The sequence below is a fragment of the Mirounga angustirostris genome, unplaced genomic scaffold (assembly GCF_029215605.1).
Source record: "Mirounga angustirostris isolate CCGP_5_RB_7025 unplaced genomic scaffold, mMirAng1.0.hap1 SCAF_7, whole genome shotgun sequence".
Taxonomy (NCBI): domain Eukaryota; kingdom Metazoa; phylum Chordata; class Mammalia; order Carnivora; family Phocidae; genus Mirounga; species Mirounga angustirostris.
The window spans coordinates 12,094,281-12,238,459 of NW_026991715.1; the positions used below are offsets into that span (position 1 = coordinate 12,094,281).

The 144,179-nt window shown below is 43.3% G+C and overlaps 3 protein-coding genes across 6 annotated transcripts; all 3 read right to left on the reverse strand.

Annotated features, from left to right (window-relative positions):
• Positions 1-13,707: 13,707 nt before the first annotated feature.
• Positions 13,708-36,549, reverse strand: FEM1C (fem-1 homolog C). The gene is made up of 2 exons (XM_045891110.3): positions 36,006-36,549; positions 13,708-17,698 (listed from the first exon to the last, which is right to left on the reverse strand). The coding sequence occupies exons 1-2, from the start codon at positions 36,547-36,549 to the stop codon at positions 16,389-16,391; spliced, it is 1,854 nt and encodes a 617-aa protein (XP_045747066.1). The 3' UTR covers positions 13,708-16,388.
• TICAM2 (TIR domain containing adaptor molecule 2) lies at positions 36,450-99,690 on the reverse strand. 4 transcript variants are annotated; one of them, XM_064595799.1, is made up of 4 exons: positions 97,247-99,690; positions 96,492-96,649; positions 38,518-69,163; positions 36,450-36,739 (listed from the first exon to the last, which is right to left on the reverse strand). In XM_064595799.1, exon 3 carries the CDS (start codon positions 69,105-69,107, stop codon positions 68,391-68,393), a length of 717 nt encoding a protein of 238 aa, XP_064451869.1. In that variant the 5' UTR covers positions 69,108-69,163; positions 96,492-96,649; positions 97,247-99,690; the 3' UTR covers positions 36,450-36,739; positions 38,518-68,390. The 4 variants fall into 4 exon arrangements, with proteins under 4 accessions (XP_064451869.1, XP_064451868.1, XP_045747086.1 ...); XM_064595798.1 differs by having other exon boundaries at positions 96,492-99,690; XM_045891130.3 differs by lacking the exons at positions 96,492-96,649; positions 97,247-99,690 and adding an exon at positions 86,297-86,453.
• Positions 99,691-99,841: 151 nt separating this feature from the next.
• Positions 99,842-110,779, reverse strand: TMED7 (transmembrane p24 trafficking protein 7). The gene is made up of 3 exons (XM_045891162.3): positions 110,312-110,779; positions 105,237-105,482; positions 99,842-101,275 (listed from the first exon to the last, which is right to left on the reverse strand). Exons 1-3 carry the CDS (start codon positions 110,501-110,503, stop codon positions 101,039-101,041), a joined length of 675 nt encoding a protein of 224 aa, XP_045747118.1. The 5' UTR covers positions 110,504-110,779; the 3' UTR covers positions 99,842-101,038.
• Between the last annotated feature and the right edge of the window lie 33,400 nt (positions 110,780-144,179).

Consider the following 144,179-nt stretch of genomic DNA (forward strand, 5'->3'; position numbering starts at 1 on the left):
TATTTTTTAAGGTGTTACAGAATTTTCGTATATCAGCTTGAGCCTTGCTCTGCCTGATTCAAAATTAAGAATGAAGCTTTTCTGGTGCTCTTTCCTGTTACTACCTTCAAGTCCATCTTCCAGGAAAGTATAACAGCTTTCTTAGCTGCCAATACCAACTGCCCTCTTCCGTTTTATAGTCTGGATTTCAGAAAATAAAAATTTTAGACTTGCGATCAAGTATACGATACGCTTGTTGTGCACGTCAGGTTCGTCTAAAGGTTAGCTCCAAGCGAATCTAGCATTCATCTTCTCACCTACTCTTCCACCAGACGGTAATATTAGCTACTACATTTATGAGCAAATTATGTGCCAGGTGTTCTATTTAGCACTGTAAAGGCTTTATTTACTCCTCGTAAAATCCTTGTGAGATCGGTATTATTAATTCTCATTAACTACAGAACTGAGGCTTCAGAAAGTTAAGTAACCAGCTCAAGGGCACACAGCAAGTAAGAGAGACTCATGCACTTAAGTAACACGTTAATTTTTACTCTAGAATATTTTACTCATTAGTTCCCTTTGTGATTTTGTGTTCTGCTCATTGCTGCCTTTGACCCAGTTGGCTGAATCTAATCGAGGGAATAAATAAAACCACGTGTGATTTTTTCATTTCTAGAAAAGGCAGGATTCAGTTGTGAGCACTAAGGACACGTGAGCACATTTTTAATTAATACTAACCCCTCTGATGCTGCCTTTGTAGGCCACAAAGAGGACATAGTGAGTGAATCCAACGCAGTAACCAGCCAACCAACCAAACAAGAAACTCCAGTGAGCTCAGACTTATTTTCTGAACCGACTGGTTTCTCAGCCACCAGCACCAAACTATTTTTTCAGCTGTTTGATAATCAGGGTAATTTACTGTGTCTTCTCCACGTCTCTGTCTGCGATTCTGTCATGTCCCGTGGGTAACTAGGAGACCGGCAAAACAAATGTGGTCACGATTATTTAAAGTGTGTTCCCATCTGATGGACCTAAGTTTTTCTTAGACACCTGACATTTGAATGGCTATCATATTCTGTGACTAAAAACAGTCTTGTCGTTATCATTTAATAAGCCATCCTTAACTTCAGCACAAATACGCCAGCAAATGTACTCTCTGGTATGCTGTTGACCCAATCCAACAAGTGCATTACCATTTCACTCTACGTTCAATAATGTCTTGAGAGGGATCGCTCTCTCTCTGTATATATATGTGTGTGTCTATATAGATATATCTGTAGATCTCTAATATAACGTGTATATATATATAGTATATATTGCATATATATAGTATATATTACATATATATATATATATATAATGGAATAATGCTGGAATTCCAGTATTCCGGCACAAATGGAATGACACACAAGATCCATTAAATACACATTTCTTCTTTTAGCTACCTTGAGACATCAGCCCATTGTTAGAGGTGTATGACATTCTCTTAAAGGGTCATGAAACACTCAATGCTTCGCAGACATGTAAATAGGGATAAAAATAGAATTTGTGCTTTGGACACCAAAATAGCCCATGAGTGAATTTTTCTAGTAAAGCAGAGAAAATGCACTATATGAAACTTTCACCCTCTCTTTTGCCCTGGACGTTGCAGGCAGGTTTGCGTGAGCAAAGTCTGCAGTCTGCTACAACAAAATGAAGACCTACCTTTCTGTGGCTCAAAAGATTCTCAGCCCCAGATCTTGGCTTCATTACAGGTTGCTCTAAGCAACTTTGTTTTCTATTGTGGCAGAGGAAAAACAATGTTCACATTCAGAAGTGAGTCCCGTGGGCATTCCCAAAGTTGTCTACGATTCTTAGCAAAATTATTAATTCCATGCTTTTCTGATCCATTGACAAAGTACAACAATTCCAGGGAGAATATCAATATAAGAATGACCTTGACTCACCATTAACTCATAAAACTGAAAATCCTCTAATAACCCTTGGACTTGTGACCCATCAGTTTGAAAATGAGGCTGGTGGTTTTGCTTAGTGCAGGGTGTTCTCTAATTACAAACACCTGGAGATAGACTGCAGCTAAATCTACCACCCCTCCCACCTTAAAATTTTTTTTTTTAATATATAGCCAAGCTTGAAAGAAAGAAAAACTCTTGAGGTGCCTGGGTGGCTCAGTCAGTTAAGCATCTGCCTTCAGCTTAGGTCATGATCCCAGGGTCCTGGGATGGAGCCCTGCATCGGGCTCCCTGCTCAGCAGGGAGTTTGCTTCTCCCTCTCTCCCCCTGCTCGTGCTCTCTCTCGCTATCTCCCTCTCTCTCAAATAAATAAATAAAATCTAAAAGAAAGAAAGAAAGAAAAACTCAAATTCCAGAAATGAAGAGGGGATGCAAAGCCAGAGATTAAGTGCACAAGCTAATACCAACACGGATGGCGGTTAGGGGGGGTCTCCTGGCTAGGGACTGAGGGTTCCACACCCACAGAAGGCAGCTCCTTGAGTCCCAGTTAGACCGGGAGCTGGAAATGAATTTTGCACGTAATGTCAGGAACCCTAGAAGACTAGTCCATAAGAATAGGGGGCCAAGAAAAGCTCAGCCTCCTAGTCCAGAGAGGCAGCAAGGAGCCTTTGTTTTGTGTTCATTATTCTGCATGAGGTTAAATAACAAAAGGCTCTCGTGTGAAGCCCACACGCTGTGCACAGGATCCAAATTAATTTCACCCCCTTTGTATAGGGCTTTCGAGCTGAAAATTTAATGTAAAAACGAATTCTGGAACCCCTGGGGCCCTGGTTGCTCTGTACAGATATTTCCTGGATGCACAGGTCTCACACCTGAAGAACTACCACCTGCTGAGGACAGCTATAAAAATAAAATTACACCCTTCGGGAGGAAAGGAGATGTCACCAAGAGAGAGCACCATACACAGGAGGATTCACATCCCATGAACTCAAGACAGTCTAATGAAAAGGAATCATGAAATAGGAACGTTAACCCAGTGGACGGGAGAAACTGAAAAAGAAACAAGGATACTTGAACAAAAAGAGAACTAGAAATAAAAACAGATGCAGTGAAATTTAAAAACCTAATAGGTTGGACAGCCGATGTATCTAGGAGATCTTAGAATTCGTGAAGGGAGGAACGGTTCAGGAAAATAAGAGTCTAGTAGAGGGATAGTGAAGAGGTAAGAAAAGAGACAAAGAAGAGATCACAAAAGTCTAACAATACGTCCAATAGCAGTTCCAGAAGAGAAGAAGACAGAGAATGAGGAAGAGTCAACATACAAAGATACAATGGGCGATAATTTTCCAGAACAGAAGAAAGATATGAATCCACAGATTGAAGAATCATACTCTCACAAGCAGGATAAATAAATAAATCCCAACCTAGTCACATCATCAAGAAACTGCAAAATGCTGAAGACAGAAAATCTCAAAATAAATGAGGAAAAAAAAAAAACCCCCAAAAACCCAAATCGATCACCCACAATGGAACAAAGAATGACTGAACTTCTCAGCAACTTTAGAGGCCAGAAGACAATGGAAGAGTATCTTCAAAATGCTGAGGGGGAACACTGTCCATGGAAAAGCTGTTAATATACATCTTTAAAGTGTTTTCTGGGGCGCCTGGGTGGCTCAGTCAGTTAAGCGTCTGCCTTCGGCTCAGGTCATGATCTCGAGGTCCTAAGATTGAGTCCCACATTGGGCTTCCTGCTCATCGGGGAGTCTGATTCTCCCTCTCCCTCGACCCCTGCTCCTACTCTCGCACACGAATACTCTTATAAATAAGTAAAATCTTTTTTTTAAAAAAAGTGTCTTCTGTATGCTAGAAAGAATTTTTCCCAAAAGGAAGTGGGCTGCATGTAATGAACAGTGCTGTTTGTGAAACTGGTAAATAAGTACGTTGGAGCCCAAAGGAAGACAAGAAAATGATTCACATGTATGGGAGGAGTGTTAAATCCCAGGTGAGCCATCCTCTGAGGAGGGCAACAGCCGGAAATTCGAGAGGGAGGGGATAGGAGTGCAAACGTCCCAGGGTGTGCGGAGCTCTGTTAGGCCAGCATGCATGCTGTATGCATTTTCTAGGGCTGCTCCAGTGATTTACCACAAACTTGGCTTCCAACGACAGCAACTGACACTTCCACAGTTGTGGTCGGCAGAGTCCAAAAGCAAAGTGTCAAGAGGATTAGTTCCTTCTGGAGGATCCAAGGAAGAATCAGGTTCCATGCCCCTGTCCCAGCTCTGAGTGGGTGGCTGCCCCCAGCCCTCGGGGTTCCTTAACCTGTAGCTACAACCCTCTGATCTCTGTCCCCAACTTTGCATCTTCGTGCATGTGGCTCTGACTTCACATGGCTTTCTCCCTTCCTGTCTCTCTTAAGGACACTCTTCATTGGATTTAGAGCCCATCCTAATCTAGGATGATCTCATCTTGAAATCTTTGCCCTATAAATATATCTGCAAAGACCCTTATTCCAAATAAGGTCACCATCTGAGTTTCTGAGTGGACATATGTTTTGGGGCGACAATTCAACCCAGTATACATGTTTAAAAAATGTAAAAGTAGTCACTAACAAAGTTGTTTTGGTTTTTTTTTTGAGTGGAATGTTAAAAATTCTAAACAAATAGAGGGAATAAGAAATAAAGAGAACAATCTCCCTGAAGGAGGCAAGGAGACCCCAAAACCAAATAAAAGTATGGTAAAAGAAGATGGTAGAAATCCAAATGAATGAGAAATTACTTTAAATGTAAATAAGTTAGGATGCAATTGTTAAAAGACAGATTCAGATTAGGTTAAAAATGAAACAAACCTAAGCCAACATAGACCATTGCTGATGAAAATATTTGCAGACTTGGGTAATATTCTCTTCACTATCTTCCTCAGCGCCATAGCTTAGCCAGAAGTACTACATTCTCATCGGATTAATGTCCTGAAATCATTTTTACCCGTGTCAACATTAAGAACAGACTATGGGGGCCCCTGGGTGGCACAGCTGGTTAAGCGTCCGACTCTTGGTTTCAGCTCAGATGGTGATCTCAGGGTCGTTAGACCGAGCCCCGTGTTCGGCTCTGCACTCAGCACGGAATCTGCTTGAGATTCTCTCTCCCTCTCCCTCTGACCCCCCGCACACCCTCTCTCTCTCAAATAACAAATTATTAAAAAAACACAAAAAACAAAACAGACTATAAACAGAGGCTACAGAACCGAAAAAAGGAAAAACATTGCTTTCAAACCAAATTTCTCCCATTCTAACTATAGCTAAGAAGTTAATTTTTCTGGCTCAGTTTCAAGATTGTTTAAAAGTAGTTTTAGATGGCTTAAAAGATTAATGAAAGGTTAAAGCTGTGAGATGTATTTTTGATCCCTCACTCATCTTTATTCTTCTTCCGATTCTACATCTTAGTTAAAAAAAAAAGAAAGAAAATTCTCTGAAATTCCAGACTACGGAGAACAGATCTTGTTACCAAGCCTGGTAGACTCTGACTGATTTTCAGCAGTGGTGAGCACACATTCTGAATGCACAGTATGCGCCAGATTTAACGAGTTCAGAATACAAAAGAGGTCACTTGCATGCACACACACACTCAAAGCCCCTACGATTTCCTGTAAGAAGAAGCACACACTTCAAATAAGATAGAAAGTACAAATTTTAGCACAATAATGATGTCAAGAAGACGAAGAAAATTCAGTCGGTTGCACTGTGTACTTTTCCTCTAAACCTCATTTCGATAAAAAAGATGAAAAAGCCAGTCCTAACAGTGTGAACTATGGTTTGATGGGGGTGGGGGTGGGGGTGGAAGGTGCACATTGTAATATAGAAGCAATTTTCATTCAAGATCTCTCTCAATTTTTATTAAACCTAAGTCAGAAAAACCCTCTGCCCTCCGGAACCGTTGAAAAGTAGCTCTGTTTGCCTCTCCCCCAAAAGACTGCTCCCTCTTCAATAGCAAGGCTGTGTTTGGACTGTTTATTTCCCCCGCTCACTGTATCGGGCTTGATGGTCAACACATTTACTGAACGTGTGACTTTATGTGATAAATTGCCCCCAAATTTATTTTCCTTCCGCCATAAAGACTCCTTCTCTTCACCTTTCAGTACATTGGCAGGCTGGAGGAGTTTTTAAGTTCTGAGAGTCGGACCCAACAGTGTCCCTTCAGTATTTTTTTTTTTTTTTAACCTTGCTTTTCACAACACCACCGCAGAATTTGTGTAAACATGCTGCACATATGCATGTTTATAAAAGCGCAGGTACACAGGCAGCAGTCTGATTTCCCGTAATACCGCAAAGACCCTATAAATATAATTAAGTCTTTCCAGGGGAGTTAGAGACTCCATGGAAGTCTTTTGAATTCCTCTTTACCTGAGAAGAGGAATAGAAAGAGCCTCTGGAAAGGTATATATGTTACATTTAGGTTTTTACAGATTGGGGAGGTGAAATGAAGAAACCCATAGTTGGGGCCTCAAGAAAACCCAGTTCAGTTAATAAATACAGAGCGCCATGTGTTATGAGGATTACTAGCAATTTCCTCATTTTGGCTTTCAGCACAAATTGCCGAAGGTGTTGGAGTATGCCATCACGGAGAATAGTATCACTTTAATAAATACCCTTGAAAGGCTAATTAAAAGAAACACTCTTCCCTGACCTTGCCCCCGAACCCACTCCCAACCACCCCCGAGCATCGCTTCGTTTTTAAGGCCTATTCAAGTGGCAGGAAGACCAATTTCAGCAACTGGAACTTGTGATTCTATTTCAGTAATCACAACTTCTAAATTTAACGTGAAAAAGCGAGGCAATCAGCAAAAGCAGTGAAAAGATACTAGAGTCAGCTCTGCTGAGGCAGGGAGAACAGTGTGGGTTTGGCAACAGGTTAAATGTTTGTGTTTCTACTTTTGTACATTATGTCTCTTCTACATTTCCGTGTTTTCGATGGTGAGCCACTGCTTTGCAGGCAGAATCTTCCATCACACACAAGTTTTGTTGAGCACGAACGGTGTTGCCTTAGGTAACCTTGGAGAATGATCATCTGACTGGATACTGCAAGGCCGAGGATAAAAAGAAATTTAAAAAAAAAGAAAGACATGTATATGAGCCCTGTGTTGTGGGAGGTTGAGTTCTTGCAGGGGTACCGGGTGAGCATTTCTGAAACCACTTTAGATGTACACCAGGGTTGAAAAAATAAGTAAAAGAATTACAGTTAATAGGAGTCGGGTTTCTCACAGACAGAAAGAAGCTGCAAAGCACAGGGACAAAGCTGGGATGAATCCTGGGGTTCTGGATGAGGAGTTGGAGACAGAAGCATGAATTCAGATTTATTTTCAGCACTACAGACAGAGAAGTAACTGTAGATATGTGTGTGTGCCTGGGTCAATATACACTCAACAAGTGCATCTGACCATCAAGGCTTGGGTTCTGAATACCATTCCCCAATAAAAAGAACGGGGCTCCTTGGAGAAATGGCCGGTTCTTTAGGGCTGGAGTGGACAAATACAAGATAAGCCTGGTGCATTTTGTATGTCAGAAAGTAAGGAAGCCTTGGGGCGCCTGGGTGCCTCAGTCGGTTAAGCGTCTGCCTTCGGCTCAGGTCATGATCCCAGGGTCCTGGGATCCAGCCCCACATTGGGCTCCCTGCTCGGCGGGGAGTCTGCTTCTCCCTCTCTCTCTCTGTCAAATAAATAAAACTTTAAACAAAAAGAAAGTAAGGAAGCCTCAAAAGAAAAAAAAAAAAAAATCAAAAAGATGTGGCTCCCAATGGCCAAAGCTGTAATGATCTGAACGATGAAACATTAATTATAGTATTTGATTGTAACACACAAAAATACATATCCATGAGCCTATGCTGAAAAATGACTGAATGAGGGAAAAGGGACAAATTTCCCTTCTATTAAGAATTCCAGGGCGCCTGGGTGGCTCAGTCGGTTAAGCGACTGCCTTCGGCTCAGGTCATGATCCTGGAGTCCCGGGATCGAGTCCCGCATCGGGCTCCTTGCTCAGCAGGGGGTCTGCTTCTCCCTCTGACCCTCCCCCCTCTCATGTGCTCTCTCTCATTCTCTCTCTCACAAATAAATAAATAAAATCTTTAAAAAAATTAAAAAAAAAAAAAAAAAAAAAAAAAAAAAAAGAATTCCAAATAATGGGCGCCTGGGTGGCTCAGTTGGTTAAGCGACTGCCTTCGGCTCAGGTCATGATCCCAGGGTCCTGGGATCGAGCCCCACATCGGGCTCCCGGCTCAGCGGGGAGCCTGCTTCTCCCTCTGACCCTCTCCTCTCTCATGCTGTTTCTCTCTCGCTCACTCTCCAATAAATAAATAAATAAAATCTTAAAAAAAAAAAAAAAAAAGAATTCCAAATAATAGGGGCACCTGGGTGGCTCAGTCGGTTGAGCGTCCGACTCTTGATCTCAGCTCAGGTCTTGATCTCATGAGTTCAAGCCCTGCGTTGGGCTCCATGCTGGGCCTGGAGCTACTTAAAAGAAAAAAAAAAGGGGGCGCCTGGGTGGCTCAGTCGTTGGGCGCCTGCCTTCGGCTCAGGTCATGATCCCAGGGTCCTGGGATCGAGCCCCGCATCGGGCTCTCTGCTCTGCGGGAGGCCTGCTTCTCCGTCTCCCAGTCCCCCTGCTTGTGTTCCCTCTCTCACTGTGTCTCTCTCTGTCAAGTAAATAAATAAAACCTTTAAAAAAAAAGAAAAAAAAAAAAGAATTCCAAATGATATATGCAGATGCCCCTCTCTAGGAAGTGGAGCTTAATTCCCCTTCTCCTTGAGCAAGACTTGAGCTTACGGACTCACTTCCGAAAAAATAGCATATGGAATGGAAAAATGGTAAGTCTCCAACAGAGAAAGAAACCTGCCAGACACCATCATAACCAAATGTTCAAGGTTAATATCACCAGTGCTACATCACGTCAGCCTCGTATACCCCCGGGAGATGTAATGAGAATGGTAGATTACCTCTGTGGTTATTCTTCCCTAGAAAATCACAATCCCAAGAAAACATGAGAAAATATCAGATAGATCCACATTGAAGCACTTTCTACAAAATATCTGACCAGGACTCTTGAATCATGTCAAGGTCTAGGGAAACAAAGGTTGAGAGACTGTTATGGACAAAGGAGACATGATGACCAAATGCAAGGTGGTATCTTAGATTGGGTCCAGGGACAGAAAGAAGTTTTTCCACTTTAGGAAAAACTGAAATACAAATTAAGTCCGTAGGTTTGGCTAACTGTATTGTACCAATGCTAATTTCTTAGTGTTGACAAACTAGGTTTTCGTAAACAGGTACGTGTACCTCGGATGTTAATATTAGGGGAAGCTACATGATGGGTATGCATAGGAATAGTGCATACCACCTTTGCCACTTTTCTGTAAATACAAAATTACTCCAAGAGTTTAAAACATTTTGTTGGAGTATTCAAAGAAAAATATCCTATAATTCTTACTAATTTGTATGCGTCATCTGTGAAATAAACAATATTCACAATTCGACTATGTATCAAGACCCTGAGAGAAATATCCCTCATTTTCCCTTAACACTCCAGGATAAACAGGTCACACTCATTTAAATTCATTCTTGACCTAATTCTATTTTCAGCATCTCCTGAATTTTAGCTACCTCCCACTATTTTAAGAATTTGCTTGTCCTGAACGAATTTAAGATTTAAAACGGAACAACAAAAGATCGAGAACACACCTTAGCATTAACTGTGTATAACTGGGAGGCAAGATGGGTGGTTTTCTTTTTGCTTAGTTCCCAAAGTCTTGGATAGTGAGCGGATATAAGCATCATCATTTGGCGTAGTGCCTGGTACGGCAGAAATCTGATATTATCGACTCAACACTGAACTGGTTATGACAGGTACTATTAAAGAATCAAGGTGAGGATTGCTCCCAGAACCGTGCCCCAGCCTCCGGCCATAAAGGACAGGGCCCAGGGGGGTGCTCTGTGGACCAGAGGCTTCGGCGAGAGCTGATGAGCCTCACCAAGTCCGGCAACAAGGGAATTTCTGCCTTCCCTCCATCAGACCATCTCTGCAAATGGGTGGGGAGCATTCACAGGAAAGTCTGGGGAGACCTGAGGTAGCAGCTCTCCCTGGGGTTCCCCAGTGGCTGCTCTCACAGCGTGCCCATGGGGGAAGCCCCCAAGCCCTGCGACCCCCACCACAGGAGCACCACGGTCATGGAGGCCTGGACATCCTGGAGGTCAGGGGGCCTGCCCTGCGTAAGTTAAGGACCATCCAGCTCCCCAAGCAGAGCCTCCAAGCCAACACCGGCAGCCCTTTGTGAACACGGGTTGCTAAATTCTGGGAACACCCACAACCCTGAAGTACCTGCAAGAAACGTCCTTAGAACAGGCGTCCCTGCAAGAGCCCTGACCCTGGCTGTCCAGCCCCACTCCCTATGTTGTCTTTTTATTTCTCCTAGATGGTCTGCATAGGACTCTGTTATTTCAAGCCGTGGGGTAATTTTTCTCTTTGGTTTTTTAATAGTCTCCAGTTGAGCCCTTGTAATGAATATATTAAATAAACACATTTTTAAAAACAGAGAATCAAGGGGTCAGGTGTCTGCTAAGTTTTTTGTTTTTTTTTTTAAAGATTTGAGAGAGAGGGCGAGTGTGTGGGGGAGGGGCAGAGGCAGAGAGAGAGAATCTCAAGCAGGCTCCACGCTCAGCACAGAGCCGGACACGGGGCTTGATCGCACAACCCTGAGATCATGACCTGAGCCCAAACCAAGATGACGCTTAACCAACTGAGCCACCCAGGTGCCCCCACGGTGCCTGCTAAGTTTTAGAACTAAGTATCATCACAAGTGATATTATCATCTACAAAGACATTCAATTATAAGGATGAAAAGATTTTTATTTTTTTATTTTTATTTTTTTTAAAGATTTTATTTATTTATTTGAGAGAGAGAGAGAATGAGAGACAGAGAGCATGAGAGGGAGGAGGGTCAGAGGGAGAAGCAGACTCCCTGCCAAGCAGGTAGCCCGATGCGGGACTCGATCCCGGGACTCCAGGATCATGACCTGAGCCGAAGGCAGTCGCTTAACCAACTGAGCCACCCAGGCGCCCGGATGAAAAGATATTTAAAAAATATCATTCCTAGGATCAATTAGTCCTGGTTATCTGTTATGTAAATAAGGGAAACCTGCCATTAACAAAGTTATATTTGGTCTTTCAGAAAAGGAAAAGAGTAAGTTAAGGGATAAGGCTCACATAGATCTAAAATAACCAAGGAGACCTCACATTAGAACAGACTGATTACTGGGAAGTTTTGCATATAATTTTTCTGTAACAGACGCATTTTTTTTTCCATTTTAAAATTTTTGGCAATAATGTCAAATACTTTAAACCACTCCACTCACCTGACTCACACCAAAGTATACAGTGGTTAATAACCACCCCAGATGTTTTAGGGGGACTAGAACTCACCCAGGTCCTTCTTCAGTATGAATGTGTCTTAAATAAATCCTTTCAGGTTACATTTTCAATTTTTTAAGGCAGGGCTCTGTATTCACTTTTGAAATCAGACATAAATATTAGATTAGGAAAATACAACTGTGATAATTCTACTAAGCTGAGCTAATTTTAGGAGAGCAAATCTTACTTAGAAGTACCTTTACAGGGCGCCTGGGTGGCTCAGACGGTTAAGCGTCTGCCTTCGGCTCAGGTCATGATCCCAGGGTCCTGGGATCGAGTCCCGCATCGGGCTCCCTGCTCCTTGGGAGCCTGCTTCTCTCTCTCTCTCTCTCTCTCTGTCTCTCATGAATAAATAAATAAAATCTTAAAAACAAACAAACAAACAAAAAAAGTACCTTTACAATAAAATGTGAGGGAACACGGTGGCACCCAGGAACCAATGATTTTTCAACTCCCACAATCCCCAAATTACTTAAGAAAGAACATTCTGGAGGGGATTGTGCTAAGTGAAGTAAGTCAGAGGAAGACAAATACCGTATGACTTCACTTCTATGTGAAATCTGAACAAAACACAGATGCTAAAATGCAGAGAACATACTGGTGGTTGCCAGAGTGGGGGAGAGTGGGGACAGGCAAAATAAAGGAGATGAAGAAGAAAAAAAAAAAAAAGAACATTCTGACAGTACAGAGATGGGAAAAAAGGATGAAAAAGTATCTTGAAGAAACAGTATCCTTAGGACATAAGACTTTTTCTTGTTCAAATCCTTAAAAATATAATTTTCTTATCCTTATACATTTGGAAGATTTCCTCTTAAATACTGGTGGTGGTCAGGGGGACCGCCACAGAACAAGGGTAAGGAAGACTAAGGTTTAAAAGGGTTCCGTCAGAAAGATGACAAAGTCTGTACTTGTTACTGGTAAAGGAGGTTAATGATTCAAGTAGGGAAAGTCTATACAGCTGGAGATTTCAATTTATGGTTAGAGTTTAGAAATGACAGCCGGAGCATTTTCCGGACCTATTAAAACTTTTTGTATTAGTAAACTTACATATAAGAAAAAGACAAGGACTACCCAAATTTTACGATTTAAAAGTGGTGGAAATAAATTGATGAAATTTACCTGCACAGTAATGTATTTATGACATACTTCTGATACCTAAAACCAAACCAGTTAAAATACAAGAGTAAGAGTTAAAAGCAGCCCCTCTCCCATGCACTGAACTACAAACAAAAGTCTTTTGGTATCTTAGTTTCTGTGGTCTTCACTGGAAAAGAAATGAGAACAAACTGTACAAAACCATTTTTTACATAGAAGTATGAACAATAAATGCTATCTCTAACAGTTCTGACTGTGAATTACCAGGTAGATATTTTTTGAAACAGAAGCACACCATCAAAGCATTAAGACATCATCAACCAAGTATGAAGAGTTAATACGAGGGGTGCCCAGGTGGCTCAGTCGGTTGAGCATCGGACTCTTGGTTTTGGCTCAGATCATGATCTCAGGGTCGTGGGATGGAGTCCCACGTCGGGCTCCGTGCTCAGCAGGGAATCTCCTTTAGATTCTCTCTCTCTCTCTCTGCCCCCAGCCTTCCCTCCCCCCTGCACCCCGCTCTCTCAAATAAAATCTTAAAAGAGTCAATACAAATACGCTTGTATTTGGTGCAAATTTAATTTTATTAAACCTTACAATGAATGTTGTGGCATATCATTTTCCATTATGTGACAATTTATTGGCTGGCATCTGAATACAGTACTTCTGAAAAATACACAATGGGAAGTGACAAAAGGGAGAAACTAGTTGTTTAGTGATATATATGAAGGCGGGGGGAAAAAAAAAGAAAAAAATGAAAAAAGGATGACAACCAATTAGTCTCTTCAGGATCTAACTCTAAAATGGTTAAATTCCAAGCAATAACAACTGCTGTCGCAGTATGCAAAAATATGGTATTATTATCTCATCTGGCCCCCACAATTCTGATAATTACAAGGATCATTTTACCTGTAAAAGTCAACCTAAGTTTTCAGCTTGGTGATAGGATATCCTTTCATATAGAATTTAAAGAGTCTTCCCAAGTCACAGTAGATGCGGCGGGGGGGGTCCTCTAAAATATTACACATTAAGGGAGTCGCTTTACAAGTCAGCAATCACTTAACTTCAAAATCAGAATGGGCACCAAGTTTATTTTTTGCTGATTTGGGTTTTTTACGCCCCTGTCAGGTTTATGGGTAAGAAAAAGGACTTTTTTAAAATCTAGAATCCACTTGTCTTTATAAAGTAGACTGGTATCTAATCTGTGTAAAATGACCATTTCTTTTCCAGGAATGATCAATAGAGGAACATCTAAAATTCAGCAGGCCTTACAAGGCGTTTTTACAGAAACATAATCAAAACTTACCAACTCCAGCCTACAAGTAGCTCATTAAGTATTAGAGTACTCACTTGTGGTTAAAAAAAAGTAACACATGAACGTATCTTCTTGATTCAGTCAACAATTTTGAGAACACTTTCTGACAAAGGCCTTAACAGTGTCTGAGGTCACGTTTATTAACCAACCTCCTCCAAAATAAAATCATGGACTATTCTGAGCTATCAAACAATTTGTCAAGAGCTCCTAACAGCGTTTGGGGAGATGGCTAACAGAGGAGAATTGTGTCCTAACTGAAATAAGGCAATTCAGTTCTCAAGACTGACGAACAGTTTTACGCGATCCATCTTTAGCGGTGGAAGATACGCCACGGGAGGAAATCCTCAGCTGCCCTGGGGTTGTTGGATTTAGGTTCACCCGTCAGGTAGTGTGAGGTGTGCCTTACCAAACTCTTCTCCCCGCCCAACAAAGGAGGGGGGTAATATTAAATCACTGAAAAATCCAGTTGCTCATCTTTTACCCCCAAATTACTGAGATCTACTAGTGTCGATTTACTGCACATACAGAGTTTCCTTTTAAAAAAAAAAAAAAAAGCTCATGCATACGTACCACAAGGTTAAGAGGCAAACGATTTCAAAATGTTGATGTCTGGTATTTCTAGAAAGTGTGTCTAAATCACAAACGGGTTAATCTATGTGGCACCTCAAACGTTCCACCAAATTTGCCCATGGTAAAGACGGGTTTTAAAGCCTCTTCATTCAAAGGCTGGAGAGCAACCATGACCAGTTATCTCCCATTCACCCTTTTTGACAGTGAAATTCCATTCCCAACCTAGTAAAATATCTTTTAAAAAAGAAATTAAACCTCAATTATTTAACCAGAAAGTAAGTCTATAATGCTTTTTATATTTACTACTATTCATCACGAGTTTTTGTTTTGTTTTGTTTACTGAATAAAGATGAAATAAATCTAAGGTGATTCTTTGCAGTGATGACTCCATAAATACCATGACATCAACCCTCAGGATAAAATGCGAGCAAAAACCCAAGTGGATCCAGCTCATTCAACTCACAGGTACACTTGAATTTTTTTTTTCCTCAAACAAATAAGGAGCTTTTTATTCAGAACAATTTCATTAAGACATTTGCAGGGCAAATGTGCCATCATAAATTGTATTCTGAATAACAATAAAGTGCTGAAGGATAATTACCTGAATCTTTTTTTTTAGTACTTTTCACTTCATCTTTTCTTAAAAGAGCCCTTTCTGTGGCATTAGCGAAGCTGTGTGGAAGAAAAAAACCAAACCAAACCAAAAACAAAACAAAACAAAAAACCATACAGAAAGAAAAGCAGAGCAAAGGTAACTTCCAGTAAGGGGACAGGAAGCACTGCAACCTTTTGTGTTTATTAACTAGGGTGCCGAATAACTGAGACCAAAGTAATTCATGCAAAGTTACCTTGAAAGGAAGGACACTGTTACTGACCTTGGATACTATGGCAGTAAATTGCATACAAAAATACCTTAATTATCCTAGATGCCCAGATCGGGCTCAGCAAGCATCATGCCCCTGACATGCTGTAGCTCTTTTTGTAACTAAAAGTGATCGATCGCTGAATAGTTCAACGGGACTCATTAAAGCTGTGTGATCAACTCTGAGGTTAAATTGAAGCAAATTCTCTAACACCTAATCACATCATCAGCACAAGCAGGACAACGCTATAGCAGCATGAAAGGTGGGTCACTTTGTAAAGATTCTTCCTTTTACTGCATGATATATTAAAATGACAGACCTAAATTTCAACTGGGTTAATGAGTTAGAAGAGATCTGTTTCCCAAATTTAGCACACAATAATTTCAGTGGATTAGAGAGAGAAACCTCGGAAGAAGAAGAAGAAGAAAAACCAAACAAACAGAAAAGCCTGAGCTCAGGGAGCTAAGCTGTAGCTCTAAAAAATTGTCATGCTACAAAGAGTACTACTTTCAAAAAAAATGAACTTTGTAACAAACGTAACAGTGTTTTGAGCTGAAGTTGACCAACTGCTGCATAGAAAAATGTGCTAACATACAACAGTCAAGTTTAAGCCGCTGCATAGAGGAGATAAAGCACTTACGGTAATTGCAAATGGTAACAGGTCCATAAAGGGTGTACAACCTAGCATGGGCCCGTAAGGGGGAAAACACCGGTAAGCAGAAATGGTGAGGAAGTAAATCAAGTGGAAAGAGGGAAGCAGCTTGGACAAGAGAAGGAAGAAGCAGGGGGGAAAAAAAGAAAGAAAGACCTTCAATTGTATAAAATTCACAAACCAGTAAAGTATAAAGACACCACTGAGAAACGGTGACCTCTGTCCCAAACGCCCAACAGCAAACAGAACCAGAACAGATAAGCCTTTGGCAGACAATTTTAGAAATTCGAATAGGACATTACATTTCTCAGTAATTCGCAAAGAATATATTATATGGTATATTGATATTAGATACTGGGAAACCAATCCTGGAAAGTTGACGCTTCTAATGCTTTAGCCAATGACAGCACGAGGACATCAAGCTAAGTGAATGCTGGTGTTCTCACAACAGTGCTCACGTATGAGGCGACTGTCAGCGACCCGTGCTTTCAAGAGGGCGACGCGACAGTCAGATTATCATCTGTGCAGCGAAACAAAGGTCTCTAGCTTTTCTGGGATATGCCCCTTATAACATATTCTATGATTCACTATGACACGAGCAGCAAGACACTGCAGGGTGGTATGATTTATGGGCTGGATCAAATTTTTAGCGATCTCCTTCTCGTCCAGCAAGTCACTGGCAGTCTGCTTGTGCAAGTTTGTGGCATCGAAATGTGCACCTGATTTGATAAGGAGATTCATGATGTCGGGATGGTTGTTCAGAGCAGCGACGTGCAGGGGGCTGTTGTCGTCGGAGTCTCTGACGTTCACGTCGGCGCCACACTCGATCAGTATGGCCGTGACTTGCAGGGACGGGAATTTACACACGGGGTACCGGCCGACACACGTGGTGTTCTTGTCCACGGCCAGGTGAAGCGGGCTGAAGTTGTTCTTCCCCCTCGGATGCAGCTTAAGAAACCTGTAGATAGTCTGCTTTTTGAAATGGTCCTGTTCTAGAGTACAAGGAACTTTTTCTAACAAGCAAATCAAGTGCAAAATAATGGAAAGAGCCTTATTTAACTGTAACGGGTCAGCCGGACACTGAGTTTGTTTGATAGCTCGCTCTATTTCAAGGACGCTTTTGCACAGGATGCCCATAAGATCGTCAAACGTAACGGTGGTGCCCAGCAGGCCTTTAGCCCTATCCTGGAGCATAAAGGAGAACAGTTCTGCAAAAGATAACAAGCTGCTGGCGGTCATGGGGCTTAAAGGATCCAAATTGTTCTGCTGCATATCCAAAGCATACTTCCAGAGGTTGATGCATCGTTTGAAATTTCCAGAGTCTGCATAGACAGCGCCTCTGTATCGAATATAATAAGAGGTATCAGGATGAGAAGGACCAAGAATACGTTCTCTAATTAATAGGGCCTGCATTCTCATCTCATCAGGGTCAGCGATAAGGCCTTCCAGCTCTTCTGCACTGTTCACCTCCTTGGCATAATCGTAAGCCATTATTAGTGTCTGTGGTACTGGTTTGCTAATTATATTAGTCCTGTCACTGTACCTCATGTTCATTGCCTTTTTCCAGTACTTCAAGGCCCCAAGCAGATCTCTCTTTTTGTCTACAAATGTAGCTCCCAGAAGCTCTAGAGCATTGATCCGTTCTGTCTTGCTGGTCTGTGCATGGTGGGTCAGAAAATCCACAATATTTGTGTGACCAGTAACACTCGCTGAGAGAAGGGGAGTCATCCCGTAACCATCCTTTTCCATCTTGGCACAATACATAAGAAGCATCTTCATGATGTCCAAACTCCCAGATTCTGCGCAATCATGCAATGCAGTATTACCTTAAGGAGAGGAAAAAAAGAGATAACATATTTTGAGGGACCAGGAGACAATGTAGTACATGTTCGTAGCCTAGGAACCTCATAAAAAGCAGGCGGCTACAGGCTGACCTTAATGGGACAGACTTTAATCTGAATACAAATGAGGAAAAAAAACAATCCTCGGCACTTAAAACTAGTGTGACCCACTGCAGGGGTTAAATAAATACTTGTTAAGTTTGTTGAGTAAATGACCAAATTAGGCATGAAAAGATCATCAAAGTCACTAAGGAAATTCAAAATGAATCCACGGCCTCTTGGCTTTTTTCAATAGCAATTGCAAGTGCATATTCTATGACTAAAAAGCGATGAAATGCAATTAACCAGCTAGTCAGCTTTGCAGCCAGTCACTTAAACTTTCTGGGTCAGCTTCCACATTTATAAGCCAGAAATCTAATCTAGAACGTCTAAGATTCTCCAGTTTGAGTCTAACAGGAGTCGGAAATTATTTTTTCTATATTTCTGATTGCCAAATAAACTTCAGCTGTCTTAGTCAAAATTCTCGGTGACAAAGTACTTTTCCTCAGAAAGCTCCCAGGAGAAAAACAAGTCCAGTAAAATGTGAAAAAACACGTGGGTGGTTCAACTGGAAATTTAAAAGGAGCCATCTGAAGTGTCCTTTCGTAATGGATTATTTCCCATTGTAATTTAATTTTTTACATATTCTCTGAAGATGTACTGAATGTTCCAATGCTGTCGTGTTCTTTCCACACGTGGATTCAAACGGACAACAGACACTGGCACATCGGGAAAAGCCCGTGTGCAACATATGAAGACATTACAACCACACAGGTGTTTTAGCTGCCGAAGTTTAATGCCAAACATCTTACTACTTGTCATAACAAGAATTACCACACAGACCTTTGATATTTACCTACGGTGTTTACAGAAAACTCCCACAGTGAGTCACCAGAGGCGCGGGTGCAGTGAAGAGTTACGGGAGCCGGCGACACTGGTAGGTTTCCTTAGAAAGAACTGGCTGCCCGGGGCCGGCCCTCGGCTCCCATTGGAGAACTCGCCTGTTCAGAAAACTCGCCCTCCATGATAAGGGGGGCTCACTGTCTGTATGAACAATACAGTTTGGGCTGAGTACCTGCTTTCCTTCTGGGAGCCTGGAATTTGGGGTATCTCAGGAAAGGGTGCCTCCATGAACGGCATCCAATAAAAGCCCTGGGCTCTGAGTCTCCTAGTGGGTTTCCCTGGGCAGAAACTGCTCTGTGTCCCCTGTTATGAGGACACGGCATAAAAAAGCCTGAACACAGATTCCTGTACGCCCCCACCTGTGCCTTTCCCCTTTAGGATCCAGCTGCACATCCTTATCACACCACTGTAATAAATGTTAGCCACGATTACCACTCTCTGCTGACTCACCTCCAGATACGGGGAAGGCCTTGGGGGACCCATGACACAGCATGGATGTTAGAAAGTAGTTTAAACCTGAACACTTCCCATAACAAATCTGTAACTAAAATTCGAAAGAGCCAGTTATTACACACTGGGACTTGAATCCCTCCACAGGTTCCTCCTGTTTAGTCTTCCATGACACCTACAGGAAGTACATGATTACCTGCATACATTTGTTCTGACTCAGGATTTCAAAGGTCTATAATGGAATGGTGTCTGATGGAATGTTTTAGCAATGTGTCTGTAACCAAGCGCTGAGAGAGCCCAGAACTTCTGCCTGCTAAAACTAATGTTCACTTGTTCAAAGTAATCTCAAGTAAGCAGAGCTATTACTAAATGTATTTTTAAGGCTCTATTAACCTAACTGCTGTATCAGAATACACAAACACGGGGGGAAAAATGTGTGTGTTTTTTTTTTTAAATAAAAAAAAACTATAGAATACTTTCACATCTAGTAATGGCAGAAGTGATATGATCACCCTCCCCAGTAATAACTTAAAAAGATGAAAATTTTATTTTTAAAAATCTATTTGATAGCATGTAAAGAGCTAAAAAGAGGACAACATCCAGAAGAAGAAAGAAAATCAGAGAGGTCCAGAATTTAGGGAAGCTTCCCCCAATGGCCTCTTCTGATTCTGGAAGCACCAGTGAAAACACTGAGGGGACCTTTTGACACCTGTGCAGGGCTGGAGGAGAAAACTAGAGTCCAGAACCCACGAAGAAGGGGACTTTGAAACCCCCATACACTCCTGAGTTAGAGCTCAGAAGGGCTGCACCCATGTACTTAAAGACAAACTACAAACAGACCAGCAATTGGAGGAACCAAAATCCAATTTAAGATCATGTCAACACTGAATTAAAGAAATTCAGGATTGCTAGTGAAAGTAGTCAAAAGCCAAAAGCAGATACAAATACCATTTACAGAAAATATTATCTAGATATCATCTATTTACTAGGGCCCAAATTATTTTTCATATTCTTTATATCTAATGTTTGGTATCCAATCAAAGGAACCACAACACAAAACCAAAGGAAATAAGAGCTGATGGAAAAGCCCAACAGAAGATACTGCTCATACAGTCATCAGACACAGACTTTAAAATAGTAATTATGCTGAGCAAAGTAAGAGAGATTAAAAAACAATTCTGAGAATTAGACAGAAAACTGGAAACTACAAAAAGGAACAAGATGGATGTTCTAGAACTGAAAACCTCAGTGGGTGGCTTTCCAAGCAGATTACGCATAGCTGAACGGAGAGTGAGTGGCTGGAAAAATCAGCCAGATGAAAATACACAGAAAGAAGCATGGGGGTGACAGGCTGGCAGAGCAGAGACACTGAGAGACCGAGGGAACGACCGAGCGTTAACGCTCTCCAAGCCAGAATTCCAGAGGAAGAAAATGGGCCCAAAGCAATACCTAAAAGATAAAGTCTGAAAATTTTCTGAAGCTGGTAGAGTATTATAAATGTAGTAAGTCTTAGAAACACCAAGAGAGAGAAATACAAAGAAAATTCCCTAGAGGCACAGTCCAGTGAAACTGCTAAGCACTCAGACAAAGAGGAAAATTTCACAAACAAGGAAAAAGTGGAAATGACCTGCACGAGAGCAAGAGTTCAGCTGATGGCAAAGCTCTCACCAGGAAGAGGAAGCCGGAGGACAACAGAATGGTGTCTATATCTTGAAAGCACTCAAGGAAAATAACTGCCAACTGAGAATTTTATACCCAGAGCAAGAATCAGGTGAATGAAGGACTGTTTGAGGTGAGAACAAAAAGAGAGAACCCATTATTACTGGCAGACCTAGTACTACAGGGTGTTCTCCAGGCAAAACGAGGATAAGCCACATGGAAGCATAGAGATATGGACATAAGCATCAACAAGAAGGGTAAATTTGGGAGAAATACTGACTTTGAAAATAACAAGTGTCTCGCAGGGCTTGAAATACATACAGAAGTCAAATGCGTGATAGCAAGAGCATAAAAGTAATGAGGGCAATTGGAATTAAAGTATTCCAAAGATTTTTGCATTGCTTGGACAGAGGTAAACTCAGAAATTTACGTTATTCCTTTGGTAAGTCGAAGTAGTACAATAACCACTAAAATAACAGAGGGTATGCATCTTATTACTACATACTCTCTAATACAGAGAAAAAAATGAAGTAAGAAAAAAATAATTCAAACGCAGACAAAAAAATGAGAGACAAAGAACACAAACCAGGTAGGACAAATAAAAATCAGAAAGTAGGAGAGTAAAACCCAAATATATCAATAATTACATTAAATGCAAGCAAACTAAACATTCCCATTAAAAGACACAAACTGTCAGACTGAAAATAGAAATATGTAAAACTCAACTACATGTTGCTTACAGGAGACACAACCTTCAATACAGGGACAGAAAAAGGCTGAAGCGAAAAAAATGGAAAAAAATTATACCCTATGCAAAAAGGAACCATAAATAAGAAAGCTGTGTGATATTAAGATACCAGACTAAGGAGACGTTAAGGCAAAAAGCATGGTTAGAGATAAAGGGAAACATTTTACAAGGATATAAAATCCAAAAGAACATAAAGATACAGTATTTCCAAATTTGTTTTTACCTAAAAGCATAGGTTTGAGTTATATAGAGCAAAAATCAACAGAACTCCGAGGAAAATCAGACAAACCCACCCGCACCAGACACTTGAGCCACCTTTCTCAGGAGAGAACAAAACCAATACGGGGAGAGATTTGAACACAATGAACAAACTTGATTTAACTGAGGTATATAAAGGAACACTGGACTTAACACCTATAGAATACCATTTTCTTTCAAGGATATAGGAAAGAATACACACACTGACCACATTCTGGCCATAAAGTGAGACTCACAGAAACAGCAAGGGACTGAGATCACTGATTATCACTTAGAAAGGGACTGAGATCACTGAGATCACTTAGAAAGTCCACAGTGCAAGTTAGAAATCACACACACACACACACACACACACACCCCAACAGCAACAACAACAAAACACTAGAAAAACCTCCACAGATTTGAAAATTTAAATACATACTGCTAAATAACCTATGTGTCAAAGAAGAAACCCCAATGGAAAAAGAGAAAATATTTGTAACCGGATGAAAATGAAAACCTTAAGTAACAAATCCTGTGGGATGTGGCTGAAACTGTGCTTCTATGTGCACCCTAGAAAAGAAAGGCTTTAAAAAGATGGCTCAGTTTTCATCTCAAGAAAGTAAAGGAGAAAAACAGTAAATTAGACCCAGAGAAAGTTGAAGCGAATCATAAAAGCAGAGATTAATGGAGAAGAAAAAGGTATCCAGGGGCGGGGGCGGGCGCGGAATGGGGAGAAAGGGAGTTAAAATAGCCATTCACTCAATAAATCCAGTTCCGGGGGAAAAAAAAAAGGTATCCATATGTTCGCACACCATTTTTCTCTTTTCCTGAATCTGATGTATTAGCAGTTACCCCCTCATAATCTTATATTCGTAACTAGGCGAAGCAGAGAAAATACTTATTCTACAAACAAAAAGCAGGGAAACTGGGAGTAAAACATAAGCCCATGTCTCCCAATCGCCACTGCAGTGTCCTGTGCATTCCTGGGGTCATATTTTAAATGCTAGTCATACTAGAACCTGATGAGTAAGTTCTATCTAATACAGGCCAAACCTCATAGTGGAACTCCACCAATCACGTTACTTTCCAACTCAAAACCTTTCATGCTTCCACAGTTGAAAACCTTTAAGATGGCTTTCGAAATTCTACGACACTGATTCTCAAAGCACTATCCGTGTAAGGCAGGGGGGCAAAGAGAAAGAAACCCAGAGTTTCAGAAAACGTTATGTGAAGTAAAGCTTAGTCTTGGTTAGTGGGAACACACACAAGGTACACTATGAGAAATGGATTTTAAAAGACTGAGATCTTATTTGCCTACCCTACTTGGCCAGCCTCATTTTTCGTGTCCAACATGAATGCTGCACTGTGACTTGCCAGGAGTTGGCCAACTTTTTCTATAAAGGGCTCGATGGTATTTTTAGGTCTTGCAAGCCGTAATGTCCCCGCTGTAACCACTCAATTCTGCCATGGCCAGAAGTACCCGTTGGCAATGCATTCAATGAATGGAGATGGTCTTGTTCTAACAAAACTTGACTTACGGACACTGAAATAGGGCTTTCAGGGCATCTTCATGGGTCATAAAGTATTATTCTTCATTCCATTTTCCCCCCAACCATTCAAACATAACATCTTCACTGTCAGGCAGCAGAGAAACAGGAGGCCTGGGCCCTAGCCTGGGCCCTAGTCCGCCAACACCTCCTCTGGGACATTGCCAGTGCCTGCCATTCACATGGCGGAGACCCTACTCACGCCTCCCGTCCCTCCAGCCTAAGTGTCCCTCCCAGCACGGGGGACAAGCCTGCTCACTTCAACCTCCACGCCTCTGCTCTTCGTTTTTCTGTAATATACTCTTGCTTCTTTACCATTGTAACTTCTTGTCCTTCAAGTTTCAACAGCAACATCAGCCACCTAAAGAGATTTGCTTGTTGATACCACACCAACTTGTCATTTTGAGGCTGCCTGGTGAACAAATGTGTCACTCTTCCTGGTGGGTATTCCTATTACATGAACTAATACGGTATTATGTAATACCTTACAATAAGTACAACGTTACTGCCACAAACAACAGTTTTCTTACCTAAACGGTCTGTTCCTAAAGGACACAGATCCTACATAATATTTCCTTTATATCCCAACTAGCAGTTAGCACACTGCTAAGGTTAAGGTAAGAGCCTTAAATTGTTAATACTTGATTATCAGAAAAAGTGATTCAAACTTAGCTTCTGAGGATAAAATAAGTTTAAAAAGTAAAGTCTCAGGAGAGAGATCGTAACTTCTCTCACAAGTTAAGTATATGACCATCACACTTTCATGCCCTCAAAGCCCTAAAAAAGTGCTTCTGAATTATAGCCTAGATCTTGCCTCCAAAGTTTAGAAAAGAGAAGCTTCAAAAACAAACAAACAAAAAGCTTAATTTTAAAGCAACCATAATTTCTGTCTCAGGTCCCAGTCTCTCTATATAGATGTTTTGATAAAGTTGTAATTAGTCCATATACAACTGTTACCTGCTTTTCTCCCACATCTTAGTCATTTTCTCCTGGTAAGTGACCAGTAGGTAGTCTACATGAACTCCACAGATAATACATCATCATTCTTAATGGCTTTATGGTAGAAGTTCAAGTAAGGAGGCATGTCCAAGTTCACATAAACACTTCCCTGACTGATGGGCATCTGCACTGCTTCAGAATTTTCACTATTAAAATTAATGCCTAAAAACCTAGAAGGACAGATAATACGTGACTGCCAGGGGGTGGATTCTGGGACAGAAGTTGACTGCAAAGGGGCATGAAGAACTTTCTGTTCTATCTTTATTGTACTGCTGGATAAACTACAGTGTATGTTTATCAAAACTTATACAACTATATACTAAAAAGGACGGGTTTTATTGTGTATAAATTATACTTCCATAATTGAAAGATGAAAAAATTAATGCCTAATTTAAAACAGAATCACAAGTATGTGACAGCTTAAGATACATCTCTAATTCATTCCAAAGGAATTAGACAATCTTTTAAAAGATCCACTTTTATTTTTTTTTAAAGATTTTATTTATTTATTTGAGAGAGAGAGAATGAGAGACAGAGAGCACAAGAGGGAAGAGGGTCAGAGGGAGAAGCAGACCCCCCGCTGAGCAGGGAGCCCGACGTGGGACTCGATCCCGGGACTCCAGGATCATGACCTGAGCTGAAGGCAGTCGCTTAACCAACTGAGCCACCCAGGCACCCTAAAAGATCCACTTTTATAGTATTCTTTCCGGCACTAGGATTAATTTTGAATTTTAATTTATATTACTTCTGTACCTAGGTATATAGGACACTTTTCCATGTCTGTTCACAAACTTTATTTTCTTTTATGACAAGTCTATTTATGTTCCAGTTTCTGGAATTATTAGTCTGACTTTATTCATCTTATAAAATGATAATCAGCTATCTGCTGTATTTGCTCTATTAACAGTTTCATTCAAGAGAGCTATGCTTTCAGGATGAAATGCAAGTTCTTGTGAAAACATCTAACAAGGTGAATTTAAAAATCAAGTTACTATGTTCTTGTGACCAGTCTGTGCTAAGTTACATGCCAAAGACCAATAAAATCATATATAATTTTTACTAAGTAACATCAGTGATTTAGATTTTTGGTGCATAACATCATATGCCAAGTACTACTGAATATCCAACTCAAGCATTTTCCCTCAGTTATGTGCCTCTATGTTTCCATAATACGATGGAAGATTTGGTATCTCTACCTCATAATGTCTTAATTTTGTATCCTCAGAGTGAGAAAGACAATTAAAAATAGAACACAAAGTTCAAAAATACTACCAGGCATCTTAGATGAAATCAAGGCTATTTGGCACTGAAATATAATTCACCTTTAAAAAAAAAAAGGAAGAAAATAAACACTGTATTATGCAATTCTCAGTGTCTGACTCAGAACATGTTCATTTGGAGAAAAAATAAAATTTCTGACACTGAATTCATTATGGAAAATTCTCATGATTTCTCAAAAGACATGTTTGTTAAATGGACATTTAAAAATCAAGCTAATGGTCCTTAAAGTGTTAATTCAGTTAAAGTATTTATACAGAAAGTTAAAATAGTATGATATAAATATATTAATTTTCAACTACATAACTTAACCTTGAAATAGTGCTAAGAATAAAAAGTAGCCATATTCGTTGAGATGCTTCTGGGATGGATACTAAGGGAAAGAAATGATGCAAGTGTTTATGCACAAAAACATGGTCACCAGAGGGGAGGTGGGTGGGGGATGGGGGAAACAGGTGATACCTGTGATGAGCACCAGGTGATGTTTTAAAGTGCTGAATCACTGTATTGTACGAATATTACACTGTATGTTTATAATGGAATTAAAATAAAAAACTTAGTAAAATAAGAAAATATGAAACTGGTGGTTTCCAGAGGGAGGGTGTGAGAGAGGATGGGTGAAATAGGTGAGGGGGATTAATAGGTAATAACAAATAACAAGCAAAAAACATGGTAGTATTTCTCAAGAAGACCTACCTAAAAGTACCAATCTTAGTTGCTGTTAATCCTAAGAAACCTGCAATCTTTTGATAGCAGGCATATAAAAGATAGGGATTTGTGTAAGTGCCTAACAAAGGGGTGAGATCTTCCTAAAATAAGTAATCCCAAAACATACCAGTATTTTGAGTAATAACTAGTTGGAGCCCTTAGAGTGCCCTCGCTCCAAACCAGATGTTTGGGTTTGACTGATCAATAAGTAAGTGATTGTTTGCATGAGATTGTTACCAATCAACTAATGACTTAAATCACAGAAGAACTTCGACACAGAATTTATAAATATCTCAATTGGGTAAGATTACTTAGATTCTCCAGGATTAGAATTAAGTCAGTTTCTAAACCACTCCCAATTTCTATTTTTAATGAAACAAAAATGTTCTCACAAGGGCTGTAAAATATTTTACAAATACAAAATGTCTATTATAATTTCAAGTGCTTTTTCTAGAAATATCAATTCAACAGATTGCTATTTTGTAAAGTCCTCACACAGTTCAAGTTTTGTGTGTGTCTGTTTTAGTCAAATACAGTTGTGCTTCTCAAACTTTAATGTACACAGTCACCAGAGGATCACAGTAAAATGTGGATTCTGATTCAACTGATCTAGGGTGGATCCAAGGGAAGCCCATGCTGCTGGTCTTTGCTACTTTGAGCAGTAAGGAAATAGAGGAGGAATCTTACTTTCTTGTTTGCTATATAGGCATCTGCCATAAAGCTTAGTATGTAATAGCTCTATCAAGTCATATGAAGATAAGTTGAAAAGAAGGGTTAGGTCACAGCCCTGTTTTACACCACACAGAAAATGAAACTTCACCATTCCTCTTTATGCTAAATGAAAACATTAGATGCCAGAGCAGGAAAAGGGTGTGCTGTACAACTAGATTACACAGTCTGACCCACAGAAACATTTCTGTCTATGTAGTAAAGGGTATCAGTAAACTCTGCAGTGTTTTCTTAACAATTTTCTTGTTTAGGTCAAATCTAAATGATCTACAGTTGAATATTTCAAAAATTAGCTTGTAAAATAAAATCCAAATTGCTGTAACCAATACCATCAAAAGAGTGAAAAAAACAATGTAAACTGGTGCAACCACTGGGGAAAACAGTATGCAGGTTCCTCAGAAAGTTAAAAATAGAAATACCACACAACCCAGTGATTCTACTTCTGAGTGTTTACCCAAAAAAACACTAATTCGAAAAGATACATGCACCCCTATGTTTATGGCAGTATTATATATAACAGCCAAGATAGGGAAACAACCTCAGTGTCCACCGCCAGATGAACAGATAAAGAAAATGTGGTGTGTGTGTATATATACAATGATAATACTCAACTATAAAGAAGAATGAAATCTTGCCATTTGTGACAAATGGATGGGCCAGAAGGTATCAGGTCAGACAAGCAAAAAACAAATATATGGTTTCGCCTACATGCGCAATCTAAAAAACAAAATGAACAACCAAACCAAAACAGAAACTCATAAATACAGAGAACTGGTGGTTTCCAGAGGGAGGGTGTGAGAGAGGGTGGGTGAAATAGGTGAGGGGGATTAATAGGTAAAAACTTCCAGTTATAAAATAAGTCATAAGGATGAAAAGTACAGCATAGGGAATATAGCCAATAATACTGTAATAACATGGAATGGTGACAGATGGTAACTACACTCATTATGGTGAACACTGCATATGTTTAACTCAAATTACTACATTGTATACCTGAAACTAATACAATATTGTGTGTCAACTATACTTCAATAAAAAGGAAGGAAGGAAAAGAAATGGGAGAGACATTTACCAAAAAAAATTAAGTTTGTGACCAGTACTCATTTCACTTGTTCCTCTTCTTTTTACTGGTGTATCTGACTCCCTTTCTGTTACTCTTAACTTCCCTTGTTTTCTTAAAAAAAACCTAAATTTACTTAAAAAAAGAAAGTGAAAAAAACAATCTATAGAATGGAAGAAAATATTTGCAAATCATATAGCTGATAAAGGACTTGTATTCAGAATATAAAAATTACTCTTACAACTCAGTAATAAAACAATAACCCAATTTTAAAACGTGCAAACAATACGAAGACACTTCTCCAAAGATAAACAAATGGCCAATAAGCACGTGAAGAGATGCTGAACATCATAGCACTGAAGAAATAAAAATCAAAACCACAATGAGATACCACTTCACACCCACTAAGACGGCTATCTCAAAAAAGAAGAGTAATAACAAATGTTTGTGAGGGTGTGGAAAAATTGGAACTCTCCTACACTTTTGACAGGAATGTAAAATGGTACAGTTGAGCTGTTCCTTAAAAGGTTACACAGAGTTGCCATGTGACCCAGCAATTCGACTCCTCCATCTCTGTCCCAGAGAAATGAAAACTTATATCCACACAAGAACTTGTACATGAATATTCGTATCAGCCTTATTCCAAGAGCCAAAAAGGAGAACCAATCCAAATGCCCATTAACTGATGAATGGGTAAATGTGGTCTATCTACACAAGGGATTATACAGTAAAGAGACTAAAGCAATAAAAAGAAATAAAGTACTGACACATGCTACAAAATGAATGAGCCTGGAAAACATCCCACTAAGGGAAAGAAGCACACCACAAAAGACCACGTATTATGCTTCCATTTATTACGAAATGTCCAGAACAGGCAAATGCATAGGGACAGAAAGATCAGCGGTTACCTAAGGTTACTGCATTCGGGGTGGGAGAGGAGGGGGGAATGAGAGTAAGTATTACTGGATATGGGTTTTGCGGGGAGAAGGTGAGGAAAAGGTGGTTGCGGCGACAGCCACACCACTCTGTGAACGTACACTAATGTGAACACTTAAATGGGTGAATGGTATGTGAATTGTGTCTCAAAGCGGTTTTAAAATCAAAGTACTTGTGCTTCTGGTAGAAGTGTAAGTTTTGACCTTTAGAAGCAGCAATTAAAGGGTCTCTTACTGTAACAGATTTGCTGGAAATGCACAAAAATAATTCTCACCTCTCCTCTTTAGCCTACTGTGCTTGCCATCCATTCTTCTTCAACTCTGTAGCTGGGACTTGTAAGAGGCCCACTTCCAAAGATGGGGAGGGGCCTGCGATTCAACTGCAGAACAATGCTGATCCCAAGTATTTTATTCCTGGAATAACTAAATGGTACGTGTTAAGGGAAGAAGTGAGAAGGGGTAGAGAGATACACTTCAGGATATCCAAGGAGCACTAGAAGGTTCCTCCATTTAGGATGTTTCCCTTAGCCGTGTATATTCTAACTCTAGAGACACTCAAGGACAGGACTTGAAAAAAAAGGAATCAGAGCAGAATCAAATACAAACTGTGCCAAGGTTACCATGTGCCTTCCCTTCATTAATTGTATAAGGCACTGAGTTCGGAGCATATGGAAATTTAACAACACAGGCCCTTGAAGCTCACAACAAGGTTAAACACTAAAAACATCTGCATCTAGAGGTAAGATGAATTCTTACGACTCAAAGGGAAATCAGAAAGTGCCTGGGAGATGGGTCTTGACATCCAGTGGAATTTTAAGGCTAAGAGGAACTGAGCTAAGGGATCAGGACTAAAGCAAATATTAGTGTAACTGGGTGAAAATTACACAATGTCAAAACATCAACATTATAATTCAGACTTCATTAAAATTCCCTTTCTGGCTGTTGTTCTTCCCCAAGCGTGGGGGACAAAGGGAAGAAAGATGTTTCTGGCAGATCTGCCACTCCCCTGTGACTTCTTTACCTGGGCCTTTCCCCACCTCTATCTTCCATCACATACATTCCTGATGTCTCAATAGCATACGTCTCCAGAATGCCAAAGGCTTCCGGAATTGTGTTTTAAAGAAACAACTGTAATCTAGGAAAATCTCATAAAGATGAACTCAGCGAGGGAACCACTCATACCCAATGGTCAATAAGTAAAACAGCCTCTGTCTTAAGTTCATGCGGCTGAAAGGGCAGGAGAGTTCAGGATCTACTTATTTTCTCCACTTCAGTTCAATTGTGAGGATTCACAGTTCAAAATCCAATCTCCAGGCCTAGAGGAACAAGAGGAGTACTTCCCCACTGCACTCAATCTACACACTTTCTACCCTGGGGACACGGAGAAGTGTGCCAGGGGACACAAGAGGGAAAAGACGAATGTGCACAACTTGCAGGAGCAACCTGATGAGGGGGGATTAAAATGTTAATGAATTCAACCAGTAAGTCATTTAAACATTATTACTAAATCAAAACAAACACAGATACACCACAGAAGAGAAGGAAGTTTTAAGTCCCTCTCTCTAAATCTTGGAAAGTAGATGTGTGGAGGTTGACCAGCAGCTGAGCAGAACCCTGGAAAGTCAAGAAAGAATGGACAACTTCTGCTTCCAACACACAGAAAGTCATGTACAGCAGAAGAGCCTACTGATAGGACAAGGGTCATTTTCTTGGTCCCTGATCTTAACACCAACCGTTCTTAATTTACAGGGGAGATTTTCTTACCTGAGATTCCTTTGCACTTACAGTGCGTAAAAAAAAATAATGGGATTTCTTTCTTTTTCACGTTGTCTTGACTGAAATACATCTACACCCTAAAATGCCTATATACTATGGGAGACAACTAATATAACATGCCTGGGGTTTGCTTTAAACTACTGCAGAAAACAAAAGGAGAGGAGAGAGAAATGTATTTTTTAAAACCTTGGCAAATGTGGGTAACTGTTGAAGCAAGGTGATAAGTACACAGTGGTTCAAGTCATATTCTTCTCTCCACTTACGCAGAAATTAGAAAATTTCCATAATAAAAAGGCAAATAAACTGCCTGAACTAGCTCTCTCTCAAACCCTTTTAAAGCCAGCTCTACTTATGAGCCTACCCGAATTTCTCCCATTTCTGGAGTTCTACCTGTACTGCTCATTCTTCACAATTATGGCCTTAATTTCTTACTTCACGTCTTCATGTATGGATTTATTTCCGTAGTGAAAGAACAACAAAACAGTCCTTGCCATCAGGGAGTTTATAATCCTTTCTCTCTTAAATCCAACCTATTTCATTCAACAAACTTCATTTACCAAATACCCACTATGAGCCACTCTGTCTAACACCACATGGATACAAACATCAGGCCTCTAGCCTTAAAGAGCTCACAATGTAACAGAATTAAAATGCAGTTAGATGGGTTCCCCCCCCCAAAAAAATCCCAGTTATTTCTCAGTTGAAAACTTTTCACTAGCTTACCTCTGCATAAAGAATCAAACTCCTTTTCCTAGAAGTCAATGTCCTTTATAATCTAGTCCTGAGTGCCCTTTGGTCCAAATATGCCTACTTTTCCACTTCCTGGATCCTCCAAGGTTCTCAATGTGCCTTTCCTTATGCCATTTCCTAAACCTTTAAAACTGTATCAAATGCACTCTACAGATCTGAACCCTGACAATCCTTTCAAGGCCCAGTTCAATGTCTCCATGAAGATCACACTCCTAAAATCCATCAGCAGAGATTCACACTGCAACGTCCTTATCTTCTCGTAAGCCTCCACAATGTCCAACACAATGTCTTGCCTACAGAAAATGCACAGTGATTATCTTATTACCAATTTACCTAATTACCTTGGGTATTTAAAAAGACTAACCCATGCAGGAGGATAGCCTGTCCTCTTAGGGCCAGTCTCCCCAAACCCAACTCAGAGAAGCTCTTCTACTGGTCTGTAGTACTCAAATCACTGCCCAATGGAATGTGGGTGTAAAAGCAGAACTGAAGGGCTAAAGTAACCTTACCAGAGATCCTATTTTGAATCCAACAATAACATTAAAAAAAAAAAGAGGGAAAACAAAGCAAGCCAAAGATGACCGTAATCATGAAGTGCTGAAATCAATGTGGTAGCTCTCTGGGCTTGTCTAATCACTTCTGATTTGGGGTCTATGGTTTTAAATAGCAACCCACTCTCCTGCTGCAAAAATCAACTGCTGTGTTAAACTGGAGAAGTATTCCTAAATATCTCAAAGTCTTTCTCTTCTTTGTGAATGCCATGAGAAAACAAAGAACCCACCGTCCCCGCAGGTAACGAGCTGGTGGTCGGTGATAAAGTATTATCAAGAATCAAATACAAGAGGGCGCCTGGGTGGCTCAGTTGGTTAAGCGACTGCCTTCGGCTCAGGTCATGATCCTGGAGTCCCAGGATCGAGTCCCGCATCGGGCTCCCTGCTCGGCAGGGAGTCTGCTTCTCCCTCTGACCCTCCTCCCTCTCATGCTCTCTGTATTTCATTCTCTCTGTCTCAAATAAATAAATAAAATTAAAAAAAAAAAAAAAGAATCAAATACAAGAAAGCACTCACTGTTGCTGCACTTAGCCTACTATGGTTTAAGTACCTACATACGAACCTGTCTCTCCGACCAAACCATGAGCTCAAGAGCAAGGAGTCAAGGACTGGAAAGGCTGTCTTACTCAGCTCTGGACATCCTAAAGTATAACAGCCTGGCACACTGAGGGACTCAGGAAGTGCTCTCTGAGAGAATTAGGGAATGAATTCCACCGTTGGCTAAAACCTGTTCGAAATGCCAACAGCCTGTTAAAAAGTCATGGGAAAAAAAAGTTAAAATAGTATATTCAAATGCCAACTGCCTGTTAAAAAGTAATGGAATGCAGAAGTCATGTGCATTTGATGTTTAAGCAGACCAAGCATAATCTACTGGTGGTTTCTTCCTTCACAACAATTTCCAACAGCTGACATATACCATTCCCTAAGAAACTATTTCATTTTATCCCTAATCTCATCACTCTTTTCTACTACTTCTTGGATAGGGCGAAAATGTGTGTGTGGGGCGGGGGGGGATCCTTTCTTGATGCTCTATCAGACAGATCCTTCGCCAGTGTTCCTGCCTCAGTTTCAATTGGTTCCTGCTTTTTTATTACGCACCGACCCATTAAAAAAAAATCTAGAGCCAGTGAGAGAGTGATTATCAAAGAACGGAAGCTTCGGGATCAGAGTTGGGGAGGGTGCATATACACTTTAATCTGCCCCCAATTTAATTAAGAGTCACTGTCAAAATTAAAAGGGACCATAACAGGTAAAAAGCACTGCACACATATACACACACATACTTACATAACATAGATATATGACATATATTTGTATGTATACAAAATTGAGACTATCTGAAAACAATTTCTGGTATAAAACTGTTTTCTCATGTTACGTGTAATTTTTTTGAAAGGCACAGGTACTAGATACTGATACAAGGGGTGCGGGTGGGGTGGAAGGACTCTAAAATTAGATCATTTGACCAAAAACAACTCTAGAATTAGTTCATTTGACCACATCCTCACATACAAGGCTGTATGATGATGGTGATAAAAGGAACATTCTTCTGAAAAAGCAAAGGTAATCGAGTCAGAGACCATTCAGTTCATCAGGGGAAAATGCTCACAGGCACATGAGCTACTTACAGCACAATTCTCGCACACATTCTATCTCCAGAAGAGTGTACAAAGCAACTTTGAAAACCATAAGGGAAACGGTACCACTACTCATCTCTCCAGTGACCTAAGAGTTTAAAACAACCTCACTTAAATACGTAAGTTCGACAATCTGTATTTTGAATGAATAAAAAGCCCAAAACAAAGGAACAAAAAATCCAACAAGCCTAAACAAACAGCCATACCTTTTAACGCTTTCTCTGCTAGTTATGATTTCAAAGCGTTCCCGTTAATAACATGGTCACATAAACAGTAACTGTTCTCTTAAAACAGCATTCTTTCAAGGAATAAATGTTTAAAACAAACAGAAATGTCACACTGTCTTCTAAGCCAACAACCCACCTCAAAGAGATAATCAGGAACAAATGAAAAAATGTCTAAGAAAGAATGTCTACAGAAACATTTTGTCTCCTACTGAAAAACCAGAAGCAACAGAAAACTCCATTAGGAGAGTATGCAGCTACTGAAATTAAAGGGCTGTGATTAATGCCATTAAAGATATTACTGATTAAGCTTAAAAAAAAGGTTATAAAAGAGCATATAAAATAAAATTACATACATCTATGTATATAATAAATTCAGAAATATCTTTGGAACGATTATCTCTTAAGTGGCATTTTGTGAGATTTTTATATATTCTCTGAAAAAAAAATTTACAGAAAATCACAATGAGCCTGCATCATTTTATATCAAACCTTTCAAAAAAAAGAAGACCATACTAATTTCAGTAAATTCTGTCCAATAACTACGTACTGTCCCATAATGGTGTGGTTTAGCCTCTCTGAAAGGCAATCAGACACCAACACAATGATAAATGCACACTTTGATTCAGCAATCCCACTTATAGGTATCTATCCTACAGCCATTCTCACCCAAGTGTGCAAAGACACACTTCTGTTCAAGAATATTTACAGAAGCACTGCTTGCACTGGATGTGACCTAACTGTCCATCAACAGGGCCTAGATAAATTATGTAGATTCATACAATGAAATACTGTGCATACACAGAATGAGACAGTTCTGTGTGTTGGAACTGAATGACATCCAAGATAATTCAAGGTTTAAACAACAACAACAACAACAGTATGTATCAACTAACAGAAGGGAAAGGGGAAGGAAGAGACATAGACAAGCGTACCTATGTTTGCACAGACCATCTCCAGCACACACAAAACCCCGTAAATAGCGCTTCTAAATAGTAGCTTGCCAGTGGGCTGGAGGTCTAGAAATCAGGGGTGGTAAGATTTTTTCATTGTGAACACTGTCAATCAATTTGCATTGTTTGAATTTTATTTTTTTACCATACGGGTAGGCTACTTTTAATAGTTCGGTTTTTTTTTAATGGGGCAGCTAATTACTTTGCTGTTGTATAAATAAATATGAAGGGGGGGGGAAAGGTTTCCAAGTATCAAAATATGTGATCAAAATAGCTGTTTTTAAAAGTTTCAAAAACAAAATTCTCAACTGTCATTTGCTGCTTTAGGCTTATTACAATCCCTGAAAATTACACCCAACAGTAAACCCAAGCTCTTCTTTTGGACAAAGGTGTTTACACTGTTGCTAGCCAACAAATCCAAGTCTGTCTAACCCAGTCCTTGTTTTGCTCTCAGGATTGTAGCAGTTTTTAAAATCTCTTTTCTCTCTTGCTATATTTAATACATGTTCTATGTGAAAGGTTTTTCTATTGGCCACACAATAAATAGAGAATAAGGGAACAGATTTTCTCCTTTTCAACTGGTATTAATCCTTCCAGGTCAGTGTGGCCTGGCCTTCCCCGACAGAATAACAAACGAAATGCCTAGCTAAGACACATAAGACAATGACTCACTAAATATAGTAGTTTCTACTCCACCGGTGTTCTTAAAACAAACAAACAAACAAACAAACAAAAAAACCCCAAAGCTAAGAAAAATACATTACATTGAAGTATATTCTCAAGTGGATTCAATGCAAGCCTAGGGGCTCAGATCAACTGCCACTAACATCCCCTGTAACTCTGGGGAACCCAGGAACTGGAAGGGACTCCAAATCAGAGACAGAAAATGCCCCTTAACATCGTGACTGAGGTCTTTGTATCACACTCGTTCAACATATTCTCAAATACCGGAGACACGACCAACAAGGGTGCGCTGGAAGGGACACCTCATCAAAACAGGTCTGTCAGTGCCGGCTGACTCAGCAGCCACTGGTTAAAGAGAGGTACGAGACTTCCTGAAAATAACGACAAACACTTAGAAAGCCGAATGAAGAAGGTGAACTCACCTTTAACGCTTTTTCTGTTAACATCTGCCCCCTTTTCAAGTAAATACTGAGCAATCTCTTTGTGTCCTTTGTAACACGAAATCATCAAGCACGTATGCCCGTGTCGGTTGGACACTTCCAAGTCAGCTTTGTGTTCCACAAGGTACTTCACTATTTCCAAATGGCCATCGAAACAGGCAGCTCGAAGGGGGGTGGAATTGGTTAAAGTTGTGTTGTTGACAGACGCCCCATGATTTAACAAAGACTGCACCACCTTCAGATGTCCCGCGGCAGAGGCTGCCCACAACGGGGGGGCCCCCTCGATGGTTTCGCCATCAAAATTGACCGAGCCCCCCACTTCTATGGAGGCACTGCAGTGCTCTAGGAGGAACTCCACCATGTCCAGGTGCCCATACCTGGCGGCCATCAGGAGTGGCGTGGCTCCATTTGTTTTTTCAGAGATCAAGGAGGAAACCTCCTCTTTGGATTTGCTTGCCAACAACTTGGTGAGAAGCCGGAGTTTGCCATCCCGAGCTGCGTTAAATACTGCTGTCTTTAGATCCATTTATGTCCAGTTGAGAGGCTGCGCTTTTCTTTATCCTTCACAGCAAAACTCCCCAGCTTAACTCTATCGACACAGGCAGGAGTTACAGGAACCGAAGTTCAATGTTAATCGCTGCACCCCAAACGGATATAAAGCCACGGAGAGTCTGTTGTCTCACCGCCTTGCAACATCTGACAACCAGAGCACCGAACTAGAAAAAGGAAAAGTAGCAGTTTTCAATTTTCCAGAGGGAAAGGCAAAAACACTATTTAGGTTTTCTTTAATTTCTACTCCTAGGCGGCGGGGGATGGGGGCGGCATACTTCAGGGACTCCTCAAGCCACCCAAGCACGGTGGGAAAGAATGCAAGAAGGTGCACACCGACCCAAATGTTTTGGTGGCAGGCCGTTTCTTTTCTATACACGGTGAATTGAAACACTACAGGCAACCGGTTTTCTCGCCTAACCAGCCTAGCTGTGTTCCAGTTTCTGCTTTGCACACGCCCAGCAGAGTACAACCGAAAGAGGCAAGAGACGCGGGTTCAGAAATGTTTCTCTCCCTCCCTTCTGCAGACAGCGAGCCAAGGGCGCGGAGGCCTCGCGGTGGCCAGAATGGGTTCCGAGAAGGAACAAGAAGGTCGGACACAACAACCAGCTAACGCCGAAGCCCTCGCCCTACAGCTTCTCTTTCCTTTAAACTACTCGAGGCTCTCAGGAAATCCGGCCGCCCTGGAGCGAACTTCGCCCGCCCCATTTTGAGCCCCCCGCCCCCTCCCCGCCAGGGATCGCAGGTTCCCCCGACCACCGTCGCCCCCTGCAGACCCGGGCGGCCCTCCCCGAGCGACCACGACCCCCGCCCGGGCGGCCGCCGAGCCTGGGGCCTCCAGCCCCGGCGCCCTCCTTCCCCTTCCCGCCAGGGCCTCCCCGCGGGCGCCTCAGGCCGCAGCCCGGGCTCCGGCGGGCCCCCCGCCGCCGCCACTACCTGCCCGGGGGCTGGTCCTCTCCGCCGCCGCCGCCGCCGCCGCCGCCGCCGCCGGCCGCTCGGGCTCGGGCCGCCCCCCTTAAATGGAAACCGTTGTCCGCGCCGCCGCCCGGGCCGGCCTGCTCCGCCTGCAGCCGCGCAGCTCCTCCATGCCCCGCGCCCCACAGGAATGAATCCGGCCGCGCCGTTCGCCCCGCCCCGCCCCGCCGAGCCGCCTCCCGCCCTCCCTGTCTGCGCGGGCTACAGCAGCTGCAGCGGATGCCGCGGCGGATGGTGTAATGGGCTGCGGGCGGGGGCCGGACGAGCCTGAGCGAGGTTTCACATCACTGACGCGGCAGCCGCGCCATTGGGCCGGGGGAGGGCGGCGAGCGCCGCGAGCAACCGCGTAGGGGCGGGGCCGCAGGGGCGGGGCCGCAGGGGCGGGGCCGCAGGGGGCGGGGCCGCGAGCCCGCGGAGGACGCACCAGCGTGAGGCACGCCGGGGGGCGGGGCGCCACGAGGGGGCGGGGCCACGCCGTAACGCGGCGACCCGGGGCCGTGGGGGGGGGCGCGGTGCGGGCGTCTCGCGGGCTTCTCTGCTCTCGCTTCGCCGCGCCTGTGTCGGGAGGCTGGTTTGGGGGACCTTCGGGTCCCACGGCCAGAACTGCCAGAAGGGTGGTGGCTGTTATTACTCCTTCGCACCCGTAAATGCTCTCGGACTACACTCTTCTCTCCTTTTGGTGGAAATACACCGAGCGCTTAGATCTCGCAAAAGCAAAACGAGAAGAACACTAGACACAGAAATTTGAGAAAAAAGATTCGTTTGGGAGGCTGCCAATCATGACTTGTTCTTTTTTTTAAAATAAGGACTCTAAAAAGTAAAAATTTACGAAAAGTGGTAAAATTTCAGAGCAGCGTAAGTCAACAAGGTCGAGCTCCTGAACTCTTGCAACATTATAAAACCGGGAAATGAAAGAAAGCTAAAAAGTTAATATGAATAAAGAGTATCATAGAGCAGGAGGAAAACTTACCAAATTTATGACGTTAAGACATGGGATGTATTAAACCAGCTTGAAGAAGAGTGTAAGCCTGTTTGGGGAATGACGCCCATAGTGAATCGTGATGAGAAAATAGTGTTTGAAAAACTGATCATCCATCTCTTGAAAGCTTTATTTTGGGGAACTTAAACTTGCACCCAATTCCTTGGGTACCACCGGGGGAAAGAGAATATCAGATTAGACAGATTATCTGACCCCAGCCCCACAAAGGTAATCATTATTTTAAAAGACATTTCACACACACACAAATCACAACTTCATTTTTGCTTATTGACTCACAGTGTTGTCGAGAAATTTATGTAGTTTTGTAGTTGATGTAGTTTTGCATAATTGAAGTCCTAATTTTCATACAGCTACATATTTTGCTTTTTTCCCTTACCATACTCCAAAGATTTCTCATGTTTTTACAGTCTTAATAATCATTTTTTATTTAGGTAGTCAGTATACGGGCTCCACATTGGTACCCCAAAATTGAAGTTCAGGTTACTAGCATTGAGAAGAAAACATAGAAGAATAGAATATAAAGGATCAGGGCAGCCTTCTTTAACAATCTACCAACCCAGAGGAATAGCTGTTTTATCCCTAGTGCCACAGTTCTATACTCCCAAGGTACAAAATTACAAAATCCCAGTTACAAAATCCCAACCAAGACGTAGCCTGAGCTGACCTGTCTCTCTTACCAAATTCAATAAGATGATGTAAATGGCCTGCAAACTGAGATGTGCACCCCCCCAGGGGATTTTCAAGGGGTAGGTGCATACTTAAGATCATTTTAAGACCACTTGTTTCTGAATCTTCAACTTGCATCTATATTATTTCCAGAAACTGATTTGCTGTTTTAGAGAATGCAGTCAAGGTGTCTCCCTGTTTCCTTTCCTAACTGTATCACCATAGCCTTATATTTTCCAAATTGCAAAAAAAGGGGGGGGGGCATAACTCTCATTCACTGAGAATCTTAAAAGGGTGCATTATTCCAGGGTGTAAAAACTTCAGGGAAACTTTGTCAGTTTTTTATCTACTTAAAATACCAGACTGTGTTGAGAAAGTATATACTTCTAATGGCTGTGTAACAAGTTCTTCTGCGAGTCATATGATTTCCAAATAATTGCTTTCAATAAAGGATGACCTTAAGATCACTAAATGAGTGTATAAATTAGAAGGAGTTCTAAGGATTGAAAAGTTCAGAACACCTTACAACCCCATCTACTTAGTAATGGTAAAAACATTCTTAGAATTTACAAAAATGAAAAACAGAAAACATTGATGCTAAACTATATCTCTTTCTTGTAAGTAGTAGTATTCAACAACAAATACATGCAGTAATTGTAAAAAAAAATACTTATGTCTAATAATTTTAAAACTTTGTAATATATTTTATATTATTTTGAATACTTGATTATTACTGATAAATATATCTCAATCTAGAAGAAAATGTTTCAGCACTTAGCCACAGGAAAATTAAAAATTGAAATTTAAATGTATATATCTTTTCATTGCAGAGAAGTATAGTAGGGTGATAGAAAAAATACATTCAAACACAGAAATACATGAAATTAGGATATAATCCTTAGGGGTGAGAATATGGAATGGAGTTATAGCGTAAAGAGAAAAATAAACTAGGCAGACTATACTGTAGGTAAAGAAGAGGCTTTTCATATATTTTTGAAATGGTGAATAGTAGGCATAATCACTATGGTGTTTACATTTTATTGGATTCATTTAAGAGACCGACTATTCCATTTTAAAATGTCAATGTTTATAGTATGCAGGAAATTGCCTCCTTTGCAACTACTTAAACTTATGATGAAAATTTTAAATGTTAACCTAAAAATATGCAAGAGGGTAAACAGTATTTCATGTAGTAAGCAGAAATGTTTGAGGACCACTAATTTTACTCATCAATCCCCTATTGGAGGTTGTCTCCATTTCTAAAGATTTTGGCAAATTTGTTCTTCTAATTTTTTTTTTTTTTAGTTTTTACTTTTCTTAAAGAATCTCAACTAAAATTCCTTTTGTTTTTTTGTTAAATGGTCTTACATTCTTTTTCGAAACACCTGCCTCCTCCCAACACTCTCTGAATGGGAAGTAAAAGGTTTTTGTTCGGTTGGGTTGGTTGGATAGGGATTGGTTTGGTTGTTAAGGCTTTGGATTCTGATTTAATCAGCAATTATTGTCTTCCTAAAAGCCTGAGAATGCTCTGGGGGCTATATACCAAGAAGAACCATGGACTCAAGTTCTAAGGAGCCTCCAGATGGTGCAGGTGGGAACTAGCGGACTGGAAAAATGGGGAGGGACCCAGAGGGATGGCACATAAAATGAGGTGCCACAGCCAGGAGCCAAGGTGAATCCTTGGTCTGCTCTGAGGGGAGTGGGGTGTCGCCTGCATCCACAGCTCTGATTCACTGGGCTTGTGGGAGACCCAACGCTTTACAGGTGTCTGTGAGGGTACCTCCCTGGGAGGCCCCCAGGATACTGGGAGCCCAGAGGCAACATCATCCCATGCCTGAAAGGGTGATGGAGACCAACTGGACTAGCAGAGAGACGGCACCCTTATTACCAGAACAACATACATTTTCAAGCGTATAGGTTTTCTTCTTTTCATGTATTGCTTTGGGATAAATTTCCAGGAGTTGGATTATGGAACTTCTTTCTGGCTTCTCGTACATACTGTCATTCTGCTTTCCCAAAGAGTTAGGCCAATCTGCGATATGAGCAGCAAAGGAGTGTGCTGAATTCACCAAACCATGCACCCACTGAAGATTACATTTTTAAAATTCCTCTAGAATGTGTAAAATGATGCATCAAATTTCCCCAAATTCGCCTGGCCACCCTTGTGATTTGGGGGTCCATATAATCTCCTGTAATTAGTAGGGTATTCTTTCTACAGTTTCCCTTCTGGGGATTTTTTTTTCTTAAGTTTATTTATTTTTTAATAATCTCTACACCCAACGTGGGGCTCGAACTCATGACCCCCATATCAAGAGTCACCCGCTCCACTGACTGAGCCTGGCAGGTGCCCCTCTTCTGGGGATTTTCAAACGTTTACTTCTTGCTGGCCTCTGCTTAAACCAGAAACTTCAGTGAAACCGTCCGCTTGCACGGTTTTGATGATCTTCATTAATTTGGTCTGATTTGGGTGAACGGAAAAATACTTTTTGTTTTCAGTAACTAACTGGGCAGCAGTTTAATTCAGAAAAGCATGAAAGGAGCCTGCTTTCATGAATACAGAAGTAACACAAAAATAGCACGTAGCCTTCCCCAGCCATTCAGAAACGCCTTTATCGTATGAGAAACCTATTTTATCAACACCGATTGATCATTTGTTTAAACAAGGTGCGAAGGATTTTATTGTTATCAATCCATTCATCGTGTGCATAGCATTGCCTGTGCATCGTGAGTCCCACTGTGTACTCGTCAGATGCTAAGTGAATACATGGATCCTTGCTTTCAAAGAACTCATGGCTGTGGGAGAAACGTAGATAAACAGATCAGAGTGAAATATGTATATAAACAACCCCGAGGGCCCAAAGGATGGAGCTGCCAACGCTCCTTGGGCGAGGCTGGGAAGGAGGTGTGGATCCTAAAGAATGAGTGGGAGTAGGCCCAGCCAAAAAGCAGTGGGAGAAGGGAGGGAGCCCAATGGAGAAAGCAGGGAGATGACCGGACACAGGTAAATGGCCCCTCCCTTCTTCCCCACTCGCCCCCACCCCCAGACACAGGGTGGTACCCTATGCAACCTCTGAATGTGCAAAATCCCAGCTCCCCTCCCTCAAAGTGCATCACAACTCACCATTTCCTAGTTGTACAACTCCACCAGAATTCACATTCTCTAGGTCGGCTGCCCTCTTGGAAGTTTCAGGAGCTCGGCCGGGTGCAAGTAATCTACTTAAAGCAAGAATACATCCAGGGGGTACTCACCTTTTACAAAGGAAACTCGTGAGCCCTGATGAATCTTACCATCACAGAAGTAAGGCAGAGCAGAATTCTTGTAGCCGGGAGCTTTCTGGATTCTCGCTGTATATTTTGGCCTAGCCTCTCTTTCCTTCCCTGAACTATGCAAAAGGAAGAGGCAGCAACTCGATCGCCAAATTCTGATCATCTCCTGGCACTGTCTCCCTCACTGGCATGGTGCCATATTCTTACTCATCACATTATCACCAGCTAGAAATCCTGCGTCATTGTAAAAGTATGTGCTTCTTTCCTCTGTTAGCCCATTTCCTGAAGTTGTCAGGGCCCTGACCCCAGCTCTCTAGGAGCAATAGATGAGAAAGATCCTGAAGAGTCTCAAGAACTGGCTTCCACCCCTTGAGAGTCTCCCCTGATACATCCCAACCCAGCTCACTCAACAATGTCCAGAAGTTCTGACACAGAAGCCCACATTTCTCAAAGAGGTGAGGATGTAATTGGTCACTCAGAGCAGGAAATCTGAGGATCTTGAAGAGCTAAAAAGAGGCTCCCAGGTGTGGGCAGATGAAAGAGGCCAGAGTCACCCCAGATATGAGGCCACTGTCAGAAGCACAGTCCTGTCCATCAAGGGCAGCTGACAATGATCCATGTGTACATGACCTTTAGTCTCAGCCCTTCTTCCTGCCCTGACCTCTGTGCCTGCCACTGCCTGGCTGCCCAGGCCTATGTGGGTAGCCACTAATCAACCAGGAATTACTGCCTCACCACTAATTCGTTGGCCTGAGCCCCAGTCTGGCAGATGCGTCCAGTAATTATCCCCCCTGAATATTTATCCATCTCACCTTTTTGCTTTTTCAGATTTTGGCATTTGAATTTCTTTTGAATATCTGAATACGTCCCTTTTTGCAAGCTAGGAAGCAGAATTAAACTAAGGCATTCTAGTCCTCTAGGGATCCAGACCGAATCTTGGCAATCTTCAGCAAAATGACATCATAATACAAGGTGCTAACAACAGGCTTCTAAACTCTAAATAATAACCACCTATCTACATTTTTTTCCCCCTTAGGAAGCAGCCAAAAGTCCAGTCCTTAAAGGCAGGATATACAAAACATCTTGATTTACAAAGGACAGAATGACCCAAATGATATGCTGGCTAATTTACGGGTGGACCAGATGCACGCTGACCAAAGACTGGTGAACAGAGAAAGTGTTTACCTTTGGGAAACTCGCTCTGAGGTTGAAAAAAGTCCTGGCTGCTGTGAATAAGAGAGCAGGTAAAAAAATATTACAGATGTACCCGCACCGACACTTGAGTTTGCCGAGGTCTTACATTAGAACGCAGAGTTCGTGATGAGTGTAGGGGGGAGATGCTTACATTGTTCTCAAAATAAATGACTAGTAGTAGGAAATTTGACCCATTGACCCATTCTTCCATTTGCCACCAGAACAAACTGCCCATGAGGATGATGTAAAAAAAAAAATGGTGAACTCCGGGGGGCGCAGTTGGTTGAGCCCCCAACTCTTGATTTTGGCTCAGGTCTGAAGACCACATCTCTCCCAGACTCCTTACAACCGCATCCAGGCCATCATGAGTGAGCCAAACAGTGGAGGATCTTATCCATCCTCGTAAGATAAAAAAGCCATCTCTACTTCCTGCAGCAGAATGGGCCTCGACATTATTGTTTCTTAGGGTATGGTGCACAGATCTTAAGAATATGGACCACCTAGGAAAGTTATTTAAGGAGAAGACTCCTGGAACACATTCTTGGAAATTCAGATTAACTAGCTTCGATGTGAAACACAAGAGTCTGCGTTTTAACAAATCCAGGAGATGATTCTTCCACCCTCTAAGTTGGAGAACATGGTCTTATGGGTTCTTGTCCAACTTTGTAAAGAGAATGTGACATCACTAGTGGGCATCCTAGCCCTGTTTCTCCCAATTACCTTAGTGTCTACTCAGTAAGACTCACTGGACAGAAAACCCAAGACAGCCATTAGCCAAGAGCAAATTCAGCCCAGGCCCAAGGATGTTGGCTATATGACTGATGGATGACCCCACTGATGCTGTAAGAATTGTTTATTGGGCAGTTTACCAACCTGGTTTACACCCTGATGAACCACACCTTAAGTGAGAAATCCTGGTGTTGAATTCTGTCGCTGCCCAGACTGATGTCACATAGGCTGAGTTCTTGTCAGTTGCAAACATATGAGACTCCACCCAATGTCTTAAGAGCCACACTTTATTAGAGAGGGAGGAGTCAGACCACTTCTAATCCAGTAGCCCAACTAGGTCCCCTGTTGCCACCCCACCCTGGGTCTAGGGCACTCCTCCCCCTTCTCCCAGCCCTGGGATCAAAGCCACCACGCCTGCCCCTAAGCCTCTGAATGGTCATCTGGTGCCTTATTTCGTAAAGAGCCTTGGAAGTGAGTTTGGCTTTCACCACCCTCACCCCTTTGGTGTTTTCACCATCTTGTCTCAGTTCCAGACTCCACTTCAAAGTTGCCTTCTCCCACACCCACTGATGCACCCCGACACGGGAGCTCCCAGGCGCCTCCTTAGACACTCAGCTGGAAGGCCTCCTACCCCCCATGCGTTGGGATGAATTATTAGTGACGATTCTCTCTCTGCCAAGGTGACGACCTAAATTCCGGGGCAGCTGCAACACCTCCGAGGTGCTCACGGCTCTAGACGCCACAGGCCACCAGCTGTCCTGCGGTGGAATCCGCTATGTCCCAGCCTAAAACTGTGTAAGATGGATCCCCCTGAGGATCAGCCCCACCTCATTTCCCATCCCTGTGACTTCCTGAGCACCGAGGGACCCTGTCCACTGGTTCTGGGTCTCCACCCCATCTTTAGGTCCTTCCTGCAAGGGCCTGGCAGGGTTCACTGCTGACCTCTCTCGAAAGAGGCCAGGGCTACAACAGTCACTTTCCCTGACCCCTCCCACTTGCTTCTGGCTTCTTTCTCCTGCCACCTCCTGGTACCTCCAGCGTGAACTTGTGCTGACCCCCACCCTGAGCTCAACCCTGACGCTGAGGATTCTGTTCCTTTGACTCTTGCTGAAGCCATCGTGAACACACCTTCCAACTCCCCATACTTCTGCTTGGAAACACTCTGGCCACTGGCTGCTGGGATCGTTAACCGAAGCTGCTGTGTTTCCTCATAACAGCGGCTCCTGTCTGGCTCTTCTTTTGGCATTAATCTCTGCCACCAAGTTGTTAGTTCTTCAAAGCCTGGCCACGCTGGTAGGTGGGCGCCATGCTAAGTCTCAGCCTCCCTTCCTGCCCCCGAATGGCCAGAGTAGCCTACTGTTCTCACAAGCCCATCTTGGGTCATGGGTCCTGGTCAGGAGGGGAGAAGGCCCTAAAGTGTCCGTTTTGTGAGCTCCGTGCTCTTGTGGAGGGCCCTTGAGGAACTGTCTGAAGACTACATTTGTGGTAGATCTGTGTTATAAATGGAAGTTTCCCCCTCGAGAAGGACAGATTGAATCCTCGGGAGCAGGCTAGCTGATGTGTCCTTGAAGTGGTGCATCCATCCTACTTAGGCTCATGACAATCGGTCAGTTTTCTAGGCTTTGTTGTACTTTGGCTAAATCAGTTTGCTATTTATTTTATTTTATTTTATTTTATTTTATTTTATTTTATTTATTTTATTTTATTATTTTATATTTTATTTTATTTTATTTTTTTATTTTATTTTATTTTACTTTATTTTACTTTATTTTACTTTACTTTACTTTACTTTACTTTTTACTTTACTTTACTTTACTTTACCTTTTACTTTACTTTACTTTACTTTACTTTACTTTACTTTACTTTATTATTTGACCTAAGGGTTCTCCCAGGCCTTTCGGACAGGCTTCAATTCCTTAGTCTACAGCACGCAGTCCAAGAACACCCACAACCCCTCACCTTCTAGGTCCCTCCCCACTGCAAGTAACTCTCTGATTAGTCATTCATGGAGGATAGGTATATTTTGCCCATACATTCATTCACTGCTTCCCTTGGTCTCTTCGTCTCTCAACATGTATTTTGTGCTGATATGCACTATGCCCAGCAACGAGACCTGGGACACAGAGCGCATGAGCAAGATCGCGTCCTACATGTCCTCCTGGAGCATCAGGAGTATCTCACGTGGGCTGGGGGAGGCTGGGGGTAGAGCTCTCCGGAGGCTGTGACGGTTAGAGCTGTCACAGAAGAAGAGGTGAAGGAAGTTCCAGGAAGAGTGAAAGACGCAGAGGCAAGAGAGGGCCTGGCTGCTGAGGAACTGACAGAAGTTCCATGTAGCTAGGAAACAACCCAGACAGGGGAGTGGTGAGAAGTGAAGGGAGAATTTGGAAGGAGTCAGGGCATGGAGCAGCTTGGAAAACCACGCAAGAGAAGCTGAACTCGATGAGGCCGTGCAACTTTCCTGAGCAGGCCAGGCAGGCCCACGTTTAGCCTCTGCTAGCCTAAAGGCTGCCAAGTAACCATCGACTTCTGTTTCTACTGAGAGCAAGCTGGACGTGATGCTAAAAACGCCTGGCTAAGTCACTGGCTCCACAGCCAAGGGGTGGTCCCGAATACAAGTCTTTCACCCAGATCTCAAGGTCTGCTTTCCAGATCAGCGAGTCAAAAGGCCTGATTTGTCCATGTTATGTTCCACTTTACTCTCAAACAACAAGATGCAGATAAAGAAGCCCACACCCGAACTCTAATCCACGACAACACACAGATAAAGAAGCCCACACCCAATCTCTAATCCACAACACCCAAACTCTAATCCAGTGCATCTATCTATTCAGTAGGTTCTGGGGCTAGAATCCCTTATTATTCCTGCCCAGGAATGTGGTGTGGGTGTTCTTGGACTGGGTGCTGTAGACAATATCCAGGGTGTGGGGTTCTGGGGGGTAAAACCACCAGACTGGGTCCCCTAGTTAGAATCATGTACCTCACTGCTAAGTCTGAGTCTATTTCTACATCAGGCACCACACAGAACCAGTGGCAGGAAGACTCAGCCTCTGCCCGAGTTCCCAGACCAAACCAGATGTGGGGCAGGCAGATCCCAACCCCCGTCACCTACTCATCAGAAGGGAAGCCCCGACCTCCAGGAAGGGATGTGTGAGCCGAGACCCGAAAGGAGGGGTCAAAGTTGTAGCCACGCGTAGAGGCGGGAGTAGAGGTTCCAGAAATATGGAACCGGGCGTTCGTTCTGCCACTGACAATAACAGTGAGCATTTATATCTTGTTTCTCTGTGGAAGGGGCTGTGCAGAAAAGCTTGAGGCTGGTTGCTTTATTGATTTTCCTAACGCTGGAAGCGCTGGGACACAGATGGGGAAACTGAGGGATGGAGCAGTGGAGTAACTTGGACGAAATCGCACGACCAGTCGGCCAGTGGCAAGTGGAGTCGGTATCCGGACAGTCTCACCGCAGAACCCAAGCTCTTGACCATGGACCATGGTCCTCCTGCTCATGCCGACCCTGTCCCGGCCTCCCTGTTCTGTGAACCAGTGCATCCCCTCCTGCCACCTCTTCTGTGTTGTGCTTCAGCCCATTGGAGTAGGATTTCATTCATTTGCTATTGAAAGATTTTTGAACAACAGGAACAATGAAACAGAATGAATGGCGATACACACTTAGGAAGGAGAAACACAGGATGTCTGCGAGCGAGCACGACAGGGGCCTGACGGGTATTCTCAGGGGTCAGGGTGGGCTGCCCTGAGGAAAGGACATTTGACGAGAAAGCTGGAGGAAAAACAGTCAACCGGTGGGAATGAGCAAAGCCGGGACAAAGGGTGGTCTGGGGGTGGGGGCGGGGGGCAGGGCGGGAGCAAACATCATTTGATCAAGGGCCTGTTGCAAAGTTAAAAGCAAAAAAGAAAAGATGTGATGAGCACTGGGTCAACTATTGAACACTACATCTGAGACTAAAGTATGTACTGTATGTTGGCTAATTGAATTTAAATTTTTTTAAAAAAGAAAGAAAAGATAAAGAGCTCAAGGCACTTGGGAAAGTCAAACATGAGTGGAACGTAGTGGAGGAGGGAGTCAGGGTGGGACAAGCCGCAGGAGTACGCAAAGCCAGCCCACCATCCCCCTCACTCCACCCTCAGGAAATGTCCAGACAGACTCGTGATGGAGGCAAAGGAGGTCTCGCTGGGCCGAGAATTAACCTGGTGATGAATGCGGTCCTGGTGCTTCGCAGGGTGGTCCTATTAATCCTTGCAGATGGAGGCATTCATGCCCTAACTCCCTACAATTGCTCTTGCCTCCTTCAGCTCATGTTCCCCTCTGCTGGTCAGAGAGGAATGCACGTAGATCATGCCGCTCCTCTGCGCTCAGGGGCTTCCCGCTGCTCTTAGGGAGAAGGCTACAGACGGTGATGTGGTTTACAAGGCCCTCCAGGATCCGGTCTCCACTTGCCCCACGTCCTTGGTTCTTACCATTCTCCTCCTCCAAGCCTTCCTTCCCGCCATCTTGGTTTCGCGACCCTGCATCTCTGACACACTCTTGCTCAGCACTTGGCTTCAGGCCTCACGCACAACCCTTTCCAAGTGAATGCCTACTTCACCATGCTGCCTGGAGGCCTCTTAATGGTCCTCTGCACTTTCTCTACCTTGAAAGGCTAATTTGGAGCGTGTAGTCCCATACGTGCTCCTCGCTGCGGTCAGGCCTTGGTTACCGTCAGCTCATCTGTGCGCTCCATGGGCCTGTGCCCCATCCCCTCGTGTTACCTGGTGCCGAGCAGCCATGCCAGGAACACAAGACACATGCAACAACTATTTGCCCGATTTCTCCTGTGATGCTGTGTGCTCTAGGAGGTGGAGGGGAGAGAATGGTAGAAGAACAAAGAATTTCTGCAAGTGTCTCTGTAACAATAGTGTTGTTCATGGAGACCAGTTTCTCCTCATCATCAAGAAATTGCTTGAATGGGGGCGACTGGGTGGCTCAGTTGGTTAAGCATCTGCCTTCAGCTGCAGGTCATGATCCCAGGGTCCCGGGTTCAAGCCCCACATCAGGCTCCTTGCTCAGCGGGGAGTCTGCTCCTCCCTCTGCCTGCCGATCACCCTGCTTGTGGTCTCTCTCTGACAAATAAATAAAATCTTTTAAAAAAATAAATAAGAATTTGCATGAGTGAAGAATTTTGAGAATGACTTCCTCTGAAGAGAACACAGGTCATTTCTAGAAGGTCTTCTAAAACTCTGCACTCTCCTTGCCTCCAGGCCCAGATTGTGTGCCTGCCACATTTTTTTTTAAAGATTTTATTTATTTATTTGAGAGAGAGAATGAGATAGAGAGAGCATGAGAGGGGGGGAGGGTCAGAGGGAGAAGCAGACTCCCCGCTGAGCAGGGAGCCTGATGCGGGACTCGATCCCAGGACCCTGGGATCATGACCTGAGCCAAAGGCAGACACTCAACGACTGAGCCACCCAGGCGCCCCATTGTATTGCTTTTGATGTAGACCATGCAGTTGTTTGGGCAAAGGTGCAGAAAAAGTTTATTCACAGTTGAAGAAAAGCACAGATATATTCCATAGAAAGCACTGGCTGTCTTGCTCATATTCTGCATAATGCTGCTCGAATAGCACGTGATGTTCTTTCTAATGACACTATCATGGCACTGTTATGAAACTGTTCTCTTACCTCAGCATTTATACTAATGCTGTGAGCAGCATTATACTCTTTGTACTGAGCAATTAAAGATACTATGACTTTGTTGGCATTATTTAAATCTCTCAAAACAGCTACTGGCTCTCTAACAAACACATGTGAAGGAATTCTCAGTTTATCACTTGAATTATAACATCATACTTTAATTATGAAGAAAAGGAATCCTACTTTCTGGTTGAGTTTTTTTTTTTTTAAGATTTTATTTATTTTTTATTTGAGACAGAGAGAATGAGAGAGAGAGCATGAGAGGGGGGAGGGTCAGAGGGAGAAGCAGACCCCCTGCCGAGCAGGGAGCCCGATGCGGGACTCGATCCAGGGACTCCAGGATCATGACCTGAGCCGAAGGCAGTTGCTTAACCAACTGAGCCACCCAGGCGCCCTGCCTGCCACATTTTTACAACATTCCTAAGGCTACTAAGTTTGGGGAGTTAGCACACCTGCCAGATGACAAGAACACAGGCGTCACAGGCAGATAATTCAGTTCAACACCCGTGTGTGGCCCATACGAGGTGCAAGATAAGACAGAGTCCCTCTCCTCGGGACCCGGCAGTCTGGTGTGGGTGACAGACACGTGAACAGGTAATTTGAATTTAATGGGCAAGCTTTGAGAAAAGTATACAGAGCACTACGGAGGCAACCGCCTCCGACTAATCATGTGTCCAAACAGCAATAGCGCTTGGAGCCTCGGTTTCCCCAACTGTACAACAGGCTGCACGTTCCTACTGCCAGGGGCTTGCTTTGAGAACTGAACGAGCTAACACTTGTCAAACACTCAATAGAGTGTTCTGCACCCAGGGGGGACTCGAGAAGGAGTATCCATTAGATCATCGTAATAAGGCCAGCCCCGGAGTTCTCGTCCTGTCTCTGCTGACCAAACACGTGTGCGTCTCCAGCCACACACTGAATCCTCACAGGCCCTTACGCGCTGTCATAACTGCAACAATGACCCACTGTCACGCTTGCCAACCAGAAGTGACAGTTATATTAGCACGAGTCCACGACTGCTCCTCGAGAAATGCCCCAGAGAACATTCAGGGCTGACAGTGGGTCCAGACCATTGTTTTTTTTTTTTTTTTTTTAAGATTTTATTTATTTATTTGAGAGAGAGAGAATGAGAGAGAGCGAGCACATGAGAGGAGGGAGGGTCAGAGGGAGAAGCAGACTCCCCGCCGAGCAGGGAGCCCGATGCGGGACTCGATCCCAGGAGTCCGGGATCATGACCTGAGGCAAAGGCAGTCGCTTAACCAACTGAGCCACCCAGGCGCCCCAGACCATTGTTTTAATGCGAGAAGAATGAAATGTCCACATTATCGCTGTCACGTCTCCCCACTGTCCTCTCCTCACTCTGTCCACTAGTCCATTTTCTGCTCTGTTGCTAATGTGATCCCTGGCCTGCTAGTCCAACACCATAATCCCCTCCACTCTATCCAGAAATCTCAAAGATTCCCTCTGAATCAGAATCAGATTCGTGATTGGGTTCTAGGTTTCACTTACTAGGTGGTCCCTACCTTGGCTCGGTCTGCTGCAGATCATTAGAGATCTCTCTTTTTTGCCTCTATCAGCCTTCTTGTGACTTTGTCCAAGGGTCCCACTCAAGACGGATTTGCATGGATGGGAGTGCTCTTCAGCGTTATAGGATTTAAATTAATACCACTGCCGAAATTCTCCCCAAAGAGGCTTCCATGTGCTAGGCGCTGTGCCGAAAGTAGGTTGTGGTGATTTGTTATTTTAATATTAAGAAGTTAACTACCCAAATGCAAATGAGATTCAGTTGGCTTCTTGTTATTGATGAGATTTGACTATTTTAGAGAAGCCCTGGCTTAAGGAAATGTGAGAGGACTTTGTTTAAAGCATTGATTGTAAACTTTTTTTTCAGTTCTTTGATTTCCTCATGTTTCGTTCTTGAGATAATCATCTATTAGATGACCTTTCCCGGTGGATGCTCCTTACTTCAAGAAGTCATCGTCTTATGAGTATGAGCTCACTGCTGGGGCAATGACTCATAACCTGACATGTGGTGGTTAATATCTCTGTGCTTAAAAACTGGGGTATCATTTTATTAGCTTTATAAACATGTGGGTTGTAGTATGCTTATCAATATATCATGTGTTCCTATGTATCTGCCATAAATTCCTCAAGATACCTGAAATGTGGGCTACACAAACAATCATATCATTGCTTCGGGAGGCAGCATTCTAGGAATGACCTCCAATGACCCTCACCCTGAGGGCAGAACCAAGAGTCAGGAGGGAAAAACCAAGAGACTGGAGAGTGAAACACAGAGTCAGGGAAGATTACTTCCAACCCCTGAAACCCAATGAAGTTGGCCCAGCTGGATGTAAAAACTGCTTTAGGCTGGGGCGCCCGGGTGGCTCAGTCAGTTAAGTGTCTGCCTTCGGCTCAGGTCCTGATCTCAGGGTCCTGGGATCGAGTCCCGCTGTTGGGCTCCCTGCTCCGTGGGAAACCTGCTTCTGCCCCTCCCCCTGCTCATTCTCTCGCTCTCTCTCAAATAAAAAATCTTTTAAAAAAACTGCTTTAGACTGATAGTTCTTATGTGCCTTCATTTACCCCCTTGTTGAACAGAAATGCCCGTAACTGTCATTTCCTGCCCAAGCTGCCCCTAGGGCACGTGGGGGTAGATAACTTGTCTCTTTAATTTCACAGATCCACAAATACAAAGGAATTATGCTCAGAACTCATTATATCCAGGAGGTTGATCAGCATCTGATTCAGATGATGAATATTTTGGACTTCTGAGCTGACCATTTTTGGATGAGATTTGGGACTTTGAACTGACGCTACAAAGGGATATAAAGCCCCCAGAAACCTTTGGAGGAGGTGTGTGTATTTTGCATGTGGGACAGACGTGAATGATTGGGGGTCGGAGGGTGGACTGAAGTAGTCAGAATCCTCCCTACCCCCTGGCCAGTGTCCCTCAACCTTGCACAAATCTCACCTTTGTGAGATGTGTGAGTGCGACGAGATGTCGCTCCCATGATTACAGGACATTAAATATCCACCGGGAGATTATGCAGCCAGGCTTCATCTCATTACACGAGCCCTTTCCAAGCAGAGCTTCCTCTGGCTGGTGGAAATCAGAGCAATTTGAAATCAGAGAGAGTCAAAGCAAGAGAGCATGTGACTCAAGGGAGAGTCTCCCTGGCCTCGACAGCTTCTGTTGCTTCCGTGTTTCCAGACTGCCTATGAAAGGGAAGGCCAGTGGTATCTGGGAGTGGATAGTCATACCCGGCTGCTAGCAAGAAAATGAGGACCTCAGTCCTAGAGACAAAGGGAACTGAATTCTGCCAACACCCATGAATGAGCTTGGAAGCAGATTCTTCCTCCAGGGGAGGGAGCCTGCACCTAGCTGATACTCTTGAGTTCAGCCCTCTGCAGCTCTGAGCAGGGGACCCGGCTCTCCTCTCTGGACCACGGACACGCAGAACTGGGAGCTGACAAGTGGGTGTTTCCTTATGACATTCATTGTGGCAATTTATTATGCAGCAAGAGAAAACTAACACAATTCTTTTTTTTTTTTTTAAGATTTTATTCATTTTTAGAGAGAGAGAGAAAAAATGAGCAGTGGGGGAGGGGCAGGGGGAGAGGGAGAAGCAAGCTCCCCACTGAGCAGGGAGCCCAACTCAGGGCACAATCCCAGGACCCTGGGATCATGACCTGAGCCAAAGGCAGACGCTTAACTGACTGAGCCATCCAGGCGCCCCAAAACTAACACAATTCTTAAATACGCCTTGACTCTGCTCAATCTAAGTTTGCCTTTGCAGAACTCAAGTCAGTTATTACTCAATACATCCATTACTCATTGTCCTGAAGTTATGATGACTCAACAGCTAATAAGCACATATCTCCACTTCCAAACTCAATCAAATCACACAATTCCATGTGCCTGAAATCCCCCAGGGAAGATCTAATTCGTTATCATAATCCCAGCAGTGGAACTGAACGAAGTCAGCATTCTGTAGGTGAGAAGTTCCCTGAAGGACCTGAGTGACCACAGAACATGGCAGGTCACCAACGGTTGATGCCAACAGAAAAGAGGGTGGCAGGCACCTCAAGTCACGTGGGTGCGGGAGGCAGGCTGGAGGTAAGGCCCAGAGAAGACGTTTCAAAGATTCAGAGCCCCAGGTAAGATGTTAGGGAAACAAAGGCTCAGGGACATGAGCAAAGAGCCTGCAAAACTGGTCAGGAAGCAGCCTAGGAAGACTGAAGCTGACCTGGGGACTAGCCACAGGTGGAGACCTCACGCTGATTCACACCCCGAAGTGACCTCATCATGGTGAAAGGTTAGACCTGAAAGGAGGAAGATACAGCCCACGGAGGGGGGCTTTCAAGAGATAGATATTTACCAAGACAGCGAAGGTTTTTGAAGTGTGGTCCCTGGATCAGAAGTCTCAGCACCCCTGGGAACTTGCTGGAAATGTACATTCTCCAGGGCTACCTGTGACCTAAGGAATCAGAAACTCTCGGGTGTAGGGCTCAGCAACTGGCATTTTAACGCACCCCCCGGGGCATTCTGGTGCGCAATAAAGTTTGAGAACCATACATTGGTGTCTTCACCCTTACTTTCCACTGACAAGCAACTTGAGGTCCGCAGAGCCAAGCCATTACCTCGCTACCTCTGTTTTCCCACTAAAGCCTTTCTGTCGGGACACATGGAAGGGGAAGGGAGCAGTCAAATGCTATTCATTTTGCTTTTCATCTTGAGCATATCCTGAAGCAGACGCGTTGAGCTGAATGCATGCATATCAATTCAAGACAGGTTTATAGGGGATTATAAATGATTACTACAGGAACAAGTCTACACGGAATATGATCCAGAAGAGAAGGGGGGAGAAAATGAACAAGTAGCAACTGACTATGGCCAGGCACAAAACAAAAAAGCAAAGAAATGCGAAAGCTCGAAGGTAATCCTCACCCTTGAGATCTCTCGCATGAAAAACAAAAAGATATTGTAACACAGGTGTTTAGTTTCTCTGAATGAAGAAAAGGGTTCTTGCAATGAAGATGAAATAAGAAATAAAATCCTGCCTTAGTTAAAATCACACATATGAGTAGTGCTGTTATGCGTGTGAACGACAGTGTTGTGTCTATTTTGCACACATCTACTCAGCAATCATCTATTCCTTTTATTATCCAAGTACTATCTTAAAAGTTTTTTCAGAAGTGACATTTACTAAAATGCTTTTATTAAGCGTCTCCTTGAATAGCTCCTACGTGATGTATTTCCCAACTTGCAATCCAGAATCGAATTGCAGCTTTAATTGTAATTATGACTCCTATGTCTTCATGGTTTACTATTCGTTTGCAAGTAGACATGTGGCTCTAAAATATTTCTAGAACTGGGCGCCTGGGTGGCTCAGTCAGTTAAGTGTCTGCCTTCAGCTCAGATCATGATCCCAGGGTCCTGGGATCGAGTCCTGCACTGGGCTCCTTGCTTAGCAGAAACCCTGCTTCTCCCTCTCCCTCTGTTGCTCTCCCTGCTTATGCTCTCTCGCTCTCTCTGTCAAATAAATAAATAAAATCTTTTAAAAATAAAATATTTCTAGAACTGAGAACTGAATTCACACTGACTAAAGCTCATCTGTGACTTACAATACCATTCTCCGTACGTTAATTAACAAGTTAGTACCATGGTCTTTTGTCATCTCTTGTTAAATATATATACAAGAATAAATACAAAGAGAAACCAATGACAGTCAAAGGATTTTCCAAAAGGTAACACTGGATTTTTTTTTTTTTTAACCAGGCATGACAAATGAGATTTGACTGCCAAAAACTCAGTGTGGATGAATAGCACACGTAGTAAGAATTCCTTTTTTATCTTTGGTACCAGGATGAAGGATATGGCCAGTCTATAACCTTCTGAGGAAAGATTTTCCTGTTCTTGGTGGGGTATTCCCAACCTAACCTCCTTAAACCAGCTAAAGAGAATTCTAGAATTTCCCCAACATGAACCATTAAGAGAAAGCACGGCATTTTGCTCCCTTTATATGAAAGCACCCTCACCTTACTGCTTTTCATTCTGAATTTCAAAACATAGCATTACACGAAGAAGGGCATGTGTGTGTCTTCTACTGTTACACTGAGAAAGAACAGAAAAGACAGCCCCTGACACCCAGAAGCTTGCCTTACACTCACAGTGAGGCCGGGCTACTCCCCATGAGACATCAACCATCTCACCCAACATCCCCCTCAGCCAATGTCACTCTAAGATCATGATAGACTGGAAACAAAATAAGGCCCCTCCATAATTTTGCCTAAGCAGAGACAGCAATAAAGTCAGTGTGTCACCTAGAAAATACCCAACATCTCACTTGGCTAAGCTGGACTGACTGCTACTTATTAGCCAAGTGCAACTTTATCCTTGTTTTAACCTCCCCTCTCTCTAGATAGGATTTATTGATTCCCAATTACAGAATTGGCCCTGCTTTCTTACAGCATTTGACCTAGGACAAAGCCCCGCCTTTTTTTTAGATTCCCCACCCCCTGCAAATTACCCACCCAAAATCCCAATCCTGTAACAGGTTCTTTTTTTTTTTTTTTTTAAGATTTTTATTTATGTATTTGAGAGAGCCAACGAGAGAGAGTACAAGCGGTGGGCAGGGGGTGGGGATGGGGTTTGGGGGGGCACAGAGGGAAAAGCAGGCTCCTCACTGAGCAGGGAGCCCGATGCGGGGCTCGATCCCAGGACCCTGGGATCATGACCTGAGCCGAAGGCCAACGCTTCATCGACTGAGCCACCCAGATGCCCCTAACAGGTTCTTTCAAATAGGCTTTTACTGAATGAAACGCTCCATCGTTCCCAAAGAGGTGTGTTCTCCGACTCTGCGGCGGGCAATAAACCCAACCTGTCTAACTACTGGTGCATTTGTTTCCCTCATAAACAACAGAAATGTGTTCCTTACAGTTCTGGGGGCTAGAAGTCTGAGATGGGGGTGCCAGCGCGGTGGAACTCGGGGGAGAGCCCTCTTCTGAGTTGCAGCCTGCTGACCTCTCACTATATCCTAACAGGGCAGAGAGTAGAGCTGCAGGGGCATTCCTGACGGTCAGTCAGGATGCCCATGATCCTTTAATGCCAATCATAGAAGGAGTCTGGAAAGCAACGAATGACTGATGCAGTGACTCATCTAATGGTTTGATACGCTGTGCTCATTCACCTAGTTGTTACTCTGCACTGTTTAATCCCTTAAGAAGTCAGATGGCATTGACTATTTGCTTTATACATTACATACATGCTTAGATCTGGTCAATTTAGTTACTAAAAAAGAAAGAAGAGGGGCGCCTGGGTGGCTCAGTTGGTTAAGCGTCTGCCTTCGGCTCAGGTCATGATCTCAGGGTCCTGGGATCGAGCCCCTCCATCGGGCTCCTTGCTCAGTGGGGAACCTGCTTCTCCTTCCGCCGGCCACTCCCCCTGCTCGTGCTCTGTCGCTCTCTGTCAAATAAATAAATAAAATCTTAAAAAAAATAAAAATGAAAGAAAACTCCATATTATACTAATGATCAAATGCTACAAAATAGAAATCATGCTAACTTTGACCAAAAAGATTATAATAGCCTCTATTACTGAGCACTTACTACATGCAAATATTATACTAAGTGCTTCATACAATTTAGCTCATCTAAAACTCAATAAATAGGCTGTATCTATGACTAACAGAATGACCAAGTAAAAGTGGTTTAAAAAATGTAGAAAATGTATTATTCACGGTGCCCACAGAGCTCCATGATGTTATTGGCACAAGGACGGCTTTGCTTTCTGTCTTTTCTGAAGTTTTCCTCAGTGTGTCAATGGCATCCCTCTTTTTGACCGCAAGCTGGCTAGAGTCGTATTGGGCTTCACACCACATAAAATGAAAGGGAAGGGGCAGGAGGAGAGGGAGAGAGAGAATCCCAAGTCGGCTCCACACCCAACACGGATCCCGATGTGGGGCTTGATCCCACCACCCTGAGATCACGACCGGGGCCAAAATCAAGAGTCAGACGCTTGACTGACTGAGCCACCCAGGGGCCCCCTAGCTTTAATTTGTATTAGAGAAGAACTGTTCCTCCCACTGAGTTGCATTGGGTCATCTGTCCAGACCCTAGTCACAAAGTGGCAACTGAGAACATGAATATCTAGAGTTTTCAGCCTCAGTACTTGGAGGTGGGCTCCATCAGCAAGGGAGGGAGAGGAAGTAGCTATCAGGTAGGAAGAGGCAGCACTTTCACAGGTGTTATAATTATCTCCATCTTACAGAAGCGTTAAGTTTGAGCTTAAAGAGGTGAGGTAATTGACCCACAGCGACCCGGGTAGAACGTGCATTGCTAGAATTCGAATCTAGCTCTGCAGCATTCCAAAGCCTGGGATGCCATGTCAGACGGACCCAGGTTTGTAGCTCAACTTTGCGTCTTTTCGTTGGTGACTTCGTACTACAATTATTGTCCTAACCTCCTCCGTATAAGTGAATAGTAAGCCGATAACGTACAAGTGCTGAGCACAGTGCCTGGTCCTGTCATCACTGTCTTTGTCATCAGTCAGCAGCATTATTACCAAAGGGTACCGAGGATGCCCCCCACTGGGTGGAATTTCTAGGTGGTTGTTCAAAGTCCAAGAGCTCCTCTTCTGTCTTCCACGGTACCTGGTATGAGGCATTTACTCTGTTGCTGTGGCCATACTTCCTGGCTTGTGTCTTTCACTCATATGAACGCTCCTTGCGAACAGAGACCACATCTTACTTATCTTCCTATTTTCAGCCTCTTGCACAATGTTTGGCGTGTGGTATGTGCTCAGTAAGAGATTTTGAATGGTGGTGAGGGTAGGAATAGCTCTCTATTCAACACTTGGGAACTAGGAGTCCTATTTCTCAACCTTAGAAAAATCCTCACTTCCCAGAAAAATATGCGATTACAAATATCTTATACAGGGACGTCTAAATGACAGGCTCAGCACTGAATGGAACTACGTATGTTCAGAGAAAAATTCTTCTTGAAGATTTTATTATTTGAGAGAGAGAGCATGGGCAGGGAGGAGAGGGAGAAGCAGACTCCCTGTGAGCAGGGAGCCTGACACGGGGCTCGATCCCAGCATCCTGAGATCATGACCTGAGCCGAAGGCAGACTGCTTAACCGACTGAGCCACCCAGGCGCCCCTTTTTTGTTCAGAGAAAATTTTTATCCTCCCGAATCCACAAATGGAAAGGCTACTATTATATAAATCTTCTTCTTTCATTTCAAACCTTGATGTACGTTCATTGATTAAAATGTATAGGGGTGCGTCAACAAAATTTCAGCTCAAAGAAGTCATTCAAGCATCCAGAAAAAAACACGTGTATTATAAATTTGAGATCCTTAGAAAAATTAGGAGGAACATCTAAAAACTCAGCAATAAAATACTTTGGGACTACGAGGAAAATGCATTCTAGAACAATTTCAAATAAAACCAAACTTAGGAGAAATGTTCATTTCTGAAAGTTGCCTTCCAGTTCTCACGTTTCCCTGTATCTGAGGATACTAAGTGTAATTCCTCAGCACAAGATGAGTAGCAGACAGTTTACAACACTCACCCCGAGAGCATGGAGACGCACTAGGGGAAACAGATACTGCTCTGCATGTAATAGGTATTTCAGAGGTAGTGAAAATCAGGCAGCCATATTGGCATCCTCCCCTGCTTTATTTATTTATTTATTTTATTTATTTGCGAGAGAGAGAATGAGAGACAGAGAGCATGAGAGGGAGGAGGGTCAGAGGGAGAAGCAGACTCCCTGCTGAGCAGGGAGCCTGACATGGGACTCAATCCCGGGACTCCAGGATCATGACCTGAGCTGAAGGCAGTCGCTTAACCAACTGAGCCACCCAGGCGCCCCTCCTCCCCTGCTTTAAACTCTGACATACACAATGTACATACACAAAACCTTGGTTGGCATTTTCGTTAAAAGCTCCCAGGATGGTATACAACCGTGTTGCTCTTTGGTGTAAGATGTTCTTCAAGGGGAAGACACCCATCTTCAAGATACCAAATCTCCTTAAACTAAGCCATAAATGTAATGTGGTCCCAATAAGAATAACAAAAGGACTTTTGCAGGATTATAAGCATATTTTAACATTAACCTATCAAAGTTAATGTTTCACACTCCTAGGAAAGAGTAAACATGCAAGCAGAGGAGAAGAAAATTCTGAAAATGAAGAGCAGTGAGGGTGGATTAGCTTTCTCAGATGTTACAGCATATTATAAAGTGATGATAATTAAAACGGTGTGATGAGTATGCGTGAATAAATTGACAGATTAACAGCAAACACTATGGAGCCTAAGAATAGGCCCAGAATACATCCATGAACACTTAAGAGGTGAAGGGATGGCATTTAAAACTATCGGAGAGAGTGGGGCACCTGGCTGGTTCAGTCGGTGGAGCGTGCGACTCTTGACCTCAGGGTTGTAGGTTCAAGCCCCACGTTGGGTGTAGAGATGAGTTAAAAATAAAATCTTAAGGGCGCCTGGGTGGCTCAGTTGGTTAAGCGACTGCCTTCGGCTCAGGTCATGATCCCAGGGTCCTGGGATCGAGGCCCGCATCGGGCTCCCTGCTCCGTGGGAGGCCTGCTTCTCCCTCTCCCACTCCCCCTGCTTGTGTTCCTGCTCTCGCTGTCTCTGTCTCTGTCAAATAAATAAATAAAATCTTTAGAAAAATAAAAAAATAAAAAAAATAAAATCTTAAAAAAATAAATAATCCCAATAAATAAAACTATTGGGGAGAGACAGATGATCACAAAAGGATGTTAAGCAACTGGAATAAAAGTTATTACACCAACATTTCACACCTCACACCAAAATAAATTCCACAAGGGTCAAAGACTTCAATGTGGATGATAAACCCATTAAGGCACTAGAAGAAACCAGATGATAATGTCATTTTATTTATTTTTTAAAGATTTTATTTTTAAGTCATCTCTACACCCAATGTGGGGCTCGAACTTACAAATCCCGAGATCAACAGTCACATGCTCTTCTGGCTGAGACAGCCAGGTGCCCAAGGAGGATAATTTTAATAATCTTCACATGGGGAAGTTCTTCCTAAGAATGAAACAAAACAAAACAAAAAACCCTAGGGAAAGAAAACACACTTAGCTTGACCCATGGGTGAATGGCTGGGAGCCTTCCAGGCCTTTAGCAAATATAAAATCCAGTGAAACAAAGAAAGTATTAGAGTCCTGGGGGTCAGCGACTACTGATCCTTCTGTCACCTCCTGCCTTAGAGCACGGCCCCTAAGTTCTCTCCCTTGGCTCTGCTCCAGTGAATGGATGTCGGGACTGCACCAGCCACCAGACATGCAGCACGGAGGAGGCCCACAGTGAGGGGGGATGAGGCCCACAGTGAGGGGGAGCTCATCTTGACTTTTTTAAGTTGAAAGCAATAAATCTGTTCTTGTTTAAGTGGCAGATGGACTGTTCCTTGGCTTTTGGCAAACTTTTCAGGGAAAAATGAACCCATATGGTCTGGAAGGGGGAAAAAAAAATAGGGCAACAACCAAGATCTGGATCTAACTGCTTAGCTAATCACTTAGCAGTCGGCCAGAAGTCATGGGCTGGAACAGGACGACGGGGACTTCCTGGAAAGTCTCACCCACCCTGTCTTCAGCGCTTTACCTGGGTTGACTCATTTCCTTTTCACAGCAGCTCTGAGACGTGAACTTAGATAATGTGTCCTCACAGGCTGTCCTGTCATCAAAACATATGGCATTCTAGGTCATAGGAATTTTATCTATAGTATCATCTACTCATGAAAAATAATTTGTGTTACAACGAGCCCCTCTCGAAACTCACAGATCATAGTGTATGTGAATGTCTACATTTGTTCCCTTAGTCAGCGTTTTGTGACTCTGCGAAACCACCTTGTCTTCCTAAAGGTACATAGCAACAACCCACAGTTATATGTATCCGGGAGCGCTGCAACACTGATTTTCCTGAAATAAACGCAATGTCCACTTATCCTGCTCCTCTCATTCTTCTTCCTCCCTCTAAATCAGTGTTTCATTTACCATCGGCAACCTCTAGCCTGCGCAAAGAAAGCAAGTAAGACAAAGCAAAACGAAGCAGGGGTCCTATGCAAAACTGAGGATAAAATTTCAGCCTAATGAAGAGAGAAGACTGAAAAGGTTAGGAAAGACAGCTCCGTGGAGTCAGGACATGTATCTCCTGACTCCCAGTCATGAGTTACTCACAGTAGGCAAAGACTAAAAATAGGGCAAACTCACTACACACAGACACTGGGGTTTAATTTAGAAATTGCTATGTTTTTGTTTTTGTTTTTTTCTCTTTGCACCACTGACCTCTCCTAAGATTCTCCACCATGAGAAAGCAGGCAGATCCACTGAGAAACAGCATCATGGAGCCTAACAACCACCACCAGGCTTAGGAGCCAGACCGTGGGACATTCTAATGACTCCATTGTCTTCCAGCCTGTGAACCTGGGGCTTAGGACTTGTGTCTCCAGCTTCAGCTTCCTGGGACTCATATTGCACATGATCAGACTAAGCATCTAGGAACTACAGAATATTGGACATAATGTAAGTTCAGTGCCTGACACCGTAGGTGATAAAAAATGAAACCTATTATTACCAGCAGATATTTTTCTAAATTATCTGTCGAGTCTTTTTTTTTTTCATTCCTCAATTCATTGTATGTGTAAGGAAATTCCTACGGCACTGAACACGACTGCAAGTGTGTGCTAACTGAAAAAAAAAAAAGATTAGCTATTTCGAACATACAGAAAAACATTGAAAATAACATACTGTCACCTATGTGTGTATCCGTCAAGAAAGAGTGCCACCTGGGCGCCTGGGTGGCTCAGTTGGTTAAGCGACTGCCTTCGGCTCAGGTCATGATCCTGGAGTCCTGGGATCGAGTCCCGCATCGGGCTCCCTGCTCGGCAGGGAGTCTGCTTCTCCCTCTGACCCTCCTCCCTCTCATGCTCTCTCTCTCATTCTCTCTCTCTCAAGTAAATAAATGAAATCTTAAAAAAAAAAGAGTGCCACCTGTGTGTTTTAAAACTTTATATAAAACGGTTATCAGGTGGTCCATATTATTTTATAGCTTGCTGCACCCTCCCCCTCAGCACTGTTTTTGGGACTTAACACATGTTGATATTTTTTTAAGCTTTGTTATTTTAAAAGCTCTAAAGTAGTCAATTGTAGGTACCTGCCATAATGGGTTTCTGAATTCTCTCACTGTTGGAGATTTAGATTGCTTCCAGTCTTTCACTAGTACAGAGAATATTGCAACAGACGTCCTCCGTATACCTGCTTCTTTCAATACCTGTGGGAGGCTTTCTCTAGGGTACAATTCCACAGCTCCAGGGGAAAAATCACTAGATTCACAAAATAGCCCCATTTTCAACATCACTCGCTACTGCCAAACTGTGTTCCGAATGGTTATAGCATTTTATTGTTGCGGCTTGCGGGGGGGCGGGGGGCAGGGGGGTGTTGTTTGCTTTTCATTCTTTATTGAGCTGTATCTTAGACACCATAAAATCTACACATGCAAAGTGTACAGCTCAGCAGACTTAGTATATTTGCACAATTGTGCAACCTTCACCACAATATAATTTCAGATTCATGTTTTTATTTATAAATAAAGAAATCTGTAAAGCTGGTTATGCATCCTGGCCGTGGCCACAAAAATCCCCGGGAGGAGCTAGTCGGCCGAGATTTCCTTGCTTTAAACCTGTTGTTTGAGGAGGTAACTGGCAGGGACATTCCCAACTTGATTATGAAGAAGAAGAAGAAAAAAATTCTTTAAATGCAGGTTCCTGTTATTTGCTTAAAAAAGCATTCCTATTTATTCACCTCGAGTAAAGTGACTCAGAGCTAACTCTATTTGAAGACAAGGAGAGGAGTGTGATTCCAAATGAAGGCGTTATTCACCACCCCCTAGCAGCCCCCCAACAATTCTGGCTCATGCCAGAAAGGGAGGGAGGTGTGAACGGAGTACGGATATTGGAGTAAACAGTTGTGAAAGCTAGTGCATTGGCAAAGAGAGCAACTCTCTCTTATTTCTCTCCACAGCTTCACTTGTTGGGCTTTGGATCAAGTAATTTCCAATGCTCTGAGTTATTCGTTAATGGCACATTCAAGTATTCTTTACTCCAACTTGAACTTCATGTATTAACAACGTGGATTGCCAAGTAGGACTTAGAGGACACATTTCTTTAAGAATATCGTTCCTAGGCAGCCATGGAAGATTCAAAATCGAAAGCGTCTCTCTCCTCGGCGGCATCTCATGAGAAACCTCAGGTTCAAGGACAACGTCCATTCTCTCTCGCTAGTTCATTCCCGTTCGTCCCCGGCTTAGGGAGATCCATTTTCAGATGCTCTGATTTCACTCCGTCAAGTGCCTGGCAGCTTTCTGAAATTTCCTCCTTGCCCTTCCGACCTTCCCGCAAGTACGGAGGGACAGTCACGTTCTGGGGATGGCCCAGCAGCCGGTGGCGGCAGACCGGGCTACGTGCAGGAGGAGAGGCAGGGACACGGGACCGACCGCCCAGGGCAGCTGAGGCCTCAGCCACACCCACCATCCGCAGCTCACACAGCCCTGCCATCAGGGCTCCTTTGGGTTTGGGATGGGATCTGCACAGCTCGGCTTGGCTCGGGGAGACAAGGCCTGCTTTCTCTTTAAAATCTGCTCCCTACGAGTTGCCAGGGTTCCAAAAGTAGGGTTGGGGGCAATCCTATCTGCCCTCCCCCCACCCAGCGTCCCATCTTACTGTAGTAGCCTGGCTAAGTGGGAGGTCCTTCTGTGTTCCACGTGCATTATTTCACTGAATCCTCAGAATCATCCCACCCTCCAGGTATTCTTAGCTCTGTTTTTAGATGAGGACCCTGAGACCCAGGAAATGAGGGGTCTCGCTTAAGATCACAATTTATCGAGGGAAAGGGTGGGGGTCTGACTCCACAGCAGTGGGCTTCAGGGGATGGGGGACGGGAAGCAGGAGAAGGGGTCCACTGGGTGCAGGTGGAAATTTTTAAAAATAATAAAATCTGCGGTGCCTGGGTAGTTCAGTTGGTTAAGTGTCAGACTCTTGGTTTCAGCTCAGGTCGTGCTCTCAGGGTCGTGGGATCGAGCCCCACACTGGGCTCCATGCTGGGCATGGAGCTTGCCTGGGATTCTCTCTCTCCCTCTGCCTTTGGCCCTCCCCCTGCTCTCCCCCAGCTGTATAAATGAGCAGCCAGGGTACTCTGAGGGGGCTCAACCGGGACACTGAGGACGGCAGGACCAAAGGATGAGAAGATCCTGGGTTTTTCTGTTTATTACTGTGGTAAAATATAAATAAAATTTACCATTTTAACCGTACACTTCAGTGACAGTAAGTACATTCCCAATGTTGTACAACCATTGCCACCATCCATTTCCAGAAACTTCTCATCACCCCAAACAAAAGCTCTGTACTCACTAGACATGACTCCCTATTCTTCCCTCCCTCCAACCCCCAGTCACCTCTGTTCTTCCGGTTGCTATGAATTTGCCTGTTCTAGGTACCTCATAGAGTCCTATATATAATATTTGTGTTTGGCTTTTGCGTCTGTTTTTTTTTTTTTTTTCCCACTTCACATGTTTTCAAGTTCATCTAATGTTGGAGCATGTATCAGAATCTTCTTTTTGAGGTAGAATAATACGCCGTTGTTTATAAGAACTTGGGGGTTTTATTCATTTGTTTGTTTTTAAAGATTTTATTTATTTATCTGACAGAGAGCAAGAAAGCACAAGCAGGGGGAATGGCAGACCGAGAAGTAGGCTCCCAGGCTGACCAGGGAGCCTGACTCGGGGCTCGATCCCAGGACCCCGGGATCATGACCTGAGCTGAAATCAAGAGTTGGATGCTTAGCCGACTGAGCCACCCAGGCGCCCAAGAACTTGGGTTTTTAAAGGACACCTTGGAGTCACCATACCTTAGGGAACCTCTTGTTAAGTTAGAGAAGCCTACCTTATGGTGTGGGTCACGTGGCATTGGGTTTCTGTTTCCTGCATCTGGAAGAATCCTAACAGGCCTGTTCGGCACAACCCAGGCCCTTCTGTGAAGCTCCAGGGTGGGCAATGAAGCCCAGAGAGTCCTCCACGTGGAAGCTCTCCAGCATGCGGCACAGTGTTACAGAATTTCCGTGTGCATGTAAATCTGATCTACACATACGTACACACACACAAACATACAACCAAGGCTGCACCTTGACTTCTTGTCATCCTCGGTATAGTTATTTGGTAGTTCTTTTTACAGCAGTTAATTACAACATACACAGTTATTCAGGACTTCATATTTTTCTTCATTACAAAAAATGTATTTCACTCCAGATTGAAGGAGACGCTGTGCCTGGTACTCTGTGGAGGAGTACAGATTAATGCCTTTTTTTCAAAATACTTTCCCACAGTCTTCCCTGGAGTTGGAAATAATCAAGTGTAGTCAAGGGTAATGAATAGAAACATTTATTTAAAAAACACCATCCAGCATCCATGGCTCCCACTTTGGTAGTAAGCAGGAAGGGTGGGTTAATGTTTTTTTACTATATGAAATTGGAGATAGATGAAGCCGCAGAGGGGGAAAAAAAGCGTATTATTAAAACTGAAAAAGAAAAGTGAGTAGTAAGCTACTATGATAGAAAGGGACTTTAAGCAAATGTCACCGCACAATGAAAACAATCTCTTCTTCAAGGAGTACTATAAAGTAGGAGGTTTGACTTACTTGCAGGATTATGGGAAAAGTTCCTCGCAGAACATTCGGTCATGGCTATGAAGAGGTGGAGGCAGAAAGATGTGAGCAGACCCCAGGACTAGGAGGAGACACGAAGTGAGGATAAGGAGAAAGAAACATCAGGCAGAACGTCTTTACTCAACAATCCCTACAAAAAATGTATTTTAAAAGAATCTGATTAAGCAAGTATTGTAATTCAGTTTTGACTATGAAAACGTAGCAGATAGCATCGGAAATCAATTATGCCATCAACACATTAGCATATCCTTTCATTGGGAGCCTATCTTAAGCCTCCTGCGACTTATTATACATCACATTACAAAATTGTTGTTTTTTCGCTTGTTCCCTTTTCTGGTGCCTAGTTGTTCACATTCTGAGAGAGGACAAAGGCCCTTTAGAGCTCCATCAATTCAAGCCTTTCATGTCACAGATAACGGAGAAGATCACATTCAGCCCGAGCAGCAGAGACTGGACAGGAACCAGGTCTCCTGGTCCCCAGCGGCCGCTCTGCTTGTTACAACATGACGTGACTCGCACTCCAGCCCGTCGCCCGTCTGTACCTGAGGCCTCTCCCTCAGCTGCAGGTGAGCCAGGAGGGCATGAAGGGACAGGACAGGGCTGGGTAGGCCTCTGCGGGAGGCTGTGATGTGGCACACAGAACGCGTCTCCTGCTTCCATCCTAAGTCTGTGGATAATCTACGACGTACAGACGCGCACACGCTGAGGCTACTCTGATCACCGAGCTGAGAAATACTTCCTGGGTAGAGCCCTGTGAGTGAGAGGAATTTTTTAAAGGCTGCCCTGAGAGAGATGAAGGAGAACACCGAGCCAAGGACACACACGTTTCAGAAACCGTGCGCATGAAGCCCTGGTTACGGATGACCTAACAAGAGCTTGAGGCTCTAGGGGACCTCAGGACAGGGCTCCCTGGAGTCCCCTAGCCACAGCGCCACCAAATGGGTGGCTAGTCAATGGTAGGCACTGTCTCCAAATCCCCCAATTCCAGCAGAAGGAAAAACAACAGTCGATCGGTGTCTTGTAAAGCGCCCCACCACTCTCGCATCGGCTTTTAATTTCGTAGGCATCATTACTCAACATTCTGAATGTTCTCGTCGGGGCCACGAGACCAGCCACTCTCCCCTGGGGCGCTTCTGAGAGGGGCCTCCCAAGGAAGGGCGGTCAGATCTCCTGGGGACCTTCTGTCCCACGTGTCCTTTGCAAACAAATGGAAGCGTCATCATATCTGTACAGCATCTCTCACCGAAGTCTGTGTTCAAGGACTGACACAAGGGATGCAAATGAAGGCTATCCTTTGTGACACGCATGGACCCAGAAAAGGAAAAGAGGAATGTTCTCGAAGCTCGGACAGTCTCAAGTTTATCCGAAATATGGAAAAGTACTTCCAAAGTCTACGTGGTGTCCCGCAGAAATGTATCGTGCTTGAGCGCCTGGGTTTGCGTCAGCTTCTGTCAACTTCTTGCCAGAGCTGGGCCTTCTTAAGCGGAGACGAGCGGTGGCCTTTGCCAGACGAGAGCCAGCCAGCCGCGTGTTGGGGGCTCCATCTCAGGAGAGGGCCTGGTGGCGGCCACTGCTTCGGCTCTCCTTCCACAGAGCCTGCTGGATCTGATACACGGACTCCTGGAAGATTCTTTCGACTTGGGTGGGGAAGCCCCGACTCTCTTCCTCCAGGGCATTGATGGTCCGCAGAGCGAAGGGAGTCCTGTCGCGGGGCAGGGGCTTGTGCAGGGGCCGCAGGGGGATGACCGAGTTGTACTTGTGCTGCCTGTTCACCGAGTTCATGAGCGATGTGTAGAACTGGAACTTGCACCAGGTGTCTCTCAGGAAGTTCTCGGTCAGTAACAAGATGGTCCACGCAGACCCGTTCACGGCATCGTCCAAGTTCTGCAGGTGCTGCCGGCCGCAGGGCATCTCGGCAAAGATGATCCCGGGCTTGATGCCGAAGTCGTTCTCCAGCACATTCTGGACTCTGAGGGCCTCGTCTGTGTCGTCCTCCGCGTGCAGGATCACGAACTTGAGGAACACCTCGTCCTCGTCCTCATCCTCCTTCTCCGACATGTCTCCCCGGCCCTCGGCTCCCTCGTGCTCCCCAGCGGACGCCAGGGCCGCGGGGCCAGGCTCAGCCAGATGGCACAGGGAGAGGTCGTCGGGTGTCTTGGAAACTGATTTCTGGCGTCTCTGACTCATTTCCACCCCAGGGCTTTTACCCCAAGAGAGAGAGATAGGGCAGGGGTCTATTTTAGACTTCCCGACACCCATCATAAATATCTGAGGCAGAGGACGAGAGCTTTACTTCTTTCTCAACATTTCTTTTCATTCTACAAAGAGAAGAAATAACAAAGCGAGCGAATGTTGTGAATGTCATCCAAACATTACAAATGGAAAAAAAAATATTTTTTCATTCAACCTGAAAGCCTCAAAGAGATCATAATATAGAGGTCCTGAGGAAGAAATGCCAATCGGATTGTGGGGAAAGGAAACCCCTCGTCTTCTATGAGCTTCAGGAGGACTACCACGGGTGGTCAAGGGGGAGAGGAACAGGGAGTCCCTTTAATGGAACAGGAGACCATTGGAAATCTGACATGGTATTATAAACCTCCAGAATAAAGTCAACTGCTTTGGTATTTGAGTAAGACGAGACGGTACCATGCCAGTCTGTCCCTATGGAGTTTAAATCCAACTTTTTATTTTATTTATTTATTTGACAGAGAGAGACACAGTGAGAGAGGGAACACAAGCAGGGGGAGTGGGAGAGGGAGAAGCAGACTCCCTGCTGAACAGGGAGCCTGATGCGGGACTCGATCCCAGGACCCTGAGATCATGACCTGAGCTGAAGGCAGACGCTCAACGACTGAGCCACCCAGGTGCCCCTAAATCCAACTTTTTCATTCTCGAGTTATCGTGTAAACTAGAAACAGAAAAGTCGAGAGCGACAGAATACTCAAATATTAAATACTCAACTTATTTTCGTATCAAACACAAATACAAAACAGAACACAAATACCAAGACGACCAGCTGGCATTTCGACTAACTCAGCACAGAGAGAAGATCTGAAAGGTCGAATGAAACAACGTCTGGGGTTCACTGGCTCGGAGCTCTTCCGCCGGCCGGGGGTCAGGCAGTGGCGTGGGGCTGGCAGGGCGATTATAGGGTCGGGGAAAGTAAGGGATACCTTTTTCTAGCTAATCCTGGGAATGCTTCAGAAAACTGAGTACTCACCTCAGGAAAAAATTAACTTCTGGGTTTGGGAGTGAAATCTGGAAACAAAGGCTACGGATCTTCTCCAGTGAAATCAACAAAGAATCATTATAGTCTATCCTCATTCTGTTATTTCATTTACTTATTTATTTTAGAGAGAGAGTGAGTGAGCATGAGCGGGGAAGGGCAGAGGGAGAAGGACAGAATCCCAAGTAGGCTCCACACTGAGTGGGGCTCGATCTCATGACCCCGAGATTATAACCTGAACTCAAATCAAGAGTCGGATGCTTAACTGACTGAGCCACCCAGGCGCCCCTCGTTGTGTTATTTTATAAAAATTCTGAAGTCAGAGTGGAAGAATTAGATCCTCTGTGAAAGAAAAGTGCTTCACTGAATCTGGTTTAAGCAAATCTTCAGCAGTGTTGTTAACAGAACCCCCAAACAGGCAGTTTCAAGAGGGATTCTTTTATCAAAAGATAGAAAATTTAGAACAGATAAATACAGGTTTCATACTTCAAAAAAAAAGGGTGGGGCTCTATTCCAGAGCTTTTAAATTTATTGTTTATGAACAAAGACCAGAGTTCAAGTCAAGAATTTAATTAGGCTTACGATCATCATGACATAGATAACACAGCTTACATGTACCAAGATAATTCAAGGTTAGAGGAAACCACTCAGCAAACATTATGAAGAACTGTTATGGGAAGAAAAGATAAGGAAAAACACAGAGCATTTCTTTCTAATGTACCTAAGGAGTGAAAGGGTTTGCTACTCCCTCTGAACAGTGAGGGGACTGCTGGCTACTCTAGTAAATGTATCATGTCTGTACTTTAAATTCTACTCCACAGTATATTATGACAGCTACCGAGAGATACTTTAAGGCATACCTCTCAAACGCTAATACATACATTCCAAATAACAAAACCGCGTGAATTTGGACTCTTCACTGGTTAAGATTCACTGCTGACTCTGTTATTGTGTTACGGAAAAAGGTGTCACTCTGCAAAGCTGAAGAAAAAAACTTCTCCTGCATATTAAATAATAATTGTCGAACGACGTATAGAATTTTTGAATCGCTATGTTGTATGCCTGAAACTAACACAACACTGTATTTTAACTGTATTATAATTTCAAAAAAATTGTTAAGCGTTCAGAAGACCCTATTTACAGTGTCAATTAAAATGTTAAACCAACCTAAGACCATTACCTTCCTCACTAGCCACTGCAGGTAAATATGCTTGGAGTAAGACAACAGATATTCATAAAAAGTGTCCCAAACTACAAACTACTAGGGTAAAATGATGTGTCAAGCCTGACTCACGGAATCTCTTGATATGAACAAAAATAAGTAACAAAAGAAGAGAACTGCAACTTTAGGTCTCGTTTTTCTTAAACACTGGTCAGCAAAAAAAGAGCAAAAGCTTCCAGAAATCTGATGGTGCTGTTCCAACCCACTCCAGAGCCCTCCTCCCCAGCCCAGAGAGAAGAGGATGAGCGACAACGTCTGGAAAACTTCCCTATAACCTTCTAATGTGGAGGCAGAGAGCAAGGAGCCGGCCACGGGAAAGAGACGTGCACAGCTGTGAGCCGGAGGGCGGCCTCTGCCGGCACCACAGTGCTTCCTAGATGGGCAGATGACCTCCATCCGGGACTGTGGTGCTCAAGGCTGGAAGGACCGGATGGCTGTGCTCCCGCCGAGCCAGACTCCATCTACCAGAGGGCTTTCCCACAACGCAAGGCAGGCATGAAAGGCTGACGGAAGGAGCCCAGGAAGATTCTGGAAGGTCCCCTCCCCGTCAGCGACAGGCAGATGCAGACTGAAAACACCTTCTTCCCCTCAGTGAAATGGAAGGAGCATGAAGGCAGCTGCTGGGGAGAGGCACACGGAGTCACTGGTCACAGGAATGAAGACATCTGTGTATACATTTTTTCATTTACTTTTTAAGAAAAGGTAGTGGCTGAAATACCTAATGACTTTGAAAACGTTGATAGTGAAAATTCTCACTTCCCCATCCCGCCTATTGCCCCCACGGCCTCCTACCAGTGACCACTTTTATTAGTTTCTTCTATATCCTTCCACTGTTTCTTTATGAATATATATCTTTTTCTTTCCTTTTCATAAAAAAGTATCATTTACATGTGTAAAAAAACACACACACCCACTGCAAAACAGCAGCGGACAGAGATTGCTTTTCCCATTAATACTCTAAGCTTAGAGCTTTCCACAGTAGCAATAACTTCTTCATTCTTCTTTACAACAAAATCTTCCACCACGTGGTTGTACCATAATTGTTCCCTGTTCTCGGATATGTGAGCTCTTCCCAGTCTGCTACTATTATGAACAATGCTGCAGAGAGCAGCTTTCTATAAAAGTCATTCCATAGGTGTACAAGTTCATTTGCAGAGTAATCTCCCCAAATGGGATTTCTACATCAAAGGACAAATGCGTTTGTAATAATGAGAGATTTGGCCAAATTACTCTCTGTAAGACTGAAACTTTTGTGTGTGGGTGTGTGTGAGTGCGCTTTTAACCTGAAAGAATGACATCCCTACCTCCACCCCTTGTCCCAGAAAAGATCTAAGACCAAAGCTGCTGACAACAGCCCCACCGAGCTAATGACATCCTCTGAGGGCAACAATTCTGTGGAAAAAAACCCATCAGAATGAAGTCCTTGAGCTGAAGTTCTGAAGGGAAGATCAACAGGTCCTAGATAAGAAGGAAGGGGAGTCCAGAATGTACTCACCTTGTATCTGGCCAAAGAGGGTCCCAATAGGATCCCCCACATTAAAGGGGAGTAAGGTGAAAAGAAGAGTATGACAAATGTGCATTCTTGGCAAGTAGCCATACAGACTATAGGAAACGAAAAAGAATATTAAGAATAGCATGCAAAAGACAAAAAAATTCCACTTTCATCAAGACTGTGTGCTCTGGGGGCGCCTGGGAGACTCAGTCAGTTAAGCGTCTGGCTCTTGGTTTCAGCTCAGGTCATGATCACAGGGTTGTAGGATCGAGCCCCGGGGTCGTCGGGCTCTGCGCTCAGCGGGGAGTCTGCTTAAGATTCTCTCTCCCTAGAGGGCGCCTGGGTGGCTCAGTTGGTTAAGATTCTCTCTCCCTATCCGCCCCCCCACCCCGTGCACACTCCTGCTAATAAATAAATAAATCTTAAAAAAAAAAAAAAAAGACTATATGCTCTGGAATCTGACTGCCTGAATGTAAATCCCAACACCCTGCTATAAAAATACTGTGTGACTTAGTCCAAGTTGCTTGGTATCTCTGTGCTTTAACTTCATCATGTGTATAAAATGGTGATAATCACAGTACCTACCTTGAGGGGTTTTATGAAGATCAAAATGGCTGAGAACAGTTCTCAAACATGTTGGCAGCTGTTACGGTTATTAGATACATAACAAGGGAGCTAAAGAAAAATTTACAGAAGCAGTGCATAGGCTCTAGGACGGGGCTACTCCAAGTGCGGTCCGGGGACAAGCGGCTGGTCTCTGATCGGTCTGGCACCAACCCCATCAGGTAAGTATGCTTTTCAGCTCAGCTGACGTTTTTCTCAGAGCAAGACATTTTCTTTCTTTCTTTTTGGTAAGATTTTATTTTTAAGTAATCTCCACACCCAACATGGGGTTTGAACTCACGACCCCAAGATCAAGAGTCGGCATGCTCTTCTGACCAAGCCAGCCAGGCGCCCCTGCAGGACATTTTCGAAGAAGAAAGTAGCATGGTTTACCTTCGGTGTGCGCTTCTTACAGTATCGTAGACAATCACTCTGAGGGGCACTGCCCTACGCCACACTGAAGAGAGTGGGTAACCAAAGAAACAAAAATATTGAAGCTGGGAGAACAGAATTACATGAAGAGAGAGACTGCAGATGAATCGAGGGTCTAACGCCATTAGGAAAAAACAGAGAAGGCAATGAATGGAATAAACATGATCAAAACCAAATCAGATTAACATGGCGGAAAGGCTTGAAAAAAATCAGAGAACATGCAGGGGCAAAAGGCCGTGACAATAAAGCCGTTTGAAAAAAATACATCGCTACAGAGACTGGAAAAAAATCAGAATAAAACCCAATGCATCTGAAATAGAAATTCAATGAATGTAACACAAAATTCAAAGATAGAACAGATTCACTGCCCTCAATCAAATGCTCAGCCTTCCCAATCACAACCAGACCGTATGCGCCTTCTGATGCAATTCGATATGTACCCAGCATAACGCATCATGTAGTCTTGCCAAAAATGTTTAGCCCGACTCCGACCAAGTCTTTAGATACAATTACCAGCTTACAGAAATGAGGAGGACGTGAGAAACGTCCATCAAGAGGGGAAGGGAGAATCAAACCGTTTGATGTCCATATCGCGGAAAACTGCTCAGCAATAGTGAGGAATTAGCTACTGATAAATGCACTGATGTGGACCGAATCCCAAACTCATTATGTTGTATGAAGGAAGCCAGATCAAAAAAAAAAAAGTACAGAATCTGATTCCATTTATATCCAAATTCAGAAAATGCAAATGGATCTACAGAGACTGAGAGCATTCCTTCAGACTTGTCAGGAGGAAGCCTGATCACCCCTCTTCTTCATAGCGTTTCCTCCTTGCCCAAATGGCATTCTTGAGAAACACGTTGCCCTTTATTTTTAAAAATTCGTGGTACTTCTAGGGCTATGTTCTAGATGCTTATGAATTCTAAAATTCAGGCTGCTCTCTTACTCGACTCGGGTCCATCCCCTCAGGACCGCAGGGTGAGGATGTGTAATTTGATGACACGCTGAGGCTGAATCTATAAAATACAAACAGAGGTGCCTGGCTGGCTCACTCGGTGGAGTATGCGACTCCTGATCTCGGGATCATGAGTTCGAGCCCCATGTGGGGCGTAGAGCTTACTAAAAAGTAAGTAAATAAATAAACTTAAAAAAAAAAACAAAAAAACAAATTCCCAAAGAGGAAGCTTGTTTTTCTTTAGAGTGAAAGAAAAGCATCCGGCATGGTAAGCAGTTACTAAAAAGGCACGGTCTGAATTCATTCATTCAACAAATATTTAGTTAACCATCTACAGTGCTCTAATAGCTGAAATTCAGCAGTGAACAAAGCAGAAAATATCCTTGCTCTCATGAAGCTTAAATTCCGGTAAAGGGAGATAGACAATAAAAAAGGAAATATGTATAACACATAATAGAGTATAAAATATATATGCACACTCGTACAGTATGTAAGAAAGTGGTTAAGTGTTAGGGGGGAAAAGGTATGTAAGAAAGTGGTTAAGTGTTAGGGGGAAAAAGGTAAACAGAAAGGACTGTTGGAGGAAGTTTTGTTTATTTGTTTTTAAATGCACATGTCAGGGAACAAGGGACCCATCTCCCTGAGACAGGAGAGGGCCTAAGGCCTGATGAGGTGGGGGTGCAGTGGGGCTTGTGAGCAGGAGTCCAGAGGGAGGAGGTAATGGGGAGGAGCCGCCAAGGGAAGGTTTTGAGCAGAGGGACGACATGATAGGACTTCTCTGTCACAGGAGCCCTTCTGTCGCGCTGAGAACAGAGCGAAGAGAAGCAAGAACACGAGTGGGGGAGGAGGCTATTGCAGGAGCCCAGGAGGACCGTGGTGCCTGGTGGCTTGAACCAGGGTGCAGTGGATGCGGTGGGAAGTGGGTGTATTTTCAAGGTTGAAGGGACAGGATTTGCTCATGATGCTGAGTAGGCAGAAGATACAGAGTCAGGAATGTGGGGGAGAGGGCCAGCCCAGGGATGTGTATTTGGCTTTTATCACTGTCTTTAGATTTCAAATACAGTATTTGAAATCTAAAGACTTACAAGATTGTTAAAGATGTACAGACTGAAAAAGGAAGTGGTCCACGGGCGGAGCCCTAGGGCTCACCAGCGTTACTGGGTCAAGAACTGCAAGAACCAGCAAAGACAACAGAGAGTGAGTGGTTAGGAAGGTTGGAGGAGTACCAGCAGAGTGTGGTGCTGACCAAGACGCTAAGGGAAGGAGGCAGTTCGAGGGAAAGGGAGCGTGTAATGGTCTTGCAGTGCTTCCAGAGGCAAAATGAGCCAGGCCGCCCAAGGAGCCCTGGATGGAGGGTGTAGGGTGTGCAGCTTTGGGGGAAACCTCACTGCACAGGCTTCAAGAGAAAAGAAATTTGAGACTGAGTACAAAGAATTACTTGGAAACATTTTGCCATAAAGGGAAAAAAAACGGGGTAAGAGTTTGGGGGAAGTGTGATGCCCTAAGAGGATTTGCTACAAAGAGGACTGTCTGTGGGGCGCCTGGGTGGCTCAGTTGGGGAAGCGTCTGCCTTCGGCTCAGGTCATGGTCCCAGGGTCCTGGGATAGAGCCCCTCGTCCAACTCCTTGCTCAGTGGGAAGCCTGCTTCTCCCTCTGCCCCTCCCCCTGCTCATGCTCTCTCTCCCTCAAATAAATAAATCTTTTTTAAAAAAAGATGACTGTTACCTAAGGAGAAAGAGCTAGTGGAGAGTGATGCTGGAGAGAAAGACGAGGGCTGCTGGAGGGATGGCCCATGTGGGCAAGGGGGGATCCGGTGTACCAACCAATGGGGGGTCTGCCTTCGCCGGGGAGAGAAAGGACCGTTTTCCCTAGTGAAAATGAAAGAGGGCGGAAGAGACAGGACAGGCACGGTGGCTGGGTGTGTGCAGCAGGGGACACCCATGAAAGTTCCCTTCTGGCCACTTCAACAGTCTCAGTAAAATAGGAAAGCAAACCCCTTCCTAAGGACTGCCCCAAACCTCCAGCTCCCTTTGAAACATCAACAGTACAGGATGGAACCGGTTAGGGGGAAATGGCTGTGTCCCCAGCGCTGTCATTCTTTCTGGGCCCCAGTGCCTGTAAGACCCCCAGCAGAGGACGTCCCAGGCAGGAGGAGAGCTCCCCTCCCAGGACAGCCCCTCTTCCTCAGAAACTGCCCAGGGCTTCCTCGGGGTGCTTCCTGCCGTCAGATCTCTTGTCCCCGTCCTTGGCTAAAGGCAAACACCACTGTGAACTTCTCTTTCCCACTCAGTTGACTTTTCTCCCCTAGACCTTTGTGAGGGTTGATTTTCTGCGTCTGCCTGGCTGGGCTCTGGGGCCCAGGTGTTGCTCAAAAGCCAGACCAGATGCCACTGTGACGTATGGGATTACCGCGTAAAGAGGTATCCTGTGAGTCAAGCAGATTACCCCTGCCTCCCGGAACGTGGGTGGACCTTACCCACGAGGTGAAAGCCTTCGGAGCAAGAGAGCTGGTCCCCCATGGACGATGGTTTCACCGACAACGTTTGGAATTCACGATGGTGTGCAAGTGATACGCATTCAGTAGAAACCACACTCGGAATTGGGAACCTTCCTTAAGAGTGTGTTGCCCTAGAATGAGGTGTAGATACGTGCATTTTTAACACTTGGGAAGAGAGGCTCCCCAACAGCAGGAAGTGAAATAAGGAACGGAAGGCATTTCAGATGAAGGCATCCAGGGCCTGAATCCTGCAGCCCCCAAGGAGCCTTCTTCTTTCCTATTTGAACACCACCACCTTGTGGTGAGTACGCGTAACATCAATGGTTTCTTCAATTAGCACGCCTCGTCGTTAGTAATAAACAAGTGTGGGAAACTTACTCTGCACCAAGACCTCTGGGTTTTAGGGATGTGAAGCCAGGCTATGTCGACAATCACCGCGCTGGCGCTACATGCAGGACAAGGGGTGCTGCCGAAGCGCTCAGGAGGGACCTCTGCAGCCGAGGACACGTACATGAGTAAAGCCGAGGGAAGTGGACGCTTTCTGGGCAAGACGAGCAGCATTTGCAAAACCACTGAGGCACCACAGAGCCAAGGACCTTAGGATCGGTTGGCACCAGGTGCTTATATGGCTCAGGTATGTGGGGGCGGGAGGGGGGAGGGTACCAGTGAGACACAAGGATGGAGATAAACAGGATTAGTGAGGGAGGGGCCTGACATACTCTGTTGAGGACTTTGTGTTTTTTAAGATTTTATTTTTATTTTTTTAAAAGATTTTATTTATTTGACAGAAAAAGAGACAGCGAGAGAGGGAACAGAAGCAGGGGGAGTGGGAGAGGGAGAAACACACTTTCTGCCGAGCAGGGAGCCCGATGTGGGGCTCGATCCCAGGACCCTGGGATCATGACCTGAGCCGAAGGCAGACGCTCAATGACTGAGCCACCCAGGTGCCCCAAGATTATATTTATTTATTTGAGAGAGAGTGAAAGAGAGAGAGAGAGCATGAGCAGGGGGTGGGGGGAGGCCAGAGGGAGAAGCAGGCTCCCCGCTGAGCAGAGAGTCCGAAGTGGGGCTCGATCCCAGACCCTGGGATCATGACCTGAGCTGAAGGCAGATGCTTAACCGACTGAGCCACCCAGGCGCCCAAGGACTTTGAATGTGATCACGCTGGCAGACAGAGAGCCCCTGGCAGGTGTGAGTAGGAGAGACACGATCTGACTTGTTCAGGACGGCTTCACATCGCTGCAGGGCAGGAGACCAGACTGGGGTGTGTACAGCTCTAGTCTGGGAGAACCACCCACTGAGAGGCTATGGCAGTAACCCAGGTGCGGACGCAGAGCCCTGCACTAAGGAAGGGACGAAGGGACGGGGGGACACAAAGATCTGCAGGGAGTCACAGGGCCTCACGGAGAAAGAAGCCAGTATGCCTCCCAAGCCGGTGCCCTGTGTAACCTGGCACGTGGTGTTGCCATCCGCTGATGTGAGCGGGGTGGGGGTGACCTCTTCCTCTAGTCTGGGACACAGGGAGCTTGCCCCGTGACCTAGAAGAGGAGCTGTCCAGGAGGCACTCACACGGGTAGGTGCAGGGCTCCGGAGATAAAATCGTGAGCACCTGGGAATACGCAGAAGGAGAAGAGCAGAGAGCTGAAGACCAGAGTTGATGCCAAAGGGGTGTCTGGACGAGAAGGGGCCAGGCGGGAGGGGCAGGAGTGGCAACGGAGCAGCAGGGAAATCAGACCCAGGATGGGACTGGGAGCCAAAGGAGGAGAGGGCTTCAGGCAGGGGTCAGCGCCCACAGCACTTAGCACCTCGAGGCCCCGGGGAGCGATTACAGGGGAACGGCGGAATCACCAAAGGAGACAGTGGTGTGCTCAAGAGTCTACAGGAGATGGGGGCATCGGGAAGGGCAAAGCCTAGCTAAGAAGGAGACAAGAGGCCAGCGGCTACAAGGCAATGTAGGGTCAGGAGGAGATTTCGTTAAGAGAAGAGAAACTGGGAATGCTCAGAAATGGAGGGAATTTGCTCATAGAGAGAGAATGACAAATAGGGGTGTGAGCTTCTTAGAGCTGAGCGGTTAAGCTCCTTGTCCTGGATGGCTCGGTCTCTCCTACTCTCCCCCTCTCTAGAAGAGGAGAGGCCACCTGACTCCTGAGAGTGCTGGGTCCCGGGATAACGCCTGTGATGATGTGGGGACCTACGGGACTTCCGGGGAGAAGGCGAGCGCCCCTCTGTTTCTAGGAGGGGTAGCTGCGTTATACTGGGAGACAGCATCCTGTTGCTGCTAGCGCTTTCTGGAAGTGCAAGTATGCGAAGACAGGGGAAGAGTCTGGAGGTGAAGCCGCCAACGGGGTGTTCTGTAGCAGACTCTGCAGCTTGGCTCATCCGAAATCGACTCCCAACTTTCTGTTTGCAGACCTTCCTATACCTCCTGTACCACAAGCACTAAAAGCTGAATTTCCTAGGCTCCCCTGAAGGTAAGATCCCAGGTATAACTTCAGTTCTGCCAATCAAAGTACTCACATGCCTGAGTTAACTACGGAGAGGCAGGCTCCAGCAGGGACGGTGTGATTCGAGAGCCGGCAGCTTGCTGGGCTGGCAGGAGCGTCCATGGCAGAAGCCCAGCCCCACGAGACCGAGTCTGCTAAGTGGTGCTCTGAGGTGTTCCGAGAAACTCAACCTGGAGTCTAGCTCTTCAGCTTTCCCAACGATACTCTAAGTCCTGTAATAACCTCCAGTGCATACATACCCGTCTGCTTCAACTAGCCAGAGCAGATTCTGTTCTATGCAACTGAACCGTGACGGATAGAGCATCCACATTCACGACAAGGCACTACGGCAGAGGTCAGCAGCAAAACACGGCCTGCCACCCATTTTTGTAAATAAAGTTGTATTGGGAGAAAGCCATGCACATTCACTGATGTCTATGGCTAATTTCATGCAAGAGAGGCAGAGTTGAGTAGTTCCAACGGAAACTACATGGCCCATAAGAGCCCACGATACTTACCGTGTGGCTCTTTCCAGAACGAGTATGCTGAACTACAGTAATTCCCTGACCTACATACAGCATGGGAGTGCCGAGCTCCACGAGGCTGCCAGGATGCCAAAGGACAGACCTATGCCAGCCAGACAAGGAACACGTGGACTTTTCCTTGGCTTCTTTGCACTGGAGATCTTCTTAAATCCCACTCGGGTGTTCAATAACTTCAGGAATGCGGTAAGAATGTGAAGCCACTCGATCTTACACTGAAATAACATTATTGGCAATCGGCTGTCATGCAGAATCCAGAAGGATGGCAAAGGCCGACATAAATGAAAGGACAAACCGTCAAATATTCCCCACCGATATTTATGGCCAAAGTGAACCAGTGCCTGCATTTTTCACTTTAGGTGCCAGGCCTGTATTAGGAAGGTCAAGGTTACGGGAGCCTAGCACCCTCTACCGTGGTGTCAGCGCTGATCACAACTACAGTTAATGACGTGTACGTGTATCTGCTTAGTTTCTCATTTTTCCCACTAGAATGTAAACTCTGCCAGGGCAATAACCAAATCTGTCCTGTTCACCGCGGTATCTCCAGGATCTAGAGCATAATCAGCATTCAAGAATATCCTTTGAATGGGGCACCTGGGTGGCTCAGATGGTTAAGCGTCTGCCTTCGGCTCAGGTCATGATCCCAGGGTCCTGGGATCGAGTCCCACATCAGGCTCTCGGCTCAGCGGGGAGCCTGCTTCTCCCTCTGACCCTCTCCCCTCTCATGCTGTTTCTCTCTCGCTCGCTCTCTAAAAAATAAATAAAATCTTAAAAAAAAAAAAAAATCTTTAAAAAAAAAAAAAAGAATATCCTTTGAATGAATGAGACACTGTTCCAAATATAAGACTAATGCAGCCTTCTAGGTTTAGAGAGAGAACTAAAAAGAGAGCTCTTTACCATCATCATCATCATCACTATCACATAAATTACTGCCTCAATCAGAAGAGGAACTAGCCAATCCAAACATACCTTGTTGGATTTTTTACATGAGCCATTATGTTGCATTTTTTAAAAAATAAGGTGAATATAAATATGGTATATTCAAGACACATCCCAAGCATCATATTTGGCAGAAAACATCTCCTTTTCTCTCCAGGCTGAGTTAATTACTGCTCCTCTGGATGCCCATAATATCTTGTTTCCATCTCTGATAATATGTACCACCCAGCACTCTGATTTCCTTGCTGGCCTGGGAGGTACCTTCTGCCTCATCTTCCCAGACTTCATTACAGCCAGTGGCACCATCACTTGCCCAGTGACCACAGCCAGACCCTGGAGGCATCCCTGACACCTTCCCTTTCCTCTCCTATGGAATTTGGATGCTCTCCTATGCTTTCACTTCTAAGTTGTTCCCCCAAGTCCTGTCTATTCAACCTCCAAAATACATCTCAAGTCCTCCCATGTTCTCTCTGTACCAACACCCTTCTACTACACTTCTTCCCACTTGGTGTGGTACATGCCTTCCTGGTCAGTCTGCTTCTTCCCCCGCTTGGCAGCTACAGTGGTCTTCACAAACACAATCGTCTGATCACATTATTCCCGTTTACAATTCTACAAGGGCTTCCTACTGCTCTTAGAATAAAAAAGAAGTTTTTTTTTAATTATGTAAGTGTCAGGTGTACAGGATTATAATTCAACATCTATATGCACTACAAAGTGACCACCCCTGAAAGCTTCCCACAGAATTTCTTAAAAAGGCAAATGAGATGCTGCATGATCGGGCTCTTTCAGCTCCAGCCTCAGCTCATGTCTCTCTCCCCTGGTTCCTCCAGCCCCCTACACATAGTCTTTTTTTTTCAGTTCCTCAGGCTAGCTCAGCTTCGTCCTGTCAAGGCATGTCTGGGAATGTCTCACTGCAATTCTGACGTCTGAGATATAGGACCCTACTTTCTTATTATTAGAGAACGTGGGTGTAGTACCCCAGGCTAGTCAAAGTTCTACTGGAGGTAAACAATCAAAATGTCCAAACACTGGCGAAGGACAACCACAAACTATGCCATAGTGTTCGTGTGACTGAATCCTATTAAATCATAAAAAATGTTAGAAATAATATTTTAAGGACCTGAGAAAATGTTTCCATAATAAGTGAACAAAAGTAGACTATACAGTCTGATCTTATATACAGTACGATCTCAGCTTTGCAAAACAAGCTGTAGGGAAAATAGATTGTTAAAAAAGTATACTAAAAAGGTAACACTGGTTATCTGTGTACCCCAGATGTCTGAATATACATATACCTATATGCATCTCTCTATGTAGATATATCTTCTTTTTTTACAATGATAATGCAACCTGAAAAAAACATTTTTTAGTAAATAAAAAAAAAATGGTTTTCCAGGTTTTGTATTTTTAAACAGAAGTCATGTTAGCTTGATTTCCAGGCAGTTTTATTGCTTATGTGCCATATCTACACATTCCAGATGGCTTTAGCCCATCTCCACGATTAACTGTTAGCTCCCCTGTTTTTTAATCTATACACAAACTTCCCAAGAGTCCAGGTTTGCTAATTCTAAATCAAAACAGGGTTCCTCTACTTTATTTAACATTTTATTTATTTGAGAGAGAGAGAGAGTGTGCGCAAGAGTAGGGGGAGAGGCAGAGGGAGAAGCAGACTCCCCAGTGATTGGGGAGCCGATGTGGGGCTGATCCCAGGACCCTGAGATCAGGACCTGAGCCACCCAGGTGCCCCCAATTTTCTATTTTATTGTAAAGCACCAGAAGGCAGAATATGTACCTCCCTCATACCGGCAACAGGTCCTTAGGGCAAGTAAATGTTTCATCACTTATAAAACAACAGAAACAAACACAAAAACTTTACTTCTGTGAGGTATAAAAGCAAAAACACACAAACGTATCCTCACGGGCACCTGCTTTTCCAGCTGTGTGGCCTCCTTTCTCCGCTGCTGGGAAGCTCCAGGTTAATGAGCGCTGAACACACAGCAGCTTGTGACAGGTGTTCTGATTTTAACTTCACTCCTGGCTTCTCCTTAACTGACCTGTTCTTATCTTCAATTTGTTCCGTACTCCAAATGCCCTCATTTTAAATGTTTATTTAATCCTCCATTGTACATATTTATTCAAGTACCTGAAATCCCAATTCTGAAATGAGAGCATTTCTGTCCTCTCTTTAAAAGAAGGGAAAGTAGGTACACATGCTACTGATGTCATCACAGAACTAGTTCCTTGGGAGAAAAGTGAGAAAGCAGCACTAAAAATGAAACAGGTTAAGCGACTGCCTTCGGCTCAGGTCATGATCCTGGAGTCCCAGGATCGAGTCCCGCATCGGGCTCCCTGCCCAGCAGGGAGTCTGCTTCTCCCTCTGACCCTTCCCTCTCTCGTGCTCTCTCACTCTCAAATAATTAAATAAAATAAAAAAAAATTAAACAGTCTTTTATCCCCCAAAAGCCTTTTGTAAAGATAAAAATATTGTTTTTCACTTCTATCCCTACATATTTTAAAAAGAAACCTGAAATTTGCTACAAAATCTTGATATTCTGACAGTGGCTTAGTCACCACACAACTCAGAAACTTGTATATTTCCAGAAGCGCCTTCATTTTTCTTCTTCCCATTAAAACTACCTATTCCTGGTGCCATTCGAAAAACCTCCCAACGGGCAACTATCATTTCCTAATGAAACAAAAGAATTGGGAGAAAAAAAAAATCATTGCACATTCTTTTTGGCAAAGTGACCATTTTTCTTTCATTTTCTATATGTAAAGGGAAATCTTCTCCAAATCAGGAAGTACATTTTATAAAAACGCTGAATGTAACAGCAAACTGTACTTATCAAAATGACGCTCAAGACAAAGACAGTTGTGCGTTTTTAATATTAGAGAACCCTAGACGCCCACCATGATTTAAAGGTGCCACAGGCTTTGTGGAATACTAGAGAATCATATTCAGTATCTAACAGCAACCCGCACCAAAGGTCAGGAGCAAAGGGCTGTTAAAATAGCCAAAAGGCAGTAACCCCCGAGATAGTGTTTCAATGGGGAAGTGAGGGGAGTGAAGGCGAACAGCCTGTGAGGGTCGAGCCCAGGCCCACTGCAAGCAAAAAGAACAGCAGTGAGGTCAGCCTCACCAGCGGAGTGAGCAAGGGTGAAGGGGACAGACAAGATCAGAGAAGTTTTTGGAGGCTCAATCACACAGGGCTTTGAAGCATTCGTAAGAGTCTGGTTGTCATGATTTTGATGAGAAGCTATTGGAAATTTTTGAAGGGAAGTGAAAGTTCTGATTATATTTTTTTAAAAATCACTGCTGTTTGGAGAGAGACCATAGAGGAACAAGCGCAGAAGCAGGAGGACCAAATGAGAGACTTACGGTCATCTAGGTAAGAGGAAACTGTAGTTTTTGTTGGAGAGCAGTTGAAATGTGGTCAGATTCGAGGTATTTTTTCAAGGCAGAGTTAACAGAATTTGCTGGCTGCTTGGATGTTGGGTCTGAGCTGAAACGACGGGAGTAAGCTCCAGTGTGGTCGGGAAGGTCAAGGACGGGAAAGCAGGAAGGGCGGACTGGGTGGTTGTGGTTTCACCGATGCTGTTTGGATAGCCTAAGTTCAAATGCCCATCAGACTTCTAAGCTGAGCTGCTGAGGAAACAGCTGGAAATATGCATCTGGAACTCAGGACAGAAGTAAAGCGAAACATTTGGAGGTCACCAGCGCAGATGTTATTTACAGCCACGGAATAAGGCTTGGGGTGGAAACCGCGATGGGAGAAAGTACACGGCCAGAAAGAGAGTATGTCCAAGCCCTGAGCGCTACGGCTGGCACGCCAACATTCAGTGGCTGGGAAAAGAAACAGAAACCTAGAGACACAGGAGGAGGGGCCGGGGAGAAAGAAGGAGATGCAGGAGAATGTGGTGACCTGGAAGCCAACTGAAGAAAAAACATGGAAGACGAGGGAGCAACCAACCGTGTGGTGTAAGGTGAAAACCGGCACTGGGGCGCCTGGGTGTCTCAGTCGTTAAGCATCTGCCCTCGGCTCAGGTCATGATCCCAGGGTGCTGGGATCGAGCCCCACATTGGGCTCCCTGCTCAGCGGGAAGCCTGCTTCTCCCTCTCCCACTCCCCCTGCTTGTGTTCCCTGCTCTCGCTGTCAAATAAATAAAATATTTAAAGAAAGAAAGAAAAAGAAAGAAAGAAAGAAAACCGGCACAGACCCTGGACTTCACAAGTGCCACGGGGGGTGATGGAGGCAGCCTGAGAGGAGAGGAGGCAGGAGGAAACAGCAGTGTAACTAGAACCGTGGAAGCAAGTCTTTCATTCAAAGAGCTGCTTTTCGTTTCGTTCTTAAATAAAGGGGAACAAAGAAATGGGTGGGACCTAGAAGGGGACGTCTGGTCTGGGGGTGTTAAAAACAAGGGTTATTAGCAGGTACTTGTTACATACATAAAAACACCACGAGGAACAAATGACAACAGACAAGGTGCCAAAGATTCCACAGCCTAAACATGATTTACATTTCAAGTTCCGTACAGCTGGACACGTGACTGACATTTCCTGGGCTTCAGAGGGAGGTACAGCAGTTTTCCTTACCTGCTCACCTACATTCCCACATAAATGAGGTATAAAACGGAGTTAACTCCATTTATAGTCAACACACTATTTCAAGCGTTAAAATGCATCCTACCTTAAAGATTTCTTTTTTTAGTTGATTGCCTGAAAACTAGCTCACAGCTGCCAGTCCAGAGTGCTTTTATCCAAATTAGCTTTTGGCCAAGACGCCAGCCAAATACAAAAACCAAAACCGAAAGTTTCAGCGTTCGCTCCGTGGGTCCGGCTGAGGCTCACGAAGAACCTCTCGGCCACTTGCTTCTGTTCTGAGATTTTTTCCCAAAAACAGGTTTTCTGGTCAAAGGGAAACTAGGAGCAAAGCAGAAGGCTGCGCCGACTCTCACTGCTGAGGGAGGCAAGCGCCCACCGAAGGGACGCAGGCGCGCCCGCCGGCCCCAAGCCCCGCTGCCCCGCCGCCGCTCCCGCCCAGGCGCCCGCTACTCGCCTGCACAGCGGCGGCCAGCGCCCGGCCCCGCGGCTCCCTCGTCTTCCTCTCCCCGGCGCCGAACCCGCCGGCGGCTACTTCCCCGGCGGCGCCGGGACCGAGGGTGCCCGGCCCGGCGCGCAGGCCCCGCCCCTCGCGCGCCCACGCCCTCCGCCCCCGCGCGCCCCCGGGACTGAGGGTGCCCGGCCCGGCGCGCAGGCCCCGCCCCTCGCGTGACACCCGGACTGAGGGCGCCCAGGCCCGGCGCGCAGGCCCCGCCCCTCGCGCGCCCACGCCCTCCGCCCCCGCGCGCCCCCGGGACTGAGGGTGCCCGGCCCGGCGCGCAGGCCCCGCCCCTCGCGTGCCCACGCCCTCCGCCCCCGCTAGTGAGGGCGCCCCGGCCCGGCGCGCAGGCCCCGCCCCTCGCGTGCCCGCCCACCGCCCCCGCGCGCCCCCGGGACTGAGAGTGTCCCGGCCCGGCGCGCAGGCCCCGCCCCTCGCCCCCGCGCGCCCCCGCTAGTGAGGGCGCCCCGGCCCGGCGCGCAGGCCCCGCCCCTCGCGTGCCCACGCCCTGCGCCCCCGCGCGCCGCGTGGAGGGAGAGTATACGGGTCCGGCGCGCAGGCTTCTGTGCGGGTAGGCTCTTGGGCGTGAACCCGCAGAGGGCGGCCCCGCGGCAGCCGGTCCCAGGAACCCTCCTGGGGTCTCTGCGCAGGAGGACGAGAGGGCCAGAAGGGGGTGCGGAGGAACGGCAGTCGCGCGCGACGGGGGGGGGGGGGGACTGTCACCCAGGCGAATAGGCACGCTCCTTGCGCAGCCGCGGCTTTTTAACGGCCCCGGACGCCCTGGCCTGGAGGCCGTGGGTGCGGTCGACGCCAGTGGGTCTGCTCCGCACAGACGTAGGTGCTGGGATGAGGGCTGCAGTCGTTGCCTTCGCGTATCCCAGACAGGAGCCCCAAAACTCTGAAGGAAAGAAACCCCGGGCTTACCCAAACCCTAGACCCTTCCCGAGGTTCTGCCGCTCCCCCAGTCCTCCAGGCTGCCCCCTGGTTTCTCTGGGGCCCCTTCACTGACTAGTGCTGTCGTCGGCCTTGGGCAGGGAGGCGGGGCGCATCAACCCCCGCGAAAAAGCCGCCGAGGTACCTCTCTAGGCTTCCCTCCGCCCACCCGAAACAGACTGGAATTCCGCTGACTATGAAGGGAGAACAAAAAAGCAATCAAGTAAAAGAAGCAAAAAAAGCCTTGTAAAGCCAAATACCTAATTCTACCCTATCTACCTCAAGCCCCCAGTCCTAGTCATACCCTATCAACCCAGTTCACAACTCCTCTCCACCTCCATTTTTTAATACTCAGGCAATCCCTACTCCCTGCCAAAATTTCCTCTCCCTGTACTTCACCTGACAACCCTTCAAGTCAGTGCTTTTCAGTTTTGCCCCTGAAATACCACTAATGACAAATGTGATAAGCATTTCCCCACTCACCACCCACATGGCATTCATAAGTCAACCCTGAGTGACCAGTGTCAAGGGCAAATTTACTTGAATTGTTCCATTTTATATTTTAAATTGATCCAAATTTGCATTGTTCTTCATAAATACGTGGTGTACTAAGACAATGTGTTAAATTGGCTGAGTTTAATTAATTTTCTCCCCACATTATCAAGTATACATTTCAAGAAAATGCACCAATCATTTATGCCACAAATATTTGGTATCATCTATGTACCGGGCAGGAGGAATATAGCGTGGTTCCAGTCCTCATGGAGATTTTGCAGTCTAGTCCCAGAGAAGACAATAGGAATGAGACAAGCAAGGCAACTCAGGATCCGTTCATTGGTAATGATGAATGAATGAAACAAGCCAAGTGGGGAGGAGTGCTAATTAAATCAGAGAAGAGATGGCTCCTCCCACATGTAAAAGGTTTTTCCTGTGGCTTCACACCCCTGAAACGTTTGGCATTAAATGCTGGTGTTTTCAAGGTCTTGAAACTCTGACTTCTTTAGCTAGCTTACTCAGCCATTTCCCTGGATATCTAACCTATGCCCAGCATACCCACACATAACTCAGCAAGTTTAGAAATGACTTGAACATGATTAATGAACTTGACCTGATTGATATACATAGATTATACATAGATTATGGCACCCAATACAATTTCAGGACACATATTTTTCAAGTACACAGGGAACATTAACAAAATCAGACAGTAACAAAATTAGACCATATTTTTGGCCACAGAGCACATCTCAATTAAAGAAAAATCTAAACAAACCAAAAGATTGAAATACAGGACAAGTTCTCTGACCACCTAGGTATTGGTGTGAAAAACAAAAAGATAACTAGAAAAACCCCTATGTTTGGAAATTAACACGTTTCAAAATAATCCATGGGTCAAAAAAATCACAACAGAAATCAAAATATTTTGGTCTGGATGTTATTAAAAATACCTTTTATCAAACCTCGTGGGACATAACTAAAAATATAACTAGAGGGGAATGTCTAGTCTTAAAAGTACACACTAGAAAACAAAGCCAGAGAATCAACTTTCTAAACATCCATATCAAGAAATTAGGGTGGGGGAAGGGAACAAGAAATGAAATCCATATAGAGAAAAAAATGGAAATAATGAAAATAAGATCAGAAATCAAAGAAGTAGAAAAAGTAACTGAGGATCAACAAGAGCAAAAGATGGTTCTTGGAAAAGACTAATAAAATTAATAAGCCACTGGTAAAACTACTCAGGAAAAAAAGGGACAGAAAAACATATCACACTACAAGTAAAAAGGAAGCACTGCTACAGATAATAAGAAATTTAAAAGATGAAAGATATTATTAACAACCTCATTCCAATAAACTAGGTAAAATGAGCTGGGAGAGACAGTTGTCATGTGTCTCTCGTGTTCCTCCATGTTTTGCTGGGTATATCAGGAATGCAAGACCCTGACGACTCCTTATCTGAGCCATTTCCCAGGCTGGTAAAGTGAGCAACCTTGAGACATGAGGTGATGTCTCCCTCCAGGACAAAGGACAGGCTTGCTTACTGCTTGCTTTAAAAGTGGGGGGTTCCTCAAGCTCTGCGTTCCTCAGACGTGACACAAACCCACTATGTGTAGCACCCACCTAAGCCTCTTCACGTCACCCCCGTGGGACTTGTGAGCAAGAAGAACCACTGCAAATGTGCTGACAGTAACGCTCATTGCCATGCCATGGGTAACCAAGTCCTTTGTCTCTGTGCCAGGAGTCTTATGTTTTCTGCCAGCACGCATCAAACGGTAACAGGCTAATTTATTAGATGGTAAGTGGGCTAAAATCAAATCCCAGACCTGACAAAATGGATAGGAAGGATTCTAATGATGATGGAGCGAAGATGTCAAATCTCACTGCCCCCCACTGTCCGCCCTGTCGAAAAAAAAGTAAACTGGAAAAAATCGTCAAAAGAATCATCTCAGGGACGGCTGGGTGGCTCAGTCGTTAAGCGTCTGCCTTCAGCTCAGGTCATGATCCCAGGGTCCTGGGATCGAGTCCCATATTGGGCTCTTTGCCTGCTTCTCCCTCTGCCCCCTCCCCCTGCTTGTGCGCTCTCTCTCTGACAAATGAATAAAATCTTAAAAAAATAATAATTTGAGGACTCTGGAAATTGACCAAAGGCAAACAACAAATTGAGAATCATTTATTCATTTTTTAAAACCCTGTGAACTGTGGGCAGGAGTAGTGGGAGTGTGTGGCATACTTGCCAGAAGCTGTTCTGATCTCCCAACTCCCCGCCGACTCCCCAGCTTGTTGGTGCCACATTGTTACCAGGCTGAGGCTGACACCGAAGCCAAGGAGCGCACGTGCACTGCTGGAGAGCGCTAACTTGACTTGCAGTGGATGGCAAAAAGTCCATTCCTAATGGTGCTGGCAACCAAAATGGCAAACTTGGGAGGAAATAAATGGGGAAAGCCCATAGCTCCGCCAACCTGAAACTGTGGATGCATCTGAGGTGAGTAGTAGACCAGTGGACTAGCCAGAAATTTAACAGAAGACCCTGGAAACGAGAGCCCCTGAGTGTCAGGATGAACTCTTCACATATGTCTGCACGACTGGGAGGCTCCATATACATAGGGGAGACACGAGGCTGCCCCTGTAGATATCTGCACTTAAACCCTGGTTCTAGTGCTAACCGGGTGACTGTGGACAAGTCAACTCAACTGTTCTGTGCTTTGGTTTCTTAACTGGTACCACGGGGGGGAAAAGCACTGTTCAGAGGAGAAAATAAATTATATACCTTAAATGTAGAACACAGAACAGCAGGTACATAGTATTACAAAAGAGTTTGCCATTCTTCTCAGAATGTGGTATATAACACTTCATCAGAATCCTTGGGGGGATTTCCAAGATTCACTCCAGAATTACTGAATCAAAGTCTCAGGGTCAGGGGAAAGAACCTGAGAAAGATCAGTATTTTACAAATAGAATGGTTGATTCTTATAGCATTGATGTTTGAGAACTACTACTTTCAGGTAAGATATTATAATTTTCTGTTTAGGGTCTGTGCCCAGATGCCTTGAGGATAGAAACTATCAGGATCCCCCATTGCCTAACACACAATAGACATTGAGTCAAGCATCTATTGGACAGTAGAAAGTTTTATATAAAGCTAATCACACCCAACCCTCCAATTCCCGCAATAAAAAGTCTAAACCTTTTTATTAATATGAAAAAGCTAAAATTAATATCACACAGAGCAGTGATTCTTTAAAACTACTTGAGTCATGGACTCCTTCGAGAATGTGATGAAAACCACAAACTCTCCAGAAGACTGAAGATGTATGTAAAATCTTGTAAATCATTTTAAGGGGTTTACCCCAGGCTAAAAACCTCTCCTGTGAAAACTGACTTGTCTGTCTCCTAGAACAAAACAGTAAGTTCTTGTTTATCCCTGAATCCCTCTTTCTAGGGAAAAAAGCGTAGAACGTCCTTGGCGCTGAAAAAATAGTTGAAAGAATGAAATGAGTCATTCACTGATAAAAGGGTATGTATCATTTGGAGGTCACCTGGAACTCCTTCCTCAAGTCACCCAAGGGTTTGCAAGTCTTATTCACGAACAGGGGTTGCAAGTCTTATTCACGAGCAGGCATAACCTTGGATTTCTGGAGGTAGTGTTGAGAAAAGAGGTCATTTGGACCAGTGTTCTCACTGAAGATGAAACATGAGGAAACACAGTAAGCATCTGCTGCTTGAAGACATAAAAGATAGGATTTACCAGGTCAAATTAAGGAAGAGGATTAGAGTTCAGGAAATAGTGCCAGAACTACTTGGCCCTTGTGGTGGATTACCAGTCTAGAGGAATTAGTAGAGAGGCAAAGTTGTAGTTTCACCAACAATTAGAGTTGGAAAGGCAAAGACTGGAGCCCAAGGGCTGTAACCTGGAGTCGGGGTACAGAGTGCAGTGCAGTGGGTATCTGGAGGGAGACAGAGAATCTAAAGCCTAGGTTCCAGACTCCTAATGACCTCAGGCACTTGGCAGAGAGAAATAAAAACCTCTTAAGGAAGATAAAGTCATCCCAGATCTCAAATTATTTCTATATTTTTTTCCCAGTGTTTTCAAGCAAACAGTTAAAGACAATGCCAAGACAAGCAAACAGTTAAAGACAATGCCAAGACAGCACTAATTACCAGCGACATGAACTAGAGATAGCAGGCTGTGGATACTGGAATTTTCAGACACAAAGGATAATGCATGGAAATAAAATCCTCACTTAAAAATGCAGCAAGGAACTGGAGACCATAAAATGTAACAGAGCACGTAAGAAAAAGAACCTAACCAAAAAAACCCCAACCAAACAAAAAAACACAACAAAACCAGAAATAAAAAATATAAAAAATGAAATTATGAACTCAATAAATGAGGCTAATGGCCAATTAGAAATAGCTGAAAAGTGAATTCATGATTTATAGGCTATAGAAGAAACCATCTAGGATGATGCAGAGAAAAAAAATGCAGAACACCTAGAAAAATGAAGATACAGGAAATACACCAAAGAAGGTCTAACGTGTTGGAGCCCCAGAAGTCAAGGAGCGAGAATACTGGGCAGAGGCGGAATTTAAAGATTATAGCTGAGAATTTCCCAGAATTGATGCATCAATCCACATACCCAAGATGCCAAACAAAATCCAAGTGGAAAAATACAGTGAAATCCTCCCTTAAGACACAGCATAATAAAGCTGCAGAAAAGTAAATACAAGGAAAAAACCTTGAAAGCAGCCAGAGGAAAAAGATTCCATTAGTTTCAATGGAGCAAGAGACTAATAGCTCATTTCTTCATAGCAACGATACAGAAGCCAGAAGACAATGGGAAGATATCTTCAAGATCTTCACCCAAAGAGAATTCCAGACCCAGAAAAAAATACCCTTTAAGAATGAAGGAAAAAGGGGTGCATGGGTGGCTCAGTCAGTTCAGCGTCTGCCTTTGGCTCAGGTCATGATCCCAGAGTCCTGGGATCAAACCCCGCATCGGGCTCCTTGCTCAGTGGGAAGTATGCTTCTCCCTCTGCCCCTCACCCTGCTCATGCTCTCTCTCACTCTCTTTCTCAAATAGATAAAATCTTTAAAAAAAAAAAGGGGAAGGAAAAATAAAGACATTTTCAAAAAAAAATTCAGGTGAATCTGCCACTAGCCGAACTACACTAAATTGTTCCAGATGGTAGCTCAAAGACACAGCAAAGAACAGAGAGCAAAAAGGATGGTAAAGATATGGGTAAACCTAAAGGAATACTGACTATACAAAACAATAATCATGACATATTTAAAGATACAAAATACATGACAACATATAGAAAGGGAGGTAAATGGAGTCATAAGGCAACTGTCAACAAATGTCAAAGAATTTCAATCACGCAGAGAATAATATATTCTCTAATAACAATGCAATCACTCAGATAGCTATGGCTGAAAATTAAGAACTCTAGTTCCAAATAGTATCTGTGGGTCAAACACAAGTAATAATGAAATCAGAAAACTCTGAAGTTAATAAGCAACTAAAACAGATCACCAGACATGTAGAATGGAGTCTGTGATAGGTAGAATTCCAAGACAGCCTCTACAACAGATCCCCATATCCATACCCTTGTGAGGGCAGAACCTACAAACTTGCTTCTTACCAACAGATAGGGCAAAGATGATAAGATTTTAGAGATGCAATCAATGTTCCTATTCCGTTGGCTCTGAGTTAGTCAAAAGGGAGCTTATTCTGGGTGGTTGTGACCTCATCAGGTGAATCCTGGCTGGGCTTTTGTGAAAGGGACTCACAGCAGAGAGAGTCTCTCCTCCTGGCCAGGAAGCAGCATGCAGTCAAGACGTGATCTGCTTATATGGACAGGCAGCCTCTAGTGACGGAGGGCCACAAGGAACTGAATTTTGTCAGCAACCTGATGAGTGTGGAAGAAGACCCCATGCTCCAGCTGAGAACGCAGTCCAGGTGACTACCTGATGCAGCCTTGTGAACCCCTGAACAGAGGACCCAGCTAAGCTGTGCGCAGACTCTTGACCCAGAGCAACTGGGAGATAAGAGACGTACGCTGTTGTAGACGGGTAAACTTGCGGTCACTTGTCACAGAGCACAGAAAATGAACATACAGCTAAAGTCGCATTTAGAAGGAAATCTACAGTTTTAAATATATATTAGACTAAGAAGTTGAAGATCCAAGCAAAATATCCATGACAGTAATACAGAAAAGTGACAGATTATTTTTAGTTGAAAATTGGGCTAATTCCAAACTTTGCACAAAAATGCAAATAGATGACAGCCAAAAATCTCGAAGAAAAAGGTATAAAGACCTGTTTTACCAGACATCAAGAATTTTAAAATCTTTAGTAATTAAGGCAATATGTTACTGATGTATGGACAGAGTGACCAATGGAATAGAATGAAAAGCCCAGAAACAGACTCCGGTAAATATGGGCATTTATCGATGACAGAATTGGTATGGCAAATCAAAACAGAGAAAGAGGAGTTTTCAAGGAATTAAGAAAAAAACAAAAACGAGGTTATTTATCTTATCCTCTACATAAAACTTGATTCAAGTAGAAGACAAAATTTACATATTTTAGAACATAGCACAAAAGAAGATATTCACGACTCCAGGACAGAGAAGTATTTCTTCCACAAGACACAAAACCACCAACAATACAGAACAAAAACTGATACACTGCATTAGGATCAGAAAGATAAAGAGACTGTGAGAAAATATTTGAAACAGTTATAACCAAAGGATTAGCCTCCTGAATTTATAAGGGGATCCTGTGAACCAAAAAATGTTGGAACAATCCCATTTTTTAAAAAAAATGGGCAAATGATTTGAACAGGCACTTTACAAAAGAAATCCAAATGGTAAGCAAACAAATGAACCTCATGGAAATGCAAATTAAGCAACACCAAGTAGAATACCAGTTTAAGAACACATACATGTATCTAAAAAGGTAACTGAAATACATTTTTTTAAAAATTATTAACATATAATGTATTATTTGTTTCAGGGGTACAGGTTAAATGGATGGTGGGATTATGGATGGATTGTATTCTTTGCCCTATTATTTCTCGAATTCTTCAGTGTTGCCTTTAGGATGTCACACACCCAGGAGATTTTTTGAAAGTCTCCAAGTCTGACAATACCAAATGTGGAGCCATCCCCCTGCTGCTGGTCAAAGCACTGATTGCTACAATCGCTTTCAAAAAGTGAGATATGACCTCGTAGAGATGAAGATGCACCTACTCCATATGCAAACAGTTCTACTCCTGGAGGTATTAGTCTCAAGAGATCCTACACATATGCAATGGGACAGATGTGTAAGAATGTTCTTCGTGGCTTTGCAAAAATCCAAGTGCCAGCAACAGCAGAAGAGACACACAACTGCAGTGCACTCACAGGATGGAAACCAACCATAGCCAGAGGCATCAACGTGGATGACTCAGCAAAACAAAGTCGCAAGAGAATACATGTATTATCCTAATGACTAAATAGGATTTAATACTTTGTTAAACTTTAATAAAGGGCACCTGGGTGACTCAGTCGGTTAGGCGTCTGCCTTCGGCTCAGGTCATGATCCCAGGGTCCTGGGGTGGAGCCTGATGTCGGGTTCCCTGCTCAGTGGGGAGTCTGCTTCTCCGTCTCCCTCTGCTCATGCTCTCTCTCTCTCAAACGAATAAAATCTTAAAAAAAAACCAAAACTGGGCGCCTGGGTGGCTCAGATGGTTAGGCGTCTGCCTTCGGCTCAGGTCATGGTCCCAGGGTCCTGGGATCGAGTCCCACATCGGGCTCCCTGCTCCTTGAGGGCCTGCTTCTCCCTCTGCCTCTCTCGAATAAATAAATAAAATCTTTAAAAAAAAAAAACAACAACCCAAAACTATCATCAGTGCTATTCACAGTGTGGTCCACAAGGCCACACCCAACTGTTACTGGTTGAAGAAGAGATAAGCACAAAAAGAGAACGTAAGCATGCCTAGAAAGCAAGCAGTTACAAAGGCTGATAGTAATTTGACGGTGCCAAAATACTGAAGCACGTGATTCTGTATTTACACAAGTATCAGTTTGTGATGGTTTGGAAATTAAAGAGTGGCTTGAGAAGAACTATTACACAAAACTGATAAGACTATAAAGAAAAATAAGAAAATTATTTTCATTACCATCAGAACACTGGTTATGTCTAGGGAAGGTCAATGATGTGATCAGTTAAGGATACACAGAAGCTTACTACGGTGCAGGGAATGCCGCATTCAACCTGAGCACTGGTTACACGAATGTACGCTTTACATTACTTCTCTCTAAATTATACATATTTAATAATTTCTGTATTATGTCAGAATTCACAATTTTAAGTTGAAAATCTTATTCAGGCAACATAATACCAATTCTTTAAAATATATGCATGTATCTATAAAAGTAACCTAAATACATCCAAGTGGATGCTGGGATTGAGTGGATTTTACTCATTGAGCCATTCATTCTCAAATTCTTGTGTTGCCTTTTCTGTTTAAAGGAGTAGTAATCGGGCGCCTGGGTGGCTCAGATGGTTAAGCGTCTGCCTTCAGCTCAGGTCATGATCCCAGGGTACTGGGATCGAGTCCCACATCGGGCTCCCTGCTAGGCGGGGAGCCTGCTTCTCTCTCTCTCTCTGACTCTCATGAATTAAAAAAAAAAAAACCAAAACATTAAAGGAGTAGTAATCACTAGTAGTTACCAGTGCTAAAAGAGACTGTGCCAGGCCAGTGTTACTTCTAGTCTATCTTGATTCCAGCCAGTAATATGATCACTTCTAGTATCTTATGGATAAAATGGGGCAATGTGGACTGAAAAACAGTGCATTTGGTGATGCCATCCTTGTATTTCCTCCCAGATCTGGAAACAACCATGACAGAGAAGTTAGATCAAACATCACTTTTATTATTAACAAAGTTAAAGAACATGTTTTTTCAATACGTGGCAACGGAGACTGGCTAAAAGCCCATATCCCTGAATTAGAGATTAATCCACTTAATCACTGGCCTAGTTAGACAACCATGGGCTTCCCCTGTGGGAAGCCAGAGTGAAATTCCTTGGGGAGTAAGTCTTTAGATCCTGTAGTCTCTTTACTTCTAGCATCCTAGAATGTCTTGAGACTCTCCAAGTCGATTTCGCTTCACTACTTAAGTAACATTAGTTGCTCATAGAGCTATCCTGTCTCCCTCAACTAAGTTAGGTTCCTGGGGGTCAGACTATCTTCTTCATTTTTGAAACATCTAGCAGACTATTAAGTACACAATAGATAAACGCTTTCACATTTGTGTTACATATTATTTAAGAGCCATACGAATAGAGGCTACAGTAAGAACTTCAGAACCTAAAGATCAAGAGACTAGAACTGGACCAATGAGAAAAACAGAGCTATTTATGAAGTGTTTATCTATGATAGGCACTAAGTGTTTCATAAATACCTCTCATTATAGTAGGTATTACCTTAGCAGTAGATGAAGAAACAGAAATACAGAGAATTCATAAAATCCTCTGTGTGAGGTCACACAACCATAACTTGAACTTGGCTGTGACTCCAAAGCCAAAAAGCCCTGAAGTGCCGTTGAGCTGTACCGAAATCAAGATAGCTAAGCCTTCCGAGATCTACCCTTAATTGGTGTGTATAAGGCAGTGCTGCACAGTGGCCGGAGAGGGCTCTGGAGCCGGACTGCCACGGGTCACACCACCGCTGCTCACGACTGAGGTATAGGAAGGTTCTTACGCCTCTGTCTCCTCATCTGTGAAATGGGAAGAATATCCTTAGTTCACGGGATTATCGCAAAGATGAAACATGTCGACACAAGTAAAATACTTAGCATAGCACCCAGCACAGGGTAAGCATTCAATAAATATTAACCTATGTTTGCTGTTCCTTCTCTGCTACTTTTGTTGAATTTTGCCCAGGAACCAGGATGTCCCCTATGACTGCATTATGAAGGGAAAGGAAAAAACCCGAGGAAACTTGGTATTGAACAACCTAAGGTTAATTTACTTAAAAAAAAAAAAAAAAAAACCCACAAAAACGAAGAGCTTTTTAGGAAACTGAGGGTTTAACTTCTTTTCACCTAAACTTGCAGTAAGAAATGCACAAAGGTTAAAAAGGAGGTAGTTTAGAGGTGATATTCCTCTTCTTTATCTTTCTTGACCAGCCCCTGAGATGTTTAAATGAAATACCAAATAAAAATCACTCTCTCCCAGGGCACCTGGGTGGCTCAGTTGGTTGAGTGTCTGTCTCTTGATTTCGGCTGAGGTCATGATCTCAGGGTTGTGAGATTGAGCCCTGAGTTGGGCTCCACGCTGGGTGTGGAGCCTACTTAAAAAAAAAAAAAAAAAAATCACTCTCTCGCTACAAACTGTACCCCAAGCTGCAAGTCTGTAAGGAGCTTTAAAAAGACAAATCCTGACAGAAACAAATGAAGTCAGTTTGTTGAAAGATTTTTTTTTTATTCTACAAGAATTGATTGGTGCAATCCTGGAGAACCAACATGTGTTTAGAGAAATTTTTCTTTTCAAAAGTAAATGAAAACCCCCTTTGAATTATTTATATATTAACTTGTTTAATTTTTTAAAACAATAGTCATAGGCTCTGCTTTGTCCTATTTAACTATAAATGTTACACATTTACAAACTGAAGCAAAAGTGGATGTACAGAGATTTAAATGAAATCTTTCAAAGAATAAAATTGCTTTTCAGTTCACTGTATTTTCAAAGTTGATTATCGTATCAGTCAGGATGAAAGCTGTGAACCACAAACCATTTGTTTCTTTAATAGAAAAAAGAATGTTTAGATTATTAGCAAAGTAATATCTTTAAATGGATCTTCACACAGTTGAAATTTTAGTAATAAACTTGTGTATCAAGTCCCTTTCCATTATTTATTTTACTTTAAAAATATATACAGCTAGTGATGTTAAATATATATTCTGAGCCATCTGTCTAAACATAAATATTTGGGAAATTCAAACTGTTCCAACAAGTTATGAAAGGATTAAAGAAAAAAGATGAGCTACAAATTATATAGTAGGAGGAAGAGAGAAAAAAGGTCTTAACATTTAGGTCTGGATAGAGATGTATTTTCTAATTTACATACACATACCCGGTGGAGTATAGACAGCCATCAAACTTGAACCAGTTGCATACAGACTAGACCAAGCCTGTACTATTTTCTACAGCGGGTTAACAGTGGTGATTTCAGAAACTGTAACCGATCTCAATAGTTTCATCAAAAGTTATTTGTAGTAATAGTCTAGTATCATGAAGTTTTGATAGGCACAGATCAGAGGACTACATTACCTATGCTAAACTCCGTGCACTGATGATACCTGACTCTGCCTCATTATGGTGTCAAGTGTCCGAAGTCAACAGAGCAGACCGGTAGCCAGAGAGGAGGACACGGGACGCACGCCCGTGCTTATCAATCACATTAACGCTAGTGCTGAAAACGTGCAAATCTAAATCTAGAGGGACACTTAGAAAGCTGCAGGGCAACTCCACTGCAAGAACCCAAATAGGTAAATCTGCAAAATCTGAGACTTCCAGTTCCTGATACACAGTTTAAGGAGTTGCTATTTGGTCTTGGAAATTTTTAGAATTGAAGGGTTGAAAATGGTTCGTCCCTTGCTACACTGTGGCAACTGAAATTAGCAAGCATGACAACTATGAATTTGTCCTGCTCTTACACGCAGAAATGTATATGCTCTTTGAAGACAGTTAAAGACAGCTTAGCATTAAGAGTTAACTTCTAGTCCACAGTGATAAGTGACTCGAACTGCTATTCTATTCTAGCTATGTGCCACTTACCAGAATCTCTACAATAGGACAGTCTTGCTCAACACTCATCACTCTTGGGTGGGGGAGGGAGGCAGGGCAAAAAGCAGTTGCCTTTTTTTTTTTTTTTTTAACAGCAGAAAAGCTTTAAACACTTATAGAGTTTCGTATTTGTCTTGTATTCTCTTCTGGAATACCTGAACAAATCTGACAAATCAATCAGCTCAGTCTACACAAGTTATAAAATACAAACACAGTCTAAACCCTATAGTGTACAGAATACGCACTGTTTAATAGTCATTAAATGCAGTACAATCGATGAAGATGATCAAATGAGAAACAAGGCAGTCTAAAGTTTCAAATCGTCTTTGGGTGGCTGACCAGAGATTGTACAAATTACATGTGCAAGACAAAAACCAAAAACCAAAAACCAAACCAAACCAAAACAAAAAAGAAAGACAGAAAGAAAAAACCAAAGCAACTAACTTCTCAGTGCATCACACCCATCAGGATAAAATATATGGCACTTTTACAATACGAATATTACAACTGTTAATTTAAGCCGGGAATGACTCAGACACTGAAGCCACATTAGGGCACGAACCAGCCAATCAAAATGTTAAAATAAAACAGACCACCTTTTTTCTTTGTAAAAGCACTGAAAATGTAGTAATGTGCGGATAACTCGCTAAAACTTTTCTCATTTCATTTGCCTCCCACTATAGAATCTTAAGTTGTTCTGTAATTACTCTACCTGTTTTAACAGTCTGATTTTTAAGGCTTGTGTAAACTGTTATGCTATCGAAACATACTATTTTCTCTGTGGTAAGCATGTCTTCATGAAAAAAAGAATGTACCTGCTTATAAATCACAGAATAAACACACAAAAAACCAAAAATCTGACATTTTCCAAGCTAGCAAGAAATAAATTTTACCATGATGCATCGATTTAAAGTTATATCAATGTTAACTAACGTTTCCATGGTGGCTTCCCCCCCACCCCCAAATTAAACAGTGCAGAATAGGGCCTGGGCTACAGTTAATCACTTTTGGTTTTCTGCAAAACAAAACTGCCCTATAAACAATTAAAAGGCAATTTTCTTCCTCCACAACACACAGATATTAAATTGAAGGTTTTTAAAATATCCACTACCTATAAGAAAAGTACTTTTAAATGGCTAAAAGAAATCAAAATACCAGTTTAGTGTGCGTAGATAGAAACAACCGAGAAAAGATCATTGGTGCTGACTATTGAACATGGGGAGCCCAAAGTAAGTTCCGAAGTTTTTCTACCTTTACAAATAAAAAAAGGTGTCCTTTCCACAGCTTGGGGATATGCACTGTACATCCCCCCCCCAAGTGTATGAGTAAGGTTTAAAAATGTTGCCAACATTAAGTTCTTCGGTACCTAAAACTAATCAGAGGACAGCAATATCATGTGGCGATGGTGCGTCAATTCTCAAAACGTAGTTAGGATCCAACTCGAGTTGTGGTGGTTCTCTTATCTGAGAAAAAGCTTTTCAGGAGAAATACCTGCCCTATGCTGACCACCAGGAGAATGAGGGCTTCCCCTACGGACCAGTAGGCCACTCTGGTATTTAGGTCTTCCGCTCGGCTTCGGCCTTGAGCTTCTCTCAAACGGAAATGAGTCTGATAGTCGATGACCGACTTTAGAGCTTCATGAATGGAGACACAGGCAGATTCCATCTAAAGAGAAAGATTTCCAGTTAGTATGGGTAATTCATCTTTCCATTTGATCTCCATTCCTCATTTGATCAGCCCACTACTAAAGTGGCACTCGCTCGCTCACGCAGGTAGGCCCGTGGTGCCAGCAACGCTGTCCTCCCAGCCATCCCCACCAGGACGACCGGTAAGGCCAGAGACTCGGCGAGGCGGCGGCTTGCCCCACCTCGGAAAGTCACAGCTGTGGCACCTGTAAGGGACCAGATGGAACGCCGAGCCAACAGTAGCAGAAACACTGATCGGTCACAGTTGGCAGTTACAGAATTTCAAGTTCAGATTCTTGCATGAAGAAGAATTAGGAAGACAAGAATGGCAGGTTGGTAAATTCGATGAATAAGAAGAATACAAATCAAAGCCCAGATATATGCAAAAATAAACCAAGTAGGACACAAAAATACATTTAGTCAAAGTTATTAACTATTTTAAAAGCAGAGGAGTCTGAGAGTGATAGGTCAGAGCATCAATGTCTTTGTTTTTTAATTTACCAATTTGCTAAACATGTCTATGTCTCCTCCCTCCTGCCAGTCAACTGAGCCAATACAACTGTTCTCAACAGGAAGAAGTTTCAGTTGCACCGTGCATCAGTCTGTGAGTCTTCATCTGATGGGACTTTACCTTTCTACACATTCATCACATGATCTGCTTTGAGAAGGGTTAAATGTCTAAACCTTTTTTCTTACACATCACAGTGTAGTGGTTTTCTACTGCTGAAAACTTAATCCTAGTGATGAAATACTTTATTATTAAATTATACTTATTCTACATCACAAACCATATATTAAGAATTTTTAAAATGATCTGAGGGTTTTTTCCCCTCATCACTAAGGAAGGAACATACATTGTGCACAGCCACACAGAAAAAAAATATTTCTATGACACAGGACAGGGACAAGGACCACTGAGTGTGGGAAGCAGGGGGAGGAAGGTGGTGAACATTACTATTTTCCTGTATTCTGGAAAATTCTCCAGTAAGTGATGTTTATCTTAGTAATCTTCCCACGTTCCTTTTTGCTCCTCTCTCTCCTTTTGGACCCCAACATCGTTAAGCTAACTCAGTCACTATAATACCTGTAGTCACAAAGTTATTTGGACTCACATCTCCTAAAGTGTTTATAACTTTTACAGCTTCTTCCCTCCTTTTACTAATAAATCCAAAGAATCTCTCAAAAGATTCTGGGAATATTTTTTTCCTGCCTTAATTTTAGTGAAGGAATATAGACACTAGAAAAGAATTCAAACATTTAATAAAGTTCTGTCAAAGTATGAAAGAAATCATTTATAAAAACAGTCCATTAAAATGCTTCTAAAAAGTGCGAGTAATTATGTGGTCCACAAATTCCATGTACCTATTAGGATACTCGAACGTTTTTGCTGTTCTCGTTTTGCTTAGGCCCTTAGGAATCAAATATTAGTAGAGCTGTGCTAAAATGAATGACTTCTAATTTGTGGGAGGGGGCTACAGAGGTGCTTCCAGCCGATCTCTACTTTCCATGCATTCTCAGAGTCGTGAGTGGTACTAACCCTGGACGTATGCATAAAAGCAAGGATCTGACACAAATTCAGAATGGTTAAGGATTCCCCTAAGCCCAACCTGGAGTGAGGGTTAAGAAGTGCTGGATGAAAGAAAATCACAGAAATCAAGGGACTAATTGCATGGATTCATATAATTTTTGAGACAGAAAACTTGGGAAGAAAGGGAAACACTAAGCGGAAATGTTCGTATTCAAGTTCATATTCAAAAGAGCACAGTACAACAAACCCTCATGTCAGTAACAAGCGCATGGCTAATCTTGTTTCACCAACACATATTCCTCACCTATTTTCCTCCCCACTCCAATTAATTGAAGGCAAATCCCTTGTGTGTTATCATCTCAGCGGTACTCTTATACTTTACACTCATTTCTGAAAAGCAACGCTGAAAAGTGTAACCCCGAGAGCATTATCACACATCAAATAATCAAAAACAGTTTTTAAAATTTTTCAATAGAAAGTTAATGTTCAAATTTCCCCAAACATCTTTAAAAAGTTGTTTCCAAATCGGAATTCAAACAGCTCCGACACAATCATTTGGCTGATGTGTCTTTTAAGTCTTCTTGAATCTTTAGGTTCTCTTTCTGCTTCTTTCCCTTCCCATCTGTTGAAGAAATGGGTCCTCCGTCCTGCAGCATTTCCAACTTCCTGGGTTTTGCTGACCATATCCCCATGGTGTTCCTCCATCCTGTTTTTCTTATGAACTGGTAGTTGGAGCAAGAGACTTGAAGGGACTCAGATGGAATGTTCTGGGTGGGAACACCTCCCCAGCAATGTTGTGTACTTCATTAATGTGAAGACACCCAGAAGACACACAATGCCTAGTCATCTCTCCATCTGGAAATGGTCATTAGGTTTAGGTGGTATCAGTGTGATCCAGTCACTATAAACCTTCCCTCAGCCTTTCACGGAGTGGTTTTAGCAGTGACCGGTAAACACAATCTACTCCAGATCCATCGTCTTATTAATAGGTGAAAAATGGTGATTTACAACAACTCTATAATTTTTCTGCATTTATCAGCTGGTAATTTTCTTCTATTCCAAGGTGTGAACAGCTGCTTTGTAAGTATCACTACCGTATGAGGGACTTACTAGCTTTTGAAAGGAGAAAAATAAGACTAAGATAAAAAATGTGAGATGAATAAAGGAGATTAATGGATACTGACTGCTTTATTACCATGCATTCCTTATATTTACCTATTAAGGTTTTTAGGGCAAGCTACCTTCTTATTCAAATTAAAATTCATGAAGCTTAAGTTATAAACAAAGGCCCCAAAGAAAAATCTTTTTACAAAGCAAAGTGCCACTCATACAGGATGCTAAAATACAAGAGAACATTTCTAAAAGTATGAGCATGAATACATCCTGTTAATGCTCACAGGAGGTTTAGGAATTAAGGTTCTTACACATTATTCAAAACTGCCTCTATCACCACATGACTTTGGCCAACAGACTAACTAGAACCTGGGAAGAATGAAATACCAGTTTAAGGCCCTAACAAGTAGGTGGTAAATAATTCCTCTGGATATGTAATTGAGAATCTTTTAGATACAATCTAAGCTCCAACTATATTTAAACTAGAAATTAAAGAGCCTTCTTATCACCTGAGCAGCATCTGTCCATCGACTTTAAATTTCTTTCCTTATCTTTCTCTCTTTAAGGCCTTCTTCTAAATAAAATCCAATCTATCTTTACCTTTCCTCTATTTTTTTTTAAAGATTGATTTATTTATTTTAGAGATGGCTGGGCAGAGGGAGAGAGATTATTCAAGCAGACTCCCCGCCAAGCACCGAGCCGGGAGCCCAACTCGGAGCTCAATCCCAGGGCCCTAAGATCAGGACCTGAGCCAAAATCAAGAGTCAACTGCTTAACCAACTGAGCCACCCAGGTGCCCTTTAACTATTTTCTGTTAGATGACTTACCACTAATCTTTAATATTTTACTTTACGTTACAGCAAACATTATTCTAACAGCAGCGTGAATGGACACTAAATCCTGGTATAACACTACCCTGTGGCATATTTACATATCAATTAAGGCATCATTTTGTTTCCAGTTACAGCAACCTGCCAGGTTATGAAGTCGCATCCCTCCATGACTTCAGAATGCGGGAGCATGTCCAGTCTTCCTAAATGTCCTTTCCCACTGAAGTGACCCTCCTATTTCAAGGCTTATTTTCTTTACACTTAAAAGTTCATAAAATCCTTCAACAGTGGTTTTCACCAAAAATGTCCAAAGTTCTCTGTGAAACGCTTAATCTATTGTAAGAATTAAGACAGATCTTAAAGACTGTGTAAAAGTCTCAAAATTCTGTATTCGTCAATAAGTTAAGGCATATTAATTTATGCTCCACCCCTCTTTAAACACACCACTATATTGCTGACATTTTATTTACCTGGGTAAGAGCACTGACTCGGTTCTCGCTAGGAAACAAAGGTGGGTCCTCTCCAACTTGAAAATCAAAATAGACGGTTTTGTGTGTGAAGGTAGAAAATTCATTGCTGAAACAAAATTTGTATGTCCCATTTTTGGAGGCTGTGAAGGTAAAGCTATCATACTGTTTCTTCATCTCTTTGTATAACACATTACCATCGGGATCTTCTAACCGACAGTCTACATCATAGTGACCGCCAGTAATCACCTATGGAGAGAGAGAGAGGAAAAAGGAAGATATCACTGCAACTAACAAGTTTGAGAAAGCAATCAGATTTCCTGTTAAAATGACAATAAGGCTATCGACAAAGGACTTTCCCTATCACAGGCAATTTTACATTTTTTTCTTTCTAGCAATGGATGGAATTTGGGAGGCAGATGTCAGTTCAAGCTTTATAGAAATGGAACAAATTTCCTTGTGACAGCAGAGAGGGAACTAGCTAACCAGCCAGGTGACTGTTCAAGTTAAGGGAAGGCTCTTACATCATTTGATTCTCCCAAGGACCCCACAAGAGAGGGTTTTCACCCTCCCATCTGACAAGCTGAGAAACGGAGTTAAGATAAGCAACCTACCCAAGATTGCTCATCTAGCAAAAGGCAGAGGCAGAACCTGAACTCCAAAGTCAGACTCTTGACCCTTAAGCTCACTGCCATGTAATATTTTCCCTCCCCAAATTTTCTCCCCTGGTTTCCTCTCTGCACCATCCAAGCACACACACGGATAGTGTGGTGAAGTAGGAACGTAGATCGGTCCTTGGCATGCCACCCAAGCATGTTTCTATTATAGAACTTCAACTCATTTCACTGCCAAATTACAAACAGGTTTGTTTCGTAAGTGCTTCTATAGGTCAGTTATATGGAATTTGATACACATTTTGTTTTGCACTACATTATGAACTGAATAGGCTTGTGGGCTATTCGAAGAGTTTATCATTATTTTACAAACTTATTCCCCAGAGAAACATTAAGGACTAAACTATATTGTTTGTACACTTGTGATTAAAACAAAAACAAAAAAGAACAAAACAGAAGCAAACAAATCTTCCACTTATCTGGAAAGCTTGTATTATAGGGCAATCACATGTGAAAGGAAAGCCAGGGGTAAATGAAATGTTCTGAAGAGGATTCTGGAGCTGTTTTGAAGGGCTTATGTTTAATCAGTTACAGTTTATAGGCCACTGGGGTTGCAGAGAAGGGAGGGAGATTTTTCCTGAGGTAACGGGACGGGCATAGTCAGAAAAGGATTAGGGAGGAGAAAAGCCTCCTTATAGGAGCAAGAATTAAGCGGGAAGAGAGAGGGAGGGACATAGGAAAGAAGGGGCGCTGGTTGCAAAGTTGGGAATGATGTGAGAGACATGGGTATGAGGGCTGAGATGGGGGCAGCAGGGGAACAAGCCTGTACTTTCAGGCTTGAACCCTCTTGGTTAGCGTAATATTGACATTCTAGGTCTGTAGGACAGAGATTAAACTTTGCACTTCAAAGAAGGACTGGCTGCTAATGTGACCTTTTGTCACTTAGGAGACAGGATGGATAACTGAACTAACTACAAGATCACTGTGATAATTAAATGAAGTATAATTATGTACTTAGGGAACTGCAAAAATATGCAAATATTAACATAGGGATATAATGTTTCGACATAAAAAGTGTCTTAACAATTGGGCATTTACCACTTCTCCAAATGTCAACCACCTTTCCTCCAGGTGAAAATCATGACTTCATTTTTATATACCCAAGCGTTCACGTGTGGCCGCTGTACTTTGAATCGTCAAATGTGTTCACAAACGGAAGAGGACCAGACTTGATCACCATGCCACTTTTCCTCCATCAAACTTTAAAACAAATGATCTTATTTCAGATAAAAAGTACCCCTTCACAATCTGCCTGGTCATGGAAATTAGAAACTGGGAATCATCCCAAACTAAGTGTCCCTACTTGTCCAGTTCTCACAGAAATCTCCTGACGTTACTGCCTCTCTCAAATTCATCCTCTCTCTTCCATTCCTAATCCACAGCCTAGACAGGACTAAAGCCACAACTTCCTAAAAGGTCTTCCCACAACCCGATCTCTCCTCCCTCTAACCCAGGGGTTTGTTCTCCACCTCAGCTCCCTTAGGGCTGGATAATTCTTTGCGGGAGTTGGGCAGCCTCTCTGGTTTCCATCCTCCAGATGCCAGTAACACCCGCCCCACATGTCTGGGGGGGCAATCTCCCCACCTCCCTATTTGCTTAAAACCTTTTCTCAATTCCTGTGGCCTCCAGAAAAATCCAAACCTGTTAACAATGCCACACCACTCCTCTGCACCTCCTTCAAGGTAGCCTCGGCACCTCTTTTATACCCTTCCTGACTCTGTGTTCCAAAAATAGCAGAGTGAACAAGTCTTTGTTCTACACCCGCAGGAACAGCGGCAGGTTAAAGAGGTCCTGTCTGCTAAAGAATCAGGACCCACAATGACAATGCTTACCAATTTACAGCTTATTACAGGAAAAGAATATAAACTACCAGAGTCAAAAGCTGTCTCACAGAAAGAGGTTGGAAGGTTAGGTGTGGTCCTTTGTCCTCCCTCTCTGAGGACTGGAGCCAGACACAGACTCTTGGATTAGGAACCACCCAAGTGTGCAAGGAACACCTTGGAACCAGGGAGCCCCAAATCAAGGACTGGCTGGGTTTTTTCTATTTTGCTGGTCACATCGACATATTCCTACCATGGAACCAGTCTCAACAGCACGGTCTTTTCGGGGGGCAGTTTCACTAAGACTGTTTCATCATCAATCTCACTATTACCAATAAACAGTGCTGACAAACTGGTAAGAACCACCCCTAAAGCCCTTGGACCCACAGTTACAATGCAACACTATTACTCACTGTATTTGTGTGGGCTCAAGCTGATTTCAGGAATTGAGTCTCACAAACTACCTGCCTAGGATGTCCTTTCCCCTCTGCCATCTTGTAGAGTAACTCCTGTTTCTCCTAGACACAACTCAAACATCACCCCTCTGCCACCTTTCCCTGATGACCCCTCCGCCTCTGGCCAGCACTGTACCAAGCGTGCACTTTCACTGTTGCATTTAATACTGTATGACTGTAATGTGTCCATGGAAGCTCCCGGACATCAAGGTCAGTCTTACTGATCTTTGGGAGGTGCTGTACATAATAAAGGAGTTAAGAATTTAACCTGGGACTGCATGCTGATTCTGCTACTGGCTAAGCTTTGTGACCCTGGGTTTAAAGCTTTCAAAGCCTCAGCTTCGTAAGTAAAAAAGAAGTAAGAACTGTATCTATTTCCTAGGGAGTTGTCCTGAGAATGAAGTAACATACCTGAAACACTTGGCATACTGTCTGCTACATAACAGATGCTGATTTTTTTTAGCCCAGAAGAGTAGTGGTAGTATTCTCAGCACCAGGCACACTGTCTGACGCTGACACCTGAAATACACTCACGCTTTTATACTACAATTCCTGCTATCTTGTTTTCTATCCCCTGGCTCTAATCCATGAAGTTCAACAAAACCGAAGGGTGATCCTTAGCCTCCCTCCCTTCACTCACAGAAGCCAAATCATCACCAAGTCCTGTTGATTTCACCTAACTTCTCTCCAATCCCTTCACTTTTCTCCTTCCCCACAGCTCCCACCCTAGAAGCCTGGACCACTCGAGTAGGCTGTCTTCCACAGCCACTCTCCAACACTCTAATACCTTCTCCACCTCCACAAGTGAATATCCACACAGCTACCGAAAATACTTGGATCACAGCAGTGCACGGCTTACAACCCTCTGAGGGCTTTCCCATCTCTCAGGAAAAACTAGAATCCTTAACTAGGCCAGCAAGGCACATGGTCTGGCCTCTGACCTCCCTTCCTCCAGCTCCTTATTCCCAACAATCCTGGATCTCTCGATGGTCCTCAAGTACCCAGTCACTCTTGCAAAAGTCAGTCTTCCCCCACCCTCCTTACCAAAGTATTTACAACCAATCCTTTAGAGTTGAGCTTAAAATCACTTCCTAAAGGAAGCCCTCATCGGTCCCAAAGATCAGACCATTTTATCTATTTTCGGCTCTTAAAGCACAGTCTTTTTTTTTTTTTTTTAAAGATTTTATTTATTCATTCATGAGAGACAGGGAGAGAGAGAGAGGCAGAGGGAGAAGCAGGCTCCCAAGGAGCAGGGAGCCCGATGCGGGACTCGATCCCAGGACCCTGGGATCATGACCTGAGCCGAAAGCAGATGCTTCATGGACTGAGCCACCCAGGCGCCCTTAAAGCACAGTCTTGATGAATGAGCAGGTACTAAGACAAGGGAAGGATGAGTAGGGAATCAAGAATGACGGCAGTGACCCAATCTATTTGGACCACTTCTGTAACCACCAGCACCTACCACTCAACAAACAGCTGCTCAAATATGTTAAGTCAGTCTACCAAGAAAAACAGAAATGAAGACTGTTGTAACAAACTTAAAAAACCACATTCTGTGAAATAAAGTTTGTTTTCTATAAAACCCCAAAGACGAAAAGGGGCCTCTCACTGATCACAGCCCTTTGCAGAACGAAGTGTTCTACACTACACCTTTGGCAGGTGCTCATCCAGCTCCAAAAGTCCTAGGAACATCAATGGAAAGACTGAAAAGCACTGGAATGAGATACTGGCAGTACTTCAAATCTGATTAAAGTGGAGGTGGGGGTCAGGGAGAGTAGGGGACCGGACACTGAGCACCACGGCACGGGAAGAACTTTTTTTTTTCCTAAAGGATAGTCTTTTAAGGAGGAAAGTTCAATAGGCGTTAAAACGAAGGGCATCAGGGCATGAAGGAAAAGTCCCAGCCACAGGAAGCATTTCTGGGATTCACTCATCTTCCTATCTGGTCTAAAATGGCTCTCGCCCCAGGCTCGGAACAGGAAAGGCAACTGCCCCGCTTCGGCTACCTAGAGGCGATTCCTCAGCCCAAGAATGGAAAAACCTCGGCAGGAGGGAGTCCGCAAGCAGGCTGCAGCCCCGGCCCCGGAACCGCGAGCTGGGGCCCCTGGACTTGGGAGAGCACCGAGTACCTGGAACTCGAGGGTGCACTTGGTGCCCTGCGTGATGTCCTCGTAGAAACACTGCTTGGCGTTGTCCGGCAGCTCGAAGGTGATCTCGGAGGCGCTGCCGGGCCCCGGCACCAGCAGCAGCAGCGCGAGCAGCCTGCAGCCCCAACGGCCCGCGGCGGCCGCCCAGCGCTGCGCGGACCCCAGCCCCGGCATCCCGAGGCGACGGCGGCGGCCTCAACGGAGCTGCCGGGAGACGCGGGGTCAGGTCTGCGCGGACTCGCCGCGCGCGGCAGGCCTCAGCCCGGGCGGCCCGCGAAGACGCACGGCAGAGTCGCTCCGAGCCTCGGAGAGATTCGGGAGGAGGGGCGAGCCGCTGGGTCCCGGCGAGCGGTGCGCAGGGACCGCGACCAGGCGCCGGGAACGACCCACCGAGCAAAGAGAAAGCCGGCAAAGCACGGGCGGAAAAAGGCCTGAAATGGCCGGAAGTGGGGCGAGCGCCTGGTAAAAGGGGGCGGGGCCTGAGGCACCTGCTCCAGCAACCCGGATGTGCTCTCCCCGGCAGAGGCGGAGAGGCGTTGGAGTGTGTACGTGGAAGCTCGCGAGACGTCGGCTTGGTTTCCGTCGGCGCCGGAGGCGAGGGGCGGGGCCATCGTAGTGAACGTGGCGGGGCGGGGCCAGGCAAAAGGGTGGGTCCCGCTGGTGTCTGGGTGGGGGGTGCTGCCCGCCGGTACCGCTTCAACCTCCCTGCTTCAGCGTTGGCTTCTGTACAATGAGGGTAATACTACCTAACCCAGAGCATTATTACAAGGCTTCAGTACTTGCAAAAAATACCTAACTTTTTCATATTGTAAGCACTAAGTAAGCTTTCATTAAATAAAAGCAAACCAATCGAGCGCTCCTTATCATCAGGCACCGCGCTAAGCGTATTACACGTCTTTGGATCCTTCTGTACAGTCGGGTGTTATGACACCTGTTTTAGTGATGAGTAAATTGAGGATCCAGAAAGTTGAGTGATGACACCCTGGTTTATGTTGGAGTGCTTTTAAAAAATAGTACGTAATAGGGGCGCCTGGGTGGCTCAGTCACCGAGCGTCTGCCTCCGGCTCAGGTCATGATCCCAGGTCCTGGGATCAAGCCCCTTATTGGGCTCCCTGCTCCGCGGGAAGCCTGCTCCTCCCTCTCCCACTCCCCTGCTTGCGTTCCCTCTCTCGCTGTCTCTCTCTGTCAAATAAATAAAATCTTTTTAAAAAAATAGTACGTAATATTAATAGTAACTAACAGGTGTTGATTTCTTAAATTATGCATTTTCTTGTGCCTATAAACACAAATTAGGGATCATTCCGTTTTTTAAATAAATGACCATGGTGAGGCTCATGACTTGAAGATGATCAGCAGAGGGTGGTAGAGGGCTTTATGAGAGGTAAATAGGGCGAGGTGGGTAGGTGCCAGGCAGGGAAGTGAGGGAGGTGGGTGCAGAGGCAGGGTGGGGGTGAGGGGTGTTGGTAAGGGGAAGATGCAGGACCTCCAGTGTCTTGGGGTGCCCAAAGCCTCCGCAATGGGGAAAGGAGCCCTGAGGAGATAAGATTTGGAGGAGATTGCACCGTGGTGACAACTGGGCCAGAGACAGAAGCATTATTTGTGTCTATGGGAGGAAAGAAGAATGAATTTCAAAGTAGGAACATGGGTTCTATTTTCTTTTCTTTTTTTAAGATTTTATTTATTCATTTGACAGAGAGAGAGAGAACAAGCAGGGGGAGCAGCAGAGAGAGAGAGAAAGAGAGAAGCAGGTTCTCCGCTGAGCAGGGAACCCGATGTGGGACTCGATCCCAAGACCCCGGGATCATGACCTGAGCTGAAGGCAGACGTCCAATGGACTAAGCCACCCAGGCGCCCTGGGTCCTATTTTCTAACTTGTGACTTTGCGCAAGTGCACACCACCGGATAGGCAACATTTTTAAAGTGTAACAATACCAGATGTTAGCCAGCAGCATGTGGAGCAACAAGATCCCTCAGGCACCGCTAGTCCATGTGTAATGTGATACAAACCACAAACAGTGTGGCATTATCTAGCAAAGCAGGAGATACATACATATGCCTAGAAATTCCACTTTGCGTATATTTTTAAGTGTATACTTTAGAGCAGTGCTTCTCAAAGTGTGCCCCAAAGACCCCTGGGAGCCTCTGAAACCCTCCCAGGGACGTCTGAGATTATCGGCGTAGAGGTTTTTATTCATCATATATCTCAACCGAAACAACAAATAATGGATTGAAATCAAAAAGCAGGGGCTCCTGGGTGGCTCAGTCGTTGGGTGTCTGCCTTTGGCTGGGGTCCTGATCCCAGGGTCCTGGGCTCCCTGCTCGGCGGGAAGCCTGCTTCTCCCTCTCCCACTCCCCCGCTTGTGTTCCCTTTCTCGCTGTCTCTCTCTCTGTCAAATAAATAAATAAAATCTTAAAAAAAAAAAAGTAAAAAAGCAGATAAGCACCCAGCTCCTTGTACAAATCAAGATATTAAAGAGATTTACAAAAATATGCAGCAATATCACTCACCACTAAATTTTTATTTGGAAAATATAGCTATTTTTCATTTAAAATATGTTATTTATGTTGACATGTATAGCGGGTTGAATTGTGTCCCTTAAAAACACATGTCTGAGTCCTAACTCACATCTCAGTGAATGAGACCTTACTTGGAAATAGGGTTTATTTTTTGTTTTTTGTTTTTGCAGAAGTAATTAAGTTAAGGATCTAGGATGGTCCCTAAATCCAGTGACCTGTGTCCTTATAAAAGAAAGGAGAGGGACATTATGGACATGCCAACACAGACACACGGGGAGGATGCCATGTGAAGTCAAAAGCAGAGATTGGAGTGATAGGTCTACAAGCCAAGGGATGCCAAGAATTGCCCACAGCTACCAGAAGCTAGGAGAAAGGCCTGGAACATTCTCATGAAGGAACCAACCCTGGCAACACTTTAATTTCAGACATCTGGTCTCCACGACCCAGAGAGAAGAAATTTCTGTTGTTTTAGTTCACTACATTTGTGGAAATCTGTTATGGCAGTCTCAGGAAATGATTAGAACATGTAATGGGTTTATTATTGTTATTTTAAATGAATTAGATACGAGATGTTTTTAAGCGTCTCAGATCTCAATAACTTCAAATTAAAAAAATTTTTAATTACTTAATTTCATGTACTTTAATTTTTAAATTGTAAGATTCTGGGATCAAAATTTGCTTTAGAGAAATGCTCACACAAGTATACTGGGATACATATATAAGAATATTTAAAGCCAAAGCCTAGTCATAGTCCTAAACTGGAAATACCCTTAATATCCTTAAATTGGGGTACATTCATAAAATGGGACATGACATAACAATACGAGTGAACAGAGTACAGTTACTTAGGAGTTTGGGGGAATCTTATAAACATAATGCAAAATAAGCTAGGCAAAAAGGAGATCGCACATAACATAAAGGCTGACAGTAGGCATGACTAAAGGATGCTGTTTTCCCTAATATATGGTGAAATTCTCCAAAGAAGTAAGGGGATGATTATCTCAAAAGTCAAGATAGTGGGGAAGGATGGGGTAATAAGGAAGAAGCAACACAAGATGGGGAAGGGGGGGGTCCCTCCTTGCTGGTCATATACTCTTTTTCTTGAACTCGGGGGCCGTTATATGTATTTTCACTTTATAATTACTCATTAAGCTTATATATGTTTGATATACTTTTCTGTATGTGGGTTCAACTTCACAATCAAAGGAGAAAAAAATTAATATGCAAAAGTGGGAAGTGGGTGTGAGGGAAGAATTGTGTTTTTTGCAAGTCAACCTACCCAATTGGGTAAGGGCAGAAAAGGAATAAAACTAGATCCTTGCCCTTGGAGTGTTCATAATCTAGAAAATATACATTTGATTTTGTTCCAGATTTTGAGTTTTTTCCCTCATTTCTAAGAATTATTATAAGAACCAGTGAAGGTATATGCGAAAAAGCTTTATAAAATACACAAATTGGTACAGTCTTTATGTCGGATACACACACTTCCTAGAAACTACACAATATTACAAGGAAAAAATAAACTATGATTTGTTCAGTTTACAGTGAACATCGCAATGGAAATTTTGACCCAAACTGTCTTTGAGCCTACATGGTCTTAAATCCCTTCCTAGTAGGAAATGTGGTGTCATGCAGTGTTAGGCAAGTTACCTAACCCTTCTGATGCCGTTTCTTCATTCATCAAGTGGAAGTAATAATACCTATTTTGTAGGTGGCTGAAAGGATTGAATGAAATAATATCCAAATAGCACACTTGAAACTGCTTGGAATGCAGTAGAAACTCTGTATAATTTCCCCTCAAAAGACTATTTTTTTTAAGTTATCTTTTTTTAAAAAATTTATTTATTTATTTATTTGACAGAGAGACAGCGAGAGAGGGAACACAAGCCTGGGGGGGGGGGGGGGCGCGGATGGGAGAGGGAGAAGCAGTCTCCCCACTGAGCAGGGAGCCCGACGCTGGGTTCTATCCCAGGACCCTGGGATCATGACCTGAGCCGAAGGCAGATGCTTCACGAACTGAGCCACCCAGGCGCCCCCCAAAAATTATCTTTCTTATGAGTCCTTATTATTGATTTGGGGTCTCCTCTTACTCCTGTATGTTACAGTATGAGATCAGATGAAGTAATCAGCTTAAAACTAACGTAAATATAAAATCAAAGCCATTTCACATTATGGGGCTTAAGAGTGGGGGAGGGACACTGCTATGACCTCTTTGGTGTCAGCATCAGATACAGATCAGGGAAGCTCTGGGCGGAAGCATTTGCCCGTGCAGAGCTAAAGATGATGGTTTGGACAGCACCTCACACAAGCTAGTGTGTGAACAGAACTCATTCCATCTGGAAAATAAAAGGTCTGAGCTGGGTTTGCAGTGCACTGTGCATCCTCTCCTCTAGATGTGTAAGTTAAAATACATATTTTTTTAAAAGATTTTATTTATTTATTTGACAGAGAGACAACGAGAGAGGGAATGGGAGAGAGAGAAGCAGGCTCCCCGCTGAGCAAGGAGCCCAATGCAGGACTCCATCCCAGGACCCTGGGATCATGACCTGAGCTGAAGGCAGACACTTAGCTGACTGAGCCACCCAGGTTCCCCTAAAATACATATTTTGGGTGGCAGATGCCTGCAGATTCATTAGAGTGGGCTTTGATTTAGAGTGAATTTGGAGTAAAATTGTCTGCAGTCTTCAGATGGTGACAATTCAGAAAGTGAGGGATTCCTGCATTTTTGCCCAGCCCCCGTGGACGGCTCCCTCGTAAAGACGTGTCTGATATCTCTGCTGTTTAAGAAAAAGTCCAATGGGCACATTAATTTGTTACTCTTCACTGTTCCTTAATCTATCTGAAGAGATAGCCACAGATATGCCCAAAGGACGCATATCCAGACTCTTGTGAGTACCCAAATCTGCCAGGACCCACACGGTGTATAATTTTTCCAAGGTAGCACTCAATTTGATGTTTAAAAATTGGTGTGACCTCTCCAGAATGTTGCTGCAAGTGACTGCCTACTTGATAGAAAGAACAAACCCGCCAGGAAACCCTGATGTTGGCCAACCAAGCAAGTCGCGTGTATGTCTCAAGAAAAGAGCAGACACTGAGCCACTAGTCCTCAGAAGTCTCTCTCCAATGGAAATGGAAGGACAGAAGCCAGAAATCCACCTCACCGTACTGTCAGCGCTCAGAAAGCACTGAAGTCAGGCCAAGGTTTTCCCCTCTTCAAAGACAGTTCTCCACATTGCAGTTAAGATTTTGGGTCTTGAGACTACTCTTAGGGCGCGATATTTTAAATACACAGGGAAAATGTTTCTGTGTTTTGAAAAACTGAAGCTGAAGACAGTCATCAACACACCACCGTCCTTGAGAACATCAATTTTGCCTTCTTCCCCAAAATGCAGGAAGCAACGGAGGAAGAAGCCCTACCTGGAAGCGCGCAGGTGGCGCTGTGAACACGCTAGGCTCTTAGATTCCTTTCTTCCCTTCATCTTTTACTCCTCAGCCGCACCAACACCACACCGGCCACTAGGGGGTGCTGCTGCCTTTCTAATATTTCTGCCCAGGCACAAGCCCCACCTGTTCCCTTTCTCCTGGGGGATTTGCAGGAGTAGCACAGCTGAAATATTTAAGCTACATTTTGCTAAAGGTCCCAGGAAAACAGAGTGGAGATTAGGATAAAAGCGGCTTGTATGAATGGATCACAAAGCTTCTGGAAAGCCGGGTGAATAGATTTGGATGTTTTCCCAGCACAGAACCCCTGAAAAGTTTGAAGCATGAGAGAACGTAATTAGGATTAGGGTGGCATTGTAAAAGGAACATCTATTTGACTGCCATATGAAGACTGGGTGAGAGAGGTAGAGTATCACCAGCTGAAAGACCATTACAGTATCCCCGAGAAAAGATGGTGGGGACCAGAAGTGAAAGAATGTCGGCTGATGGCGGAGGGACACCTGTTGGCGGGGCGGGGGAGGGGGGGTTGTAGGTTGGAAGAAGATATGAGTCACTTACAGGAGAAGGTGAAAAGATACTGGCCAGGGTGACTGAGCAGAATATAGAAGATGCTGGGGGACAAAAATGGAGAGGGGCTCGGGGGAGAGAGATTTGATTCATTGACTTTTCCTGACGTTGAGGAAATGTTTCCCTAAATGAAGCCAAGTTGCTCAGGTATTCAGAGTAATACTCAGGTATTCAGAGGCATCTTGATGCTCAAGCAGCTGGGACCTCCTGGCAGTAGGAGCAGAGGGCACTTATCACCGAGAAAACTGTAAGGTGGCATTCTGTGAATGAGAACCTCTGCTTTCTAGGCGCTGCGCTAGGTGCCTGGTTATAAGGTTGGTAAAGCAGCAACAAACTGATAACATTTCCACATCAGCTTCTGACCCCCAGAGTAAGGAAATACTGGTTTGAAATACCAAAAAGTCAAGCATCCTTATTTTTATTATGATTTTCTCCTTTTAAAAAATGCACATTGCAAGACAGAAAACTGTCTTTCCTTTGCTGCATTATTTGGCATGTGATAGGTGTTAAATAAATCTTGGTTAAAGGGATGGGTGGATGGATGGAGAATAAGAACGGTAAGTGTTTGGATGTAGAGCACCCACCGTTCAGGACCCAGGTCTTCCCTCTTATATTGTGACATATGGCAATCTTATTTTATTTATTTATTTGACAGAGAGAGTGAGAGAGCACAAGCAGGGGGAGCAGCAGAGGGAGAGGGAGAAGCAGACTCCCCGCTGAGCCCGATGTGGGGGATCCCAGGACCCTGGGATCATGACCTGAGCTGAAGGCAGACGCTTAATCAACTGAGCCACCCAGGTGCCCCTGGCAATCTTATTTTAACTACGGGAAAATACTAGGATTATAGAGCATGACATTTTCAAACAACTGTATTTACTGGCTTACCCTTAATCAGATATGATCATCTTTTTCATTTGTAGGAATATCGTGGTTGGGAACAAAATTACATTGACAAATGCAATCCTAGTTCATTTGCACTGTGCTTAACTGACGAGGCTTACAACACTCAATGTCCTTTATATCACTTTATATAACTGGATAGCAAGAACTAATAAAACAATGTCTTTTAGCTTAACATTGGCACTTGGAAAATAACATTGGCCGCGGTCTTGCTGAACGAGGCAGACAATGCATTATTATTATTTTTTTTATTTTATTCTTATGTTAATCCCCATACATTACATCATTAGTTTTAGATGAAGTGTTCCATGATTCATTGTTTGTGCACAACACGCAGTGCTCCATGCAGAATGTGCCCTCCTCAATACCCACCACCAGGCTAACCCATCCTCCCACCCCCCTCCCCTCTAGAACCCTCAGTTTGTTTTTCAGAGTCCATCGTCTCTCATGGTTCGTCTACCCCTCCGATTTCCCCCGCTTCATTCTTCCCCTCCCGCTACCTTCTTCTTCTTCTTTTTTTTTTTCTTAACATATATTGCATTATTTGTTTCAGAGGTACAGATCTGAGATTCAACAGTCTTGCACAATTCACAGCGCTTACCAGAGCACACACCCTCCCCAGTGTCCATCACCCAGTCACCCCATCCCTCCCACCCCACCCCCCACTCCAACAACACTGACAATGCATTATTAACTGAGAAAAGCCTAGTTAGAATATCCTTCAATAAGGTCATCCTCTATGAGCCTCTAAAGCACAAATTAATTTGGATTATACTGCCATATAAAATACATTAAACAGAAAAAAGAAGGCTAGCCTGTCTCTGAGCAATAGTCTCATTCTATTGTTATCACGTTTATTTAGAAATCTAGGAATTATCCTTGATTTCCCTATTTTCCTCAGTATTGTTTTGATTTAGTATTTTGATATTGAGAAGGAGCTCTGATATCTTCGATCTGATGCTTCTTGCCATATTGCCAATATTCCTTATTCCGTGGGTCAGGAACCAACCTGGAAATGCTATCAATTGTTGCTACACCAACCCTATAATCAGGAGCTGAGGAAATGACTACAGAATGTATCTTGGGGGGCACCTCGGTGGCTCAGTCGGTTGAGCGTCTGACTCTTGATTTCGGCTCAGGTCATGGCCTCAGGGTCGTGAGATCAAGCACCCCAACCCCCCTCAGGCTCCACACTCTGCAGGGAGTCTGTTTGAGATTCTCTCCCTCTCCTTCTGCCCCTCTCCCCACTCATACTTCCTCCCTCTCTAAAAATAAATCTTAAAAAAAAAAAATCTATCTATCTATCTATCTATCTATCTATCTATCTATCTATCTATCTATTTATCTATCTATCTTGGGCCCAGTTGGGCTTAGGGTGAGGCAGATTTGAATCAAAATCCTGTGTTACTTGACCCCATACAACCCTGCTCTGACTGATGAATCACAGTGATGTTTGGAGTCCCCGGAATTAGTGTTAGCTAGCTAGTATTTAATAATCCTCAAAATTAAAATTATTTCTCCAAGTGTATGTTTCCAAGGTAAATGGCCAAGGCCCCAGGAGATGGGCTAGCCAGCATGATCATGGAAAGAAACTTTCTTAAGGATATCCAACAACTTACTCAAAGCATTCTGGGGTTGGGAACTGACTCAGGTCTGGAAGTAGATGAAGGTCCCTCTTAACTTTCACCCTACTTGGCGGCTGTGACTATATAAATCAAGTAGAACCTCATATATAGCTTATCGGTTCCTGTGGACCCCGTGAATTAACCACAACCAGAAATCTCTGCATATCACACCTGACTCTAGGTGTGATTAACAAACCTGCTCTTGCCTGTTACAATGAGCAGAACCATATTCTGTAGGGCACTGTCTTTAGGGACCCTCCTGACCCCAACTGAGCTTAGGGAGCCCATTTTCATTCAGCTTTTCCAACCCGCCTTCCCAGCTGATTAGGACAGCCAGTAAAGCATCCTTCAATGGTGCGGATGCTCTTCTCACCAATCTATCCACACGGCAGGGGTGGACGTGTTCAAGGCTGCTGTGGGGAGAGGGGGGTTTGGAGGGATGCTTTCATATTGAATCTGACATGGATGTCTTCTGAAGTCTTTGAATTCATTCCACAGCCTCAGGCAAAGGAACCTGTTGCCTTTTGATACTGTGTTCATGGCAGGCTTGTATCTGCCTGTCCAGCCATCAAACTTTTAGAATCAGAGCACCTACACTGAAATATAAACTATGGGAAAACTGAGCTCCTTCCAAAGCCATTTCCATGAATATTCTCCAAAAGTTTTTATGATGGGAGTTAGCTAATTCTCGCAATTCTTCGTAACGTAACTCTCATTTTCCCTACTCTGGTTCTATACTTCACTCTGAGTTTGAATTCTGGTCACCAGCCAAGCCACAGTGGGACTTTGGGCATGATTGTTCACTTTCTTCTGCAAGGGAGGTGAGCTTCCCCATCAAAGGCAATCAAGGGCGAGTATTTCAGATTTTGGGGCTTCTGGATTCTCCAAGTCCTAAATGCCTCCTGATAATTGCTTTTCTAGTCATCAGGATCCTATTTTTTCCCACACCGCCGTCCTGATTTCCTTAAAAAGACATGGTGAGATGGTGAATTCAACTATTATAATAAGGCCGTCTAAGAATTCATCTCTGGGTTTGGTTTTCAGGGATTTTGGGCTCCATCAAGCACTGGAAGGGTTTAGAGTTTCATGCCGTGCTTTGAGGAAAACATTTTAAGATCTGAATATGACTTTCTTTCACTTTATTATCTGGTGCCTTCAAGAACAATTCTCTGATCCCCATCAAGAAAAAGCCCAGAAGAATTATGTAATGTAGGTCAGATAATCACCTTCAGAAAATAAATATCATTAGACTAATCACACACAGACCTTTCTGCAGAAATTTAAAAAACCCCAAATCTGCTTTTTGGCCATGCCCAGATGGCAATCAATGGCTGTCTGTCCAATATATAGATTTCTCAGTTGACAGGTGACGAAGCAAGAAGAAGAAAAATATTCACCAGGCATTTCACCAATTTTATATGTAATATTTAGTTCATGTTTCATATTTTATACATTTACTTAATTCAGATGGAGAATAGGGTAAGCTTTTATTTTGAAGTTATGTTATTTGTGATGAAAATTAACTCAGTCCTCATTCCTCGCTCACTGGTTATAGGAGATGATATTAATCTTGAGAGCAGGTAAATTTGCTGAGCTCTCCTAATGCTTAAACCATAATAAGTTTTTAAGTGGCTTTTATTTTTATTTTTTTTTAAAGATTTTATTTTTTAAGTAACCTCTATACCCAATGTGGGGCTCGAACTCATGAGCCTGAGGTCAAGAGTTACTCGCTCCACCGACTGAGCCAGCCAGATGTCCCTTAAATGGGTCTTAAAATAGAGTAAGATGCAGCTTCTGAATTAGGCTCTACCATGCATATGTATATATTTGCCTTGAAAAATTCACTGCTGAAGTAGGACAAAGGAGAATAAAATAACAATAGCAAGATAGTGTGTCAGAGGTGGAGATGATGAAAGGCTAGGGTCCAGAGAGTAATTGCACATGAGCTTTCTTACTGCATAGGAATATAAGATAATATGTTATTTTTATACAGCACCAGTCTAGATAATGTACTGTTGTCCTGTCTATGCTACTATATAATCCTGTGTTTTCCCCGAGCCCACCCATAATGATACTTTATGCTTATTTATAAAAACAAATCATGTTTCCAAGGACTGAATGTAAAAGTAAATACTACAGTAGGTAGACTAGACCCCGGGGACAGAAACCAAACAAGGCAATGCTTTCTGAGGAATTTCAGTCACTGTGTGAGGTCCTGCCACAAAATGACATGGAACTGCAAGGAGCATAGAGAATTGTAAAACATTGGGGAAGGTAGAATGGAGAATTAAATTTGGGTACGGAAGGCAAACCACGGAACATGTATGAGGAGCAGCCCTGGGGTGACTCATGTGCCAAACATCAGCATGGTCCCCCCCATTCTCAAAGTTGTAGCCTTAAGGACCCAGTGCTCCAGGGTGCAAAAGATTCTCTTGGGCTCCCCCTTTGTTATTGCCCATAGCAGATTCTTTTGACTATACTGGCATGGAAAAGTTTTAGATTTAAGGAAGGAGATGATTTATTTTTTAGTTTTTATTTTTTGGGGGGGGGGCGAGAAAGCATACGTGTGTGTGGGGAGAGGCAGAGGGAGTGGGAGAGAGAGAATCCTAAGCAGGCTCCACACCCAGTGCAGAGCCTCACGGGAGCCGATCTTACCACCCTGAGATCATGACCTGAGCCGAAATCAAGAGGCAGAAGCTTAATGGACTGGGTCACCCAGGTGCCCCATGGAGGGAGGTGATTTTAAGAAATAACCAAATATCTTTGGAATGTGAATAGTTTAGTTAGGTATTGCTTTTTTTTTTTTTTGAGAAAGAAGGGGAAAGAGAAAGGAGATTATAAAATCATGAAACTTTTTTCTTGCACACGTTGGCAAATATATCTTAAAATAATTACATTATAAAGCATAGGGAATACAGTCAATGGTATTGTGATAGTGTTGCATGCTGATGGGTGGTAGCCGCCCTTGTGGTGAGCATAAAAAATCATTACAGGGGCGCCTGGGTGGCTCAGTCCTTAAGCATCTGCCTTCCGCTCAGGTCATGATCCCAGGGTCCTGGGATCGAGCCCCACATCGGGCTCCCTACTCAGCAGGAAGCCTGCTTCTCCCTCTCCCACTCCCCCTGCTTGTGTTCCCTCTCTTGCTGTGTATCTTGGTCAGATAAATAAATAAAATCTTTATTAAAAACATCATTACATTATACAACTCATATATGTATGTTCCTCTGTGTAATGCACATTGACTCAAACATTTTCATATATATTTTTAAGATTTTATTTATTTGAGAGAAAGAGAGAGAGAGCACAGCCGAGGGGAGGGGCAGAGAGAACAGGGAGCCTGATGCGGAGCTCGATCCCAAGACCCGGGAATCATGACCTGAGCCAAAGGCAGATGCTTCACGGACTGAGCCACCCAGGCGCCTCTCACACATTTATATTTATATAGCAAAACCAAGTTGTTCTTAAAATAGGAAATGTAGGGGCACCTGGGTGGCTCAGCCGGTTGGGCGGCTCCTTCGGCTCAGGTCATGATCCCGGGGTCCGGGGATCGAGCCCCGCATCGGGCTCCCTGCTCGGCGGGGAGCCTGCTTCTCCCTCTCCCTCTGCCTGTCTCTCTGCCTACTTGTTCTCTCTCTCTGTCAGATAAATAAATAAATTTAAAAATCTTAAAAAAAAAAAAAAGGAAATGTAACTAACTTCAATTTGGACTACAGGTTTTATGTGCTTGATTCATACAGAACACATTCATAGTGTTCGTGTCTACTCTGGAAATGGAGAAAAATCACAAGGCAATAGAAAGCAGGGATGAAGTATAAATCTTGGTGTAAACACTGTCATTAATGGGAGCTCTAATCGCATGAGGTTTTTTTTTTAAAGATTTTATTTATTTATTTGAGAGAGAGAGAATGAGAGACAGAGAGTAGGAGAGGGAAGAGGGCAGAGGGAGAAGCAGACCCCCTGCCGAGCAGGGAGCCCGATGCGGGACTTGATCCCGGGACTCCAGGATCATGACCTGAGCCGAAGGCAGTCGCTTAACCAACTGAGCCACCCAGGCGCCCTCGCATGAGGTATTAAAGGTATAAAACAGAAACTGGCACAAACAGGTCTCAATACACAATTCGTGAACCAATCAGTGGGGGGAGCCCATTTATAGCACTTCCTGTGCACAAGACACAATTGCTTTACCTACATTACCTTGTTTCTTTCTTAGGGCAGTCCTAGTATCTGGGAATGACTATGACTTACTCTGAAGAAAGGGAGGTTTAGAGAGGTTAACTAAACCAACTAAGTTTACTGAGGTCACACGGTTAATTAGTAGCAAAGCCCATTTTTTGAGACCATGTCTGTCTAACACCAGATTTTACACTCCTCATCCTTTAAAGCTTTTTAAAATGTCTGCTTAAAAAGCAAACAAGAAGGTGAAATGGATGTGCTCTGCTTCCATTGAAGCCATTACACTGGAGGTCTGTTCCGTGGTGCAAGTGCGCACACGCACGCACACACGCACACATACGGACACCCCACATACACACACCTGGCTCTTACTGACCGACTTCTGCACTTGCCCAACCACTTCCAGCCCTTTTGTGGTTTGTCTTCCTTTATTTCCCTTTCCTTAAGATTCTGCCCTAGCCCAGCTCTTCCCAACCCTTTCTCTTGAATCCCACCCTTACGTCTCAAAGCCCCTGCTGGTGGTGGGGGGTGGGAGTAATAGAAGAGAACCTCCCAGCTACCTCTCCCAGCCAGGCCAAGCCTCCATGTATCTGTAGCTGAGGATCCTTGCTTGCTTCCCCGGCAGCCTTCTTGCCTCCTTCCCAAAACCCCTCTCCAGCCCCTAAGCAGAGATGCCCAGAGTCATGTCAGTGTTGTTTTCTTCTGAATTGTAGCTCACCCTCTTCCTTCGGGTCCTTCCAGGTATACCTTCATCATCTGTTTTCTTTTCTTAATGAGGTTAGGAGGGAACACAAAGAAAAGGCTGCAGGAGGAGACCTTTGCCACATTTTGGTGGTTTCTAGAGCATGTCACACTCCCAGATAGAAATAAGTCTTGTGAAAAGAGTATTCAGCAAGTGGGGCTGTTTACTGGGTATTGCCCACTCTGGGCACCTGAGCTTTGACCATATTAGGCAGGTAAGGCCCATGACTATGTCCTTACTCCATAGTGCTCTGGGGTGAGGGGGTGAGAGAGGCGGGAAGATTCTTTAACACCAGCTTTTATTAAAATACCAACAGGGTGGGGTGCCTGGGTGGCTCAGTTGTTAAGCCTCTGCTCAGGTCATGATCTCAGGGTTGTGGGATCAGGACCCATGTTGGGCTCCACGCTCAGCATGGAATCTGCTTAAGATTCTCTCTCTCTCTTGGGACGCCTGGGTGGCTCAGTCATTGGGCATCTGCCTTTGGCTCAGGTCATGATCCCAGGGTCCTGGGATTGAGCCCCGCATCGGGCTCCCTGCTTGGCAGGAAGCCGGCTTTTCCCTTTCCCACTCCCCCTGCTTATGTTCCCTCTCTTGCTGTGTCTCTCTCTGTCAAATAAATAAATAAAATCTTAAAAAAATATACCAACAGGGTTTCTGAGAAACTACTCAATCCACACTGTAGAATAAGAACTAATTTAACCATAATCATGTACAACAAATGAATGCTATACAATGTTCCTGATATTAATTTCCAATTCCTTTATCCATCAAGATTTGCTTTAACATTGCCTTTGGCTAGGAATGACTAAGAGAATAGCCTCTATTTTGCTCTAGTCTAAATGTCTTTTCTGTAATATGTTGTCCAAAGTCTGCTTATCTTTTTTTATTTTATGATACTCATAAAGTATCATAATACTATGATATTTTATGATACTCATAAAGGCTGTTCTCATTTCTTACCGGAAAGTCATGTTTCTCTGTGTCAGGGTTCTGGTTCCTAATCAGTATACTCCCTCTATCTGCAGTTGCTTAAAGTTCAGATTTTTAAACAACAACAGAGTCATTACCATAGAATTGCCAATGTTCACTTTTAATAGGCTCCTGAAGATGCCTAGGCTAAGTACTTTCTGCTCCAGGAGGAGGGTCAGGCAACTCACAGCAGCCTCCTGAAATGACCGCAGGGGAAGAAAAAGAGGCCATTTCATAGAAAGAAGCAGAGGTGGTTTATGATCCCGAAGTGCAGGAAATACAATGAGGGCTCTTCAGTAGGGACTGGAAGCGGGAAACGGAATGTTACCAACCGAGGTTGTCCTGTCCACATTTACAGGATCACTCGTTTCCGCTTCTCTCTAGGTACATCCTTCCTTCTCTCTCAGCACATCCTTCCTTCTCTCTCTTCCAGGATGTCTTTTTCTGCTTCTTCCAGCACATGGGAGAACATTGCCACCCCGCCAGCCCTGGTTGTTCATCCCTTCCAATTCATTCATTCAGCAAAGAGATAAAGTCTCTATATGCCAAATCCCTACGTTCAGGAAAGCGAAGAGACTGGTCAGTGGAAATCAGGTTTCCACACAGAGTTCAAGGAACATAAGGAGTTGGCCAACATGGCCGGATTTCTGAGAACGAGGTGAGGGAAGTTTCTTTGAGGAGGAGCCTTGGGATGAGGAGAACAATGGCTTCTCTCTCTGGGACAAATGGCTTCTCTCTGATGGTGTGGGGGTGAAGGGTTTCCTGACACCTCTTCCTTCTGCCTGCTCTGTTCTCTGAGCTTCTGTACTTTTTGGCAGGACAAAGAATTTTCTGACTAAAGTCCAAGCTACCAATCAATCAGGCATTGGGCTTAATGATGGACTCCAGGACATGTCCTGGATATACCACAAAACAAGCCCCTAGCAAGAGCTGCTCAAGGGCATAGATATTTAGCCATGGCATCCTCTTGCTTCAGAGACAGAAAAATAGAACCAAAGAGGAAACACTCAAGCCTCTTTCTGAGAGAGTCAACAATGAAAGAAACAGCAATTAGGAGCTATTGTGGGTCTCATCCCTCACTCTAACTGGTAATTTTCTATCAGGGTTTAAATTGTATCCAAGGGAAGCTCTCTCCCCCACAGAATGCAGGCCAGAAATCGGTCAATTAATAGAGGAAAAACATAAGTTATAAGGGAATTATGAAAAACACATATACCATACACATTTTATTTTAACTTAAATCTTAACACCACATCTTTATAAATCTTTTGATGTAGGTCCAAGCCCTTTAAAATATATATATATAGTGGGTTAAATGTCTGCCTTTGGCTCAGATCATGATCCTGGGGTCCTGGGATTGAGTCCCACATCAGGCTCCTTGCTCAGCTAGGAGTCTGCTTCTCCCTCTCCCTCTGCCTGTCACTCCCCCTGCTTGGTGCGCTCTCTCTCTCGATCTGACAAATAAATAAAATCTTTAAAATAAATAAAAATAAAAAAATATATAGAATCATTGCTTGGTGTTCTGCTTCATATTTCTTTCTTTCTTTTTTTTTTTAAGATTTTATTTATTTGACAGAGAGAGCACAAGCAGAAGGAGAGAGAGGGAGAAGCAGGCTCCCTGCTGAGCAAGGAGCCCGATGTGGGGCTTGATCCCAGGACCCTGGGATCATGACCCGAGCCGAAGGCAGACGCTTAACGACTGAGCCACCCAGGCGTCCCTCTGCTTCATATTTCTTACCTAAACAACCTCCATTTGTTATGATCTCCAGATTTGAAGTGGAATTTAAAGACTTGGATGACTGAGTGCAAATCAGTGGATGTTTACTACTTTTCTCCCTCTTTCAAATATAATTCTTTAGTGACTGGTCTTCATTGAATCTTTCTCAAAGATTCAGTTTGGCTTTCATAGAAATAACAGTTCTCTTTTTGCCCTCCTATTTCATTGATAAATATGACAGTTAATTTTTTTTAAAGATTTGATTTATTTATTTGAGAGAGATCATGAGCGAGAGCACGAGCAGGGGTGGAGACAGAGGGAGAACAGGCGCCCTGCTGAGCAGAGAGCCCGACGCACGCAGGACTCGATCCCAGGACCCTGGGATCATGACCTCAGCTGAAGGCAAATACTTAACTGACGGAGCCACCCAGGTGCCCCAATAGTTAAGTAAAATATGTAAATAGAATGACAAGTACAGCAGCACAAACCATCCAGGTGTGGGAACCAACCCAGGAGTCCCTTAGTGACACTAAAACCCAAGTGGAGAGGCTGAAGTTGCACTGTGCACAGAGCAGTGTGTTGCAAGCTTTGGGGCGCATCAGAATCACCTGCAGGGCTCATTAAAACACAGGTTGCAAAGGTTCAGCTGGTCTGGGTTAAGGTCTGAGAACTCGAATTTCTAACAAGTTATCAGAGAACGCTGATGCTTCTGGTCCTGGAGACCATACTTTGAGAACTGCTGTCCTGGAGAGTGATTTGGCCGCTGGGACGGGCAACAGTGTGGGTATTTTCAGAGCCATCAGAGAGTGCCAGATAATCCAGTAGACTGATTAAATGAAGTTTGTCGATGAGAGCTGTTCCTGTCCTTCTTGCTCAAAATGCTTATCCAGGTGTTCTGTGTTTTGTGATAAAGTCTCAGTCACCCTGGGTTCTGGTCCCATCTCTGCAAGTAAATGACCATGTCATCTGGGATGGTCACTTCGCTTTTTACTTATCTGTAGAAAATGGGTCTGAGAATTTTCTCCCCCAGAGATAAAGGGCTTATTACTTGTTGCACAGCAAGCAGCACGAACATCAACATTCTCCTATGCCTCCAAGTCCCATAGACGTGATGCTACGCATAGAGTGGGTTTGAGTTGCTGTGGAGGAGCACTGAGCTTGGAGCCTCTGCTGCTTTTATAGCAGGCACTAAACAAGTCTGCTCTTGATCGGAAGGAAGAAGTTAATTTATCTCTCGAGTTTACCAGCTGTGTAAGATAATCCTGAGAAATGGCCCCAGTGAAAGAGCAGCTGGGGTCTTGTAGTCTTGGCACCCCCCCGCCCCCAGCAAGAGAAGTACCAGGGGCCCAAGAAGAACTGTCTCTCAACACTGTACACTTGCAAAAAAAAAAAAAAAAAGTGTGGAATTGCAACATCCAAGCATATTTATATTTTACAACTTGATACTCATTGCCAAAATGCTCTTCAGAAAACTTGTACCAAGTTACATTCCCACCAAGACTGCACGAGAGGGCCCATTTCTCTATGTCCTTACAAACACTGGGTCTTACCAACTTTTCACTCTTCCCTAGTTTCAGAGGCATAAGGCAAATTCTTGTTTCATTTGCATCTCTTTGATTGACAGTGAAGTTGAACGTCTTTTCGTACTTACTGGCTGGCTACTTCTCTCTTCTCTGTGAACTACATATACTTGTTTTCTCAAGATGTGTTGGTTCTTCTTCTTGGATCCAGGAAGAAGGCCTCTGGGACCATAAGTTTTAAGCTTTGAGCACCTATCATGAGCAAAACTCTGGCTCTGCCTTTGAGCTTCTCCAAAATAGTTGGGGGGACATAAACCATACTCCAGAAAAAAGGGATTTATGACACCAGCCTCTGAATGCTAAGGGTCAAAGGGGTAACATGATCATTTATTCATTCAGCCTTCACCAAAGCAGGCATTTTCCCAGGTCCTGGAGATATAAGAAGAGCCAGACACAGCCACTATCCTGAAGGCACTCAGCGTAGTGGAGAACAGGCAAATAGTGTGAGGAGAGTTATGATGATAAAGGTAGACACAGGGTACGGTGACAGCAAATTAGGAAATGATAATTTTATTCTTTTTCACTTATGTGGTTTTTGTACATAATGACAATACATAAGAAAATATAAGAATATATAATTCTAAAAATATAAGATATTGGGGCGCCTGGGTGGCTCAGTTGTTAAGCATCTGCCTTCGGCTCAGGTCATGATCCCAGGGTCCTGGGATCGAGCCCCACATTGGGCTCCTTGCTCTGCAGGAGGCCTGCTTCTCCCTCTCCCACTCCCCCTGCTTGTGTTTCCTCTCTCACTGTGTCTCTCTCTGTCAAATAAATAAAATCTTTAAAAAAAAAAAAAGTTACTTTTCTCCTAAAATATTCAAAATGATCTATTAAAATACAAAGGAGAATAGAATGTATAGTTAATATGAAAAATTTAAATAAAAATCATTTAATAGAACCAAATTTTTCATTTAATATTTTGAAAGCTTAATTAAATTTTATCAAATATTATCATAAAAATAGGACGACTTGGAGTTTTAATACCCAATACCCATTAAGTTGTCAATGTACATCATTCATCAAAGATGTTACAGATCAAACCTAAAAATATACAATGTAAGAGAATATAAATTGTTTAATATGGCAAAGCAATCTCAGTTTCTCTATGCAACTATTGTGAATGTTCTGATTCATGGTATTTCTGAAATCAGGCATTGAAAGATAATAAGGAGGAAGACATTACTGGGGATGGATACTTCTTTCTGTATTTATGTTACCAAGAGGAAAGTCTTCTGTTTGGAACTTAGGTGTTACAAAAAGGCTACTGTTGAAGGACTTCATTCTAAAGCAGTGCGTTTCTTTGATGTCAACCACAGTACAACCCACGCACCTTCAAGGGCCTGGCATGGTCACTTTTTGTTTCAAAGACAAAGGGTAAGAGAAGAGGAGAAGAATTTCCCTAGCAATGTAATCATCCCAAGTAAGAATTGATAAATGTAGTGTGTGTGTGTGTGTGTGTGTGTGTGTGATTTGTGGACCCCTCCAATGCATGGAGCCAGGACAGGAGCCCCTTTTGTCCAGGTCTAAGGGTGGTCCTATAAAGCACATCATGTGGTAGGGCAGAAGTAATGAACATTCTCACTCTTTATGAACTACGGGATTATCACGAGTGTGAGCAGTATGGAATTCCATCTTCTAGAAACACGTTTTTCTTGTCTTTTGTTATGGCACTCTCTTTGATTTTCTCCTCAGCAGAGGGCAGCAAAATTAGAACCTAACAATAAAAAAGAGAGCAGAAACCCTCACAGGCTCTGGACCTCTTAAAAGCATGCTAGAAAAAATTCACGGGTGCTATAAGGCAAGAAGAAATAAAAGGCATGGACTTTGGAAGGGAAGTAATAAAATCGCATTCTGTGCACATAACATGAAAGCATATGTAGGAAATCCAAACTATCTCCATCCCACAAAAAAAAAAACAAAACCCCACACCTATTTAAATTCATAGATGAAATTAGGTCTAACTGGATGCAAGGTCGACATGCAAAAATCAATTGTATTTCTACATACCAGCAATAAATATCAGAACACAATAATTTTTTAAATAGCATTTTTGATAGCTAAACAATGAAATATCCAGAAATAAACTGTAGGGAAAAAAATCAATGAGAAAATTAAAGTGGACCTGAATAAATGGAGAGATATGCCACGTTCATGGATTGAAAGAATCACTGTTGATTAAATGTCAGTTCTCTCCATATTTATCTATAGATTTCATAGAATCCCAATCAAAATCCCAGCAGGTTTTTTTGTTTGTGGAAACTGATAAGCTGATTTAAACATTCATATGGTAATGCAAATAATCGAGAATGACCAAATCAATTTTGCAGAAGAAAAATGTTTGCGGATTTAGACTACCAGATTTTAAGGTTTATCATAAAGCTATATTAAATAGGACAATGTGATATAGGCACAAGGCTAGCCAGTGGAACAAAACAGAGTCCAGAACAGACTCCCAGAAAAAAATCACTGCAATTCACTGAGGAGAAAGGATTATCTTATTCTTTCTTCTTATTTTTTTCAATAAATGGTGTTGGGTCCATTGGATATCCACATGGAAAAGAAAATGAGCTTTGATTCCTGTATAATACCATACACAAATATTAATATGAAATGGGTCATATACTTCAATGTAAATGGCAAAACAATGAAGCTTTTAAGAGAAAATATAAGAGGGCACCTGGGTGGCTCAGATGGTAAAGCGTCTGCCTTCGGCTCAGGTCATGATCTCAGGGTCCTGGGATCGAGCCCCGCATTGGGCTCCTTGCTTGGCGGGAGGCCTGCTTCTCCCTCTCCCTCTACTGTTCCCCCTGCTTGTGGTCTCTCGCTCTCTCTGTCAAATAAATAAATTTAAAAAAATCTTAAAAAAAAAAAAAAGAAAATATAAGGGAATATCTTCATGACCTTGGGGTGGGCAAGGATTTCTTTCTTTTTTTTTTTTTTTAAAGATTTTATTTATTCATTTGAGACACAGAGATATATATAGAGAGAGAGCATGAGCAGTGGGAGAAGCAGAGAAGAGGGAGAAGCAGACTCCCCGCTGAGCCAGGAGCCCAATGTGGGGCTCGATCCCAGGACCCTGGGATCATGACCTGAGCCGAAGGCAGACGCTTAACCATCTGAGCCACCCAGGCGCCCTGGGCAAGGATTTCTTAAACAGGGCACAGTAAACACAACCACTGAAAAGCAAAACATTAGATTTCATTGAGTTACTCACTTTCATTCATCAAGAGATCATTTGGAGAGTGAAAAGGCAAGCCTCAGAATAGGAGAAGAAACTCACAATTCACATATCTGTAAAGGACTCATCCTGATTATGTAACTTACAACTCGATCATAAGAAGACAACCCAGTTTAGAAATAGGCAAAGGGTTTGAATGAAGAGTCATAAAAGAAGATAAGCAAGTAGCCAGCAAACATATGATAAACATATTCAACATTATAATGAGTAGGGAAATGCAGACTAAAAGGACTTTGAGATACTATGCACACAGCCAGAATAGCTAAACTTTAAAAAAAAAAAAAGAGAGCGAGAGAGAAAGAAAAGAAAAGAGGGACACCTGGGTGGCTTAGTTGGTTAAGTGGCCAACTCCTGATTTCAGCTCAGGTCATGATCTCAGGGTTGTGAGATGGAGCCCCGCATCAGGCTCCATGTTGAGCGTGGAGCCTGCTTAAGATTCTCTCTTTTCCTCCTCTGACCCTCCCCCGCCTCTCTCTTTCTCTCTCCCTCAAAAAGAAAGGAAGGAAGAAAAGAAAGAAAAGAAAAATTATCAATACCAAATACTGATGGGATGTCTAACGATGAGAACTCACACATTACTAGTGAGAGTGTAAGCTGGTAAAAACCACAATGGAAAAATGTTTGGAAGTATCTAATAAGGTTGAATATATGCCTACCTGAAGACCCAGCCATTCTGCTAGTGGTATGAACATGAGAAATGAGGACATATGTCCAGCAAAAGACATTTTTAAGAACATCCATAGTAGTTTTTTTAAGATTTTATTTATTTATTTGAGAGAGAATGAGCGAGACGGAGAGAGAGAGAGAGAGAGCAAGCATGAGCAGGAAGAGGGGCAGAAGGAGAGGGAGAGGGAGAAGCAGGCTCCCCGCTGAGCAGGGAGCCCAATATGGGGCTCAATCCCAAGACTCCCGGATCATGACCTGAGCCGAAGGCAGATGCTTAACCGACTGATCTACCCAGGCCCCCCAAGAACATCCATAGTACCCCAACCTAGAAACAAACCAAATATGCATCAAGAGTAGAATGAATGAATATATATGAATGAATATAATGAGTGAATATATTCACTGCCAGTAATGAAGAGAGAGAGAGAAAGAGAGATGCTACGACATGGATAAATCTCACAGTAACAAAATGGGATGTATGATTCCAATTGAGGTGATGTTCAAAGAGAGGTAAAATTAATCCATGATATTAAAAGTTAATAGTGCTTCTAGCCATTCCCATTTGCCTGAAGAGAAAGTTGTTTCAGATTGCCTCAAGTGTGTGCCTCAGAAACATGTGGTAACAGTCATAGGTGGACCATCGACAGAAAATCAGATTAGTTAAGTAAGAAAATAACGTGCAAGCAAGTTTGGAGTGTGCAGCATTACAGAACAAGCTTTTAGAAACTAGACAAACAGAGACAGTCTCCCCTGCTGTAGGGATTAGGAGACTTGTAATAGGTAGCAGTGAAGAAGAGTCTTCTCTTGACCACTTGCAAGCTTCTTACAAGGAACCTTTCATGCATAGAAGTATGTTATGGGATTCTTCTCAAGTATCAAGTGGAACTAGTTCCAGGACTTTAAAGGATATTGATTTTGGCATATGACATGAAACTCTTCCAGAAGAAGTTGGTAACTTAAGTCTTAATAGCTCCAGTAGTACAGAAGCCAATTTAAACTGGAGCCAAATAGTCCTATGCACAGTGGCATTTTTCCAGAAGATGTTGTGGGAGAAAGACCAACTACACCAGAATCGGACTGTAATTTACAGGCTATTTGTCATAGATACGAGGCTCTGAAAAAATCTCTATCCAAGAAAAGGGAAGAAAGTGACCTTTCTAATCCTGAAGCACTTGAAGGACACAAACCAGAATTGAGCCCTATTCCCACAAACATGCAAACAGATGATATGCTTGACTTTTTGGGTACTCATGATTTGCATATTGACTATACAAAACCATCTTTACACATGTCTCTTGGTGAAAGGAAATGGTCACTTTCACCACTAATTAAGTTTTCTCCAGTGGAACAAAGATTGAAAACCACAGTACCATGTAGTCTTGGAGAACTTCTACCTAATTTAAAAGAAGAAGAAATCTTGAATAAGAGCCTTGATGCAAACGAATTTCCATCAGACTTGAAGAGATGAAGCAGAAGCCCAGTTAATTTAACTACAATGTACTTAAATTTCAAGCAGTGTCACAGGATAAAAATGGATTTATAATTTAAATACATGTTGGAAGTATAACTCTTTTTCTAGGTCTAAAAAATCCTAAATAATGCCTTTTAGCAAACTTTAGTTTTTAGGTAAAGAGAGTATGTTTGATTTTTCTCCTTGTATGGATCTGGGGTTAAAAAATGTGAAGTATTTGGGAAGCAGACATCAAGTTTTGTGAAGCCATTTTGATTCCTTGAATAATTTGTAAGCATTAAGTAAATAGCAAAGTATTAGTTTAATTTATTATGTTATAATTTCAGTTGATTAACAAACATGAGTGGTTTTTGATATACTTTTATTAACTGGTTAACATAATAACCATTGAATACTGATCTTTCATTTTAGGGAAATACATAATTTTTATTGTTTCTTTATGGAACATTATAGTACTAACCAAAAAAAGTGAGAAAAGTAGTACCTTGGGATGTGTAGTCAAGGGGAGAAAAGTTCAAGTTTGGGAAAGCTCTAAACAGGCTTAATGATTATTTAAGTAGTATGTTTGGTCCTGGAAAATGTCTGATAGAATAAAGTGTATGTGATGATAAGTGAAGACTGGGGCAGAATGAATTTAGAAAAAAGGAAAAAGATGGAAGATGACTAGACACTTTTAAGGAACACTGTCAAACTATAAATCCATTCAATGGGTTGTACAGCAGATTTATATTTAGTCTAATTTAGACTTTGAGAATCTAATTTAACCCTAGTTTTATATTTTAACAGAAAAGATGTAAATTAAACATTTATTAGTTTCTGTTTAAAAAAAAAAGTTAGTAGTGCTGACTTCTAGGGGCAGTATTCATCAGGAAGGGGCACAAAGGAGGGATATGTTTGGGATGCCAGAGGAAATGTTCTGTATCTTGGTCTAGGCAGTGGTTCTACAGGTGTATACATATGTAAAATTCATTGGCCTGATCAGTTCAAGAGTTGTGCACTTTATGTATAGTATACTTCCACAACAATTTTTTTTTAAATCATGGACTAAAGAAGAAATTAAAATGAGAATTATAAAACATTTGGAGCTGAAGGACACAGAAAGCACTGCATATCAAAATTTGGGCGATATGCTAATGCAGAGTTTAGAGGGCCATTTATAGCCTTGATTGTACATATTAGAAAACAAGAAAGATGGGAAATTAATGAGCTATCCAATTGAAAAAGTGCTAGGAAAAGAACCACAGAGAAATGCTCAAGAAAACTGGCAGAAATATGTTAAAAGCAGAAATTAATATAATGGGGGAAAACAGTAGCTCAGAAGAGAAATGCAGGTAAAGAAAGCAATAAACAGAAGCCACGAGGCATTAGAAGCCATTAGAGAGAAGAAAATGAACAGCAGTAATGAATTAGTAGTTATAGAGACAGAAGAAACAGAAGCATCGAAATGGACCAGCCCTATGAGAGGGAGCATAGCATCATCTGCTCTATGACTTTCTTAAATGGCAATTTCTAGAGTGGCTCTTTTGTTTCAGAGCTTCAGTCAGATTGAATCCTGGAGCTACAGCGGCATCGGGAACTGCACTTTGCTTCTCCATGAAGACTCTAGAAACTTGTTTCCTGATCTCCCTTATTTCCAGAGGAATTCTTGAAATACAGTCTTTTTTTTTTTTTTTAAAGATTTTATTTATTTATTTGACAGAGCGAGAGACAGTGAGAGCAGGAACACAAGCAGGGGGAGTGGGAGAGGGAGAAGCAGGCTTCCCGCTGAGCAGGGAGCCCAATGTGGGACTCGATCCCAGGACCCTGGGATCATGACCTGAGCCGAAGGCAGATGCTTAACGACTGAGCCACCCAGGCGCCCCTGAAATACAGTCTTATCATGAGAGGTAACTTGACCTTATCTCTTATTTCTGGCAACCTGTTGTGTTTACCTGACCAACACTCTTCCTCTCTTGTTTTGCTAACAGCCTATCATGTAGCCTTCTGGGAACCACTCCTCATGTGTCCTGATTACCGATGGTTTTGTTCCCTGAGATGCTGACCCAATATCCCAGTTCTACGTTGGGCCCATGATCCAGGCATGGCTAAGTAGAGCACAACCTTCCAGGCGGTTGGAACAGGGACAGGCACCTGCCCCACTGGGCCAATCAGGGTCATTCTCATGATTTGACAGGGGGATCTCTTTCCTTGAGGTTATTAGCCTGGTTGAATTAAGCCTGTAGTTACTGATGACCATCTTTCCAACACAGTGGGAAGAATGCCTTGCCTGAGATTGAAGCCAACAGAGAGGAAAGCAGAGCAGAGATGGAGAATGAGAGAAGGTGTAAGAAAGATAGCTAGCAATACCGTCTGAGGTCCTGGATCCAGCAGTGGCTAGACCCAAAAGCAATTGCTTTTTTGCTTAAACTGCTTTGTTTTAGATTTCTGCATTTGCAATCCGATGTCCTACTAGCAAGAGCTGACTGATAAAAAGATCTATCTCAAGTACTTTAACAAAAATCTATCATTGCTCCTTCAGCAACCCCCAGGATCACTAGATAGGTTTTCCCTTCATGTTACACTAAGTTTTTTCCTTTCAAATGAGTGCCTGTAAGATGGTTTATATATAATATGTAATGTGTAAAATATTTGCTGATTGCCTAAGTTTTCATTGGAACATTTAGAAGATTCAGCCAATGGTTTAAATTTAAATTTGGGAGATGAATCAAGTCATTTGGCAGAGTTCATATACATTCAGCAGTTGTAACACAAATATGCCTTCCCTGAATGATGTTCTCATCTTTTCTGTGGAGCCTACTGGACATAGGCTACAAAAAATGAGATTTAAAATTAGTGGCACGATCGAAATACTCAGAAAGATCAGGATTTTTAGAAACTGTGTGGAACTCTCATAAGTTTTCAAATCATTGGAATTCAACCTTTCTGAGAGTTATCCTCCATTTCCCCACAGAGTCCATGGAAATAAGATCTCAGCAGAATCAACAAAGCCAGTAAAATGAATGCTGAGCTAATCTCCATTCCACCCTGGGATCTGCTCTGAGCCCGAGCCCTTGGCTAATACTGTGGTGTGTGCTCTCTCTCCAGAATGTGCTCTCCTCCAGAGAAAAGCCCACATTCCTGAACCATACATGCTGAAAAGATTCTCTGGTGCTTTCAAAGGGCAAGGCATGGCGCTCAGAAAGCTTGCAGTTTTCACTGCAAGGGTTTTCAATGCCAGCTTTAATGGAGTGAATTTTGACAGGAACTTCTGAGTTCATGCTAATCGGTGGTTAATCGGACAGAGCTGTAGAGACTACAGAGGACTGATTATTCTTGCCTCTAAATTGGAATCTTAACTGATGAAATGTACAGCTTCCCAAAGGAGGCTATTCAAACAACAGCCCTGCCGTCCTCAAGCAAACAAGTTGTCTCACAATGGCTTTGATGGTTTTTGTGCGTAGATTTCCCCCTTCTGACGGAATTAAGCGAGATGCATTCCCATTTCTTTTGGCTTGCTGCCTTGCTCATTTTGTTTCTAAACGTTGATAGTGTTACATCCATGTAAGGCGATACACCAAATCCGATTTACAAATATTTAATGACTGCAGTATATACAGATAAAACTGCATCTAAAGTTCTCCAAAGAACTGAAAAACAGGAAACATGTCTGCCTCCTACCAGGGGTATCAAAAACTTAATACTTGCAAGTAACTTCTGCTAAAAATACTTTTTTTTTCTTTTTACTATGCTCACCAGTGTATCTCTGGTGTCTAGCTTAAATACATCTTGAATAAGTGAATAAATGAATGGATAAATTCTAGTTCATCATGGAAACCTTCTTCTTCTTCTTTTTTTTTTTTAAAGATCTTATATTTGAGTAATCTCTACACCCAATGTAGGGCTCGAACTCACAATTGAGACCAAGAGTCGCACATTCCACCCACTGAGCCAACCAGGCTCCCCTCCTTCTTTCCTGTTTAACCAAACTCTGGCATTGAAAACACATTTTTCATTATTTGATCATTTTTAACAACTTTGGTGGCAAATAGTTCACAATTAAACCTTTGCTGTTTGAGGTCCTGAGTAGAAGTTTTGGGTTTATCACGTGTCTGGATATCTTTCTTTTAAGGAATTGTTCCTTCCTTAGATTTTGTCCCAGAAACCTTAAAAGTAATGACTGAGAAGGAAAATACACTATTCATCTTCTTTCTTCGGATTGGCACAGCTGTGACCGATTCTCCCTGTTCATTGGTCGGTGGAACTCTTAAGTATGGGTAATAAATCTTTGGAAGATGCTGATCTGCCAAATCAAGTCAGACACAGCGTCACATCAGAAGCGACATTCCATTTCCCCAGAGGGGAAGATTCCAGAGGGACAATGTGTTCTGAAGAAACTGAGTAAAAAGTCTCCAGAGCTTTTCTACTGCTCTACATATCGTGGCCAAGGGACTCAACCCACTGTCTTTTTAATTTATACTAAAAAAAAAAAAAAAAAAAAAAAAAAAATCCCAAATCTGGGCACACCAACCTCTTGGGCTTTGGATTATGTCTTGACCTTTTCTGAAGTACGACCTTTTGAGAAGTTGTGGCCAACTTTTCTTTCTGCTGCTGTGTCACTCGCTCTATTTTTTCTCTCGCCTGTCCTCACTTGAGGATCGACCCTGATGTCTACACAAAATGAGTGATTTTTGGTATTTATTCCATGGAAATTATGACTTCACTTCAAGAGTTAAAATTTAGTCTTTTGCAAACTACTGAAGTGTTTTTCTTCATTGCCACTTTGTTACTGCCGGATTCTGGCCTCCTGGCCAAGGGGTCTGGGCATTTGGCTCAGTCTTCCTCTTTATCCCCAGCTAGCCACGTCCTGAAACATCTAACTGTGCATTGCCAATCAAACATCCTAGCTTCTGAGCCCCCTGACCTTCTCAATTCCACGGATTTTCATCTATGGTCCACAAAATCTATTCCCATGGGCCACTCTCTGGGCTACATCATAAGTTAAAGCTGGTCTTCAACTGATATCCTAAACATTAAAAGTGGAGCTTTGTCAGCACTCTCTTACTCTTCCAGCTCCCTTTTTTTGCTCTCAATATGTTTAATCTTATCCATATCCAGTCCTTTGAGCCACTTAATTTTCTTCCAATTTACCACATGCTGTTAGATGACATTTTTGGTCTATCACTGTATTTGCTGACTTGTCTTCACATCCTTCTGTCTTACTGGATTCACAAAACCACAGCCCATGAGCCATGCCACGTTTCTTGTCAGCTCCTACCCATTGGTGGGTGCATAAGGTGGACAAGATTGTACAACAGTATAACCTGGAAACAGTGGTAACTAATGATCTCCAATCACAATGCTGAGCTATCCCTTGTGACAGTCAGCAAATGACTTTGTTCCTGACTTCATTGAGAAAACGCAAATCATTTGAACAATCATACCCTCAACTGACCACTCTTGCCACCTACAAACTTATAAATGCCCTGTAACTGCACCACTTCATCTCTTTTCATGCTATCTCAGTAAAAGAGGGTTAGCTCTCCACTTTAGTTTTTATCCTATCTCATTACCCTCTCTTTCTCTTAACTCGCCTGCTCCTTGCTCATTCTCCCTCAGCAAATATTTGCTACACACTTAGCTCTTGCTTTGCATATGTTCCCAGCACCCTCTCCTGGGAAAAATCACTGCTTTCCTTGAGAAATGCTTCTAGCCCCCTATAGAACCAGGTAGCTCAGCAACACCGTCCCATGTTCTCACACAATCCTCCATGCCAGGTACAGCTGATTCTCAAGGAAAAGTTCCTAGCTCCGCAATGGGAATAAGTTCAAGGTGAGATCCCAAAGACATGGGTGTGTACTCACATCATGTCTTTAGAGAAGTAGTAATGCTCTTCTCTCTGAGAGCACGGGGTGAATTGGTTTGTTGTTCTAAACAGGGGAGAGAAGAAAACCAAAAGCAGAGAGCACAGGAGAATCAGGATGAGCAAACAAGATGGAGACCTGCTTGGAATTAGGTGAGGAGAGTTGGTGAAGCTCTAAAGTTGGGGGGAGAGGGCAGGCAGAGGGGAGAAACAGGAATGGAGGGTGAGGGAGGTGAAGGCTATTTTAAGCATGGGAAACCCATTCCTTTATCTGAAGGTGTTTGTGTTGCTGTCCTTTCAACACCACCTGTACCATCTTCCCGCATATCTTCCCAAAACATCTTTCAAGGGGATTTTGTTGTTGATGTTAGGATGTAAAGAGGGGCCTGACTCTCACAGAGACCTCTCACATGGAAGAGAGGATCCAAAGAAAGAGATCTTGAGATTGTGAAATGTGCTCACCTGTATCCCATCCCTGAAACTGACAGAAATTATGGAAGAGCTTTGGACTTCCATGTGACTGGGATCCAAGTCAACTTTACCATTTGTTTTTTCTGGAAGACAGGAAGAAGGTTCTGCTGACACTGGGTTATATGTCATATGCCTGGGCCCATAAATGGAAATCAACACGCAGTTACAAAGCAACAGATTCCAAAAACAAGATTTGCCAAACACTACTGGGATTTGGGACTCCTCTTTGTGTAAGCTCTTTTAAAAATTATTATGAGTGACTCATGCAGAATTATATAGACTTATTCTACTTTAAGTGAAGACTAAAATTAGCCAGTTAGCAGAGTTTACTGAAGACTAATATAAGACATCTAGCTGCCACTGAGCGACGTAAGATTCCCATTGCCCTTGACGCACAGAAAGAGCAGAATTTCCATAATTCTCAGACTGCACTGTATTATCTGTACCATCAATGCTGACATGAGTGGGTCATGGTTTCAATTGCTTCTGTTCCTGAAATAATTAATATAAATTAATGGTGTTTTATGTTTGTGGATCATTTTGTTTTTATGTAATTGTTATTTTTCATGTAATTGCTGAAATGTTACCATTTTTATTTTAATTTGGTCCCTCTCTAAGCCTTGGTTATCACCAAGTTCTTTTTTCCAGTGGGAGATGGGAACAGCTTGGGTAGGTGGGCTGCAGGGCCTTTTGTCCTGACTATGTTGGCAAAAGTCCAAGAAATTGTAAAACTCCTGAGTTTAGGGGTTTTCATTAATGCCTTTGCAAGAAGTTTTTCATTCTGTGTTTTAAAGAGACAGATGCTAACATATAGGAAAGCTGTGTTCACTTTAGTTCACTTTCAGTTTGGAAAGATGGGTTCTGATGCATCCTTTTATTTGAGTTTCTCTAGGGTCAGTAGTGATGTCTCCACTTTTATTCCTAACTTTAGTAATCTGAGTCTTCTCTATCTTTTCTTGATCAGTCTAGCTAAAAATTTACCACTTTTTTTAACTTTTCAAAGAACCAACTTTTGGTCTCATTGACTTTATTGTTTTTTTTAATTCTCTTTTTCATTAATTTCTACTCTAATCTTTATTATTTCCTTCCCTCTGCTTGCTTTAGGTTTAGTTAGTTTGCTCTTAAGTGTCTTGAAGTGGAAGGTTAGGCTATTGGTGTGATCTTATTTTTTAATGTAGGCATTGTTCTATATGGATTGATGTTTCTGTGATTTGTCCTGCATAACTGACCACTTGGACTTGCACGTATGCAAGCAGGCTAAGAATTGTTGTTTGTGAGACTCATGCTACGTGAATAACCTTGGGAGCCTGGTTGTTTAAAATATATTATCTGGCCTCCAGGTCAGAACTGGCCCTTCTGTTCTGGATGCCAAAAGCTACAAATCTTGTCTCACAACCCTTCCTGCTCTAGGCTGGACTGGCTCCCCGGAATGGAATCTGGAAGGGAAGACAGACACACATAGCCCAGGCTCCTTGAAAATACAAAAACATGATAACATAGAAATGCAGCTTGCTCCAAACTGCACATACGTGAACAGATGTTTAACTTCCCATCATCTGCCCTGCAAATGTGGTCCTTATGGGGATGGTCAGCTGGAAGTCTCACCTGAGGGGAAGATGCTCCTTCCAGGCCTCTCAACTGGGACTCCAACCTGGCTATTTCCACGGGGCTTCCCTAGCTAATGAGGTTGGATGTTGTAAGTACACTTGATGTAACTTTGCCTTATTCTCATTTATTGCCTACTATGACCTTCATCTATGTGTAGATTCCTTTTCTCTTCTGTTTCTATTAGGTTTCTATAATAATATTAATAATAATGATGATGATGATAAAGGTTTCTTTCCTTTTGGAAACTAAAACATGGCTGTTGTGAATCTTTTGTTCAGAGATTTTTTTTTTTAACAGGCATTTACACCTGTAAATATCTAAGTACTAAGTTAGTGGTGTCTCATAAGATTTAGGGTGTCATGTCTTCATCTTCATTCATCTCAAATTATTTTAACTTTCCTTTGTGACTTTTTGACCTATTGGCTATTGATGGCTATGTTCCTTTTTTTTTTTTTTTTTAAGATTTTATTTATTTATTTGACAGAAACAGAGTTAGTGAGAGCAGGAACACAAGCAGTGGGAGTGGGAGAGGGAGAGCAGGCTTCTTGCTGAGCAGGGAGCCTGATGTGGGACTCGATCCCAGGACCCTGGGATCATGACCTGAGCAGAAGGCAGAAACTTAATGACTGAGCCACTCAGGTGCCCGATGGCTATGTTCTTAAATGTTCATATATTTGTGAATCCCCTATTTTTCTGTTATTTACTTCTGATTTAATTCCACCGTGATTGAAGAACATACTTTGAATGATTTCAATCTTTTTAAATGTATTGAAGGTTGTTTTATGGCCTAGCACATGATGTAGACTAGAGAATATTCCATGGACACTTGAGAAAAATATATATCCTGTAGCTGTTGGGTGGAGTATTCAATAGATATCTAGTAGATGTAGTGGTTTTTAGTGTCATTCAAGTCTTTTATTTTTTGTTGATCTTCTGTTGAGTTGATTTGTCTTTTTTTTTTCAGAGACAAATGACTTCATTATTCACAATACAACAAGCAGCATAGGCATCAGGGAACTGGAATTCCCTGAGCCCCACTTCTCAAAGGACAATGTGAGGAGTGTCAGGTGATACCTACAGAGGTAATAAAATGCATCACAGGGAGAGGAGCCCCAAACCTAGGGAAACTGCATCTTTTATAATGGGCAGTATGTCTGTCTGAATTTTGCCCCAAAGGGAGACATTATCTTGTTTACTGGAGAGTAAATAAATCTTTCTTTTGCTCCAAGGAAAACATTATCTCTATCTTCCAAGACTTTTCACTATATAAACATTTTCAAGAGAGAGTTCTGCAGAAAAGCAATTGGTACTTAGGCAAGGTAGGTAAAAATGCAAGAGACCCATGAAGAATTGTTTCTCAACACTAACCTAGATCTTTTTCAATGCTAAAAAAAGAAAACACTCTCTGTGTTCTTCTTCCCTCTAGTTACTACACTCACTACCCTTTCTTCCACAACCAAATATCTTGCCATCACCCAGTCACTTCTCAAGCCATTGTATTTTGAATTTCACTGCCACTCCTGAATACAAGAGACCCTTTGCCATTTTCATCTAACTTGTCTAACTTATGACAGCTCCCTCCCTCTTTAGACTTTTTCTTCACCTTGCTTTCCTAAAGTGAACTGCCTGCACCCTTCTTCTCTTCTCCCTCCTTCTCCTTGTTCTCTTCCTCTCCTTCTACTGAGATACAAGTCACATATCAAAAATTTACCTTTTTTAAATGTACAACTTGTTGGTTTTGGGTATTTTCACCATATCGTACAATTATCACCACTAATTCCAGAACATTTCCTTCATCCCAAAAAGAAATCCCCTGACTTAGGAGCAGTCAGTCTTGATTCTCTCCTACCCTTAGCCCCAGGCATTACTTATCTGCTTCCCATCTCTATGGATTTGCCTTTTCTGGACAATTAATATAAGTGGAATCATGCAATATATAGATATGGTCTTTTGTGACTGGCTTCTTTCACTTTGCAAGATGCTTTCAAAGTTCATTGATATAGCATGCATTGATATTCATTCCTTTTTACAGCTGAATAACATTGCATTGTATGGATACACAACATTTTGTTTATCCACCCATAAGTTGATGGATACTTGGGTTGTTTCTACTTTTTTGGCTGTTTTGAATAATCCTGCTATGAACATTTGTGTACAGATTTTTATGGGAACATAAATTTCAATTCTGTTGGTTTGTACCCATTGTTGAAAATAAAATATTGAAGTCTCTATCTATTATTATTGAATTGTCTATTTCTCCCTTCAATCCTGTCAGTGTTCGCTCCAGGTATTTTGTTGTTTGATATATATATATATATTCATAACT

Bases quoted from the DNA above. Each gene is read 5' to 3' on its own strand.
- TMED7 (XM_045891162.3), bottom strand. From the start codon at position 110,503: ATGCCGGGGCTGGGGTCCGCGCAGCGCTGGGCGGCCGCCGCGGGCCGT. The intron at 105,483-110,311 runs GTACTCGGTGCT...CTCTCTCCATAG, and splicing joins AGTGCACCCTCGAGTTCCAG to GTGATTACTGGCGGTCACTA. The intron at 101,276-105,236 runs GTAAATAAAATG...CTTTCTCTTTAG, and splicing joins GAGTCAGTGCTCTTACCCAG to ATGGAATCTGCCTGTGTCTC.
- FEM1C (XM_045891110.3), bottom strand. From the start codon at position 36,549: ATGGATCTAAAGACAGCAGTATTTAACGCAGCTCGGGATGGCAAACTC. The intron at 17,699-36,005 runs GTGAGTTCACCT...CCTCTCCTTAAG, and splicing joins TAACAGAAAAAGCGTTAAAG to GTAATACTGCATTGCATGAT.
- TICAM2 (XM_064595799.1), bottom strand. From the start codon at position 69,107: ATGATGGGTGTCGGGAAGTCTAAAATAGACCCCTGCCCTATCTCTCTC.